This window comes from Lutra lutra, chromosome 12, assembly GCF_902655055.1.
Source record: "Lutra lutra chromosome 12, mLutLut1.2, whole genome shotgun sequence".
Taxonomy (NCBI): Eukaryota; Metazoa; Chordata; class Mammalia; order Carnivora; family Mustelidae; genus Lutra; species Lutra lutra.
In genome coordinates this window covers 55,309,817-55,453,995 of record NC_062289.1, presented here as the reverse complement: position 1 = coordinate 55,453,995, position 144,179 = coordinate 55,309,817, and the positions used below count along the sequence as shown (strand labels likewise).

The 144,179-nt window shown below is 39.4% G+C and overlaps 1 protein-coding gene across 1 annotated transcript; it reads left to right on the top strand.

Moving 5' to 3' along the window:
* The first annotated feature begins 55,525 nt into the window (after positions 1–55,525).
* Positions 55,526–103,937, top strand: AKAIN1 (A-kinase anchor inhibitor 1). The gene is made up of 2 exons (XM_047697874.1): positions 55,526–55,943; positions 101,919–103,937. Exons 1-2 carry the CDS (start codon positions 55,928–55,930, stop codon positions 102,110–102,112), a joined length of 210 nt encoding a protein of 69 aa, XP_047553830.1. The 5' UTR covers positions 55,526–55,927; the 3' UTR covers positions 102,113–103,937.
* Positions 103,938–144,179: the final 40,242 nt, after the last annotated feature.

Below are 144,179 nucleotides of genomic sequence, written 5' to 3'. Positions count from 1 at the left end.
AGTTCCTATGTATGTTTGTATACAAGCCATTGTGTGGACACATGGTTTCACTTCTCTTGTATAATCACCGGTGTGAGTTGACTGTGTTGCTTGGTGGGTATATGTTTACCTTTTAAGAAACCACAAAATTGTTTTCTAAAGTGATTGCACCATTTAAAATTTTCATCCATGTTGTATAAGAGTGCTAATGCTTCATATCCTTGTCAACACTTGGCATTTTTCATTTTAGCCATTCCAATAGGTATGGTGGTTCCCCTTTGTGGTTTTAATTTGCATTTTCCTAATGACTAATGATTTTGAGCATCTTTTCAGGTGCTTTGGAGCTATCTGTGTATCTTATTGGTAAAGAGTCTATTCAAATCTTGCTCATTTTTTTTTTTATTGAGTTGTCTTATTATTGAGTTTTAAGGATTCTTTATATATGCTAGACACAAGTTCTTTGTTCTCTTCTCTCATTCTAGGACTCCAGTCTTACATATATGCTAACCTGCTTGGTGTTTCACAGATCCACTTACTTTTTCAGTCTTTTTTCCCTTTGATTTCATTTTGTGTAGTTTCTATTGACTGTGTTCTCAAGTTCACTAATCTTTTTTCTGTAGTGTCTAATTTGCTGGTAACCTCATCCAGGGCAATTTTTATCTCAAATATTATCATTTTCACCTCTAGAAGTTTGATTTGGATCAAATTTGGATTATATCTCCTTTTTGTTTTCTTATATGCTTTTACTTTCCTCCACCCTCTGGAACACACATTTTTTTTAAAGATTTTATTTATTTATTTGATAGAGAGAGAGATCACAAGTAGGCAGAGAGTCAGGCAGAGAGAGATGGAGAAGCAGGCTCCCCGCTGAGCAGAGAGCCCGATGTGGGGCTCGATCCCAGGACCCTGGGACCATGACCTGAGCTGAAGGCAGCGGCTTAACCCACTGAGCCACCCAGGCGCCCCTGGAACACACATTTTTAACAGTTGTTTTAAACACCCTTATCTACTAATTCCATCAATTGTATCATTTCTTGTTCTGTTTTTTTAAAAAAGTCTTCTTTTTGTTATGAATCATATTTTCTTGCTTCTTTGTTTGACTGATAATTATTTTATTTTATTGTTTATTCTAATTCCAGCATAGCTAACATATAGTGCTGTATTAGTTTCAGGTGTACCATATAGTGATTCAACAATTCTGTACCTTGCTTGGTGCTCATCATGATAAGTGTACTCTTAATCCCCATCACTTATATCACCCACCTCCCCTCTCGTACCACCAGTTTGTTTTCTGTAGTTAAGAGTCTGTTTCTTGGTTTGCCTCTCTCTCTCTTTTCCCTTTTGCTCATTTGTTTTATTTCTTGATTTCCACATAGGAGTGAAATCATATGGGATTTGTCTTTCTCTGGCTGATTTATTTTGCTTAACATTAAACTCTCTAGCTCATCCCTGTTGTTGCAAATGGCAAGATTTCATTCTTTTTCATAGCTGAATAATATTCCATTGTGTATATATATACCTCATCTTCTTTATCCATTCATGGGTCAGTGGGCACTTGAGTTGCTTCTATATCTTGGCTATTGTAAATAATGCTGCAATAATCATAGGGGTGCTTATATCCTTTCAAATTAGTGTTTTTGTGTTATTTGGGTAAATACCCAGTACAGCAATTGCTGGGTCATAGGGTAGTTCTATTTTTAATTTTTTGAGGAACTTCCATACTGTTTTACAATGTGGCCACACCAGTTTGCATTCCCACCAACTGTGCATGAGGCTTTCTTTTTCTCCACATCCTTGTTTCTTGTGCTCTATCTTTTTTAAATCACATTGAAAACATTGTGAATTTTACCTTATTGGGTGCTAGACTTTTGTATTTCTCAAACTGTTTTGGGCTTCAATCTGGGATGCAGTTAATTTACTCGAACAGTTTGATGTTTTCAAGGCTTGATTTGCAACTTTGTTAGGTGGTTCAACAAAGGGCTAATGTGGCCCCTCTGTGAGATTGTCTGTGGATTTCCCTAGATGTCTCAAGTGGTAGTTCTATCTACCCCGGCTGGTGGGAATACACTATCCCTTCCCCACTGTGAGATTCAGGGGTCATTCTGCCTGCTTCTTTCTGGTGGTCTCTTTCCTAACCCCCATCCTTTCCTCACTCATACACATGGATCAGGACTCAGCTAAAGACTCTACAGGTGTCCAGAGCTTCCTCTTCTCTGTTACTCTGTCCTAGGAATACCAGCTGCTTTGGCCTCTGCCACTTCTGAACTTGGGAACAATCCAGGCTTTGGTTGTGGTCTCTCTCCCTGCTTTGTCCCTGGAAATTCTTTCCAGGCAACAAGCTAGGGCAGTCATGGGATTCATGGTGTGGTTTATAACCCAGTACTACATACACTATTTTATTGTTCAAATTATTCCAGCATTTACTATTTTGAGGGTTTTTTGACAGTCTCATCTTTTAGTCATTTTGAACACTTCCTTACTTTCTGGCATTACAAGATGCTCTGGGGTCATCTCACTTATTGTCTGCTCCTCTGGGGAATCAGCCACTTCTCTCTGCTTCTTTTTACTCGAGAATGGTGTAAGAAGTCAACATCTGAGCATTAGGTGGCCATTAACTTTTTAAAAGCAAATTTAATGAGCTACTGGAGCCTAAATAAAACTCACAATAATTTCCTGTTGACCTACATACTTTGACATGCAATGGTGGTATATGGTAGGGTATTTTTAATGGCATTATGAAAATATGAAAATTTTAAAATGACAAGATTTTGCAAATGAGGGTAGATACATTTAATTATAATTTAATTCAACAATAGGGAAGCTTCCCAACCATTTAGTTACCAGTCTTAATCAGTTGTGTACTAGGATATGAACAGAGTTGATTTTTAAACTTAAAATAATAGACTTTTAAAGTAAATGGTAATTGAATGTTAACTGATGGTATGAAATTTAAAATAATATGATTTCCATGTTTTGTTACATTAAGCGAGAGAAATTACAGAATAATCTACTAAGTAAAGAATGATTAATTTGAAGCAAAAAAAAAATGAACTCCTATACTTATAAATGTTGAGCTTTAAAATTGTTTCACATTTTTCACTTTTCATAGCTTGTTACTGGTCTGTATGCCTTGATGCTATTAATAGTCACAACTTCCTTCCTACTAATTCAGGGTTAGCAATGATTGGTTCCAAAATCAGGATCAACACTAGCTGATCACTGTGAGTGTCACAATCCCACAAGAAGATGTAAACAGCGAGAAGATCAGGAAAAGCAAGCAGAGTGCTTCAGCAATTACTTGGTTGTCCAAGCCTATTACAGTGGCTCTCCAAAAGACAGCTGTGTTTAAGTATGTTCACGCACATCCAGGTTTTTTTTGACTCAACTTTACTAAATCTCAAATCTCAAATATTGTAGCCTCACAAAGTTTCTTGATTTCTAGGAAGTATACTTCGTGACTTCAGCCCATCTCCTTTTTCAAAATGCTTAGTAGCCATTATAATTAGTATCTTCTTTGGACCCTAACTACAGCCTAATGTGTACTTTATAATTAATCTTCTTTTATTACATTAAGTTCCTTGGTTATTTATTATTTGTTTTCTATTAAGTGAGGTTACTTAAGACCTGTAATTTATACATTTACCCTTTTTATTTAACTAAAAGCTGTTAGCATTCTTAGGTCTGATGGATCATTGGATATTTCTTGAATAGAACTGATACTCAAATAGAGGGCTATTTATGACTAAAAAGATGTGGCTCACACATTGTGGTAAATATACGCATTGAATTCGATATTTGAGTTAGGTGTCAGTAGGGCTATGTTCCTACCTAAGGTTCTAGGAAAGAATCTTCCTATGCCTTTCTCCTAATTTCTTGTGGTTGCTAGCAATCTTTGGCATTCTTGGCTTGTAGCCACATCACTAAATCTCTACCTCTATTGTCATATGGCTTTCTTCCCTGTGTGTTTCCGTGTCTCTCTGTGTCCTCTCCTCATATAAGGATACCAGTCATATTGGGTTTAAGACCCATTCTAATCAGTATGACTTCATTGCAACCAGTTACCTCTGCAAAGATCCTATTGCTATGGAAGATCGCATTCCAAATTTCTGGGTGAACATGAATTTTGGGGGAACATTATTCAACCAAGCAAAGACCCCTCTCCATTACTCCTTTTTTTTTTTCTTTTCTCATTGTTTCTTAGAACTTTAGTCAATTACAAGATAAGTAGTGAGCTGGTTATGTTCCTACTTGTTATTGATGACCTTTTACAAATCATTCCTTGTTATATTTTTCTCAGCATTCATGAATTATAAGATAATCAATAACTCACGAAGATACATCATTTATTTTAAGCCTGCTCATTCGTCAAGCTTCATATATTTTCTTGGGCTTTTTGCTTGTCTTCTTTAATAATCCTGCTCTTTTTGAGTTTGTATGAACTTCAAAGGTCAGTCGATGCATTTTTCATAACTTGTAATGAATTTTTTTGGTTTCATTTTTAATAGGCCTTTCAAAAATGGAAACTATCTCTATCAACCTATTCTTTTCCCATTTCAAGACAACTGGAAAGTCTACATGCCTGTATTTTTTTGGATGCAGATATTTGTGTCTTCAAACAATGAAGTCCAGTGAAAGACATGGGAGACATAGACAGTATTATATCATAAAAATGGCAATGCCACTCCTGCATCAAAGTGAACAGTGAACTTGGCTGGAAATGCTTTTTACTACTATCCCCATTGTTGTAGACTCAACATAGACTTTCAACTCTCTTCAGGTAAATCAAGTGAGGTAAAGCAAATATTTGGGGAAATTAAATGAAAGATGTAACAGGGCTCGTATGGACAATGCACTGGAGCGGGTAAGAACAGATTTAGTTAGGAGGCCATTGGCTTTGTGCCATACTGCAGAATGACAGTAAGCACCAGAGGACCAGCTGTACCTGGGCACAGGGAGCGAGTCTCTCCCAACCCCATCCTCCAGGAAAAGGATTTCCAAAGACTAATGATCTCTGACCAATCACATCATCTCCTTCTCCTTCCTTGGGGAGGAACAAGTCAGGGGATATTGAAAAATGAAAAAGCAGAATCTCCAATATTCCCAACTGGGGAAGATTGAAGAAACACTTCCTACATCCCATTTATCTGTAAGACCTGTCATTTCTATCTTGAAAACATACCTTAAATCTATCCCCTTCTTTCCACCTCTGCCACTTCCACCTTAGGCCAAAACCTTTTCTTTCACAATGGGATTATTGCAGTTCAGGCCTCCACTGCTTGAAATTCAGAGGAGAGGATGAATGAGGTCCCATGGAATCTCCAAGTCTATCAGAAGCCTTCATGACAGGGTGTTTTCCTATGAATTAGTCAGTGATGCTGTCTTGTTTCCACCTCCCTGCCCACCCTATTGTGTATGCTTCAACATGTGGGTCCCAGGAAGGAAGAGAGTAACTTGAACCTTGGACCCCAACCAAGAAGACATTTGCATCTGATCAGCATGACTAAACATTGCTCCCTCTTCCTCCATCATATGCAAAACTTGGCATTAAGTCAGAGCCCAGATGTCAGGTCCCAGACTGACAAACACCTGCCCCCCCAATCCTACTCCATCATTGCAATGTTTTTCTCCACCCATAATGTATGTATCAATTTGATAACATATTTATGGTTATCTATTTCTGCACCCTGTGGCTTAAAACAAAAAGAAATGTATGATTGCAGTTTCTGTGGTTCAGTAATGCAGGCGTTCGGCTCCCTGCTCCTGGCTCAGGGTGTTCCATGAGGTTGCAGTCAAGATGTTGGCTGGGCCTATAGTTATCTGAGGGCTTGACTGGGCCTGCGATTGGCTGCCAAGATGGCTCCCCCATGGCAAGTGTATGTTGACCATCCAAGGTCTCATTGCTCACCACATGGACCCCTCTCTATATGGCATCTGAATTTGCCTGAAGCTAAGGATCCAACAGATATCAGTGTGAAAGCCAGAGTACCTTTGAAACCTAATCTTAGAATCCACGCAACATCACTCAGACACATTCTATTCATTAGAAGCCAATCATTAATTCTGGCTCACACATCAGTGGAGAACTAAACTTCACCTTTGAAGAGAGGAGAGTCCAAGAATTTGGGGGCATATTTTTAAATCCATCCCCCCACACATGTATCATTTCTTTCTGAATTCTGCTCCTGACTCACCAATGCAACCTCTTTGCCCATTCCAAACCTCACCTCCTCACTCACCCATCTCTCTCTCTCTCTCACACACACACCACACACATACATTTCCTGATCTATTTCTGTATCAGCTATAATTGATTTGGGCTGTAGTAACAAGAAAGTACAAAATAGCAGTAGCTTAAGCAACAGTAGACGTTTGTTGTTATGCTGTAAAATGCATTTGGAAGCATGCAGTCTGAGGCTGGTAAGGTTGTGCCTTCTTCCTCATGGTCTGAGATACCCTTTAGGGTTCCAGTTATCACAGCTGAAATCCAGGCAGTGGGACAGAGGAAAGGAGAAAGGAGAAGTGTGTTAGCAGCCACTTGAGAATTTTCCTGGAAGCTACAATTCGGCCTCCATCTCAATGGTCAGCATTCAGCTACTTGTAAACATAGGATACAACACGTGGGGGCATATGGTTTACAAAGTAATGTGGTAAATATAGTCTTTATTTGCAGGTGGCCATATGCTCAGCTAAATTATCAGGAGTTTTCTTGCTAAGGGAGAAAGAATGATTATGGGCCATGGAGAATATTCCTTTGGCTATGTAAACGTCTATGAGCGCCTTTTTATCCCCCAACGTGGGGCTGCTTTGGTGTTCTTGTTGTGGGGCAGTTATATCCCTCAGAACTAATAATTCAAGACAAATCAAGAATATACACACATAGAACAAATTCACTCCTTCCCCAAGGGAGACGACTTCAAACTCTGAGTTCCTGCCTCCTGCCCCAAGTCCAGGGTCTCTGCAGCCTATGCGATCTCTTCCTTTAGATTATATGTTGCTTCTTATGGTATGAAAGCATATAAATTAAAAGATATGGAAACAAGATATCACAAAAAAAATTCCCATTTGGGAAAGGGGGAGGAGGAGAACCTCAGTCACTGGTAATATTAATTATCAAATACCTCTAAGCAGGAAGTGAGCACTTTCTCTGGTCATAAAGGAGTGAATTCTTGGCTTAGCTCATTTGGGAAACCCTGATCAAACTGTCTTGTTCATTGCCCTTTTAGGTCCCTATCTCTGCTTTCTGGGACTTCACCCTCCATGGCTGCATCTGAAGTCAGTCTGGGGCTGGGGCCCTTTTTGGTGCTTGCAGTTTTAGAAGCCTTCTTGCTGGTGTGGGTTTTCAGACCCAGTGATTTTCTTTTTCTTTTTCCTTTTCCTTTCCTTTCCTTTTTTCTTTTCTTTTCTTCCCTTTCCTTTCCCTCCCTCCCTCCCTCCCTCCCTCCCTTCCTTCCTTTCTTCCTTTCTCTCTTTCTTTCTGGCTTTTATTTATTTGTCATAGAGGGAGACCGTACACAAGCAGGGGGAGCAGCAGGCAGAGGGAGAAGCAGGCTCCCCACTGAGCAGGGAGCCTGATGGGGAACTCGATCCCAGGACCCTGGGATCATGACCTGAGCCGAAGGTAAATGCTTAACCAACTGATCCACCAAGGTGTCCCAGGGTTGAAATTTCTTCTCCAAAACAGTTTTCTTAAAATTCGATAATATTCTGATCTATTTGCTTTTAGTTACTTCCAAGTGTATTAGTAGCCATAATATCTTAGATAAATTTTAAACCTGAAGACAGGAGTTTATGTACTGGTATCTAGGCTCTGCCTATTCTCCTTTTCCCCTCCCCCCAGCACCCCAACTCTCCAAAAGATGTTGCCAATCCTGAGACATTTTGAGATAATAGACAGAACCTGATCTTTGCCCATGGTCTAGGCCCTACTGATTGGCAACTGCTTAATGGAAAATACATGATAAAGGCTTGGGCTTGGGGCATTTTAATTGGATTAATGACAAAATAGTCCCCTATGCAAAATATACACATATATGGAATTATAAATTTAAGTGAAATAAAGAATGTGTAACAACTGACAAATAATGATAAAATACGCAATGCTCTTTATTGCAAATTGCTTATGGCCAATTGATTCTTACCGAATGTTTTCTTTGATTTTTGTATTAACTCTCTTCTGTAGCCAGCTGTGGCTTGTGATTGATGACCAAGTGTATTTCCAACCTGAACGCTGGTTGATACGTCCATTGTTAATGAGTAAAAGAATGGGAAACAATGGAGCAGTAAGTTGGAACTTCAATTGGTTGTCAGTGAGGTGACATCTTGTCAGTTGTGGAACTGGGTAAGTTTCCACATTTTGGAAGAATATTTATTTATTTATTTATTTACTGGTATTCATGGTATAATGGCTGTAGATACAACACACTTTAAGATTTAATCTGCATTATTATGTTCTCTGTCACTTTCTTAAGCCAGGCAATCAACAAAATAATAACCACCGATTTGTAGTGTTTGTCAGTTTCTATGGTATAAACACTCTTAACAACAGCTGATTTCAAGTTCCTAATGGCAACTGAAACATGATCTCTTTCCAGCAGACACAATAAATGCAAATAGCCTTAAGAATATAGACAGTAGTAAAATGTAGTAAATTAAGGAGTCATGAACTTTTAATATTTATTATCACTGTTTTAATATAATTTAATTATAATAATTTAATTTTAGATAATGGCTATATTTAACAACTGGTTTGCCAGGTTCCTGAAAATGTTTAACAATAGACTCTTGTGAGCTGGTAAGAGGGGCTTCTAGCACACCCGTGACTCTGTCCCCACCCTAACCTTAGGCTTGGCCATAAGATTTGCTTTGGCCTATGATAGATACTTTATATAACTCAATTTTAAGTCATTTGACCAAGTCATAATGTGTGCACATAGATAAAAAGGAGAAACATGACACAGTGGTATAATTAGATGGATTTGTGGGTACTTGACACCATTCCTAAGCATAGTAATCTGGCCTCTGCCTATTCTCATCTAGTGTTCCTAATCACTCACACACAGCTTTATTGAACTCCCTACAATTCCTTAAATGTACACATTCTCATACCTCTGGGTTTTGGAACTACTAGTTCTTTGCCTAGACCAACGTTCTTCTCCTCCTTCCCTCCTTCTTACTCATCCTTCCCCTATCAGCTTTGGCATCTGTCTTAGGAAGTCATCTCTGGCTCCCTGTCTTAGCTCAGGCTATTATACTGAATGTCATAGACTGGTGGGTGGCTTAGAGAAGAAACATTTCTTTCTCACAGCTCTCGAGGCTGTGAAGTCCAAGATCAAGGTTCCAGCAGATCTTGGGTCTGGTGAGGGCCTGCTTCCTGGCTTACATCCGGTTTTCTGTGTGTTGCATCCTCACAGAGTAGTGAGAGGAAGCAAAATCTTGTGCCTCTTACAAGGGCTCTAATTGCATGTATGAGGGCTCTACCCTTATGGCCTAATTACCTCCTAATACCAGGACACTGAGAATTAGTTCAACTTATAAATTTTGGAGGGACACAGACATTTAATCCATAATACCCTCCAAGGCTGGGGTCAGGGGCTGCGCTTTGTACTATTATGGGTGCACTCTTCCTACCTTCCCACTGCAGTCCTGCATCACAACGGTCTGTTCCTTTGTCTTCCCCATTGTAAGCTCCTTGAGAGTCAATACTGTTTTGTTCATAGTTGTGTCTTCAGTACCTAGCACATTATATGGTATATAATTGTCTGATGCATGTTACAGGGATGCTTGCTGCCTCTTTTCAGAACTTACTGATGGAATGGAAAACATAAAACAAGTGTATCAATTTTGTATATGATATAATCATATAACCAAAATTCAAACAGGTTATAAAATCAGGGTGTAACTAACGAGGTGGAATTCTAGGGAGAAATTATAGAAAATACATTTAAATTCATATTCTGCAGCGGTTCTCACTCAAAGTGTGGCACAGTTCAATGTCAAGGAAATGTCATAAAAAACAAAATCTCTTGTTAATCTCAAAAAGCTGTCCATAAAGGTAGGGGAGAAAGAAGATCGTTTTATTATTGAATAAACATTCAATCGGAATGGGATGTGGATCACAGGAAAGCCCCTAAAAAGATAGCAAAGACAGATAAGAAAAGTCTCACCCAATTTTCAGGCACACAGATAAAACCATCACATCCATGTTCTCAAGATAAACGGTAACGAATTCTCAAGTAAGAGGACTAATTGCCTTATACAAAGGAAGCACAAATATCTCCTCTGTTATGACAGAAGGTAGGTTTGTAATTTGGAGCCAGGTCCCTTCTGAAGTTAGGCTCTGGCTCTCCCAGCAAACTAGGAGATGGGGTGCTGTCTTTGCTGATGATTACATTTCAAAGGGATGGCTCCAGGTCCCATTTCAAAGAGAAATTCCTGGATTGTTATGTGAGCAAAGGGCCTCCTTAGTCTTTAAAAAGGTACCCTCATATTTCTGTGAGGCAGAGAAAGAATGGACAATGACAGATTTTCTCAAGTAAATGCTTTCTTTTTCCTTTGCACCAGGGAGAATTAAGTATTTTTCTTCTAATTTGTTTTATCCTTACACCAACAGCCTCAGCAGCACCTAAGAACTCTAATTGGAAATACAAATTCTCCAATGCCAACCCAGGCCTACTCAATCAGAAACTCTAGAGATCAGACCCAGCAATCTGTGGTTTTTAATCATCCCCTCAGGTGATGCTGACACTCCCTCACATATGAGAATCACTGTAGAGGACTGCTGACAGCAGGCCATTTGAAAAGGGTCTTGGGATTTTTATTTTACTTGAAATAATAGTTATCTGCATTACCTGCTCTGCTAGCGAATTACCTCCAATTAATTGGCAAGAAATTAAGATGTCTGAAATAAAGCTATTAAATGAACTTAACTTTAGCTAAGATAGTCACATCTTAACAACTTGTATAAGAGAGGGAAATAAAAGCAAAAGCAATACAAAAAATGATAATGTTTATTTGGCTCTAGAGTACATTCTCTAATTTAAAATACAAAGAGTTGGTGATTTTCTGGCAACCCACAAAATGCCCCAAATAGTAAAGCTATAGAAGCCAAACTCAAGAGAAATTAAACAATTGTGCAATTTCCCCCCCACATGGACCCCTTCTTAAGTACACCTGGCTCCCTATGGGGGGCAGAGGCGGGGCAAATCTCTCTTTTATCCGTATTCCTCAATTTTGGAGGTAAACGTGGAATCACTTGAGGATAAAAAAGAAACAGTTAGTGGGGAGGGTCTCTGAAGTGGCAGGTGACAGAGGAAATCTGGATTGTTGGAGGTGTATCAGCTCATAAAAGCAGTCTGAGCAGTGAGCTCTGCCCACCTTCCTCCGCATGGGCCAGAACCTGACATGGACTCAGGAGCCTTTCACTCTCATGAACACAGGTGAGGAAAGTTTGAGGTTGGAGGCTACCAGTACACTGGAAACTGTCCACTGTAGCTGTCAGTGAATTTGGGCCTGTTACAGTACTTGTCACATTACTTGTGCATTCTTAGAATTTGCACCCACTTTATTTGAAAGACCTGCAGATAGACTATAAACTATAAGAGGATAAAGACTGTTAGCTTTGTGCTCTGGAGAATTATCAAAGTCAGGAACAGTATTTTGCATGTTGCTGGTGCTGAATTAATTTTTGTGGAATTAATGAATACAGTTCTAGGAAAAAAATCATAATTCTTAAAGGCAAGATAATTTTAGGTCTGTCTTCAGATGCCTTTTGGAGGGTCTTAACACTATTGAGCATGTGACAAAGTTGAAACCTAATTAGTTGGTTTATGATAAAGCAATATGCAGACCTGTGATCTTGTTATAGTCTTAAATCCTACCCCTCTAAATTTAAGATTATTGGTGTCAAACGTGCATCCTGACATATAAATCTGTAGTGTGAAGAGCAGAAGGACGAAAACTTCTATACGTATTAAGATTTTCTTTAGCTTGTAGCTTTTTGTAGGGTGCTGATACAGAGAGAACTTTAGAAAATTGTAATGGATTTTCAAGCCAATAATTACATGATTTATACCAAAACATCTTTTATTTTTATTTTTTTAAATTATTTTTTTATTTATTTTTTATTTTATAAACATATATTTTTATCCCCAGGGGTACAGGTCTGTGAATCACCAGGTTTACACACTTCACAGCACTCACCACAGCACATACCCTCCCCAATATCCATAACCCCACACCCCCTCTCCCAACCCCCTCCCCCCATCAAACCTCAGTTTGTTTTGTGAGATTAAGAGTCACTTATGGTTTGTCTCCCTCCCAATCCCATCTTGTTTCATTTACTCTTCTCCTACCCCCTCAACCCCCCATGTTGCATCTCCTCTCCCTCATATCAGGGAGATCATATGATAGTTGTCTTTCTCCGATTGACTTATTTCGCTAAGCATGATACCCTCTAGTTCCCTCCACGTCGTCGCAAATGGCAAGATTTCATTTCTTTTGATGGCTGCATAGTATTCCATTGTGTATATATACCACATCTTCTTTATCCATTCGTCTGTTGATGGACATCTAGGTTCTTTCCATAGTTTGGCTATTGTAGACATTGCTGCTATAAACATTCGGGTGCACGTGCCCCTTCGGATCACTACGTTTGTATCCTTAGGGTAAATACCCAGCAGTGCAATTGCTGGGTCATAGGGTAGTTCTATTTTCAACATTTTGAGGAACCTCCATGCTGTTTTCCAGAGTGGTTGCACCAGCTTGCATTCCCACCAACAGTGTAGGAGGGTTCCCCTTTCTCCGCATCCTCGCCAGCATCTGTCATTTCCTGACTTGTTAATTTTAGCCATTCTGACTGGTGTGAGGTGATATCTCATGGTGGTTTTGATTTGTATTTCCCTGATGCCGAGTGATATGGAGCACTTTTTCATGTGTCTGTTGGCCATCTGGATGTCTTCTTTGCAGAATGTCTGTTCATGTCCTCTGCCCATTTCTTGATTGGATTATTTGTTCTTTGGGTGTTGAGTTTGCTAAGTTCTTTATAGACCCTCAACTCTATGGTCAACTCATCTTCGACAAAGCAGGAAAGAATGTCCAATGGAAAAAAGACAGCCTCTTCAATAAATGGTGTTGGGAAAATTGGACAGCCACATGCAGAAAAATGAAATTGGATCATTTCCTTACACCACACACAAAAATAGACTCAAAATGGATGAAGGATCTCAATGTGAGAAAGGAATCCATCAAAATCCTTGAGGAGAACACAGGCAGCAACCTCTTCGACCTCAGCCGCAGCAACATCTTTCTAGGAACATCACCAAAGGCAAGGGAAGCAAGGGCAAAAATGAACTATTGGGATTTTATCAAGACCAAAACATCTTTTAAATTCTTCAGTTGAATGTCACTGCTGTGTTGAAGTTGTGTATTTGTGGTAAGTCATCATATTAAGAACCTTCTAAAGCTAATCCCCTATTATTAACTCTTAAGTGGAAGTGGAAATTGGACAATAAGTTCACTCTCCTCAGCGAGGTCTCAGAGAGGGGCCAATGGATGAAATGAAAACAGATTGCTTTGCCTGTTTGCTTCTCCTGTTGAATCTAGTCAGGATTGTAAAGTACAAGCACCTTAAAATACTTTGGTCTCTATTGGAGAGAAAGTGCTGTAGCTCTGAACGGTCAAAGAAGACTACTTTGCAAGTCTCGTGAATTGCTACCTAGGGCAGCACTCACATATTTTTATGTAAAATATATGAGATGTAAGAACTGTGATTTATGGCTATAACGTGAAGTTTAATTCTCTCCCTGAAGACTAAGAAATGTTGGGCAGAAAATTAACACTTGTGATGCACATGGTTTAGGGGGATTAGAACAAGTCTGCCCCCCTTGCTTATTAATCATGTATCCATATGCCAATTTCCTGCACTGCTAGCTCCTGTGTAAAAACCTCCCTTTCAGTGTTGTATATGTAGTTACTTGTATGTCTCAATTCCTCCTAGGAACTGAATAAATACCTCTGAAAGGGAGCTTTAGAGACCCAGATGAATGAAGTTCTAGCACAGGGCTAGAGGTGAATTGTTTGGAGCCGTTTGAAATGTGTTCCTTTAAGGAGCCCATTTTGAGAACAGTCTTTTTTTCCCCCCTTTTTCTTCATGTGTTTTTATTGGAGATTGTTTACCATGGCTTCTACTTGGTAACCACTTTTTGTTCTTTTACTTTTTACTTATATTTTTATTATTTGATTCCAGTATAAGTAACATACAATGTTATATTAGTTTTAGATGTAGAGTGATTCAATTCTATACATTACTCAGTACTCATACAAATAAGTGTACTCAATCTCCAAGAACAGTCTTTTATACCTCAAATTTGACCCACTCCTGAAAGACAGCCCTAGTAAATTGGTTTCTGTGGCCACTGAAACAAACAGCATTTATTATGCCAAGGCTTCCTGAGGAAGTCCATCTAAAGTGAGGCTGGTGGCATTTGATTTCTTAGGAGCTCTGGATATGCTTGTGAAGGACTCTCCCCCATGTGTCCTTGGGACCGTGGAGCTGCCTGTCTGTTGATCCCAAAAGAGATGTACAGCAGTTTTGCTAGAAGGACCTGGACATGGCAATTAAAGCCAGGTAAATGGAAAACGGAAAATTGCATTAAAAAGCAATACGAGGGGGGCGCCTGAGTGGCTCAGTGGGTTAAGCCTCTGCTTTCGGCTCAGGTCATGATCTCAGGGTCCTGGGATTGAGCCCTGCATTGGGCTCTCTGCTCAGCGGGGAGCCTGCTTCCTCCTCTCTCTCTGCCTGCCTCTCTGCCTACTTGCGATCTCTGTCCGTCAAATAAATAAATAAATAAAATCTTAAAAAAAAAAAGCAATAATACGAGGAGCTCTACATGAAATGCGTGGAGGTGGGGAAAATTCTGGATGGATTTTTTAAGGACTGTACCCCAGGTGATGCAGGAAGCTGAAACAGAAGGAACTTGCAAAAGCTGAGATCTAGGTCTGAAAGAAAAAGATCAACTTACCATAGACATGAACTCTATGAACACATCTTTCTCTGAACCTTTCATGAGATTTGCAAAGCAGACTGAAGACTATCCTCAAAATGAAGAAGTATACTGAGGGCTACATATTATGAATTGAAACGGAAGGCCAAAGATACCAATCATTAGAGACCCAGACAGAAAAGCTTCTCAATCTAGCAGATAAGGAAACTGATCAGGTCAGAAGGAGGGCCTCAGTGGCCTATTGGCTTTCTACATAGGATTGGTAAGGGGACAGATGCAGAACTATTCCCTGAAGACCATTCAGCAGAAGACTAAAGAAAATGGTGAACTGATCATAACTGATCATGAACTGATCTGTTATGATCTGATTTCGGAGGTGGAAAAATCTGATATGGAAGGCACGGAACTGCAGCCTTCTCTCCCCACTCCTATCTCTCCGTGTAACTAAACAAGCCTCATGTACTTTCTTCTCTCATTTTTCTTTTAGTGGAGGTCTCAATAATCCTCAGAAAGAAAAAAAAGGCGACAGAAAAGTAAGTATGAGATATTTTGACTTCTGAGTTCCATTTTTCAGATGTATTTGACTTATTAAATGTCAGTGCTGATCTTTCATTAGGGAGTTTTTGTATCCTATCAAATATGTGCTCTTGTGAGGCTTGTTCAAAATATTATTTTTGGTGCCATATCTTATAGATTTTTTTTTTTTTCCTATGGGAAAACCACTGCTTTGAATACGTCTAAGATTTTTTTTTTTTGGTTAGTACATGTGTGCAGCAGAAGTGTGGTATATAAGAAATCATGTGGATGTGGAGGGGCCCAGTTTCCTTATAAACTCCTGTAATGCTAAGAGGTTATAACCTGTCTTTTAATCACATCTTGCAAAAATGTAATTAGAGTTATATGCATCTTTAAAAACACCACTTTCACAGAATCTGTAACAAACCTAAAACTGCTCAAGCTGAGTTCTATCTCCTTTGTAACCTGCATGTTTTTAATGCATAAATTATGAGGTAAAAAAAGATAAAAAGGCCATAAAACAAGAATCCAATATGCATTCTTTACACACAAAAGCATGTTTTACCAGACATCAGACTATGCACTTAGAATTTTTTCTCAGAACAAAATCGTGTTCATGAGATCATATATTTTGTCTCATTCATCTGTTTCTCGAACACCTAGTACTGGGCATGTGGTAATGCAAGATCTATATTTAAGGTCTTAAAAGTAAATACATTTTCCATGTAGTGTCCGGTGCCTGTTTTCTCTGCCCAAAAGGCACAATCTATGAGACCTGTGTTTTCAGAACAGAAAATGAAGGATGGAACCAGTAGAGAAAACTGGATCGTGGGGAAGAAATGTGAATTTGGCCGGCCAGCACGCTAACCCTGGAAGGTGTCTCCTGGCCCGAGCTCTCCAAATCAGCTTCCACAGGGTGTGACAAACTCAGGCACTTCCTAGGTTGGGCCTGATTTTCAAAGGCGGTGGGCAGCAGTCTTCAGAGGTGGCAGGGGCGCGATTCTGGGTGGTCTGTCCGATTTCTCACAGGTCTCCTGCCAGTGGCTGGGCTGCTGGGCGGGGTACAAAGGCAGCGGGGTTGGCAAGAACAAGGCGGCGCCCAAGCTTCCAAGCAAGGCCAAGCAAGGGTCAGGACCCAGCAGCTGGGAACTGGAGAGCTCTTTGTGAATCAAAGCCGAGTGCAGGGGCTCCCAGCCTTCCGTCCCCCTCTGAGGGGCCCCTGCCGGCTTTTTACCCATCCCGGCCAAGCCCCGCTTCAGCGCGTCCACAAAGTCCATGAAATGAGCCAGGATAGGGTTCTCCCTCTCGATGTAAGGGATTACCCGCTCCTCGGCCGTCCCAGGGAGGCGGCTCATTAAAAACGCCACCTCCAGGGTGTCGTGGTAGCATCTGGCTCGAAGAACCGTATGTTAGAGGCTGCTTGAATCAAAAACCCGGAAAGTCGGGCGGAGTCCCCATTAAACGTTTGGGCGGGGAGGTGGGGGGAAGCACCCGGGCTAGCAGGTTGGCCGTCCCGCACAGCAGCCGCCGTCCCAGGCCCGAGAGCTCGTCGTTCTCCCCGCGCAGGGTACGGCTCTGTATCAGGAGGTCCTGCATCAGGACCGCACGCCACGCCGCGAGCCTCGCTCCCCGCCAGACTCCGTCCCCGCTGCTGCGTCGACGGAAGTGCGTGTCGACCTAGGGGGCGGGGCTCCGTGGGGCGGCTCCGCGGACTCGACTGGGCCTAGCCCCGTGAGCCGAGGGGCGGGCGCAACCGGACTAGCGGCCGGGGAAGTGTGCACCGAGACCCCTGAAGCGGCCCGGCGGGCGGAAGCCAGAGAAGGAAATCCGGGGCAGACGGGCGCAGGGCTCGGCGGAGGAATCTGAGCTCGCGGCGGCGCGCACGGCCCTCGGCAGCTCCCTCCGCGGGATGGGCGCGCAGGTCCTTAAAGGGAAAGCGGCCGACCTAGCCGCGGAGCGCTGCCGGTGTTGGGAAGGGGAGTGCGGCTTCCTCCGTCCCGCTCGCACCCCCATTACTGTAGTCTTAAGGTTTATTGAGTGTGTTGCACGGTCCCGGTCCTTCGCGTGAAAGCCGGACAGCTACAAGGAGGCAATTCTAATGAAGCCCTCCGCGCTTCATTAGTCTTAAGAGACTAACCGCCAGGGACGGGACCAGGAGCAGCAGCTCTCTCTTCTATGGAGTTGCCTCTCGTGCTAGGCATCTTACAGAATCGCCCTTTTTCTTTTCTTTTCTTTTTTTTTTTTAAGATTTTATTTATTTGAGAGGGAGCACGGGAGGGGATAGGGTCAGAGGGAGAAACAGACTCCCTGCTGAGCAGGGAGCCTGATTTGGGACCCAATCAATCCTAACACTCCAGGATCATGACCTGAGCCCATGGTAGTCACCTGATCAACTGAGCCACGTAGGTGCCCCAGAATTTCTGAAATCTTCCCGACTCTCTGAAGTCCAGGCTGTTTTTCATGGAGGTCAAAGGCAGTTCAGAAAGTACACAAACTTACTCCGGCCACAATGGAGGTGAAACACTGAGACAGTGCTTCCTGAATGCCAGGTCTTTGGACACGAACTTAAACTTCAGGTGGTGGGCAGGGTTCATGGATAGGAAAGGACCATGTATGTCCACGTTAATGCTGTCTATATTTATGTTAATGAGGGGAATGTATACCATCTGCTTCAATTCAGCCACGATTTACAGGGCTAGTTATGAGCACTGCTTCTCTCCTGAAATAAGGCTCTGCTCTGACCCCCTTCCTACCCAACCCGGTATATCTCTCTGTCTCTCTCTCTCTCACACACACACACACACACACACACACACACACAATCTGTGTTGATGTAGTAGGTAAATAAGGCTTCAAATAACATTTCCTAATGAAACCTAATGAAAGCGTTAAATTGTGTTACAATACTTCCAAAAACAAAAATTCAATACTTCCAAAAGCAAAATGCTAAACTGGATGAATTTTGATGTCAATTACCTACAGTATATGTACCTTGAGAAAAAAAAAACAACAAAAAAGTTGTTATCTGGTCGCCTGGGTGGTCCAGTCAGTTAGGCATCTGCATTCCGCTGGGGTCCTAGTCCCAGGGTCCTGGGATCCAATCCTGCATCCAGCTCCTTGATCAGTGGGGAACCTGCTTCTCTCTCTGCCTCTGCTCCTCCCCCTGCTCGTGCTCTCTCTCTCTCTCTGACAAATTTTAAAAATCTTAAAAAAAAAATTGTTACCTATGAATGGTAAAAATTTTTACTCTATATGTCTTTATTAAGGAAAATTTTTACTTTATAGGTCTCTATTTTTTAAGTGATTTTATAGTTAAAAAACAAAACATTAAAATGAAAAGAAATGCTTTCAAATTGTAACATGCTAGTTATATAAAGGGAATTTTGGAAACCGTAAACGATGGATATAGAACTTAGACTACATTTCCCATCTCAGGCTTAATCTGAAGAACATGTAGTATTATTGTAATCTTTTATACCTAGAAATTGATTTTTTCATTGAGGAAGAGATAACGTGTCATTATATTCACTTCATTTAAAAAAGGAAAATCATTTACTGAATCAGTATAATTTATGAAATTTCTCTGGAGTTGCAGACAGTATCAAAATGTCATTCAAAGTTTCAGAGCTAAAATGAATTCTTACTTTGACCACAATATAAGATTTACTAATCTGAATACAAGACTGGGCAATCGTGCTGAAAATACGTATTTTCTTTTGCAAATACCATACGTTACAACATATGTTAAAAAAAACCCTACATTGCTGACATATAATAGATGCTTTATAAATATGTAACATATATATTTAAGTTATGAAGCCTAATAAGCAAACATTCTTGAATCTATGACTCAAAATTAAGACTTAGATTGTGAAGTTTACTGTGTGATATTCCTCTAGCCTTTCTTTCCTGAGTTTACCAGGAAGATTGTTAATCACCTGAAGATTGTTAATCCTGAAGATTGTTAATCACCCTCTGACTTTTAGAAACATGGAGTTTTATATATATCTATCTATACCTATAGATCTATTTGCTTAGTATTGCTTATTTCTCAGTTTTTTAAAAATCCAGCCTGCTTTGGATTTCTGCAACTTGCTTGACTTATTGAAAATTATGTTTCCAAAATTGCTTCAAATTGTGTCATTCATGGAGCATTAGTTTATTTCTTTTTATTGCTACATAATATAGCATAGTTCATGTGTGCATTTTCCTGATACTGGATATTTGAATTGTCTCTGGCTGTTTGCTATTATAAATGATACATTAGTATTCTTGTATGTATCTTCTGGCCCACATGTTAAGAATTGCGTTAGGGTTACCTTTAGGTTTAGGAATGGAATTGCTACATTAGAGGGCATTTGGATATTAAACATTACATGATACTGTTACATTGGTTTCTAAAATTCTTGTACCAGTTAAACTTTCACCAACACTTGGTATTTTCTGATCAATTCGCCACTCTAGTAGGAGTAAAATTATGTTTAATTGGATCTTTTAATTTGTATTGTCTTTATTTTTTAAATATGTTTAAGCAGCTTTTCATATGTGTTTTGACCATTTACATTTCTTATTGTGTGCTATGCTTGTTTATGCATTTTAGCCATTTGGGGGAGAGTTCCCTTCCTGCCTGCCTTCCTTTCTTTTTTAGTATAATTGACAACAATAGCCTATTAGTTTCAGGTGTACATCACAATGACTTGATATTTTTATACATTATGAATTGATCCCCATGATAAGTCTAGTTATCATCTATCACCACTCAAAGTTATTAAAATATTATTGTCTATATTCTCTACGCTGTACACTACATCCCGAAGAGTATTTTATAACTGGAAGTTTGTACCTCTTAATCCCCTTTATCTATTTTGCTCAACCCTTAAGCCCTCCCTACTGTGGTAACCAACAGTGTATATCCTGTATTTATGAGTCTGTTTCTGTTTTGTTTTCTTTTTTTGATTTCATATGTGAGTGAAATCATATGGTATTTGTCTTTCTCTTTATTAATTATTCACTGAGCATAATGCCCTCTAAGTCCATCCAGGTCATCACCAGCAGCAAGATTTCATTCTTATTTATGACTAATACTTTATTGTATGTATATATATGTATGGATTCATCTGTGAATGGACACTTAAGTTGCTTCCTATCTTGGCTATTGTAAATAGTACTGCAGTGGACAAATTATTGTTTTCATTTACTTTAGCTAAATATCCAGAGTGGAATAGCTAGATTGTCTGGTAGTTCTATTTTTAATTTTGTAAGGAATCTCTATACTGTTTTTTCATAGCGGCTGCATGATTTACATTCCTACCAACAGTGATCCCTAGTTCTTTTTTCTCCACATCCTCACCAACATTTGTTATATTTTGTTTCTGATAATAGCCGATCTGAAAGATAACAGGTGATATCTTATTGTTGTTTTGATTTATTCTTCCCTGATGATTAATGATTAGTTGAGCATCTTTTCAAGTGCCTGTTGGCCACCTGGATGTCTTCCTATAAAAAGTGTTTATTCAAGTTCTCTGCCCATTTAAAAATCAGGTTATTTGTTTCTTTTTGGTATTAGGTTGTATGAGTTCTTCATGTATTGGATATTAACCCTTATTAGATGAATGATTTGGAAATATCTTCTCCTATTCTGTAGGTTGCCTTTTTGTTTTGTTGATTGTTTCCTTTGCTGTGCTTGGGCTTTTTATTTTGCTGTAGTCCCAATTCTTTATTTTTGCTTTTGTTTCCCTTGCCTGAGGGACACATCCATAAACATGTTGCTAGGGCCAATATCCAAGAGTTGCTGCTTATGTTTTCATTTAGGAGTTTTATGGTTTCAGGTCTCACATTTAGGCCTTTAATCCATTTTGAGTTTATTTTTGTGTATGGTGTAAGAAAGTGGTCCCTTTTTATTTTCTGGCATTTTGCTGTCCAGTTTTCCCAGAACCATTTGTTGAAGAGACTGTTTTCTCCCCATGGTATATTCTTGGTTCCTTTGTCATAGATTAATTCACCATATGTATGTGGGTTTATTTCTGGACTCTCTATTCTGTCCCACTGATCTATGTGTCTGTTTTTGTGCCAGTATCATACTGTTTTGATTTCTACAGCTTTGTAGTATATCTTGAAATCTGGGATTGTGATGCCTCCAGGTTTGTTCTTCATTCTCAAGATTGCTTTGGCTATTCAAAGTCTTTTGTAGTTCCATACAAATTTCAGGATTCTTTTTCTTGTTCTGTGAAAAATGCTATTGGTGTTTTGATAGGGATTGCTTTGAATCTGTAGATTGCTTTGAGTAGTATGGACATTTTAACAATATCAGTTCTTCCAGTCCATGAGTATGGTAGATCTTTCATTTGTTTCTGTCGTCTTCAGTTTCTTTCATCAGTGCCTTATAGTTATCAGAGTATAGGTTTTTCACCTCGGTTTAATTTATTCTTAAATATTTAATTATTTTTGGTGCAATTGTAAATGGGATTCTTTCAATTTCTCTTTATGCTACTTTGCTATTCATGTATAGAAATGCAATAGATTTCTGTGTATTAATTTTACATACTGCAACTTTACTAAATTCATGCAATAGCCTACTAGTTTTTGGTGGAATCTTTAGGATTTTCTATGTATAATACCATGTTATCTGGACATAGTGGTAGTTTCACTTCTTCCTTACCAGTTTGGAGGATTTTATTTCTTTTTCTTGCCTGATTGCTACAGGTAGGACTTCTAGTATTATGTGGGATAAAAGTGATGAGAGTGGACATCCTTGTCTTATTCTTGACCTTAGAGGAAAAGCGTTCAGTTTTTCACCATTGAGTATATTGTTAGCTGTGAGTTTTTATATGTAGCCTTTATTATGTTGAGGTATGTTTCCTCTAAACCCACTTTGCTGAGTTTTTTTTTTTATTATTATGAATGGGTGTTGTATTTGTGAAATTATTTTTCTGCATTTTTTGAGTTGATCATATGGCTTTTATCCTTCGTCTTATTAATGTTTTGTATCACATTGATAGATTGCAAATATTGATGCACCTTTGCATCAATAAATCCTACTTGATCATGGTGAATGATCAAGGAGAGTATTGTTGAATTCACTTGATGTATTTAATGTAGTATTGATTTTGGTTTGCTAATATTTTGTTGAGGATTCTTACATCTGTGTTCATCAGGGATGTAATTGTATTTTTTATTTCTAGAAGTTTACTTAGTTATTTCTAAAGATTTTTAAAGAATCTATTTGTGTGAGAGAGAGAGTGAGAGAGAGTGAGAGAACATGAGGAGGAGGATCAGAAGGAGAGGCAGACTCCCTGCTGAGCAGGAAGCCCAGTGAGGGTCTTGAGCCCAGAACTCCACGACCAATCTGAGCCGAAGGCAGTCACTTAACCAGGTGAGCCACCCAGTTGCCCTATTTAGTTATTTTTAAAATAGGTCTGACTATTTTGACAGTCTGATGTCTTTGGATGTACAGCTATAACAGTTAATAATTCTTCTCTTGGCCCATGTCACAGTTGTTAAATGGTAGAGCCTAGAGTTAAATTCAGGTCTAATTCCAGAAGCTATTTCTTTTAACTATATCAGTGTTTTCTACCCTTCAGTATATGAGTAGATCCTTCATAATTTTTTATATGTAAGTACTGTATTAAGAATTGGCTAGGGAGCCTGGGTGGCTCAGTGGGTTGGGCCACTGCCTTCAGCTCAGGTCATGATCTCAGGGTCCTGGGATCGAGTCCCGCATCGGGCTCTCTGCTCAGCGGGGAGCCTGCTTCTCTCTCTCTCTCTCTCTCTCTCTCTCTGCCTGCCTCTCTGTCTACTTGTGATCTCTCTCTGTCAAATAAACAAATAAAATCTTTAAAAAAAAAAAAAAAGAATTGGCTAAATACATGAAATATATGTATTAATACATTTAAAGCCCTTGAAACAGTACCTAGCAAATAATATATGTTCAATAAATGCTAGCTGTTATTTTTAATATTTTTCTTTAAATGAACTCAGCTTTTCATATTTATTTGTTTTAGTCTTATGCCAAATAGTCCTATGCCAAGTCATACCATTTGTGACATTATAGTTTTGATATCTAATATATTTACTTTAATGCATTTTAAGGCACATATCTATTAAAATGTTTGTCCATATATGCTTCAAATATCTTTTGTACCATCAATGTTATTATGTACCACACTGAAGAAAACACAATTTAACAGTTTCAGTAAACTCTTTTTGAATTTGAATATATATTTCTTTAATCCTCTTTGTTAAAATAAAGAATAGTTAATAGCTAAATGTTTATTTGAGGTTCATTTACTTTCTGTCTGTGTGATTTTGGGCAGTTTAACCTCTCATACCTCACTTTTTCTTCTTTAAATTGATGGTAATTTTGTCTATAATTAAGTTTAAAGGAAGTATTGTATATATAACTTGTTAACATAATGCTTGATACATAGTAAGGACTCAAGACTGTTAAATAGCCTTTTTACCTTATTTTAAAGTCTTCTGAGGAGAAATTATAAAACTTCAGGAATTGAGCATTTAAACAATCCTCCTGGAAGCTAATAATCTATGTAAATTGTATTATTTTAAGGATCTCTCTCTTTTTGTGCATAATTTTTCAAAATTATGGTAAAATTCACATATGATAAGATTAACCACTTGAAAGTGAACAATTTAGTGCCATTTAGTACAGTCATGTTGGTTGGCATTTTCATCACTCCAAAAGGAAACCCTGTACCCATTAAGCACTTACTCCACAGTTTTCCCTTCTCCTGCCCCTGGAAACTACCAGTTTGTGTTCTGTCTGTATTGATTTTTCAATTCTTTATATATCCTATAAATGGAATCATAAAATATGTCGACTTTTTATTTGGCTTTTTTCATTTAGTATCTGTTTTCCAATTTTACAAATTGTAGCATATATCAGTACTTAATTCTTTATTATGGTTGGATAATATTCCATTGTAAGTATATACCACAATTTGTTTATCCCTTTTTATGTTGATTGACATTTGTACTATTTCTACCTTTTGGTTATTGTGAATGGTACTGCTTTGAGCCTGTGTGTATGTGTACTTGTTTGAGTACCTGTTTTCAGTTCTTTTTGATATTAACCTAGGAGTGAAATTACTGAGTCCAGGGTAAATCTATGTTTGACTTTTTGAGGAACTGCCAAACTATTTTCCACAGTAGTTGAACCATTTTGCACTCCCAACAGCAACATACAAGGGTTCTTTCTTCACACCTTCACCAACACTGGTTATTTTCCATTAAGAGTAAAGTATAGGGGCACCTGGGTGTCTCAGTGGGTTAAGCCTCTGCCTTTGGCTTGGGTGATGATCTCAGGGTCCTGGGATCAAGCCCCACATTGGGCTCTCTGCTCAGCGGGGAGCCTGCTTCCTCCTCTCTCTCTGCCTGCCTCTCTGCCTACTTGTGATCTCTGTCTGTCAAATAAGTTAAAAAACTAAAAAAAAAATAAAGTATAGTTATTCTAATGAGTACATGTTCAAGTGGTACATGATTGTGATTTTGATTTGCATTTCCCTAAAGACTAATGATGTTGAGCATCTTCTCATGTATGTGAATATTGGCAATTTATATATTGTCTTGGAGAGATGATTCATACTCTATTCAAATTCTATTCAGATTCTTTGCCCATTTTTCAACTGACTCTTCTCTTTGTTGTTGAGTTGTAAGAATTCTTTATATATTGAAGATACTAGGCTTTTTGTCAGACATGTGATTTGCAAATGTTTTTTCCCATGCTGTAGGTTGTTTTTTCACTTTCTTGCTAATGTCCTTCGATGCACAAAAGTTTTTGATTTCAATGACCCCTATGATGTAGAGGTCAAACTTCATTTTTGTACATCTATATATCGAGTTGTCTCAGCGTCATTCATTGAAGAGACTATTCTTTCTGTGTTGAATGGTGTCAGCATGCTTGTAGAATATCAGTTGGCCGTGAATGTATAGGTTTATTTCTGGACTCCCAATATTATTAGTTGATCTGTACGTCTACCTGTATGCCAATATCACACTGTTTTGATTACTGTAGCTTTGTAGTGACTTTTGAAATCAAGAAGTGTGAGTTCTTCAACTTTATTCTTCTTTTTAAATACTGTCTTGGCTATTTGTGACCTCTTAAAACTCCATATGAATTTGGTTTTTGGCTTTTCTATTTCCTCATTAGTGGCCATGGGAGTTTTGATATAGAGTATATTGAATATGTAGATATCTTTGGGTCATCTAAGTATTCCAATCCAGAACAAGGGGTAGCTTTCCATTTATTTAGATTTCTTCAATTTCTTTTAGCAATGTTTTGTAGTTTTTAGTGTCCTGCATGCTTGATTAAACTTATTTCTAGGTATTTTATAGTTTTGGATGTTATTGTAAATGGAATTTTTTCCTTAATTTTCTTTTTGGGTTATTCATTGCTGGTGTATGGAAATATGACTGATTCTTGTATCCTTCAACTTTGTGAAATCAATTGCTAATTGATCAATTGTAGTAGTTTATGGCCTCTTTGGAGTTTCTATATATAGGAAGATGTCATCTGTCAATACAGATAGTTTTACTTTTCAATTTGTGTGCTTTTGTTTCTTTATCTTACCTGTTTCTCTGCCTAGAACTTCCAGTACGAGGCTGAAGAAGTGGTGAAAGCAGGCATCCTTATCTTGCCCTGATTTCTGGGTGAAGACTTTAGTCTTTCACTATTAAATAAGATGATCATTGTGGGTTTTCCATATGTGTCAGCTTAAGGAAGCTTTCTTGTTTTCCTAGTGTATTAAGTGTTTTAAAATAATCATTAAAAAGTGTTGGATTTTGTCATATGCCTTTTCTGCATCAATTGAGATGGTCATGTGCGTTTTCTTCCCCTTCATTCGCATTGCTTTTCACATAGGGGATCACTCATGCATTCCGGAGATACATCCCACTTGGTCATGATATATAATTCTTTTAATATGCTGCTCAATTTAGTTCGATAGTATTTTTTTTTTATTCATCCTTTCTTTTTTCTTTTTTTACAGCTTTATAAACATATATTTTTATCCCCAGGGGTACAGGTCTGCGAATCCCCAGGTTTACACACTTCACAGCACTCACCACAGCACATACCCTCCCCAATATCCATAACCCCACACCCCCTCTCCCAACCCCCTCCCCCCATCAAACCTCAGTTTGTTTTGTGAGATTAAGAGTCACTTATGGTTTGTCTCCCTCCCAATCCCATCTTGTTTCATTTACTCTTCTCCTACCCCCTCAACCCCCCATGTTGTATCTCCTCTCCCTCATATCAGGGAGATCATATGATAGTTGTCTTTCTCCGATTGACTTATTTCGCTAAGCATGATACCCTCTAGTTCCCTCCACGTCGTCGCAAATGGCAAGATTTCATTTCTTTTGATGGCTGCATAGTATTCCATTGTGTATATATACCACATCTTCTTTATCCATTCATCTGTAGATGGACATCTAGGTTCTTTCCATAGTTTGGCTATTGTAGACATTGCTGCTATAAACATTTGGGTGCACGTGCCCCTTCGGATCACTACGTTTGTATCTTTAGGGTAAATACCCAGCAGTGCAATTGCAGGGTCATAGGGTAGTTCTATTTTCAACATTTTGAGGAACCTCCATGCTGTTTTCCAGAGTGGTTGCACCAGCTTGCATTCCCACCAACAGTGTAGGAGGGTTCCCCTTTCTCCGCATCCTCGCCAGCATCTGTCATTTTTCTTGAGGAGTCTTTGGTAATAGAGTAAAATTGGCCTCATAAAATAAATTAAGGAGTGTTTCCTTCTGGGGACCTTCTGCTTTTTATTGGAAGAGTTTGAGGAGTATTGGTTTTCATTCTTTTTTTAATGTTTGGTAGAATTCACAAGTGAAGTTATTTGGTCCCAAACTTTTCTGTGTCAGGAAGTTTTTCTTTCTTTTCTTTCTTTCTTTTTTTTTAATTTAGATCACTGGATTTAATCTCTTTACTTGTTAAAGGTCTGTTCAGATTTTCTATTCCTCTTGAGTCAGTTTTGGTAATTGTATGTTTCTAGGACTTTGTCCTTTTCATCTAGGTTAGTTAGTTTATTGGTGGACCATTATTTATAGTATTCTTTTATTTTGATTTTTAAAAAAATTTCTGTACAGTTGGTTGTAATGTCCCTATTTTCATTTCTGATTTAGCTATTTGCATCTTCTCCTTTTTCTTTCTTTCTCAGTCTAGCTAAAGTTTGTCAATTTTATTGATTTTTTCCCCCTAAGAACAAACATTTCATTTTGTTGAATCTTTTATTCTATTCACGATTTCATTTGTCTCTCCTCTAATCTTGATTATTTTCTTCCCTCTATTACCTTTGAGTTTAATTTGTTCTTTTTTTTTCTAGTTTCTTGAAGTGTGTTAGGGACTGAATTGTGTCCCCCCACCCTGCCCTGCCAAATTCGTATGCTGAAGCCCTAACCCCTCAATGTAGTTGTATTTGAAGCTAAGGCATTTAGGGAGGTGATTAAGGTTAAATGAGATCATAAATATTGTTCTGTTTCTCTGGAGCACACAGACTAATACACACTTCTTTTATTCATTTCCAAATCTTCAATCAAGAATATATTTGTGGGTGTATTCTTACAGAAAAGTATCTTCCAAGTGTTTCCCACCAAAAACATTCCTCATAACAAATGAGAACAAGGACAATAATTTCTTTTTTATGTGCGTGGTTCTTCCACCTTCTCAAGATATTTCAAAAGGCTTAAGAGAAAATACATTGAATGACACTACATGACTACTTTGGACGGGGATAATGTTTGAATAGAGGATGTTAAATTTATTAAAAGGATGTGTGGGAAAATTGCCATTTTCAGAACTAGCAACTTCAAAATCTGTAGGGAAGGCTGGTGGGCTGAAGATTCAGGTATGAGCTGATGGTGTAGTTCTGCGTCTAAAGCCTGAAAGCTCTGGCAGAATTCCTCTGTTGTAGTCTGGAGTCAGAGTTCTCTGGCGAACTTTGGCTTTTGCCCTTAAAATTTTCAACCAATTGAATGAGACCTATCCACATCATGGAGGGTAGTCTGCTCACCTTAAAGTCAACTGATTTTAAATGTTAATTACATCAGAAAATATCTTCAGAGCAACAGTAAACTAGTGTCTGACTAAATAATAGTCACCATAGTTTTGCCAAGTTGACACATAGAATCATCTGGGTAGAAATTTAATCATTTTAGTGACACTTGGGTAGCTCAGTTAAGTGTCTGACTCTTGATCTCATCTCAGATCTTGATCTCAGGGGTCATGAGTTCAAGGCCCATACTGGGCTCCATGCTGGGCATGGAGTCTACTTAAAAAAAAAAAAAAAACTTGGTCTTTTTAGAATAATATTTGAAGATACTAAAAGAGATGGTCCAAACAAAAGTGGGAATTTATGAGCACTCCTCTGAATGTTGGTTTTTATTTGACTTGAACTTCTATTAGAAGACAAGTTAAGGGGTGCCTGGGTGACTCAGTTGATTAATTGTCTGACTTTGGCTCAGGTCATGGTCTCAGAGTCCTGGGATCAAGCCCCACATCTGACTCTGCACTCTGTGCTCAGTGGGGAGTCTGTCTGTCCGTCTCCCTCTCCTTCTGCTTGTGCCCTCTCTGTCTTTCTCTCAAATAAATATATAATTAAAAAAAAAGACAAGGTAAATCAGAAATACTTCAAAATAGCCACTTCCTTTAGGCAAGTAAATGCATAATCCATATCTGGTGAGGAGTTAATCAGAATATATTTGAGGGGTGCCTGGGTGGCTCAGTGGGTTAAGCCGCTGCCTTCGGCTCAGGTCATGATCCCAGGTCCTGGGTTCGAGCCCCACATCGGGTTTTCTGCTCAGCGGGGAGCCTGCTTCCTCCTCTCTCTCTGCCTGCCTCTCTGCCTACTTGTGATTTCTCTCTGTCAAATAAATAAATAAAATCTTTTAAAAAAAAAGATTAAAAAAAAGAATATATTTGAAACTCCTGAAAGCCACTATGACAAAGGTCACAGCAACTATCAAATAAATTGTTGTTTCTGTTGTCCAGGATTCACCCTTCATCACTTGCTCACTCTCTTTGGGGGCTCATTGACAGTGACTCAGACTGGCATCAGAAAATAAGATATCCACTGATGTCACATTAAAAAGACTTGTGAGACTTAGAAACTACAGGGGCTGGATGAATGGATAACCTATAGGATTGAAACGGCATTTTTAAATGGGTGTATTTTTCTCATAGACATCCTTGGGAGACAGTTATTCTGCTTCCTGGAATGGGCTTTGTTTTGACATGGGCCTTGTACTAAGGTAATAGTCCCTTTTGATCATTTGTCAGTATGTCTGGAGCCCCAGCTGCATTCAACTTTATGGATTTGTTAGGGGCATGAAATGAATAACCTATGTGAAAGCATTTTGAAAGGGATCAAACATTAGAAAGCCAATGACACAAGATAGACAAGGTCTGAACCAAAGAGATTATAAAGAGTGTCAGAATTTATCAGGGGCTACTTATTGGTTTCAAAGCTTTTACAATATTTAAATGAATTTTGTCATGTTGGCAGGAAGGATGGTTTTATTGAATTTTGGAGCTTACAGTGTGGGAAGCAAAGCTTTAAGGAAGTCATTGAATTCAATCTTTTAAGAGCAAAGGCAATAATATGGCTTATGTGACCATCGGTTTAACAAGGGTAATTCTATCTTTAAAAAGACAGAATTCTAAGAGCAACTATTTTGGTTTATTGTGTAAAGTAACAAAACAATCTTGAGAAGGTGTTCTCTTCTGATTCCCTTTTCCCTCTGCATTCCTATACATTCAGATATTCCCTATCCTACACCTTCATCTTTTCTACCCCATGCCCTCTCTGTTACATCAGTCAGGACCAGGGCTTCAGTCACTTGTAGCCCCAAATTTTCTTAATCTTTGCTTCTTGCTCTCTTCTGATCTCTGGACCACTATTTCCAGCTGCTTGGAAGTGTCGAAAGAATCTCAAATGAAATATGACCTAAATTAAACTCTATCACTGCATCATCTTCTGCTCCTGAATCTCTATGTTGGCATCACCATTGCATTAGTTAAGTTAACCTTAGCTTCTGGGTAAATCCCCAGATCTTAGTGGCTTACCACAATATGTTTATTTCTTACTAATGCAAAGTCCAATCAATGGATAAAAGGATATGAGCTCTCAGGGATCCAGGCTCATAGTAGCTCTTTTTTTCATCATCCTTACATGGACATAGAGCTGATAGGAGAAGAGAATGGAAGAAAAACCAGGAGAGATTTTTATTGATGAAGACTGAAACTGGTACTCGTCATCTCCACTTACTCATTTGACCAAAATTCAGTAACACCTAGCTGTAAGGGAGGCTGGGATGTGTGATCTGTTGTGTGCTCAAAAGTAAGAAGAAATAATTTTAATTGGAATTTAACATTATCTTCCAAAACTCATCTTCCAATTCAAATGAAACACCTCATCTTTGAGTTTCCCTTCTTTTGTAGCCATCAAATTCAGTAAGTGAATTCTATCCCACATATCTGTCCTCTCCTTATTCTTACTGCCACTATCCTATTGTGACCCTTGATCATTTCTTCCTCAGACTTTGGAGTAGTTCTCAAAACAACGTTCTTGATTGTAATCACTTTAATTCATCTTTCATGTCATCAATGTTGTCTTTCTGTAATACCAAACTAATGATGTCACTTTAATACTTAAACATGCTTCAAGAAGCTCAGGAGAAAATAAAAACTCTGATAGGAATCATTCTGGTTCCATGTCTCATCCTCTGCATTGTCAACATTTACTCATTCATTGCCTTTTCCTGTGGTCCCTACTCCCTAGAAGATGAACTAGTTTCTGGTACTACATATGTCCAGTATAACAGCACATTCTCACCAGATTTTAAGCTTCACAAGAGCTTGTTCTCTGCTGTATTTCTGGGGCCAGCAAAGTCATAACACTTAATAAAACCTCAATAACCATTGAATGAATTGATTTTGGTTTTTTTTTTGTGTACATATCTGTTTGCTGTATTGGATTATATAAAAATTAAAGATGAAGATTATGCCTGTTAATTTCTGAATCTTTTATGACTGACACATGGTACCTACTGAATTGAATAAAACAGGTTGTAGGAAACATGAGATAAAGTTAATGAGGATGGTTGGCTTAAGATGATAGTAAGATAGTTGTGAAGAAAGAAAGCATTAGATATATACATGCAATAATGCCATTATTTATTTATTTATTTTAACTTTCACTAATAGGTGATCATTTAATAAAGCAATATATCCCTACTATAAGACATCATATACCCATAAAAATTCTTAATCCTATATATTATTAAGCTAGAATGAGAGCTGTGATATATTCTTTTTTTTCTCATTTTATTTTTATTTTTTTTAAGGATTTTATTTATTTATTTGACAGAGAGAGATCACAAGTAGGCAATGAGGCAGGCAGAGAGAGAGGAGGAAGCAGGCTCCCCGCTGAGCAGAGAGCCTGACGTGGGGCTCGATCCCAGGACCCTGAGATCATGACCCAAGCCGAAAGCAGAGGCTTAACCCACTGAGCCACCCAGGTGCCCCTCTCATTTTATTTTATTTTACCATTATTTATTTATGAAAAAATATATATGATTGCCAATTGTGTGTCAGACTGGTCCTAGGTGCTAGGGACACAACAATGAATAAAAGCAGATACAATTACTGCTATTCTCGAGGTCATGATCAACGACTGAAGAAAACTGGGGCAAGCATGCGAAAGAAAGTTAGCATTGAGAGAGCACACAACAAGGGACCCAACTTATGCTGTGGAGTCAGAGAAGCTGCCCTTGAAGAAAAGGAATTTAAGGTGAGATCTGAAGTACATGAAGGTATTAACCAGGTGGAAGGTAGGGAATGGGGGACTTTCACAAAGGTATTAGGCCAACTCTCTGTTAATGTAAGTATGGGTATGTTTGAATATTAAAAAAAAAAAAACCCAGCCTATCTAGAACCCAGAGAGTGAGGGGGAGAGCAGTACAAGGTGGGGCTGGAGAAAAAGGCAGGGACTAGAGTGGGCCATGTTGCAAATTTTGGTTTTCATCCTAGGAGCAACAGAAAACCATTGAAGTTTTAATTAATGGGGAACACAATTTCTTATTTGTTTTGAAAAGTTGACTCTGGTTATAGTTGGGAACAAGGCAGAGTGGGGAGACCAGTTAAAAGACAACTGCATTAGTTGTCTTAGCAAGGGATAAAGGTAGCTTGGATTAGGAAAGTAGCAAGAAAGAGGAAAGAAATGGACAGCTTTGGGAGTTCTATCAAGAGTCACACAGAGAAGATGTAGTGAGTGATGTATCACATGCAGGGAAGGAACACTTTTGCATTTCCATTTACTAAGTCAGGGAATATTGGAAGAGGATAACAGCTTCATCTGGGACATGGAGAGCCTGCCATTACCAATAACTGTAACTCTCCTTAATCCCAGTTTGTACCACCCTCTTTCACCATTCACTCTTAATAATTCCCCTATTCCACTGATTTTTTTTCTGCAAGAACCTGTAATCCATTGATCTTTCACTGTTTCATTGCTTTTCACGCCTTTTGTGATCTCATTGATCATTTTATTCAATTTATATTCCTTCCATAACATCATTATATTCACTCTTTCACTTACATGCATGCTTAATTCCCTTGACTTTCTCTTGCTGCATTCTGTCTTCTTGGAAAAACCACAACCCTACTTATGTTCCATTCTCCATCTGCTCCTCACCTACCCCGATGCTAGAAAAAAATGAAAAAAAATGATGCTGAATGGGCTCAATGTACGTGATTACTAACATCAAATGTGGCCACCATGCTGCCTGGAAACCATACTGGCTTTCACTAAGTACTCTGTCTCCGTCTCTCCTTGATGCCTGTTTCATACTGACCACACCTCCATTCCTTCTTCTTGGGTCCATTGCATTAAGAAAAGCAATCAGAAGAGAACTTCCACAAACTCCCACCTGCAGGTGTCTGTATCCATTTATGTTGTTTTTTCTTCTCTTATAGATAAGCTATACTTACCCCTGGCATAGGCTAATTTCCTCACTTGTCCCATTTCCTCTTAGGATGGGACCACTCAAGGACAAAGGCAATACTCTGCAAACTCTCTTCCCTCTTCCTGGCATCATCATTCTCTCCTCCACCAAAATCATCTCTTGACCTCACTTTTCCCTCTAGCTAAATGTCCTTTTCCTTTTCTTCTCTTAACAGTGAAATTCCTCAAGAGCATTGTTTGTATTCATTTTCTCCTATCCCACTATCTCCTCCAACTCTCTCTCTTTTTTTTTTTTTAAATTTATTTGACAGACAGAGACCACAAGTAGGCAGAGAGGCAGGCAGAGAGAGAGGGGAGGAAGCAGGCTCCTCACTGAGCAGAGAGCCCGATGAGGGGCTCGATCCCAGGACCCTGGGATCATGACCTGAGCCGAAGGCAGAGGCTTTAACCCACTGAGCCGCCCAGGCGCCCCTCCAACTCTCTCTTGAACTACTCAATTGGACTTTTGTACTTGCTACTTTACTTATCCTGAATGTATCAAGGTCACTGTGACATCCACATCGTTTTTCAATCCTCATCTTATTTGATATATTGGAAGCATTTGGTATAGGTGATCACTCTGTCCATGTTGAAACTCTTTTCTTAGTTTTCAAGCATCATACTCTCTTGGTTTTACACCCATCTCTCTGGGATGCTCCTCTCAGTCTCTTTTCTGGTTCCTCCTCACCTCTTTGATTTCTAAATATTGAGAACCTATATCTCATTTATTGGACCTCTTTTCTTTTTCTTCTTTAGTGATTTTACCCAGGCTCATGGATTTAAATAGCATATACAGAATTGAAGACTCCCCAGTTTTTAATCTCCAGCCTATACTTCTCCTTGAACTCTAGACTTGCATATCCATCTGGCTACTTGACAGCTCCTCTTAGATGTCTAATATGTGTCTCAAATTTAACATGTCCCAAAATGAGTTTCTGTTCATTTCTGTACCTGCTCCTCTTGAAATCGTCTCCCAACTAAGCAAATGGAAAGTTCATTTTTCCATTTTTCCCAGCCAAAACCTGGGAATTATCCTTGACTTCCCTCTTTCTTCTCAAACCCTGTACCCAATTCATTAGCAAATTCTGTTGGCTCCATCTTTAAAATATATACAGAATCTAACCACTTTTCACCACTTTACTTCCTAATGCTCTTGTCCAAACCTGCTGGATTATTGCAATAGCTTCCTAACTAGGCTCTCCACTTCTGTGTTTGTTTTCCATCTGCTCTGCTCTCACCCTTGCCTGCAGCCAGAGTGCTAATTTTTTAAAAAGATTTTATTTATTCACTTGTCAGAGAAAGAGAGAGAGAGAGAGTGCACAAGCAGGCAGAGTGGCAAACAGAGGAGGCAGAGAGAGAAGCAGGCGCCCCACTGAGCCAGGAGTCCGATGCAAGACTCAATCCCAGGATCATGACCTGAGTTGAAGGCAGCTGCTTAATGGACCGAGCCACCCAGGTGTTCCCAGAGTGGCACTTTTAAAATGTAAGTCAGATCATATTATTTTCTCTGCTGAAACCCCTCCAATAGCTTCTCATTTTATTTAGTGTAAGAGTCAAATTCCTTACCATTGCCTACAATGTTCTACATGATATAAACTTGTTAACATTCTGATTTTATCTCCCTGCTTTCTCCTTTATTCACTCAGCCTCATATAAGTGGCCTCATGTAAGACATTATGCCTATTGCCACTTACAGGATGTTGCACATTTTGTTCTCTTTACATGTGTATCCACTTTCATTACTTTCCCAACCATTTCAGAAAAATCTTTTTCAAATATCACCTGCTCAGTGAAGCTTTATCTGATGACACTATTTACAATTTCCAGCTTCTTCCCAACACTCCCTATACCTTTCCCCAACTTAATTTTTCTCCATAGCCTTCATCATAGTAAAAAATAGGTATTTTTATATATTTGTGCTTTTATTGATCTCCCCTCAACTAGAATGTAAACTGTAGGAGGACAGGAGTTTTGTCTATTTTACTCATCAGGATATCGTCACTTCTTAGAATAGTGCTTGACCTATGAAAGAAACTAAGTATTTGTTAGATGAATGGATTGATGAATTCAAGTGCCCATAGTGGTAGGTAATTCGTGAGTCTAGAGCTCAGAGAAGAGGTCTTCACTGGAGAAATAAGTTTGGCACTCATGGGCATATATGTGTGGTGCCCACATATCCAAGTTGGCTCTGAACAGTCTAGGCAATACTGCTAATAATACCCTTCCTTTACTTTAAAAAATGGTCTGGTTTGAATGATAAATTATATAGTTCTCCTAAAACACATGACAGTTGAAACCAGAGGACTAGATGGGATTGCCTAGAGAAAGCCTATAAAATGAAAACAGCAAAGGACCTAGGAAGAACCCTTAGGTTCTCTAACTTGGAAAGACTCATAGAGGAAGGAGAGTCTAAAAATATGATTGGGAAGGAGAAGTCTGAGAAGAAGGAAAAAAACCAGAAGAACGCACAAAAGCTAACAGAAAAGAGGAAAAAGAAAAAAGTTTAAAAGGGAAATGGGTTGTCAATAGAATCAAATCTATTGAGAAATCAAATACTACAAGGACTGTAAAAATATCTGTTAGTTTTTGGAAGTCAATGACAATCTCAGTAATAGACCTTTTGATGGAGTTATTAGGGCAGAAATCAGACTGATGAAATGGTGGGAGGAAAAATGAGGAAACAGACAACAAGTTATAGAAAACTCATGTATTTTTGTTGTGAATATGAGAAAGAATGTGCAAATTCTGGATTACCCAGTTAGCGGATGGGCCTCAGGCAAAGGTCCTAGCAAAGCAGGAACACTAAAATAAGACAAATCTGGAGAGAATTTAGTATGTGACATTTTGAAAACAAGGAATTAAAGGAGTTTTAGTAAAAAACTCATAATTGGAAGGGGTGGGGGGTGGGAGGTTGGGGGCACCAGGTGGTGGGTATTGTAGAGGGCACAGATTGCATGGAGCACTGGGTGTGGTGCAAAAATAATGAATACTGTTATGCTGAAAAAAATAAAAAATTTAAAAAAAAACTCATAATTGTATTGGCTTTCTCTGAGTTCTTTTAATGTTTGCACTCTATATGGAAAAGAGTATGTCAATACTTAGGTACTCAGAACAATGTAATCTGAATATAGTTAGAGGTGTCTGTGGGTGCAACATCAAGAAATGCTATTTTATATTTTTGTTTGGAAGAGATTTGGGCTTGTTGAGACGTTGATAGAAAAGATCCAGATGAGAGGGACCAGCAGAATACACTGCTGGAGAAGGAAGAGAAAATCTATGGTGGCGTTTTGTCCGAGAAGGTGGGAGAGGATTGGATCTGCAGACACACGGAAGGATTGGCTTTAGGTTGGTTGAGGAATATCTCTCTCCTGTAACTGGAAGGATAAAGGAAAGGCTGGGCTTATAGCTTTGTTTGTAGAGGTGGATAGGGAAGGAGAGAACACTGCTGTCTGAGGTCTTCAATTTCTCCGAGAAGGAGGCAAGCCCATCTGGAATGAGTGAGGTGTCTGAGTCTTAAAGCAGTTTGAAGAGTAAGAAAGTCACAGACTAAGGAAACAATGTTAAGGACTTTTTGGAGGTTGGTGATCATGAATTATCAGTGAACATTTCATCAGTTACCTAGGTGATTACAGGAAATAATAGGCTTTTTCTTTCATCAAGCAAAGATCACTAAAGGAAAGACGATTAAGAGATAGCATTATCTTAAGTGACCAAATAGTGAAGTAGGGATAGTTTGGAGAAAAACTCTCAGGAAGACACTTAGTCTGTTTCATTTTGTTTCTCCTTCAGGAATGAATAAGATGGAGTAGTCTAAGGTTCTCACCAGACTGGGTGGGAGTCAAGACACCTGACTCACAGTTGTGGCTCTGCTGCTGGCTAGGTTCTCTCTCTGAGTGTCAGCTTTCTCATCAAAATGCTGCAAACAGATGATTTTACTTTCTTTCACTTCTAAAATCTCTGAGTCTACATTTGGCTTCCAACAGACAGGCAGGGATGTAAATCATGGATTTCTTTTGGAGTTGAAGGTGTTCTTACAGATCATTGGAGTCTGAATTTGCATTCCTTTGCTAATGGCTTTCAAGGGGATCTGATGAACTGAAACCTTCTTGATGGCCAGAGTTTTGAATAAATTAGGAGAAAAGACAGAGGAGGCAGGCAGACATAAATTAAAACATTGTCTTTATTACTGGTAAATCTGATACAGGAAAATGTGGCTTAGAGCTATATAGATGTGGGTTTTAAAATACTGAATTCTAGAAGGAGGCAAACTTACCTCTTGGAGTCATAGAAAGCACAGAAAACTGCAGATCTTTTCATATTGCCCCTGAGGATATTATCACATACAGAAACAGAGCACAATACAGGCTTTCTATAGGCAGTCAGCTCCCTAAAAGTAAGGGAAAAGGAAGGAGTGGAGCTATTGAATATCAGATTCTTTCCTGAATTTACCAATCATGTAAGTTACTACTCCTCAGGGGAGAAATTCAGATGGGCAAAGAGAGACAGAGAGAAGGGCCAGGAGTATGAAACTTCATTGGCTTCTTTTCAGTCTCCTCTGCTGATTTCTCCTCATCTTCCTAAATTCTAAATATTGGAGTGTTTCCAGGTTTACTCTTAGGAAAACTCTTATCTATCCTATTCTCCTTCCATATGGTCTCCTGTAGTCTCACAGCTCTATATACTGATGATTCCCAAATTCTTATCTCCAGACCGAAATACTTCTTTAAACTCCAGAACTTCATCATCTTTAGGTCTTTGCTCAAATGTGCTTTTCTCCATGCAGCTTTTCCTGACTACCTTACATAAAACACCTAGAATTCTCCACCCAGAGCTCTTAACCACTTTATACTACTTTATTTTTCAGTATTCATCACCCTCAGCTATCGTGTATGTTTAGTATTTTGTTTGCCTAGTCTCCGCAGGCAGTGACTATATAGTGTAAGTTTTATGAAAGCAGGGTCTAGAATGTGGCTGGTATATAGTTGTCAATAAATATTTGTTGGTTATATAAAGGAGTGCATGAATGGTATGTTGTTTCTCCTACCAGGAAGGAAACATCAAGAGTGGGGAATAAACATCCCTTCTTCCAACACAATAGGATCCTAGACACAGTCCAGTGATGGAGGTCCAATTTGACTGGGCACTAGGGTGAGGGGAGACTAAGCCTAGGTGGGAATATGTCTGAGAGCCAAGTGTTCAGAGACAAGATTATGTTTGAAGCTCAGGTCATCCAAAGGGGCTACCACTGGGGCGAAGTCCAGATACAGGGCAGCAAAGCGCCTTGAGTTCTTCATCCTGTTCAAAGAACATGGGTTAAGACATTCTGGGAAATTTCCCTTTCTCCTCCTTTTGTGCTTGAAGGCAAAAAGAGAAAAGTGGAGCTACTCATGTTCAGGTCCTCATCTAACTTTACAAATGGAATAAGTCATCCCTTCCCACAGTGATGCCCTCACCTTTGGATACAGTGGATTATGTCACCACTTTATTGTGCTTCTTGTATCATTATATCTTTAAGTGGTTTTTCTCCACTATAGGGTGAATTTCTTGAGTGCAGAGATTGCCTTATTCATATTAGTATCTCCAGGGCTTACTATAGACATACTCAGCTAATGTCATTGATTTGAATGAATTTTGGCAGGTTGTATAAAAGAGGGAGGAAATGAAGCTAGAGGGCAGGGCCAGTGCAACTCTGGGCTCTGTATGGAAATTCCCAAGAGCACGTTAGATTTTCATTTTCAGTGACAACCACCTGATTTAAAACTTAGTTCAATTGAAGTATGAAGTTGTTTAGGCAGATGATGGGCCTGGAGAAGACATAAAAAATAAAGTCTTATTTAGAAGAAAGGTAGTATCTCATCTCTCTTTTGAAAATATTATTTTTAAAAGATTTTATTTATTTGAGAGACAGAGTTAGCAAGAGAGGGCACAGCAGGGAGGAGAGAGAGAAGCAGGCTCCCTGCCCGCCAGCATGGGGCTTGATCCCAGGACCCTCAGATCATGACCTGTGGTGAAGGCAGGCACTTAATGGACTGAGCCACCCAGGCATGCCTGAAAGGATTATTATTGTTAATATTATTCTTTTTTCTTTCACCTCAATAGCAGTTTTGGCAAACAGAATCTTCTTGTTTTGGAGCCAAGATATTTTTTAGCTATAGTAAGTCACTGTTTGTGATGGGAAATTGTTTTTTCAAGAGTTCTGGAGAAAAGGAGAGAACAAGTTCAGGAGAGGTATAATTGTATAAGTTGAGAATAAAGGCTTTTAGAACCAGATGGTACAGGAATAATGGAGTGGAGAAGCTGTTTCCTTGAGGATTAAAGGCTTTCAAAATCAGGTGGTACCAGAGTAATGGAGTGGAGAAGCGGTTTCCTTTCCACCATTCAGGGTTGACACTGGTTGGCAGTGGGTTGCTTGAACTTGAATTGAAGGACTATTCTGTCCATCTTTCTGAATCCCACCTTTGTGATAGAAGGCAGCTCACAGAAAAGCTTCATCCTCAGTAATGGATTATGCCAACCCAACTTCTGCAGCTAAAGACAAGTTATGAATGGAATCATACAATATCTTCACTTTAAGCACAGACCCCATTCTACTTATGGCTTAGTCTGTCCCATTTCAGAGCAATGCAGTAAGCATCAAAAGGTGTTGAATGATTATAACAAAGTACCAGGTGGCTTGTGTCAGGAAAATGTGCATAGTAAGGCTTTCTTATACAAATCTGAAGAACGAAGACATCCCAGAGGTAAGTGTCAGAAAATTTGGGAACTGCCTGATCTTGGGCCATTGTCCATCTCTGCATTTCAGCGGACCAATCTGAGACTTTCAACTATTTGAGAGATAAAGAAGCAAGCATTAGAAAGTTGAACTGGTACAAATACTGACTCCCAGTGGTCCCAGAGATGGCTCCTGAGGTGTTACCTTGCTCAAAGGGCAAGGCTGCTGTGACTCTCTGCCAGCTCATTCCACAGTGAGCCCTGCGCCCTGCATCGAAGGCCCAGGCAGACTTCAGAGCCCTTCTGGAGAGAAAACTCTATTCTTAAAACCCAGGGCTGTGGGGGAGTGGGAAAAATGTGTACAGTTTTCTCTTTTTACCACTGTGTCCCTGATATAGATTTCTATTTTAAAAGCCAAGATGCTAAAGGTGCTTAACTGAACCAGCTTTATCTAAATTAGGTAAGAACTGAGATTCTGGGGATTATTGAAAGAGTTAAGATTTTATCCAAAACTTAGGCTTAGTCTGAACCCGTCCTGAGTGGAGAATAGGCTCTCTTCTACATTTGCTGCCATGGATGGTGCAGATAGGAAATACATGGTTGATAGAACAGGTGGAGTTCTTCTCCCAGTCTAATCCAGCCCTGTCCAAAACTAAGTTGGAGAAGTGGTTGGTGTAATGAGAAAATAATAACTAATCAATCCAAAACCTTGTGGAGTAAAACTATCCTTCATGGATAAGGGTAAAATAAAGGTATTTATAGATAAATATAATTTAAAAGTTTATTATAAAAAGACCTCACAGTAAGTGGAGGTTTTTTTTTTTTTAATTTTTTATTTTTTCAGCATAACAGTATTCATTATTTTTGCACCACACCCAGTGCTCCATGCAATCCGTGCCCTCTACAATACCCACCACCTGGTGCCCCCAACCTCCCACCCCCCACCCCTTAACAAAATTCTCAGATCGTTTTTCAGAGTCCATAGTCTCTCATTGTTCACCTCCCCTTCCAATTTCCCTCAAATAAGTGAAACCATATGATAATTGACTCTTTCTGCTTGACTTATTTCACTCAGCATAATCTCTTCCAGTCCCGTCCATGTTGCTACAAAACTTGGGTATTCATCCTTTCTTTTTTTTTTTTTTTTTTTTTACAGCTTTATAAACATATATTTTTATCCCCAGGGGTACAGGTCTGCGAATCACCAGGTTTACACACTTCACAACACTCACCATAGCACATACCCTCCCCAATATCCATAACCCCACCCCCTCTCCCAACCCCCTCCCCCCAGTAAGTGGAGTTTTAAAGTGAGCTAGCTATTTGTGTATATGTTGATAAGGAAATACAGATTCTAAAAAACAATAATATCTAATTTTAGGGCAGAATGACTAGAACTTAAATATTAGATGCTCATAAGGTATACATTGCAGGAAGTGGGATCAGAGTTAAAGAATTTAAGGACATATTACTGTTGGTGAGATAATGAAGATGCTAACTATGGCTAAGAATAATTTTTAAAGGTACAATAATGCAGTGATTCTGTTAAAATGTTTAAATCCTTAATTTTTGAAGACACCTACTGAAATAGTTTCAAATGAAATGATATGTCTGAGGTAGGCTTCAAAAATATCTGGAGGTGGGAGGATTGGGGATATGGGTACAGGTATAGTAAAACAAGATTTGCTGTAAATTAATATATATTGACACTGGGTGAGGGGGTAGGGTGTACATGGTGGGGATAGAGTTCATTAAGAACAAGCAGTTCTTTTCTGCTTCTGTATATGTTTGAATTTCCATAATAAAATTGTTTTAAATATACATCTATATATATGTATGTGTGTGTGTGTGTATCCACACACACACATACATTCATATATATGTGTGTATATATGTAATTTCTAACAGGATACTTACACAAATGCATGCACATGTATAAATATATCTAAAGATGTATATGGCAGACACAATGCTTGTATTCAACAAGCCCTATATCAATTACATAAACTCCTTTAAAAAATCAGGATAGTTTAGTTCATTCATTCGAACACTCATTCAATAAGCATTTAAAAATATTTATAGTTTCTACTATGTAGTAGACTTGAAAGGTAAATGAGATACAGGAAACCTTCTATGGAGGAACTTATAGTTAATGAGGGAGACCGGCAAATAATTATGATCAAGTGCACTACTAAAAGTGATAGAGATAAACAGAGTGATTCCTGGGACAGAGGGGAGGGCACTGCTTCTGTGTAGATTATAGAAAACTTCCAGAAGGTGGCGTGGGTCTTGTCAGAAGAATAAGCAGGAATTAGCCAAGTGAAGAGAAAACACGAGTAGGTCATTCCAGGTAGGAGGAAGAGTGTGGATAAGGATATCAGATTAGAAACATCAGGGAACAACCTTTGTAGGCAGGGAACTAGATATAGTTCAGTGTTACAGGAACATGAAGGGCAAGGCAAGGAGTGGTGAGATATAATGTGAGACAGTAGGCAGGGACCAAAGTTTGGATCTGTTATAGACAATGTGACATTATCAAACATTTTATAGTTTTCTTTGAGAGGAATGATATAGTTACATGGTTAGTGCTTCATTTTCTACAGATAAGTTTGATAACTATGAGGTAAATGAGGGGTGACTTTGGCCTACCACCTGTCTTTAGAAATGAAGCTTTATTGAAACACAGTCACATCTGTTCATTTACTCACTGCCTATGACTGCTTTCCCATTCTGAAGGCAGAGTTGAGTGGTTGTGAAAGAGATGAACATAAAGCAGATGAATATAAATAAGCAGATGAATATGGAAACATGAGACCAGGAGAGCAGTTAGAATGCTATTGCAATGGTCCAGGTGAGAGATAATGAGGGTTTGATGAGGGCAGGGGTGATGGGAATGGGGAGTAGTTGGCCAATTTGAGACATATTTAGAAAATTAAGTCAGTCAATTAAGGGTTACTTACAGACTTCAAGCATAGACTAAGATACTGCCACTAATGTGGAAAGAGAATATAGGAGAATGTTAAAATGGAAGGAAAGCTGATGAATTTGGTTTTGAATAAAGTGAGTCTAAAATCCCCTATCTCAGCCCACTTGTCACCTCATTTGTGAACCTCAGGGTCAGGAAGTTTTAAAGTGTGGGATTAGGATAGGATGGCTGTTGCAGTATGGTAATTAAAAAAAGAGATTATTCATTTTTTTTTGAGCTATGCCAAAATATCCCTGAGTCAGAAAAAGCCCCATCTCATCCTCATCTCATGTAGCCCATTCCCCTGCAGACCCTAGGTCATCAGAAGCCTCTACTCTGTCAATGAATTCCTACATCCCCTTGGACCAAATAGTTCTGACATTCACTAACTCTTCCAGAAATAAACTAGAAACCATTTGGCCCACTGGCATCTTGGCTTTGGGGTGGGTTCACTGGTCATTGTTGTCCCAGTACCACAGGGATGGTGAGACCCAGGCCATTGCCTTCTGTGTTTGTACAAAGAGAAAATGTTCTGTAGGAGACAAGAGAGCAGGCTCTGAAGTCAGTCATGCTTTGTTTTTACCTCCTTTTTTCTTGGGTTTAACTTCTGGCTGTATCATTAACTGGCTTTGCAAAGCTACCTCATCTCTCCAGGGCTCATTTTCCTTGTCTTTAGAAGAAGGACAACAATAGCACCTAACTCAGGAGTAAGTAAATTTAGGCAAATAGCAGCATAGAACTTGGCACCGTCATTCAACATGTGTTTATCGAATGACTGTTACACAGTGAAGACCACGCTAGGCACTTTGAGTACTGAGAAAATAAAACAGGAGCAGTTTCTGCTTTTATAGAGATAACGGTGTAGCACTAAACAGGTAATTAAACAGACATTAAACAGGTAATCAAACAAATAACTATGAAATAGCAATTCGAGGAAAGTGATATAAAGGAAATGAATCTAGGACCCTGACAGAGAATAAACAGTATGTGAGTGCGTGTGCAAGTGCACACACGCTTGTGTGGGGATGGGTGTTGGACCCACTAAGGCTGGTTAGACAGGAAAAGCCTCTCAGAGGAGTAACACTTAAACTTGAGTGACATAGAGGCAGTTGTGTGGAATGGAAGTAATAACATTTTTGGAATAGCCAGAAATGCTATGTAAGTGTATTAAAGTGTATTAAACAAGCACTCAAAAATGTTAGAAAATTTGGTAGAAATGTTCAGGGCACTAAAAAAGGATTTGTCTATAACCAATGCTAATTTTTTCGTGATGTTTAATAGCAGAATGCTGCATCTAGTCAAACCCTGTCAAAATGACTGATTACTGTCATTTTAGAAACCTTGGAGTAGAACTAAGGATTTTAAGAACTCAGGATTTCTGCTGTGTGCCTTTCTCTTGAGGTTGTGTCCAAATTCAAGGGGGGAGGGTCTCCAGTTTTCAGACACCAGCTGTTGTCGAGCAGTCAGTGACATGGGACTTGGTCCTTTTCTTGTGGGGCTTGCATCCTTGATCTGTTATCTTAGATGGCCATGTCTCACCAAGGCCTTTGGTCCCTCTGGAGCCTTTCTTTTTCCAACATCAAGACTGCTGCTGGCTACATGTTCAATCCTTCCAGGTGTAAAAAAGATAAACCAAGACATAGTAAATATTTTAAGAGCTTATTTGAGTGAAAACTGATTCATATCAGGCAGCAATCTAGCAGATAGGAAGGAGGTATACAAAATGAAACACTTTTCTAGGCAGAAGGGAGCAGAAACAAGGAAGTTCTAATGGGCAAAAAAGTGGGTTAATTTTTGCTTGGTTACTTTCCTTTAAAGAATAGCAAGGGTTTGTCAGGCGCATTACCTAACTAGTGTTGATGAGGCAATTATGAGTGACTGGCTTAACACCCCATTACTGGGAAAGCTTACCCTGCAATTAAGTCTCAGTTTGGTGACTTGGGGCTGAGCATGAGTGGCTCCATTTTGGGCCTGTTGTTTGTTTTTCGCAGATTCCTATGAGAGTTCCCTAGGGTTAAGAAGGACTGGAGAGGGGGCCTAAATTTCATCTACCCAGACAACTCACTCTGTTTCCAGTATATATCCTTCCAGCATCAGCCTGGAAGAATTTCAAGAGGCTAGAGGTCTTTCTGAGCTGTACATACCCTTGAGAGTGAAATGAAGGTCTTGGATTTCTCCAAATTCATCTAGGTTACTAGTCATTTCCCTTCTGAGATTCTACCTCTTCTTGGGCTAACCAGGGTTGGGACACAGACATGGGACAATAATCTCCTTTTTTGGAGACCCTGCTAAATCTGTACTTTCTTATCTATTCTTGTAAAACCAAAACCAAAACCAAAATTGCCCCCAGAATGAATTTTCAAATTAACTATGCTTTTTAATTTTTTTTCTTTTCTCACCCCAACTTTGTTTATTTTATAGACTTTATAATTTTAGCCCTGGGGCCTTGAGGCTAGGACTTAAAAAAAAAAAAAAACAAAAACAAAAATAAGCAAAAACAAAAACCTTCCCCCCACCACTGTTCCAGTAATGAATTGAAAGTCTTAGCTTTGAACATTTTAGTCTCCGCTCTGCATTTCAAGCACTTACTTTAAAATTCAAAGGCTAAGAATTTGCTTATTTATTTTCTGAACTCATTTCAATGTCTTTATAAAACAATAGGATTCAGGAACCCCTGGGTGTCTTAGTGGGTTAAGCATTTAACTCTTGGTTTTGGCTCACGGCTCACGTTGCAATCTCAGGGTCATGATCTCAGGATTATGATCTCAGAGTCATGAGATTGAGCCCAGAAAAGAGCTCTGTACTCAGCAGGGAGGCTGCTTGAGATTTTTTCCCTCTCTCTCTCCCTCTGCCCCTCCCCTTACTGACCCTCTTGCATGTCAGCGCTCTCTCCCTCTCTCTCAAATAAATAAATCTTAAAAAAAAAGCAATAGGATTCAGCCTAAATGTCTACTACTGTTACCTAAATTGGTGTAAAAAGGAATTACCGATGATGAAAACTGTCAATTTCAATTTCAAAATGTTATCATTCTACTTAAGCATTATTAGTTTATTCCAAGAACTTCTATTTTCCCTTTAGATTTATATGGTAACATCTCAGTATAGTTGACCCTTGTACAATGGTGGTTAGGGGTGCCAATCTCCCTCCTCCACACTTGAAAATAGGTGTGTAACTTTTGACTCCCCACTCCTCCAACATAACTACTAATGGCCTACTGTGGATCAGAAACCTCACAACATAAACAATCAGTTAACACATGCTTTGTGTGTTATATGCATTAGATACTGTATTCTTACAGTAAAATAAGCCAGAGAAGAGAAAATGTTAAGAAAATTATAAGGATAAGATTTATTTATAGTACCGTACTGTAAAAAATCCATGTGTAAGTGGACCTGTGCAGTTCAAATCTGTGTTGTTCAAAGGTCAATGGTATTTCTATGTCCAACTCCCTCCCCCACTGATAGAAGGCAAGCTGGGAGTTTCATTATCTTCTCTGCCCTTTGTGCACCTACCATCCAAGAAGACTTCAACAGCCCAGACACATCACTCTCAAGATTCTTTTGCATCCTCTCTGCTGATTTTTCAGCAGTCACTCACAGAACGGCTCTCAAGACCTTGTCATGCAGAACAGCTCCACCTTAGGCTCAGAAATCCTGCCTTGGTCATGCCAGCTTTCTTATGCCTTTGCTCTCATGATGCTAGTCTTTCAACCTTGTAAGTTCTAGCCCAGAATGACCTCTTATTTTCCTCACTTATTTCCCTACCCCAGAGAGTTCTTGTGCCGTAATTACTTTCCCTCCTCAAATTGGATTCCATTGGTTTAGTGGCATTCTCATGTGTTAAAGGAAAAATCCAACAATCATAAATTTTGAGAAGGTTGTATTGGCTTTATGCAGTGATTCATGAGCTGGGCAGAATCTAATCTAGCAGGATAAAAAGCTCTGAAGAGGGGGTGCCTGGATGACTCTGTCTGTTGAGCAGCAGACTCTTGGTTTTGGCTCAGCTCATCATCTCAGCATCGTGAGACTGAGCCCCAGATGTCTGGGGCTCCCCGCTCAGCAGGGAGTCTGCTTGAGATTCTCTCTCTCCCACTCCCTCTCCTTCTACTCCTCCTCCTCCTCGTGTGAGCTTTCTCTCTTTCAAAAATAAATAAATCTTTAAAAAAAAAAGGCTTTGAAGTGTTGTATAAGGTGAGAGATTTTTCTAGACCAAAGTGATTAGGAACAAGGATGTCGTTAGCTGCTTGGTTAAAGCAGTGTTACTTTTCTTTCATGGAGCAAAGGGAAGCCTTGGAGCCTGGTCAGGTAACTTGTGCTGATCAGGCAAATGCTGACTGGTTGATTTAGGCCTTCCTTTTCTGGGAGAGCCAAGCATAGACCTTAGGTAAGTTTTGCTCTGCTGACATGGGTACTTAGCATGCATGACTCCATTTTAGGCTTACTATAGATATCTTAACACATCTGTACCCTGAATTTATGTAACCATACCACCTGATACATATTTGCAGACCTCAGCTGTGTCTGTGTTCTTCTCTCCCATTTCCCTGTCTTTTTCCTCTACCAGACTCTAAGCTACTTGAGAGCATGCCTGTGTCTTACACTTCGGAATATTTAGTATCTGATACTGTCCCTAGTATTGATCCCCTGATCAATAAATGCTTATTGAATAAATGAAGAAAAGAATAATGCCTGTTTGTAAAATAAATTGCAACATTTATATCAATTTACTCATTCTTCCATCAATAATTCAATAAGTCAACACATAGTAATATAAATATAAACAAAAAATACAATTAATTCAAAATGATTGAATAGAAAATGTGAAATTATTTGAGATTAAAAACATTTTAAAAATCAGGCAAAATGAGTTAGCATATTTTACAGGTAATTCTAGTTCTTAAAATACTGTATTTTGTGGGCACCTGTGTGGCTTAGTTGGTTAAGCATCTGCCTTTGGCTCAGGTCATAATCTCAGGATCCTGGGATTGAGCTCCACATCAGGTTCTCTGCTCAGCGGGGAGCCTGCTTCCCCTTCTCTCTCTGCCTGCCTTTCTGCCTACTTACGATCTTCCTCTATGTCAAATAAAAAAATAAAATCTTAAAAAATATAAAAAATTACATTTTTAGGATATTCTTACCCATATTTCTATTTATTAGAAATATCAGATTGTCAAAAACTCTCTTTTAGATCAACCTTATGGCAGTACACTTTACATAAAGTAAAATGCACTCACTATAGGTATACAGTTCAGTAGGTTTTGACATATGCATATGTCCATGTAACCACCACTAATAGTAAAGATAGAACACATTTCCATTCTCCCCAAAACTTCCTTTGTGTTTCTTTTCAGTAAGTCCCAATTCACCTTCCCATGTCTCCAGACCCCAGATAACCACAGAATTGCTTTCTATTATTATAGCTCTTTAGACTTTTCCAGAATTTCATATAAATGGAATTATACAGTATGTACTCTGTTATGTCTGGTTTCTTTTGCTCAGTATGTTTTTGAGATTTATCATATTGTTGTCTGTTGTCTCTATATGCCACAGTTTATATAGCCACACAATGTTGATGGACTTAGAGGTTATTTTCACTTTCTAGCTATGGTAAATAAAGCTATTGTGAATGTTCATAAATAAGTCTTTGTATGGAGACAGTTTTCATTTCTCGTGGGTATCCATGTAGGAGTGGAATGGATAGAGGAGTCCCAGGGTAAGTATATGTTTAATATTGAAACTATGAAACAGTTTTCCAAAATGGTTGTAACATTTTACATTCCTACCAAAAATGTATGAGAGTGGTTTCATAGCTCATCAGCATTTGCCAGTCTTTTTCATTTTCTCCATTCTCCTAGGTATGTAATGATACCTCACTATGGTTTAAATTTATATTTCTCTGATGACTGATTGTGTTGGGAAGTTTTCATATGCTTATTGTCCATTAGTAATGCATTTCTCTTATGAAGCACCTATTTAAACATTTTGGCAAGTTTTAGTTGGGTTGTTGTCTTATTGAGTTGCAAGAGTTAGGAATATAGATGTCAGATATACATATTATAAATATTTTCTCCTAGTCTGTAGTTTGCATTTTTATCTTTTTAGCAGTGGTTTTCAGATAGAGGACAATTTTAATTATGAAGAGGTCCCATTCATCAATTATTTTCTTTTATGATTTCCTGCTTCTTGTGTCTTATCTATAGGAAATTTTTTCCTATTCTGATGTTCCAAAGGATATCTCTTCTGTTACAAGGTGATTTTTTAAAAACAGGCTAAAAAGTAACCAAAGAGTCAGCATTTCTATATTTTTAGCTACTATGGTCTAAAAAATAATTCTTCTCTGATACCAAAATCCCTGTGTAGTGTTGTATGACTCTTCTACTTCTAAACTGAAACTTTGAATAGAGATGCAGAGCTTTGAACAATTGTTTAAAAAATTTTAGTGTTTAACAAACTGAGGGTTGATGGGGGGAGGGGGTTGGGAGAGGGGGTGGGGTTATGGATATCGGGGAGGGTATGTGCTATGGTGAGTGTTGTGAAGTGTGTAAACCTGGTGATTCGCAGACCTGTACCCCTGGGGATAAAAATATATGTTTATAAAGCTGTAAAAAAAAAAAAAAGAAAAAAAAAGAAAGAAAGGATGAATCCCCAAGTTTTGTAGCAACATGGACGGGACTGGAAGAGATTATGCTGAGTGAAATAAGTCAAGCAGAGAGAGTCAATTATCATATGGTTTCACTTATTTGTGGAGCATAACAAATAGCATGGAGGACAAGGGGAGATGGAGAGGAGAAGGGAGTTGAGGGAAATTGGAAGGGGAGGTGAACCATGAGAGACTATGGACTCTGAAAAACGATCTGAGAATTTTGAAGGGGTGGGGGGTGGGAGGTTGGGGGCACCAGGTGGTGGGTATTGTAGAGGGCACGGATTGCATGGAGCACTGGGTGTGGTGCAAAAATAATGAATACTGTTATGCTGAAAAAAATAAAAAAATTAAAAAAAAATTTTAGTGTTTCTTTCTTTTTAAAATATTTATAAAATATAAAATATTATTGAAGTATAATTGACATATAATGTTAAATTAACTTTAGGTATACAATACAGTGATTTGAAAATTCTGTACATTACTCAGTGTTCACTACTATAAGTATAGTCGGGATCTGTTATCATATCCTATTACAATATTATTGATTATATTCCCTATGCCATACTTTTCATCTCCATGTCTTAATTATTTTGTAACTGAAACTTTATATCACTCAATTCCCTTCACCTATTTTGCTAATCCTCCCACCTCTCTTCCCTTTGACAGCTACCAGTTTGTTCTCTGTATTTATGAGTCTGTTTCTGTTTTATGTTTGTTTGTTCATTTGTTTTGTTTTTTAGATTCCACATATACATGACATCATTTGGCTTTCTCGGTCTTACTTATTTCACTTAGCATAATATCCTCTAGGGCCATGCATGTTGTCACAAATGGCAAGATTTCATTCTTATTGTTTGCCTGAGCAATAAAGTTATTATTTCCAAAGGTCATGATTAAATCTATTCCCAAACATACAGCCCAAGTCAGCCAGATATAAGAAGAGCACTCAACATCTCAATTTGGACTATAATGGGGATCTAATTTTTGTTACTATACTTTTTTAAAAAGGTTTTTTATTTTTTATTTTTCTTGTTTAAAAAGTCTCTTCCGAATCTCCCAATCTGCCATTTTTTTTTCTGTCTTTAGTATCTTTCTTCCTTTATATATGTGCTTAGCGGGAAACTCTGTCTCAATTTCCTGCTGCTTCTCTTTTCCTTTCTCATATCCCTTTCCTATCTCTTATTTTTCTCTCCACCTCTTCTTTCCAGAAGATTTTTTTTTCTCATTGATTTTTCCTTTCTGAAATTCACTTAGTGTGGAACTTATCCATTTTATGTATTTATGTTTAATATTATTTTACTGGGGGGTTAGAGAGAAGGGGGAGATGGAGAGGGAGAGAGAGAATCGCAAGCTCAGTGGGGAGCCTAACTCAGGGGTGGACCCTAGATCATGACCTCAGCCAAAGACAAGAGTCAGATGCTTAGCTGACTGAGCCACACAGGTGCCCCAACTTAGTGTGGCACTTATAAATAAATAGGTAAATTTTTGTATTCAGAATTTGTTGAATAAGATTTATAGTGTCTATTTACAATTTTAAAGTTGAATATTGAGTTGAACACTTCGTGCTTTTTAAAAACTCACCAAATTTGTTTTAATTTGAATTCATTGATTCTCCCTCTCCTGTCATCTAGTAAAAACTTCCTTTTCTGTGTGTGACTTGGGAGAACTTTTTGTACAAAAATGGACATGGATATATAGCTCTTTGGTAGTAAAAAAAAAAAGGTCTTTAAACAATGTTAGATTTATTTTTTCATGAAAATGTTCATTGTGCATAAACACACTATAAGATTATAACTGTTCTAATTTACTTTTTCCAATAGTTGCTAATGTTTCCTTTCAGAAAATATGGCTATGTTATAGGCTCTTTTAAAGCATCTCACAGGACTTAAACACTGCTTCATAAAATGCAAACCTACAGAGACACTGTCCTATATTCTTTGAGCCTGTAACATTGTTTAAAATTTCCCATTTCTTTTCTTACAACAGTGTAGTCATTAATTTTATTTTCCCTTCCCTTTTATTCTATCCTCTATCTCCATTTTTTCCAATTTATGCCATTTCCCTCTCTAGATATATTTTTACCTTGCTTTCTTTAAGTCTTTACAGACTGCATAACACAAAGATTAGTTTTTCAGTGTCTTCTTCCTCATTTGGTTTTTCTTTTTTCATGTCTATGTCACATTCTCTCATTCCTTTTTTTTTTTTTTTTTTTATTCCTGCTCAGTTCACCTCTATAGCCTTCCCTGGGCTCAATTCAACAGCTTCTTGCAGTTTTTGGAAGAAAGGAGTCCTTCCTTTTCCAGCACTTCATTTCTGTAATCATTTGAAACCTACAAGCCAAGACATTTGGAAAAAATTATGTTTCAATGCTTCATAATGAAAATTCTTCTTTTCAATCTATTTCAACTGTCCTCAGAGATACTAAAAAGTATTTGAAATTATACTTGGTTGAATAATGCATTAAAATGAATATGGAGCCTGAAGAATCAGAGTATGGCTGGAGCCAAGGTGAGTTGCAAATAATGCAAACAGTGGGAGTATCTCAAGATAGGTTTTCAAATTTTTTCTATTTTTTAAAGCTCTAAAGACCGAGTAGAATAAATTAATGTTAGAGGGAAGAGATGAGAACTGGGGGGAAGTTTGAGAGTTATAGCTCTAATCTGTCTATCATAGTTTCTTTGGAGTTTCTAATTTAATGTCTGTATATCACATAAATCACTACTTCATAGTGTGACCATGTTCATTTTATATAAAATATTCTCCCAAGATTCCAAGAAAAATAGTTGATTCCATTAAGTGACTCTTTTTCTTCTGTGCCTCCCAGTTCATCTAGCTCCTTGTTCAAATGTCTATAGGTAGGAGTGCACAGTTTGATAAGTTCAGGATGAGAGCAAGGAAGTTGGGGTATGTAGTCCAAATTGTTCACTGTCTTGCTTCCAGCAGTATTGCTATCATTGACTGGAAATGATAGAGCTGGGATGAGGTAGATGGTGGTGGTGGAAGGGGTGGCTGCCTCTCTGATGGATGGATATTCTAAAATGTAGTGGATTGTTTGACTAAAGAATGAGTTGCCTTGAGTGAAGGTGTTTAAACAGAGACAATGAGACTATACTTGGGAACATAAGCCTCTGTTGTTGACTAAAACTAGATCTATCAAAGAATCTGTGTCTAATGGTAGAAAAAAATGGAAACTTTTTTTCCTATGAGACAGACAGTCTGTTATTAAATTTATCATTTACACCAAGATATTAAAAAATCTAGTAGCCTTATTAAAGTATTTAATTTAATTCAACAGAATAATAACTCCAGTGGTAGCAAAAATTGGAGATGATATTCTTGAATATAAAATTTACTGATGAAATAATTGTAAGTAAAAAATGTGTTACAGTGCTTGGGTTTTACTGGGAATAATATTAATTGCCCTAACTAAAATATAAACAAGCAAACACTGGGTTGGAAGTATATTGTTCTGTGGCTAGGTAGCAATATTTTGTTGTGTAGAGAAAATGAAGAGTTCACCAGAGAAAGAAGGGCAGAGAAGAGCTGAGAACGGGCTGAGGAGATTTTTCTTTTGTCCTTGACCTGTTGTATTAGATTTTACTAGATCATTATTACCTGCTGCTGCCATAGCAAACTAATCAAGGATGTTCTTGGGACCATTTTCAGGCATTCTTTATTTCTACTACTGTCTTGGCTTCTGTGGAAGCCAAGCTTGGAAGTCTATGAGAATATACCTGCATTCCTTCCTTATTTAACATTTAGGAAGACATGCTGAGGTTGGAGGTGGCATAAATAGTTTTTCTCTTTTTAAATGCTGGTACATCAAATACCTTGCTAATCAAAATATATTTTATGGACCAGCAGTGCTCTGCAGCCTGGACATTACCTAGGAGCTTGTTAGAAATGCAGAATCTCAGAATCTGTCACCCACCCTGATCTACTGAATCATAATCTGCATTTTAAGGAGACCTCCATGGGATTTAGATGCCCACTAATATTTGAGAAGTTTTTAACCTATTTAGTTTGCATTCCTGTAGGGTATTATCTGTTCCCAATGTGTCAGCAATTTACTGGAATGGGCTTAATTGGGGCTGTACGCTCTCTTATTTAATCTGTTCATACATCATTGCATTTAATCCCCACAACAAACCTTCACAATATCTTAATCCTTATATTGCAGATGAGACAGTTAAATGAATTATCCAAGGTCACACAGCTAGTAAATGGGGGACTTGAGTCTGACTCCTCAAATCTCTTCTCTTTTCCTATACCACACTACTTTCTCTTTACTTTAATCATGAATAATTGTCTATGCATGAAGAGAATAAAGCCCATTTAAAAAAAAGTTATAAAAAGACCTTTTAAAGAGGACTTGCAGTCATTCAAAGATTATTTCAGAGTATGCCACACTTCTGGTGATAAAGCAAAGAAGACAGAATGAAGCACCCTTGGTCCCTGGTTTTGGTGTAATTCAGGACTGCATCTTGTCATGTCCATACCTTATCCTGCCCATCAGCTGACTTGCATCATGCTGCTGCTGAAGCAGGTTCCAACTGCTTAAGCCTGTGTTGAGCCAGGTGCTAAGAGCAGCACTGATTGTGTTGTGTTGAGGCTGTGCATATGCCTCCATGCAAACTGCAGTTCAAGAGCTGTAAAACTGTTTGCATTCTAAATCTATCAGATGGCTTTGAACAAAACCAGTGCCAATAAGGCTATTTGAATGCTTTAATTTGGCAAAAGAGTGTGGCAAAAGAACTTATGGCCACCAACCAAATTATTAAGAAATATTGTATTTCCAGGATAGCTGTATTTTCCAGGGAGAGGCTCAAGAAACCCCATAAAACATTGGAAATGACCCAGATCACCCTTTGTTCTTGGAAAACTCCTTTCAGCTGCAAAAACAAAGAATAAAACCCAAAGCAACCTGACATCTGCTTTGAGGCTGGAGAATCCTGTTTTCTTGTTAGCTCTGGGGTTATAACCCAGATAGACTTGTTCCAAGCTGGGTAACATCTAGTCTGGGCTATCCACACTACACAAACATTTCTTGGGGGAACTAGATAATGATTTAAAAATGAGCAGTGAATTAGAAGCATGAAGTGAGTGCGAGTCATGTCCCAGTCACTTTAGAACTGGGTGTGTATGGGAGGCCCAGTTTTCAGTAGGATGAAAGTAGGGTAAGTACTAACCTTTCTCTATCAGTCTCAGGGCTGTTCTCATACTTAAAGAGAACTCTTTTGGCTCAGCCTTTTATGGAGTGTGTGAGTGTCTCAGTGAAGACATACCTCACTGAGGTCTTTCTTGTGCATTGGCCAGCCCTACTTTCTCTAAAATGATGACCTTGAGAGCCTCCGACTTTAGGAGCCTTAAAGTTTAGGTCAGATCGGCCTCCTGGGGGATGGGGCCTGATAGGGGCGCCCTCTTCACGTGCTCCAGTCACCCTGTCCTTCCCTCTAGCTCTCTTTCTGACGTTAGCACAAGACTGAGACTCAGAGTGAGGGAGGAGTCATGGACCCCAAGGGCCCATTACTCGGAAGCCCCACCCCTCTATTAGAGTCACCCAACCCGGAGAACTCAGTCATCCTCAAGAGTAAAGTTCTTTGAATTATATATGTAAAAAAGGGCAAATCCACTCTAAATGTCAGTCCAATATCCACGGGGGCGAGAGACAGCAGGTAATTAGAAGCAATTAGCTGTCCCCCTGCCGGGAAGCCGGGCAATTACCTTTTTCTCTCTTCCTCTTCCGTCCTTCCTTCTCCCGTGGAAGCGATAGAAGTGTTTTGCTCCCCAAGCAGCAGTGTACGCTGGGCTGGCACAGGAATGAGGGATGAACTGAGCAGGATTCGGTCTCCTCCTCCCGCCGCCGCGGTAGCCGCCGGCAGAGCAGTGCATTGTGGAGGGTGAACGCGCCGCGGTCGCTGGAGCTGGCTTCCCGGGATCGCGCGGCGGGGAGCTGTCCGAGGTGCTGAACGTCCCGGCCCCTGCACGCCCATCTGCGCCGATCTGACCCCTCCAAGTCCTGGCCTTTCTCCCATTCCTCCGTCTGCCTGTCTATTCTCCTCACCTAGGGGCGTAGCGTCTGGAGGAAATCATGGTGTTCGCTCCAGGTATACCTGCACCTTGCTTTTTCACCAGGTGTCCAGGAGGGGATCGGGGAAGAGAAGGGAGAACATAGGGAGAAAAAGCCTTTTACCTTGCCTCCCATCTGCGGGTTTTGGAGTTACTGTCTGTAAACTAGGGGCGGGAGAGTGCCTCTGTGCAGAGTCTTCGCCTCTCTCCCCAGTCCCGTCCCATCTGTCCTCTAACCATCCCCAGCTGTAGTCCCGTCGCTGCTCTAGCCGCCTGGTTCCTCCACATCCCATCTGAGCTCAGGCACCTTGAGAATTGGGACCTTTGCCAGAGACACAGGCGCCTACGTGGGCGGGAGGGTGGAGAGATCCGGACAGGAGTCGTGGGCTTCGGGATACTTCGGTGGGAATCTTCTTCTCTGCCACTTAACCCTCTGCAAAAGTGGCAAAGTGACCCGGTTCCTCCCGATGTCCTGAGGAAAGAAGTGGGTGAAGCCCACTAAGGGCAAAGGAGCGTTCCTCCTCAAGGAATTCGACCTGAAACTCTGGCAGGAGGCTGCAGCTCAGAAGCTGCTACTGCGGCGCCGCTGGCTGTTGCAGTGTCTTTTAGGAGCTGGCAGTGAAGGACTTTGGTCCTTTTGCTGCTCTCTGTGGCTACAAGTTGGGAAAAGTCAGATTTGCAGGCAGTTGACCGGCTTACTGGTGTGTGCATGTGTGTGTATTTGAGTAATGTCTGTGTAAGTTGAGCATTGGGGGAAAACATGGCCATTGTTAACCTAGGAAGCTGTCTCTAGCGGGTACATACAACAAGGTCTTTCTCTCAAATTCCAGGCTCTGCTTTCATTAAATACTGCTGTGGGGGAAAAGGGAGTATGGAAAAGAGTAGAGGGGACTAAGACTCTAAGTTTGTTATGGTTCTTTCACTTGAAAGGTTAGTTTGCATTTGCTGTAGCCATTAGACCTCAGGTAGCTAGGGAGGAAAAGTATAATGCAATTTTAAAAGGGAAGAATTGAGTCTGGGTTAACTTGAGAAGGGGAAGTTCACTCTCCCCACCCCCAAACAGGATGTTAGCTGAGGAAGCAGGAGTGAGTTTCTGTCAGTCCTGACACTCACCACAGGCAGTGACTCAGATGATGACTTAAAGGAAAGTCCAGAGGCCCGTCTGCTGACCATTTCAAATAATTCAAGGGGGGAAGTTGTTCTGTACAGTGAAGGACATTCAATCAGCATAGGACCTATGAAGTTGAAAAAAATAGTTCTTGGTAGCATTTATAAACTACTTACCACTTTGTAAAGCACTTTTATGCCATTATTTCATTTGATTTTCAAATTACCCTCTGAGGGAAGCAATATTTCTCTTTTACCAGCCCCAGGGGGGCTGATTTCAGATAGTCTTTCCAGCCTCAGCTGGAATTTTCTGGGTCCTCCGACTCTCTCAGAACCTATCTTCTTGACAAAATGCCTTGTCTATCTCAGGGGTAGCTGCTTTTTTGGACGAGGGTCAGATGTAGCCCCAGGGAAACGTCCTTCCACTTCTGGGGTGAAGATGGGCTAGTGTTGTCCAGAGTTAGGGTTGTTGAGTGAAGTTAACCAGGCGTTTTCTAAAGGCATGATTGTGGGTGAAAGACTGTGTAATGAGCAGCGAGTAATTCCTGGAGAAGACTGAACTGGCTGAAGCAGACTACTGTTTTCACAGGGCTTTACTTTTCCATTTTTCTTCTAAGTTTTGTATTAGTTTTATTTTTTCCCCCTGCAGGGAATGTAGAAGTTATTCATAACTGTCAGAGATGGTATAAATTGACCTGGATAGGATATGTTACAGAAACCTGTGGGGAAACACTTTTTGGGTCATTTCTTCAATTTCGAGTTTTTCTTAAAAATTATAAGCATTTTGGGACAATAAGAATAGGGTGCTAAAATATTGTGTTAACTTACCTTTTCATCTACTGATCATATGTCTTCCAACTCATATAGTGATTTTATTCTGAAAGAATATCAGAACAATGAATTGTTTTTGAACTCTGCCAGATTTTCATCATTACAGCCTCATTTCTAGGACTGTTGTTTTTCTAAATCTCTATAATCAGGGATCCAGATGTTTTGTGCTAGTCAAGGCAAAACTCCTCCATTTTCTCCAAGTCACCCAGGAAGGGAGGGAACAGAGGCATGTGCTATGATTATTCCAAAATTAATAAAGTAAAATAAAGTAATAATCCACAATGAATATAATAAGTTAACATGGAACTGTTCATAAAATTGGGTCAGTGGGTACTGTGCCCTTCTAAACCCATTGTAGCTCTTTGGGTTTTAGCAAAGGGAAACAAGAATCCTGAGGTCTACTTCTGGCCTTGCCTATGTGAATTGACCTGCTTTGAATGATTCTGCTGCCTCTTCACTTACCTTAAAGGCAAAGGTGAAAAGTTACAGAGATTCAGGAAGCAATTTTCAGTCCAGAAGTACAATGTAATGAAGGAGAAATGATTGTAAATTTATATAACTCTACTTAGGATTCACTCTTATTACATGGTATAAAACAACCTTGCATTCTCTTGTTTCAATTAGTCTACAGATTATAAGGAACAGGGGTTAAGCTGGGCAGGGTCTTTGAGTGGTTTCTTGGTTTACATAGTGCAAACAACTCAATTCTATACTTTTCTTCCTTCTTAAACCATTCACAGACTTTGTAATTTAGGGGGATTTTCATTTAATGCATTTTAATATTTAAACTCCTTACTAGTAAGGGACAATGACTCCTAATTATTTAAGGATTCAGTTATCTAAAACCTATCATGCATTTCTTCTTCTCTCTAAAGGAATGATGCAAAATTAGTAACAGTTAAATGAGGTATAAAGTATAAATATATTAATTTCTCCTTAAGTGACATCTATCCTTAAATATAGATTAAACTAAGCTGGGGCACATGGCTGAGGCAAAAAACAAAATGAGGCCCCTTGTTTTTCCTGAATCTCTTATCCATTTCTCCTCCTTCCTTTCCCCACAACTGAAGGTGGAATCTTTGTAAAGCAATGTGTGAAGACTTAGAAGCATATCAGCAAGCCAAATGAAAGAGGGTAAACGCAACCAATATGGAAAAATATTTGGCCTGGCGCATAGCACTAAATTGACCCAGGTTTCTTAGTTTGTAGTTATGAAAAAGCTTCCATTTGGGAGGAAAAATGTTTTGGGATGTCTGGAGTTTACATATGGTGCTGGTTTTCGGGGGCGGAAATCAAGGCATCATTATGCATTCATGGACAAATTCGAAGTAGAAGAAAGAAGAAAAACCACTGGGCATTGATGTTGAAAAGTGAAAAAGAATACAAGAAAATTTCAGCATATTTCTTGGCCTATTCCAGGGTGAGAAAGCATATGTCCACAGATTCAAATGTTTTTTCAGTGCCCTGGTTTCATCTAAAGAATTTCAGACTCTGAACAATCAGATTGTTCATTCTTCCTTGAGGAAGAGCTAATAAAGGATAGATTGTGAGGGGTGCCTGGGAGGCTCTGTGGGTTAAGTCTCTGCCTTTGGCTCAGGTCATGATCTCAGGGTCCTGGGATCGAACCCCACATCGGGCTCTCTGGTGGGCTGGGAGCCTGCTTCCCCCTCTCTCTCTGCCTGTTGCTCTGCCTTCTTGTGATCTCTCTCTCTCTCTCTCTCTTTCTCTGTCAAATAAATAAATAAAATCTTTAAAAAAAAGAATAGATTGTGAGATATAAAGTGAGAACAGAAGTTTCCTTATCCTTGGGCCATCCCCACATACCCCATTCAAGAATTAATGTACCTCTTTTTGTGGATAGCTAATATATACTTGACTTGTTTGGATTTCCTTCAAGTAACATGTATTATCAAGAGAAAGATCTTTCTTCTCATTCATGAATTAGATTAGGTATGATAACAAGGATTTCAAGGTGAAATAAAAATGGTGTAATTGTAAACAATTGAATAGCCAGGTTCTTGACTTCTAAGATTAGTTTCAAAAAACTTTAGCAACAATAGTTCTACAGAGAGCTATTAAAATATCTAAGAAAATATTTATTGCAAGGTAGTTATAACTTTTATTTATTTGTATAAACCTCTTACTAATTCCTGAGAGAGCAATGAATAAATAAATGATATAATAGACTGTCCTAACTTTAAGGTTTATAAGCTGCCAACTTGGACAAAAAAATTATCTTCTGTTAGCATAAATATTTTTTGCTTTTATTAATTTATTATTTTTAAAAATTACCTACGGTTAAATAGACTTTAACAAGTTGACTTTCAGATACGTTGTGAATTATAGGTTAAGGTTTATTTTTTATATGAATATTCAAGTATTATTTTTATTATTTATTTATTTTTTAAAAGATTTTATTTATTTATTTGACTGAAAGAGATCACAAGTAGGCAGAGAGGCAGGCAGGGGTGTGGGGAGCAGGCTCCCCACCGAGCAGAGAGCCTGATGTGGGGCTCGATCCCAGGACCCTGAGATCATGACCCGGCAGAGGCTTTAACCCACTGAGCCACCCAGGTGCCCCACAATTATTATTTTTAAAAAAGATTTTATTTATTTATTTGAGAGAGAGAAATACAGAGAGGGAGAGGGAAGAAACAGACTCCTCACTGAGCGGAGAGCCAATGCTGGGCTCAATCCCAGGACTCTGAGATCATGCCCTGAGCCGAAGGCAGATGCTACACAGGTGCCCCTATGAATCTTCAATTATCCTAATACCATCTGTTGGCAAGATGATATCTCTCTGTTGAATTACCTTTGTAACTTATTAAAAGTTAACTGGCTATATTTCTGTGGGTCTATTTCTGGACTCTATTCTATTTCATTCTTCTATATGTCTATCCTTCCACTAATACCATGCCATCTTGCCTTATAGTAAGTCTTAAAATTAAAATTAAGTAGTACAATCCTTTTTGTTTTTCTCTTTCAAAATTGTTTTGGCTGTTGTAGTTCCTTTGACTTTCCACATAAATTTAGAATCAGCTTGCGTATATCTACATAAAATGAAATCTACTGATCAGTTTGTGGAGAATTAATATCTTAACTATGTTGAGTCTCCAGTCTATGAACATGATAGTTCTCTTCATTTATTTAGTTCTTTGATTTTTCTCATTAGTATTTTATACTTTTCAGCCTATAGATCCTGTGTATGCTTTGATAGATTTATATCTAAATTTTTTGGGGGGGAGATACTGTAAATGGCATTTAAAAACAATTCAATTTCTAAAAGTTCATTACTAGTATAGAAATAGTTTTTTTAAAATCTTAATCTTGTTTCCTATGATCTTGCTTATCTCTCTTATTAGTTGTAGGAGCTAACTTGTAGATTTCTTAGGATTATTTTTAAAAGATTTTATTTATTTATTTCATAGAGATAGAGGGAAAGAGAGTGAGCACAAGGAGGGGGAACTGCAGAGGGAGAGGGAGAAGCAGGTTCCCCGCTGAGCAGGGAGTCCTATGAGGAACTCAATCCTAGGACCTGGGATCATGACCTGAACCCAAGGCAGACACTTAACAGACTAAGCCACCCAGGCACCCCTCTTCTAAGTTTTTATTTAGACAGTCATGTTGCTTGTAAATAAGGACTGTTTAATTTCTTTTCCAGTTTTTAGCCATTTTGCATTGGCTAGGGTGGTAGCACACTATTAAATAGAAATAAGTAGAGTGGACATTTTAATTTTAGAGGAAAGCATGCAGTCTTTCACCATTAGGCATGATGTTAGCCATAGAATTTTTCATAGATGCTTTTTATTAGGTTGAGGAAGTTACTTTGTAGTCCAAGTTTGCAGTGAATTTTTGTCGTTAATAGACATTGAATATCATGAAATGTTTTTTCTGCTTCTAATAATATGTAATGTTGTTTTTCTTTTTTAGAGTATTAATATGGTGGCTTACGCTGATTGATTTTCTTTTTTTTTTAGATTTTATTTGTTTATTTGACAGAGAGAGATCACAAGTAGACAGAGAGGCAGGCAGAGAGAGAGAGAGAGAGAGAGAGAGAGGGAAGCAGGCTCCCTGCTGAGCAGAGAGCCCGATGCGGGACTCGATCCCAGGACCCTGAGATCATGACCTGAGCCGAAAGCAGCGGCTTAACCCACTGAGCCACCCAGGCGCCCCCGCTGATTGATTTTCAAATGTTGAACCAGCCTTACATTCCTGAGATAACACTCATTTGATTATGATGTACTGTTCTTTTCATATGCTGAAGGATTCAACTTGTTAATATTTTTTGAACAATATTTTGGTCAGTGTTCATGAGATATATTGGTCTATAGTTTGCTTTCCACATACTATCTTTATCTGGTTTTGATATCAGTATAATGCTATCTTCATAAATAAGCTAAGTATTTCCGCCTTTGATTTTCTGAAAGAGTTGTAGACTGGTATTATTTCTTCCTTAAATGAAATCATTGGTGAAACCATATGGGCTTAGAATTTTCTTTGTGGGAAGCTCTTTAAACGTGAATTCTATTTCTTTAATAGATACAGGACTGTTCTGTTAGTTTTGGGTTAGTTTTGGTAGTTTTTACAGAAATTGGTCCACATTATCTAATTTACTGGATTTGTGTGAACAAATTTGTTTGTAGTACTCTCTTATCTGTTCAATACATGTAGGATTTATAGTGATATCTTCCTTTCATTTCCAATACTGATGATTTCCCAGGTCCTAGGATTGAGTTCCTCATAGGAACTGATTCTGATTTTTGTTTATTTTTTGTCAGTTAGGCTGCAGGAATGTTAATTTTTTATCTTTTTGAAGAAACCTCTGTTTGGTTTCATTGATATTCCTTAATGTTTTTCCTATTTTCAATGTCATTGATTTCTGCTCTTTATTGTTTCCTTCTTTCTACTAGCTTTAACTTTATTTTGCCCTACTTTTTCTAGACTTAAAATTAAACTTAGATTATTTATTTTAGATCTTTCTTTCTTCTAGTATAGACATTTAATGCTGTAAATATTCATCTAAACAGTTCTTACAACTTTTAATGTATTTTTTATTTTCATTCAGTACAAAATGTTTTGTAATTTCCCTTGATAACCTCTTCTTTTCCCCATAGATTATTTAGAAATACATTGTTTAGTTTCCAATTACTTGGGGATTCCCTACATATATTCCTATTATTGATTGCTACTATAATTCCATAATGATCAGAGAAGAAGCTTTCTGTAATTTTAGTTTTGTTTAATTTGTTAAGGTATGTTTATGAGACAGAATATGGTATATCTTGGTAAATGCTTCATGTGCACCAAAATATGTATATTTTGCTCTGTTTGGATAGAATGTCATTTTGATACAGTTGATCGCTAATATTGTTCATTTCTTCTATATCCTAACTCATATTCAGCTTATTTGGTTTATTGATTATTAGGCACAAAGTGCTGAAGCTTCTAGCAAAAATTGTGGATTTTCCTATTTTTCCTTTTGGTTTGACACTTTCTGCTTTATGTATCTTGAAGCACTTTTATTAGAGAGACAACAATCTAATAGACTGTTAGGTCTTTCTGAATTGACTCTTTTATCATTTAGTAATGTCCTTCTTTATCTCTGGTATTTCTCTTAGTCTGTAGTCTCTTTTGACTTATAATAACATAGCTACTCCAGCTTTCTTCTGATTAGTGTTTGTATGGTACTGTCAATCCTCATTATTCACAGACTCCATTTTTGCAAATTTGCTTGCTCAGTAAAATCTATTTGTAAAATAGATCAATCAAAATCAGTCCTTGCAGCACTTCCTCTGCCATTCAAGGACATGTACAGAATGGCAGAAAAAATTGAGTTTCTTGACATGCATGTTCCTAGCTAAGGTTGAACAAGCAACACTTTGCCTTCTTACTTTAGCTTACTGTAAACAAATGTGCTTTTTGTGGTCTGTTTGGTTTTTCACACATTTGTACTTTTTGCTGGTGATGTCACTGTTTAGTGTGGTCCTCAAGTGTAGTGCTGAGGGGTTGTCTGAGATTTCTAAGTAGAAGAAGGTAGTGACATGCTTTATGGAGGGAAGTTAGATATGCTCCCTTCAGGTATGAGTTATAGTGCTGTTGGCTGTGAGGTAAATTTTAATAAATCAACAACATATATTAAATAAAGTGTCCTTAAACAGAAACACACATAAAACAAAGTTACGTATTAATCAGTTGACTAAAATGTTACAACCAGAGGCTCATAGGTACCTAACCCTGTATTTCTCTTAGGAAAAATGGTTCCATATTTGCTAATTCACTGTTTGCAGCTACTTTATAGAACACAACTTTTGTGAATAATGAGAATAACCTGTATATTATTTCCCATACTTTTATTTTTTATTTTATTTTATTTGTTTATCTGACCCAGAGAGAGAGAGCACAAACAGGGCAATGGTAGGCTGAGGAAGAGGGAGAGACAGTCTTCCTGCAGAACAAGGAGCCCAATGCAGGACTCAATCCCAGAACCTTTGGATCGTGACCTGAGCCAAAGGTAGATGTTGAACCAACTGAGCCACCCAGATGCCCCCATCCTTTTGTTTTTAAGTCACCTTGGTCATTGTAGTCAATGTAGTCAATAAGCAGACAGCATATTTTTGGGTCTTGCTTTTTAATCAAATATGTAGTTTTAAAGGTTTAAGTTAGTGGCTGACTGCCTGTATGTCTTTCTCCTATTATTACTGTGTTTTCTAATTCCCCATTATTGTTTATAATTAAATAATATTTTAACATTTGAAAATTTTTGTTGTTAGAGTTTTAGAAATTTTAATAAGCATAGATAATCTAAAAGAAAACAAAAATCACAACATTATCCACCACTGTTAATATTTTCTGTATAACTTCTCAGACCTTGTCTCTATGAGTATAGCTCCCAATTTTTTAAACAAAAATATTACCTTGACATGCATACTACTTTTTGACATGATTGTTTACACATGCACCGTTATCGTCTTTTCATGCCATGTAGCTAATACATATAATTAAAAAAAAAAGACATGGAACAAATGTTGCCATTATCCCCCTTTTTACAGATGATAAAAGTAAAGACTCAGAATGCCTGACCAATTTTATGTTGTGGAGCCAAGATTTGACATTGGATCCACTGACCTTCTAAAAATAGCATAGTTTTTAAATACATAGCAAGCAACGAATAATATGTACATTAGGATTAGAGACAAAGAAAAAGAGATAAAGCTGTTCTCCTGTGGAGAAAATCTGCATGTTGAGAACCCCTTCTTCCAAATTAGAGTTTACGACTCTTAACCACACAGAAATGGGCTCTGTGCTTTCACACTTCTTGGATTCTTCATCTACTCCAGGCTGCTGCTGTTGGTGATAGAGGGAAAGAGTGGACAGACAAGATTGCCAAAAGTTGACCAGGAGGGGGAAAATAAAAAGAGCCAACAAATTTACACAATGCTTGATAATTTTCAAACCATTTATATTAACTAGGTGCTGTATGCAAGATAGTCTTTGAGTTGAAATAAATGGCATTGGAATACGTATAGTCTCTCCTTCTCTGAGAATATTTCACTTATTCCAGAGCAATTCAAAGATGAGGCAAAGTTGGTCGCTGCAGAAGCATGGATTTAAGGACAGTTAGGTGTAGGCTCCAAAAGCTTACCTCTTCCATGTCTACACTTAGTGCAATTGGGTAAGCCATCCAATCTTGATGATTTGCTGAGTTGTAAAACGAAGATCATAGTATCTATTTTCCAAAATGTTAATGAAGATAAAGATGAAGTGTCTGGTCCACAGTAGGCTACATGGTAGCTATTACTGATGTTATTGTTTTAAAAGGAAATGAATAATAATGTGTTTTTATATACATATTCCGGGTTATGATTTCAAAATTGGACAATCAGTCTTGGAAAGCTCTACAGTTAATTTTCTTTTTGCAGAAGAAGACTGACTTACTGGTTCAATATGTTACCTGGGTAGAGGTTATTGAACGTTAAGGCCAAGTGCTATGACAAACTGAGTTGATGATAAAGCAGATGTCTGAGTGCATCCTGGGATGAATAAGTTATGAATCATGAAAAGTTGTTGTTTAAAAGCCAGCAGCTGCATGCTTGAAAGCAGATGGCCATCTTGCTGATCTGAATAATCCTGATATTGTCTAAATTTAAAAGCTGAATGATAATTTTCTGGTGAGGATATAAAGCATTATGTTTTAATATTTAACTATTTAATTAGGGTAGATTTGTATTTTGAATATGAAGTTTTATTTCATATTCTCTTTGTCTTTCGTGTGTGTGTGTGTGTGTGTGTGTGTCTTTTGTCATAGCCATATGCACATTCTTAGATACTATTCTTTGAATATTATCTTTGGTTCTACATGAATCTTCTTGGGAAGAAAGCTTTTCTTCTTCTTTTTATAAAGACACCTTCTTGGTGAAACAACCACAGTCACTAACCAGAGATAGGGACAGGTGTTAGAGCTTTCCTTCAGAAGTTGTTCTGACTTGCAATATTACTTTGAGTTAATTAACCTGCTTCCTGTGCCTCCTTTCAAATCTTTGTCTAAAAGCCACCCTCAACATCTCAGAGGGTTCTCAGTGTGAACATTTACTGGACAGAAGAGATAAACGTAAGAAAAAGGAGGGCAGCTAACATTTGTAGAAGACACATTGCACACTGCGTGTATCCCATGCATTTTTCTTAATGCAAGGAACAACTTTATAAAGTACATGCCAAATTGTTTTTCTTTAACTTGTCACTAAAACACTGTTTCATGTTTCAAACAGTGGCAGGTGATCTATTTGCTGAAACTAGTAGGCAAAAATGCAATGCCTTTTCCCATTCCTTTAACATTTTTTTTCTTTAAAATGAGAGAAATAGTGTTTATGGTACTCAAGAAATATGCTCCAATTAGGAATGTGATACCTCCATTCTGGACACCTTGCATAAACTGTATGAGGGGTCTGTTTGGTGTTTAGACAGGGAGCCTTCATAGAATCCACATCTTGTGTTGCCTGATAGAAGCTGTTAATTTCTTTCTCTATAGAATTTACTTCTAACATTCTTGTGTACTTATTTCTGCCTCTCCACTTTAATTTTACATTTTTGTGGGAAGGAAAAATGAAATTATATGTTTCTTGCAGCACCATAAATGAGATTTTGATCACCCCTGACCAAGGAATTTAGAATGAAATTCCCTATAGTCTTAATTGCAATCTGACTCATGTTTTAGAATAGATTATTCCACCACATCATCAGGCCATGCTGTACAAGTCAAGAAATAATAGTTGTTTCGCTCTAAAAATAACTTATGTTAAGAAGGACAAACATTATAGCTTCATTTATCTTGCCATTCTTTCTTGTGTCTGCAGGGCAATACCAGTTGGGTGGCCCCAGTCAGTATTTATTAGACTGGAACTCAGTAAAAAGAATAAGTATGACCCTTCTTCATTCAGAACCTTGGACCAGAGCAGATCCCCTTAGGAAAGGTCAGGTGCAGCTTGGCCTGGGGAAAGAAATGTAGTAACATTTGTAGGAGCAGAGCTGGGGATATCAAGAAAGGTCATCAGTAAGTGAATGGGGAGGGGGTATAAATACTTTATATATTTTAATTCATTGAATTTATTTAATTTATTTTATTTATTTATTTTATTATTAATTTATTAATTCATTTAATTCAAGAAACATTTGCAGACTCTCCTCTGTGAGCCAGGTGCCCTGCTCTGTGCTCAGTGCTAGGACTTCCTCATAAAAAACGTACGAACAAAGGTTAGGGTCCCTTAACTGAAGAGTAAAGAGTAGAGGGGATCAAGAGGAGGAATGGGTCAATTCTGTAGGGAAGGAAGTGACCGTCTTGCCTGGGTCTGATTCCTTCTGGGAAGCCTGCTTGGGAATGGTTGAAGACTTGCTTCAATAAAGAAACCCTTCTATCTGGACCATTTTTTACTGCCACTGGGCCGGCTGTAAGAACCCTGTTTGTGAGTGCTGGAGTGTGAGACTGGGAGGCATAACCAGGTAGAAAGACAGAGTCTCTTTTGTCTTGTCCTTTTAGGTACAGATATGCACTTTATAAGGAAATAGTCTCGGGTGCTTGGTGGTTCAGTCAGTGAAGCTGCTGCCTTCAGCTCAGGTCATGATCCCAGGGTTGGATCAAGTCCCACATCAGGCTCCCTGCTCAGTGGGGAGTTTGCTTGTCCCTTTCCTTCTGCCCTCCTCCCTGCTCTTGATCTCTCTCTCTTCTCACAGTCTCTTTCTCTCTCAAATACATAAGTAAAATCTTAAAAAAAAAAAAGAAAGAAAGAAACAGTCTCTATTATCCTGAAATGACAATAAGGATACCCCCAAGGAGACTTGAAAGAAGACTCTTTAAGAGGAGCAGAGGTATTAGATCTGGGCCTGACTCTGGCCTCCAAAATTTATCTTTGCTTAAGATCATCTCCATTTAATGACCACATGACCACTGCCACCACTAAGATGGGATGAGGGTGTTCTGTGCTCCCTTTAAAGCATTGCTCAACATGTCTTTTCCTTTTCTAAGCTATAGCTAAGGAGAAATTTTATTGAACACTAGGGGAAAACCCAAAGGAAATGAGCATGCAAACATACTAAAAGGATCAGGATTTTGATCTGGGCAATAGACATTTTACTTCTTGGTCCCTATTCCTGCCCATTCCATCACTGTCTGTGCTGTAGCTCAGGATTTCTCAATGCTAGCTACACATTAACGTTACCTGGGAAGTTTTTTTTTTTTTTTTAAGATTTTGTTTATTTGAGAGGCAGAGAGAGTGTAAGAGAGCACTAGTTGGGTAAGGGTCAGAGAGAGAAGCAGACTCTCAGCTGAGCAGGGAGCCTGATGTGGGACTCAATCCCAGGGCTCTGGGATCATGACCTGAGCCAAAGGCAGGTGCCCAACTAACTGAGCCACCCAGGCAGCTCTACCTTGGGAGCTTTTGAAATATATTGATGCTCTGGGTCCTACCCAGACTGGTAACATAAAATAAAATCTCAGGTTGTGTGCTCTAAGCAAGCATAAGTGTTTGTTAAAGGCTCTCCTGGTGGCTGATTGTGCATTTCGGCTGAGAACCACTGATCGAACTTCCAAGGGCAAGCACAACAGGTAGGCAGCTTGACTGGTTCCTTATACTCCTTACATACTTACATACATACTCCTTACATACTCCTTACTTACTTACGTACGTTCCTTATACTCCTATACATATTTCTTATGCATCTTCTCTTCTTAGAACAGGGCACATGCAAGTGCTTTGTATACATTGGGTGAATGAATGGATGGTTGAATGAGTGGATGGATGAATGAATGTATGAATGGACAAGTGGTCATCTTTTTTTTTTTTTTTTTTTTAACCTCAGAGTCATCCTATTAAACTAAAAACCAAGAGAAGATTCTAACGCTCCTGCCCGTCTGGGGCCTTCCCACCCAAGTGCTGCTCTGTTTTGAGGAAGATACCTCTTCTGGTCATTGACAGGACTGTAGGATTGTCACTGATTAAAAACTGGTGGTGTCTTCTTCCACTTGTTTGCAGTGAGATCTCAGTCACTCAATGGTCATAGCAGTCATACTACCAGAATTACACACATAAGTTAGCAGGAGGGTCTGTAGATCCACAGGCAGAGGAGTCCTACTGTAGTTAAGCAAGTGGGTCAAAGTTGAATAAGCTTAGTACTCCAGTACAGGGCAGAAGGCAGGGGCATATGGCCGCAGAGGGACATCAACCAGGGATTTGCACCAAGGGCCTTGGGGGTGATATCCCTCTTGCTTGGTGGTTTGCCTGCAGGCATTACTCTGAGACAGGGTCTGGGTCACACCTGAGGGAGGAATAAGGCAGAGCCCATGATATATGTGCCAAGGATTGCTCACCAGTGTAGACTCTGTATCCTCTCCAGTGACATTCTAAGTAGCTTTTCATGTTCCAACAATAATCTTGGTCAAATGGATAAATGGGGATAGTTTTCTTGGCTCTACATTTCAGAAGGGCACTTTACTGCAAATATCAAACACAGAAGAAAAGAATCAAAGTGGGGGGACTGGGTGGCTTAGTGGATTAAGCCTCTGCCTTCGGCTCAGGTCATGATCCCAGAGTCCTGGGATCGAGCCCCACATCGGGCTCTCTGCTCGGCAGGGAGCCTGCTTCTCCCTCTTTCTCTGCCTGCCTCCTGCCTACTTGTGATCTCTGTCTGTCAAATAAATAAATAAAATCTTTAAAAAAAAAAGAAAAAAAAGAAAAGAATCAAAGTAAATATATAATCAAATCAATTTTCCTTTGGGCTTAAGATATATTTTTGTTATATAATTTAACTTAGAAGCAATTTATATATAGGAAAATTAGCATATTTATTATTTATAGAGTATTACATACAAGGTATGAGTCTGGAAATACATTTTTAATGCTGTTTAATATGCCAAGTGTCCTATTTTGTTTTGGAAATCCTGGGATTGAATTGCCTAAATGTTTTGTTATACTGCCATAAAAGGCAATTATATATATTTAATTTTTGAAATCATTAGCCTTCAAATCTTTTAGGAAAACATAATTCAAAGTTAACATATAAAGTATACAGGCCACATGACATTGGAAAACATTACATGGCTTGGGATCAGAAACTTGACTTTAATATTAGGATTTTCTACATACCTGCTAAGTAATTCAGAGAAAGTTACTTAGTCTTCCTGAACCTCAGTTTACCTAACTATAGAATAGTAATAATAATACTCTTTCTTATCATATAGGGTTGTGATAATGATTTATAGAGAAATGACTATAAAATATGCTTAATAAAAATTTGAGTTATAATTTGTATTTAAATTTTTTTAACCTTAATGAGAGGCTCACCTTGCATGAATCTGTAAGAAAAAAGTCTCATAATATCCTTAAGCATTTTCCACCTTTTTACAAGCTCTCTGTTGACCCTGCATTATGTCATTATTTATTTTATTTTATTTTATTTAAGTTTTACTTATTTAAGTAATCCCTACACCTGAACTCATGACCCCAAGATCAAGAGTTGCACACTCTTCCAACTGAGCCAGCCATGTGCCCTTCTATGTTGTTATTTTAAATATATGTTCTCAAAATTGATTTGCTTGAGAGACCACCTGTGGTGTGCAGTTTCTACTATCTATTTCTGCACAACATTTACTGAATCATTTTTATTTCACTTCTTAAAATGCGTATAGTCTGACAATATGCTCTACTTTGGCTTAACCATGAGTCAGGAAGAATGAAAGTCAAGCAATTAGGACAACCATCTTTCCTCCCCCCCACCCCATATCATTATTTCCAGCATCAATGATTGGCTAATATAGGGAAGTAACAAGAGGAAGGAAGACTAAGGTAAGGTCCCTTGGTCATTCATGTTTCTTAGAATGCCGTTGCCTTCTTTCTGTGTCCTAAGTAAGATATGGTTCTAACAGTAAGTGTGACCTCCTCCCAACCCCTCTCTCATTTGTAGACATAACACTTGTACTTCCTTTGAGGCTCTGAGCTTTGCTGAATTCATGATCCACTGGAATTCTGTGTTCAAAGGGCATTGCTAGAGTAATATGTTTATGCAAATGGAGTAGCAAAGGAATGACATAGAGCATGCTTCTCTGCACAGGCATATGCTTCATTGTCCCATTGAACTTCACTCACAAAACACAGGCTCAATGATAAGATTATTAAAAATTTCAAGATGGCAATAAAAGAATGCTAGCACAAGCACCAGACTCTTCTGTATGTGGAGCTCCGTGTGACTGCCCCAGTCATATGCCTGTGAAGCTGGCCTGGGATATGGGCATCCAGTTGCTACAGGCTAGGGATGCACATATATGTCTCACAGTGTCCAGAACAGCCCCCCACTTCAAGCCACTGCTGGAAAGGTTGGTATTCTGTCTCCAAAAAGCATCTGAGGCCTGTGCACAAGGACAGTTGTCTCCTTTTTGGCAGAGTTTTCCCATGATGGAGCCTGCTCTGTGTTTTATAATGTCATGGTCATTGTACTGGAGACAACCACTGTCTGCTTTTTGAGGGGACTGTTTACTCATCAGTGGTCAGATCCCTTAGTACTTCATCTAGTCAGGCAGTTTTCCTTACTCCTCTCTGCTGTCGGTTTACTGAGGAGACCAGACAAGGTCTCCAAGGTGGACACTGACTGCTCCTGAATGTTGTACATGGACCTCAGTGTTTCTGCAGGTAGGGTCCCCTCGAAAGGGAATCCTCAGAGCACCACCTCTCCTACACAGATAGACATTGGGAGAGGTAGCCCTCAAGAGCTTGGACCTGCTTACGCTGTGGTTCCCAGGGTTCTCTTAGCCAGGCTGGACCATCTTCAACACCAGAGTCCACAGCACTTTTGCAACTTCTTACAAGTCTGAAAGTTCAAAAAATGTCTGTGGGAGAAAAGCTGGTTTAAGCCACCAGGACACTGAGGGCAAGGAGCAAAAACAGGGATAGAATAAACACATCAGTGAGGGGAGGCTCTGGGCAAGTGTTTAGAGCATCTTTCTTGGATTTTGTTCTTCATGTGCCAGGAAGAGTACTAGGAGTGTGTGAACAAAATAGACCAGACAGCCTAGAAGTAATCCTGTACCCCCCTTTTCTGGCTGCAATCCCATTTCTAGGTCTTTAACCATAAAAAGCAGGTGGCAGAGGAGGGCCCATGCCAAGGAAGGCCCAGGTGGGACAGGTGTTTGCTGCTTTCCAGCACTACTGTGGTCAAGGGTTTGGTGATCACCAACCCCACTATGCTTCTGTTCTCCTAGAGCTCAGGATTGTTCTTTGAACCTTATTTCTGAATTCCCAGTGTGCATAACAGAGTTTCATTCATATTAATTATTTATTAGGCAAATATTGTGTGCCAGACCTGGACTAGAGCTAAACAGACATGGTCCCCACCCTCAGGGGCCCTGGTATGTTTAGGCACAGAATCGAGAAAAACACCACCTGCCAGTAGCCTTGACAGGGTTTTCTCCTCCAAAGGAAAGTACATAATTTTGTTCCAAGTACAATACAACAAAAGTCGATCCACTGTTTTTTGGCTCATCGTCGCGTTGCCAGCTGCTTTGGTTGGGTTTTCATGTCATTGATGACTGTTCTTCTTTTTGGACATGGGGAAAATGTCAGTATCTTGAATCAATGATTTGGAAAACAGAATATACACAGAAATTGGAAAAGCTACAAAATATAATACAATACACACAAGGTACCAACTACAGTGCCCCATGTTTTGATATTTGATTTTTGTTTTACTTATTTCTTTAAAAAAAAAAGGCATTTAGCAATTGTGTTCATCAAGGAAATGCACATGTATTATCAGCAGTGCTTTGGTCAGTGAAAGCAAGTTCTCTCTTGGGAAAGGATTTGAGCATTTTCATGGCTAGTAGTAATTAGAATGGTTATTACATTTTTATTTTGCACATTATAATATCAGCTTGCAGTGTTTTAGTGATTAAATACTTTTTAACCAGTTGTGAAATGAAATGTTTTTCATCATCCTAACTCAGACAATATTTGAATACAACTTTTCACCAAATCATTTATCTTGCTTTAAAATACCTAAGTACGGTGTAAACTTTAAAACAAAAGGTACATAATTTAGATACCACCCTTCTTTTCTACTGTCATAACTCTTTTCTTCTTTGGAAGGACCCTGATCTTTAAAATCTTTATATTTCCCTCAGAGGGGTTTCACAGATATGGTACAAATGAACGGAGTTAGACTCCATAGAAATTGCTTCTTCTAGCAGTAAAATTTCTATTTCTTGTATTCTTGGGAGGTGCAAATAGAAAAGGCCAAAAACCTCTTTCCTCTTTCTTGTGTTTGTTTGTTTGTTTGTTTTTTAAGAGAGAGAGCAGGGAAGACGAGACAGAGAGAGTGGGAGAGAGAGAATCTTAAGTAGACTCCACACCCAGCCTGGAGCCCAATGCAGGGCTTGATCTTATGACACTGAACTTGTGACCTGAGCTGAAATCAAGAGTTGAATGCTTACCAGCTGAGCCACCCAGTCATCCCCAAAAACCTCTTTCTTTATATGTTTTTTTCCCCTAAGATATTGTTATCAATTGGTAACATGATTTCTTGGGAAATACAATTATATAAAACTTATATAAATATATAACTGTAAATAATTTGGTTGGGTGAGATGCACCACGAAACTTTACAAAGGATAAGTAGGGCTATGAATCCATGACTAACCATTCTTTTCATAATTGCTTATTAAGGGGAAGGATTGCATAGTGCCTAAGAGCCCAGCCTGTAGAGGCAGACTATCTGGGGTCAAATTCCATGTACAAGCTGTGTGACCTTGGGAAATTTACAGTCTCTCCTTGCTTCAGTTTTGTCATCTGTAAAAATGTGGATAAAACACATTTAAAGTGTGAATAAAACACATTTTTGTTTTACAGTAATAGGTATCAACCTTGTTCTAGTTAGTTATTATTGTATAACCACCACAAAACTTAGTGGCTTAACAACATGACACCATTCCTTTTGGCCATGAATTTTCAACCTGGGCCATGTGGGGTCAGTGGAGAGGCAGGCAAGGACAGCTTGTCTCTGCTTCACTGGACGTCAGCTAGGATGACTTGATTCTAGAGGCTGGAATCACATGAACGTGCCTTCACTTGCATCATTGGTGGTTGATGCTAGCTGTCAGCTAAGATCTTAGCTGGGTGCTGTTGATTGGAACACTTATATATGACCTCTCCGTGGGGCCTGGGTCTCTTTACAGCATGGTAGCTGGACTCCAAGACCCGCATCCTCACGGAGAAAAAGCCAAGTGGAAGCTGTATCCTTGGAAGTCATGCCATGTCCCTTCTATCATATTCCATTAACAGAGGCAGTCACAGATGCTTACACAAGTTCAAGGTGAAGAGAAATGGACTCCATCTCTTATGAGTGATAGCAAGTTTCTGAAGAATGTGAGGGACCAGGGATATTGCTGTGGTCAGTTTTGGAAAACACAAATTTCTACTTAATATAGTTTCCATGAGGACTAGATGAGTCAATTTATACTTAAAATGTTTAGCACATATCAAATAGTAAATGAGTGTGCTGGTGGAATTATGGAGTATGTAAAATGTGCTCAGGACTGTGTAAGTCTTTTGGCTAGCAGAAACTCAGAATTCTAGAGTTGCCAGTCTAATTCCTGTTTTAAACATAAGGACACTGAAGTCCAGAGGTTAAGTTGAGCCGTGATCCAATGAGAGAACCTGGGCCATGAGACCAAATGAATGCTTCTTACTTAAGGTCTGACTAAGAAGTATGGAAACTTAGAGAGCTGGCAATCATGGAAATAGACCTCTAAGTAGTTACTTAAGTCCAGTATTGAATCCTCTGTCGCCAGAGATCCTTAGGATCAGAGACCTGATTATAAAAGGAGCCAGTCTTCTCTCTACTTTTGGCATATTTGTGTTCAGTGACAAAGTTGGCTTTTTGGCTTTATTTTGTGATTGATAGGATCAGATGAATTTCAGCCAAAGTTTCTAGTACACATTTTTGCCATATAATGTATACTAGGCTGTATTTTTGTTAAATATCAGAATATTTTAAATGTCTCAAATGTGTGGATTAGTAATACAGAGGGTGTGCCGAGCTTGGGTACAAATACAATTGTACCCAATGTAAAATTTCAAATTGCTACAATTCTTAAAACTTTAGGCTAGTATAGGACTGACGGGTTACAGGCAAGTGAAAGGTAACTATAATTGCTGGACATTGGCTGTCATGATAGATGGGTAGATATCATTATAGATGACAAAATCTGTACAAACAATGAGATTGTATTCATTTCTCTCCTGGGGAATTATCTAGGTAGTTTGTTATAATGCTTTATCTTTTTTGCTCAGAAATATGTTAATTGGGGAAAGTGTTTTTTTCATGTTTAGTTTATCTGGCTTTTCTTTTTTTTTTTTTTAAGATTTTTTCATTTATTTATTTGACAGACAGAGATCACAAGTAGGCACAGAGGCAGGCAGAGAGAGAGAGGAAGGGATGTAGGCTTCCTGCTGAGTAGAGAGCTCGACGTGGGACTTGATCCCAGGACCCTGGGATCATGACCTGAGCTGAAGGCAGAGGCTTTAACCCACTGAGCCACCCAGGTGCCCCTATCTGGCTTTTCTAAATTTGTCTATTAGTCCTCTAGAGACCTCAGAAGAGACTGGAGTTGGTAGTGGGCATCTATGCAAATATTGTCTGTGACAGCGGTGCTGGTGTGAGGAAGGATGCTCCCCGTGCTACCTTGTAGGCCTTGGGTAACAGTAGATTCCGCCTCATATTCTGATTCAGACTGGCTTCCTGTAGCTGAATTTTAAAGAAATCACCAGGAACAGCACTTTGGCTGATGAATGGTGTCTGTCATGGTCTCAGGCGGAGTGGGTGGTTGCAAGGTCATGCTGCGTATTTGGTGTCTTGGCCGTGAATTTCATCCAGTCGTCTTCTGATAGTTAATTCTGTGTGTCAATTTGACCAGGCATTGGTACCCAGATTTTAGTCTAACACCAGTCTATTGTTGCTGGGAAGGGATTTTTTAGTGATTAACATTTAAATCAGTAGACTCTGAGTAAGCAAATGACCCTTCCTAATGAGAGGGGGCCTCACCCACTCAGTGCCAGATCTTAGGAGAAAGGACTGAGGTTCCCTGAGGAAGAAGGAATTCTTCCTCCAGACTGTCTTTGGACTTAAGACTACAACCTCATTTCTCCCTGTGTGTCTCTGGGCTGCTGGCCTGTCCTAGAAAGTATGGGTTTGTCAGCTCTCACAGTTGTGAAAACCAATACTTCAATACTTAAAAGGCTTTCTCTCTCTCTCTCTCTCTCCTTCCCCAGACCCCTCATCCCTCCCTCTATCCCTGATCTGTTTCTATATCTCTATCCATTTGGTTATGTTTTTCCAGAGAACCCTGACTGGATAAACTTCCTTTAGGTCCCTTATGTAGTCCCTCCCCACCTTTTTGAGAGTTGCCTCATTTTGAGATATGGACACCTGCTCATGATCCATGTTACCCAAGTGACACACTTCTAGAAATTCTGGACTTGGAGGCATGAACCGTAGGAGAAGGGTTCACACTAAGATAAATGTTCCAAAAGTTGATTTCAAAAAGTAGATTTCAAGATAAAGTAGCATTTTAAGCAATAAAAAATATGGAAATATGGAGATGGCATGGCTCTGAGGAGGAATGGCCATGAGGTTTGGAACTGGGAAGCTTGGATTTGGAATGCGATCTTGCAAACTTTGGAAACATACTTAACCTTTGTGAGTTTCTGCTCTCCTCATCCATAAAACAGGGAGAATGATACCTACCTTCCAGTGCTAATCAATGATGACTTTGACTGTTGGGTTATTAAGGAAGGCTGTATGAGGGCAGTGGTAAAATAACGAGGTGGGTTATGTTTTTCTTTATTCCATTTTTTTTCTACTCTGTGAAATAATTTTTTTTCAAGTTCACTTCCTGCATTTACTTTACCCAACTCTGCTTCCAGAATGTTCATTTGTATCAAGACATAGTGCTAAACAAGAGCATACACTGTTGCCCCTTTGGGCAATAAGGGTTAAGAATAAGATACAGGCTTCCTGTATTCCTAATTAATGAAATTAATAAAGCATAGGAAGAAAAAGCACAGCATAAGGAACATAGTCAATGATCTTGTAATAACGATGCAATGAAAGAGATGATAGCTACACTTGTGGTGAACATAACATAAGGCATAAACTTGTCAAATCACTCAATTGTACACCTGACACTAAGGTAACATGTGTCAACAGGACTTAAAAAAAAAAAGAGCCCACGTGACAAAATTCTGGTGCAATCACAATGCACACAATGCAGGGGAAGTCGTGTTGGGATTGGGGTGGGGGGACTGGGAAACAGTGGTCTACCCTGCGGTCAGCTGTGCCCATGACCCTATCCCTCTGTCTGCATGTTGGGAGAAGAGCCCCACTTCCTGAGGGTGTTTAGAGGAATAAATGAGATAATCCATAAGACGTGCTTCACTGTGCCGGGAACCTAGCAAGTGTTCAATCAAGGTTAGTGGGAAAGAGTAGCAGGCGGCAGCCCCAGTGGCAGCAGTAATTTTATTACAAAAATTGGCACAGAGCTCTTCAGATGGGTGAGCGTATGGAAGAATGCTAGGTGGGGGAATAAACACAGCATTCTGTTGTCAGCCAGATGGAGGAAGATGGTTGCACTGGGGATTAGTAAAAGATACAACATTTCAGGTAGAGCCAGGACACTGTCATAAAACTCAAAACACAGTTAGTTATATGGTTATTTGCACTGCTGTTGGTGATGGTTTATGAGAACCTGCAAATAGCACTTGTGTTGTAAATTTAGTTGTGAAAAACTCTTGATGGGATGATGTTTCCTGGTAGCTCTTCAAGGCTGATGGCATTGATGTGGCAAACACTGACCCTTGCTTATGCAGAAGCAACTCCTCTGCATTTTTGTAAAAGAGTCTTGATTTTGTTCTGGTATCTGCATTCACCCATCTGACTCAGGAAAATACTCACTAGTCTTGGCTATAATGACGATTTCCATGTCTGTTGCCCGTGATTGGTCTGGCCGTACGACCAAAGGCCTGTTGGTTGAGCTGTGCATAGAGAGTGATGCGAAAGGAGGAAGGCACCTAGTTAAAAAAAAAAAAAAATACTAACTCATAGCAATAGTCATTAGGAAGAAGGGGTCCACATTCTGCTTCTGCACGTTGCTTTATGAGGGTCTGATAGGCGGATCTATTGCGTCATCTCGTGGACATGACGGGGAAAAGAAGCTGTCACTTATTATTGTTTTTGTCTTCCATTTGTCTGGGGAGAAAATACTGTGATGTTTTAATTCTGGAGGAGACTGGGCTGAAGAAGGAGGATGAATGCCCATCATCTGTTTTCTATCATTCTGTCCATTGAATCCTTCTTTGTATCTCCGCCCCCACAGCACTGAGCATTTTGATCCCATATGTATCCCTGAGTTTCCCTGTTCTCTTGGACTGACTGTGGCTCACTTTCTTGGCTGTCCTCTTCTGATATATCTCAGGCTGTGGCTTTTTCTGACTCTTTCTTGTGTCTACTCAACCCCATATGCTTTCCTTCTTCCAGAAGTTTGTAAAGCTCTCCCTTCATAGGTGCCTTCAGTTTCATTCTCCCTTCTTGTCACAGTTTTGGGTTCATTCCTTTTTGTATTTTTATACATTGGAAGATACACAGGCTAGTGCTTATGCTTGGTTGATCAATTTGACTATATCTTTTGTCAATTAGTCATGATAATTAAGTCATATTCCTATGGGATTGTTATTGACTGGCAAGACCCATGTACATATTAAGAGATCAATCTCTTTTCAAATATGGAGCAAATATTTTCTCCAGTCTATTGCCTTTTAAAATTATTATGGCTTTCTTGACATATAGGATATTTTACTGTGGGGTCGCGAAATTTATCAGTCTTCTTGTGGTTTCTTTCTTTGTTTTTATTCTGAGAAGGACTTCTTCTTCCCAAGATCAGATATATAGTCACTATTTTTGATCTTCACTTCCTTCTTTTCTTCCTTTCTTCTTTCCTTTTGACCTCAAATGTGTTGGATTTGACTGATCACCTTCTTTAGTTCATTACGTACCACCATTATTGGCTCACACAGAGCCTCTGTCTTTTCTTTTGTCATTTTCTGTTCTTTCACCATTTCCTTCCATTGCATCTCTCCAGCCCTATGTATCTACTCTAATGTATATGGATATGTTCTTCACTTTTAAAAAAAATTCATCATTTTTTTCTCCATCTGAAGTTAGAGTTTTAAATTAAGAAAAAATTATCCAATTTTCTCAGTACCTTTCTCTGTTCATTTGAATTACCATCTTTGCCAAATTCCCGGCACCAGGATTTCTAACCTGTTCCATTTACCCATCTGTCAGCTTCGGTGCTAGGATCACATTGCTTTAATTGTTACATAATTTTTAAAATGTTTTAGTATGTAGGAATGCAAATCACATGCAATGTCCTTCCTGATCATTTAATTTCTTTCCCCCTTTTTAAATATGATACAGAAGCAGTGCCATTCATTAATAATGAATGCATCCATGCACGTTAGCACAGCAAATGGCTGGTTACTGTCACCTAAGCCAGTCATGTGCTATGTTTTGCAGATGGTGAAAAACACTATGGAAGATGTGACTTTAGGAGCAGAAACATATTTTTTAAAAACATTTTATTCATTTATCTGATAGAGAGAGGGCACAAGCAGGGGAAGCATCAGAGGGAGAGGAAGAAGCAGGCTCCCCGCTGAGCAGGGAGCCCAATGAAGGGGTTGACTCCAGGACCTTGGGATGATGACCTGAGCTAAAGGCAGATGCTTAACTCACTGAGCCACCCAGGTGACCCAAGAGCAGAAACATTTAAAAAAAAATTTTTTTTTTTTAATTTGACAGACAGAGATCACAAGTAGGCAGAGAGGCAGGCAGAGAGAGATGAAGGGAAGCAGGCTCCCTGCTGAACAGAGATCCCAATTTGGGGCTCTATCCCAGGACCCTGGGATCATGACCTGAGCCGAAGGCAGAGGCTTCAACCCACTGAGCCACCCAGGCGCCCCGAGCAGAAACATATTTAAAAGAAGTGCCTGTAACTGATTGAAAAGAAAACAGACACTCACATGTTACGGGGAACTCTGGGTTTGAGTCCCTCAGGATGCTTACTGTGATTAACATTCTTGCAACCTTAAATCATGCTCCGCCAATTTCTAAGAAAACAATTTCAAATGTCATTTTGAGCAACAGTGAAATAGGAAGCAGGAACAAAATCACGTTCTGACCTTCTTTTTAATTTTATCCATGTTGAACAGACTCTTCCGTCTGGACTTGATTTTTATCAACAACTTTTGTCTTTCCTGCAAGTTTATCATTGAGATTTGGTGTAAATATAGCTCATACTCCATGAACTATTAGACAGATTGTGGTGATGCCAAGAACCAGACATAGAAGAGTGCCTTGCTCCTTGCGATAGCGCTGGACAATGGTTCTGTGTGCCTGCTGTAGGGGGTGCAAAGTAAGGGAGAAATAGAATAGCAAACATGTTGTCCCTGCTTCCTAGGGCAAACGGATAGAAAATGTCAACTCACTAGTCCCTGAGGAGCCAAACTTATTAATTATGAAAAATCAAAACTCTAGCATTTTCTGATGGCTCAAGAGCCAAAACCAAATGCATTGCTATAAGACATGAGCATTTTATTTTTTAAAAGTATAATTTTATTTATTTATTTATTTACTTTTTTTTAAGGTTTTTTTTTGTTGTTGTTGTTGTTTGTTTTTTTTGACAGACAGAGTACAAGTAGGCAGAGCAGCAGGCAGAGGGTAAAGGAGAAGCAGGCCCCCTGCTGAGTGGAGAGTCCCACTCAGGGCTCGATCCAGGGACCCTGGGATCATGACCTGAGCTGAAGGCAGACACCACTCAGGCACCCTTAAAAATTGTAATTTTAGTTGACATGCAATGTTAGTTTCAGATTCACAACATGGTGATTTGACATTTCTGAATGTTATGCAATACTCACCACGATGTGAGCATTTTAATTTCCACCATAATCAGTAATATAATAATGAATTGAAGAGGGGCTTACACATAGACAACAACATAATGCTTAGCTAACTTGTTACTTAGCTTAGGAAACCTGCTCACCAATAGATGCTTATGATCTTTCGGGAAACTGTCTACATTTTAATTAATTTGCTAAAAGATCAGATAGTTTAAAAGCAATGCAAGTGATAGTTTATCAAGTAATCCCATACCACATTTTGGAATGTTGAATATTTCCTTTTTAGCAAAGGAAGCTTGAAGCCAGAGAAGTCAAGGGAATTGTGAAAGTTACTCGGTGAACTGGTGGTGAAGCTGGCTACTTCTCAGCCCCGTGTGGGTTCTGCTGCCTTGGAACTGCTGGCTCTTTTCTGTGAGGATCAATTCATGGGCATGGGCTGTTTGGAGCACTGAGTGGAGAAGGTTCCTGAAGGTCAGCCACACTCACTTATAACAAGTGACATGAAGGCTCAGCAGGGCCTGCCTTAGAATGAGGAGTAGAGAGACAGGAGGCCTGTATGTCCTCTTCCCGTGGCACACCTTTCTTTAACTTGGAGAGACCAGCTTATAGATTTGCTTAGCTTATACGTGAAGGAGTTCAGTGGACATGTGGGTGAAGCTCCTTCGATCTGATTGGGATAATAAAAAGGGAGAACGAGAACACAGGTCAGAGCACGTAGCGTCCTGTCTTTGAAAACCCTCCTTGCTGCTTAATCTGAAAACTGGATGCAGTCCTAGAATGTCATTTTTCTCATACCAATTTTAGGAATTTGAGTTTATACTATAATTCCAGAGAGGACACAGCCCAAGGAAGTCAAACGCTTTGCCATGGCTGCCATTCTTTCTTGGAACATACTCCCTTCCACCCCCGGAGGGGTAACAGGTGTTTGCCAGGCAGGTCTTGCTACTCTCCAGTTGTGAGCTGAGCTTGGGGTAGAGCCAATGGCTGATGACCCATTTTATCTCCTTATATTAGGCACTAGTTAAAAAGTCTTGGAGGGCATCTCCCCTCCATAAGAACAACACACAGGTTGAAATATTCAGTAGAATGTTTTGCTGAGCTCATCTTTCTTTTTTAGGGGGCTCTTGCCCTGATCCATATTTCTTCAGTTAGTTTTCATGCTCAATAACCTATTGGGGTGGTAGGTTAGAATAAATATATCAGAGACACCAGCTGTATATAGCATGAATTGTCGGAGTTGAAATGATGAATTGAAAATTACTCAATTAATGGACTAGAACGGTACTAATAGAGTATATGTTTCATCCTGTGTCACCTTGCTGTGAATTAACGTATCCATCCCTCTTTCATAGTAACATGATTTTATACAAAGTCATTTCTATGCACCTGTTAAATTGAAGTATGAGTTGTTGTTTTTTTTCCATCATCCTTTTTCATCTTGGTCTAGGTTTTCTCCACATGGTTAGAGAATATTTTCAAATACAGGAATCCTCCTCTCCTGTTATCCATGGGGGCTATGTTCTAAGACCCTGAGGAAATGCCTGAAACCACAGAAAGTACCAAACTCTGTACGTACTATGCTTTTTCCTACATAGACATAACTATGGTAAAGTTTAACTTATAAATTAGACACAGTAAGAGATCAACAACCATAACTAATAATCAAATAGAACAACTGTAACCATAAACTGTACTAAAAGTTATGGGAGTGTGGTTTCTCTCTCGAAACACCTTATTATACTATATCCCCTTTTCGTCTGATGATGATATGAAATGAGAAAATACCTATATGATGAAATGAGACGTGAGTGATGTAGGCGTTGTGACACAGCAGTAGGCTACTACTGATCTTCTGAAGATACATAAGAAAGAAGATCATCTGGGACACCTGGCTGGCTCAGTCAATAGAGCATGGGATTCTTGATATTGGGATTGTGAATTCAAGTCCCAGGCTGGATGTAGTGATTACTTAAAAACAAAATCTTTTTAAAAAAGAAGAAGAAGAAGAAGGAGGAGGAGGAGGAGGAAAAGAAGAAGAAGATGATTATCTTCTTCCAAGGCGATGGTTGACTGTGGGCAACTGTGGACAGTGGAACCATGGGTAAGGAAGGACTTCAGTTAGGTGCAACTACTGCCTATGATAGGTATTTGAATGTGTAATGACTTTTTCCTGTTCATCTGATAGTTTGAATTATAACCCCCCATTTTCTAAAAAGGTATAATTGTTATACTATTGGATTTTTAAAATAAACTGTCCAGTACATTATGTGACTCACATAAGTTTACCAGATGGCTCCAAAAGATACTAAGTCATATTGCTCAGCCTTCTGAACACACATATTGATAACATTATCTGCCAGCATTTCTCTTTTATCATTTGCAAATGTTCTTCATTGATTTACTTGTGAATGCTTCATGAGATTTGGAAGCGTGTCTCCTAATTTTCTTAATTCTTGGAACCCATTTTAATTCATACTGTTTAACTCCAATCAAGTATTGAAATTAATACCTTGAAGGCTGCCAAGAAGACAATATGACTTTAGTTTAATATACAAAGAATTCAGAGCATATATAGGAGAGGCAAATTTTCCATAAATAGGAACTCATCTGAGGGTGTTCCCAGCCAATGATGCCTTTGGCCTCACAACACGGTAGAATTTGAGAATTTTTCACTTGATTTACTTCTGTCTCTCAATGATCCAAAAATTATAGAAACAGCTCCATTTCCCCTCAGCAAAAGGTTTCTTATATTGTCAATAAACCTGAGTGCTTTGACAAATTAAAGTATAATGAAAGAGGAAAGCCCTGAAAATGATGCTAATTTCCAAAACCCCGATTTGAGACCTAACGAGCGGGTAGATGAAGTAACAGTCGGAATTTGGGGAAATTAAGGTTAAAACCTTGTTGAAGGTTAATGGCTGATTTGTTTCTCAAAGTATAGCATGGATTTGGCAGTTAGCTAATTTAGTAAATGGAAAAGGCTATCTTGCACTTTGGGGCCTGTGTCATCTGCTCAGTTGTCCCCTTTAATTGCATAAACTGCGAAATGGTCACTTATCCATTTAATTCCTCATGCTTTGTAGGGATAGGGCTGAAGGTGAGCTGAAAATAACAGGGCAGCCCACCTGTCACCTGTATACACATTACCTGCAGCCACAGTCCAATATGTAAATTTCTGAGCTACATCCCATCATGGCTGCTGTAACTGTCAAACCTGGGGTGGCGTTGATGTTGTCAGAATTTAAGAATCACAAACCAGCCAGATGCCCAGTGACCTGCCTGCAGGCTGGTCTTGCCCATACAGGCCATCCTCTTCATCACTTCATTCTCTCTTTACTGCCAGTGCCATCGTGGGGAAGTCCTTTCTTCTTTACATCCATCTTCAGGCCTTTCTAAAGAGAAAACTGTAAAAAAACAAGAATTTTAAACTCATGGCAGAATTTGTAAGAAGCCCATCAGCCTTATCTATGAATATATTAGTGATGTAATATGTATACATCACATTCAACTCTAGATAGCATTTGAATATTATACATTTTTTAGCCTCATAGTTATCCAATGAAATCTACCCAGGAAGGCATTTCTATTATAATTTAGAAGATGAGTTGAGCCAGGCTAAGGGGTTAAGAGGCTTGCACACAGAATCAGGTTATAGCCCATGTCTTCTGTGAATATCTTGAGTGCCAGGAAATGTAGATTATTTCAATATCCCTAATGCCAAACACATTGCCTGGACATAGGAAATGCTCAATCAATGTTTGACTAACTCCATGTAGCATTTCTGTCCTCCAGCAGACCCTCCAGGGCAAGGGCAGAGAGAGCTGGGGGTTGCAGATCAGGGGGTTTCATGTATGCATTTATTTATTTATCTGACAGAGCACAAGGCAGGGCAGGCAGAGGGAGAAAGAGAAGCAGGCTTCCCGCTGAGTAGGGAGACAGATGTGGAACTCCATCCCTGGACCCTAGGATCATGACCCCCAGCCAAAGGCAGATGCTTAACCACCTGAGCCATCCAGGCACCCCACGGGTTGCTTTAATTGTTCTGATTCCTTACACACGGGACAGGAGCCGAGACTCACCTGTGCCAGCCTGGGGTTTCTGATTCCTGGGGTTTCTTCCCAAGAGAAGTTGCTGGTAAATTGGGCAGGTGAGACAATGTAGCCATGAGACTACATAATTTGTTATTTTCACTCACTTTGACCTGAGTCCCTAGGACTCTAGCACTCTCTTTAGAATGCATGGACCCAAGTTAGCTTTTTACATATAAATTCTTTCCTTATTGGTTATAATATTTTTTTTTTTGTCCATGGTACAACCCCCTCCTAGATCTCCCCAAAACTCGAAGGGCTCCATCTCTTGTTATTTTTTCCTTCATTTGCTTGTGACTATCCTCATTATAAGTTGGTCACTATAAATTGGGGTCCCGTGCTGTAAGGGCAGTCAGGTCTGGATGCTCTAGTCTACTTTGGGATACTAAGTTTCCTTTTGGGATTTCCGTCTACCATCCCTCTTGTGGTCAAAATAATATCAACCAAGTGACAACTCTCTCTACTTTCTCTACTTTCTTTTTTTTTTTAAGATTTTATTTATTTATTTGACAGACAGAGATCACAAGTAGGCAGAGAGGCAGAAAAAAGAGAGAGAGGAGAAGCAGGCTCCCCGCTGAGCAGAGAGCCCAGATGCGGGGCTCGATCCCAGGACCCTGGGATCACGACCCAAGCCGAAGTCAGAGGCTTTGACCCACTGAGCCACCAGGTGCCCCCTCTCTACTTTCTTGCCCTGTTTTTCTGCCACCAGCTTACTTTTCAAGATATGGCCGAACTGCACAATTTCTCCAAAGTTTCCTTCTCTTGCCAGGCCTTTATCCTATATTTTAGAGCCCTGTTCTGATCAGTACATTCTACTCAATGACAAAAGCAAAATGACATGCCTGTGCCTTCTTTTTCTCTAATGCAGTAATAAACACACTGAAAGGGAAAACAAAAAAAAAAGCTTGGCTTCTCACTCATGTTTTCCTTCACCAAAATAACTTGCTGAGCTCAGGAGTGAGTTCAGATCACAAAAGAGATCACTGACAGAAATGAAAAAAAAAAGAGAGAGATTTGATCAGTAGGTGAACCACAGAGTTAAGAGGAAAAGGAAAAAAGGCCACAAAGAGGGAGAAGATTGTGGCTATGACTGACCTATGACTGACAAAAGTGTTGTGTCCAGCATATACACAAGACAATAAAGGAAAGGCAAACCACTCAGTGGGAAAATGGGTGAATTAGGTGAATAGGTGCTTCATAAATGGAGAAAACATGATAATCTCTGAAAAGATGCTTAACCTCATTAGGTATCTATGACATGCAAATTAAATCCAGAAGATAAATTTTTTTAGAAGATAATATTTCATGCTTACCAGGTTGGGAATTTAAAAAATGACACATACTGGTTATTGACCAGGATTTTGAACAGTAGGAATACTCTTCTCTCCTGGGAGTGTAATTTGTACAAGTCCTTTGGATAACAAGTTGGCAACATTTAGGGAATTTGGGCGTGCTCATTCTCTACAACCCAGAAGTCTACTCCTGCTTCAAGATCTTGGAAACTCTTGCGAATGTGCCTTCATAGATAAAAATCAAGAATGTTTGCAGCAGAATCATGCACAGTCATTTAAAACTGCAATCAAGCCAAGTGCTATTAGGAGGAGAATAAACATTTTGATCTGGTCATTAAATGGGATGCTATACAGCAGTGAACATGGTCAAACCAGAGCTACAGGTGACAATGTAGCAACGGGAAAAGCAAGAGAATGATTATGAGAAAATTCAGGAGCTTGTTTACCTTTGGTTGGAAGGAGAGGGTGTGATTGGAGTGGCCTCAGAGACACTGCTCATATAGTTCTTATGTGAAATGATTGTTAAACTAAAAAAATTATGGCAGAAGAATTTGTGGCTGAGGAACTTGATATTTCATGAAAAAAGTAAGATGAGAGGGATGATAGGGTATAAATCTACCTGTGCAAACCCATGCACATTAATTATTTTCACTAAATAAAGCAAAAATGAGAGTACTTACTTCTTCAAATTATACCAGTATAGACCCTTACATCTTAGCCTGGTTGTAATGTGTCTTGTATAAGGAATTTTTATTTACCATAGTTTGTTGATAGAAACTTTTAAAGACACTATCTGCAATTTCAATTAGATGCATGTAATTTGAGTTTTATTGGAGGAGGGTAACTTAGTTCCATCCTTTGAAACAACTTTTTCTCATGTCCTCCCTGCCTCCATCTCACCCTCCTCCCTTTCTTCTTTTTCCCATGTGGGATCTTAGACGAATGCTCTGTACCTATGCTGTGCTCTAACTTGGAGCTCCCGGAGACACAGGGAGAGACAGGAGATTAGCCTCCTATCACATAACTCTAACACACACTCCTGAACTATGAGTTTATTTTCCTCAGCTTCTGTTTCCTTCTGAAATATCACTAAAAAGAGAGAGAGAGATGAGACATCTGATCTTGTTCTTCACTTCCTTTTCTATTCCAGCCACCTGTTCTTTTTTTCTAATTAACCCCAACACAGTAAAGAACGCCAAGATTCTCGTGGTTACATTACATTAAAAAAAAAGTGTAATAAAAGAAAAGCCACATATAGTAAAATGTTGCTCCAGGAGATTCATGGTTGAAGAAGGAGTTTTGTATGTCTTTGTCCAATTTGTAGATGATACAATGGTGACATGCTTTCTCATTTCTCTGCTTTAAAGAAATGAATCAAATGTTTTCACCTGTTACCCATTTCACCTGTGTTATGCGATTTAAATTGGACAAAGTCAGGGCTGGGTCAGGAGAACTCAGAATGGGACTGGGGTGTCCTTGGGACAAATGGATGGGTATACAGCCTCCAAGAGTCCAAGGATCCGAGGTGTGCAGGGTTCCAGAGTTTATAAACATGGAGAGGGCCAGTAGAAGGTGAATCATGTGGGGACGTCACTGGACCCCCACAGAAGGGAGCTTGTTTCCACACTGCCTACTTCTAAAAAGTATTTGAAATCAAATGGAGGCAGCTGAGAACTGATCCTTAAAGGGTCTTGTACAGATGCAAAAGGAGGAGATGATGGAGAAGACGGAGAGAGGAAAAGAGATATGACTTTGTCAAATTTCTGAATGCTAATTGGCCTCGTTATATGTGGTCTGGGAATCGGGGCCAGCTTTCTGATAGTCGCACTCCAGGCTGCCTTCTGCACCATTGTTCTCACAGAGGAGTTGAGGTGGTGCCAAAAGATCAACTCTTCAGCTGTTTCCTCCCGTGCTTGGATTCTAATTGCAGGAAAGCAGTGACATGGAGCAAAGAAGGCCAAGAGCAGGAAATTAGTGGGAGCAGAGAGAAAAGGGAAAGAAAGCTAGAACAGAATGGGAAGCGGAAACTGGAAAACTAATGCAACCATCATTCATCATTCCTTGGACCAACACTGAGCATCTGATGTGAGCCAGTGCTGTGCTCCATCCTGGGGACCAAGGGCTGAGCAAAACAGATGGGCTCGTGCCCTAGGGAGCTGAAGCCCTGGCCGGGAAGGTGGACACTAAGCAAAGGTGTGTGATCAGCTGATGGGACACGTTGGGTTGCATTTCTGGCAGCTGCACATTCTTAAGAGACTTCTGTGGAGGTGCTACATATGTACTAATGCCAGGAAGCTAAGTGCAATTGGCCACGGAGGTCAAATCCCTGTGTAAAAGGTTTACGTTTTAGACAAAGGCTGCCTGGAAACCATGTAGAACCAAATTTTTTATTTATTTTTTTAAAGATTTTATTTATTTATTTGAGAGAGAGAAAGAGAGAAAGAGCGCGCACCAGCAGTGGGAACAGCAGAGGGAGAAGGAGAAGCAGGCTCCCTGCTCAGCAGCCTGATGCGGGACTCAATCCTAGGACCCTGAGATCATGACCTGAGCCGAAGGCAGATGCTCAACTGACTGAGCCACCCAGGTGCCTGAGAATTGATTTAAAAAAAAATTTTTTTTTTAGATTTTATTTATTTATTTGACAGAGAGAGAGAGAGAGAGCAAAAGCAGGGGGAGTGGCAGGCAGAGGGAGAGAAGCAGACTCCCTGCCGAGCAGAGAGCCCGAAGTAGGGCTCAATCCCAGGACCCCAGGATCATGACCCGAGCTGAAGGGAGATGCCCAATGAACTGAGACACTCAGGCGCCCCCTGAGAACTCATTCTTAATCCCTGTTAATCTTTTAAATCTTTAAAATATTTGGAGGTACTTAAAAAGTGTGAGAAATCTTAGATATCATTTCCTTCCTGAAGGTGAAAACTTGGTCTGTCTTGTGCAAACTTAGCCCATTTAGACATTGAATAAATGTTACCTGAGTGACTATTTCAGAGAGGGTAGAATTTGAGGCTAGCTGGTGGGAGGCTTCTAGGTCCACACGGTGCCCTGGGCCCTACCCACATTCCATCATTCGGGATTAGTTTGTAACATCCGTCTTCCTGTTATTGCTTCTAACAGCTCTAGCCTGATGTGGGACCAAGAAAGACCTTGGGAACCAAGCAGCTCTTTGGAGAGACAGGGGTGTCACATTTGCCCCACATTCTTTCCGCAGTTCAATACAGTCTCAATATAAGCCCTGCAATTTTTCAAATGTACACGGAGGCTGTTGTGATTAATAACATTCAAATTCATCTAAAAGCATTACAGAATTCATAGCCTCTTTTTGTCATTGTGTTACGAGGGGATATGTGAAATATTCTGACATTGCAAAGGAATCGTCTTCAAAAGGTTGGGAGCTGCTTCATCAAGGGAAGTAGGCAAGATTTTACTTGATGTCAGAGCGTACTGTTCGCCTGGTTAGCCCCCTGGGATGCTTGCTATATACTTACATCCTCTGGGGCTGAAGCATTACTTTTGAGAGATTATTTAGTGAAATTCTAGACTCGTACTTTCTGATGACTTGTCACAGCTGGGAATTTGATTCCTACTTAGGCAGGAAAAAAGTGATTGGGAGGATTATCCTGTTCACATTAGGGAGGCCAGCAGGAGAAGAGTTTTTGTGTTTGTTTTTTAAGGATTCTTTTAAAATCATTCCGAGAGCGGACATCTTTCCCTCCCTCCCTCCCTTTCCAGGATGGGTAGGAAGGGAGAGCTTGTGGCTAGTTTTGCCTTGGAACTCAGAATCTTCCTTAAATATTTAAGAGATCTGTTAATTTAGTCAAGCAATTTTCATCTGAATGAGGACTGCATTTTCAGCTGCTCCAGAACTCGCAGGAGGATGAATCTATAAATGGCCTCATGAGAGTTCTTGTGGTCAGAAAGTACCATGGATGAGCTCCTTATTTTATATGTTTGATAAAATAGCCAGAGTCTTGTCTCATGGGTCAAGGATTTCCCATACACACACACATGCACATGCACACACACGCGCACGCACACACACATGTGCGTGTGTGCACACACACGTCGGTATCCAGGAACCAGGACACAGAGCTCCCTGCCAAAGGCTGTTATGTGTCTACAGCAATGCTAGGAGTTGCCACCAAGGGGCAGCAGAGGCTGTAGAACTGAGCCATGGCCCCGCTGGGGAGGCGATGGATGGGGAGATGAGCCCTGGGGGTGGTAGTACTTGTTTTGAGGCAAAGACCTAGTTCTGAGGCTGGGAAGAGAGAACATGATCCCCTGGGTTCCAAGGTTGATTTTGCTTTCTATGCAGCTCTAGTATTGGCACTTTCTTCAATTCTGAGGCTCACACGGTGCTCATTTCCTCTAACACGGGCTCCTGTATTTCCAGAGTGGCGGCTACCTGGGAGGTGCTGCACCCATCAACCTGGCATACCTCTGGGACAGGTGTGCAGGAGCCAGGAATTTGGGCTGGGTTTGTTTGGTGGCTCTGGATCACTGGGTGACATGCCCGCTCTGAAGAAGTGAGCTGGTTAGGAAAGGTGAGGAGACAGGTGATCGCTGTCACTGGGGGGCTGGCCCCATCTCCTCCATCCCGCCCACTGTGGCTTGAGATGGCAAATGAACATTTGATATGTCCTATGTAAAGTGCTACCCATGCCCTAGATTCAGGACAAATTCTTTGTTTCCCCTTCCTCTGGATTGCGGTTCCTAAATCCTTCCTCCATTGAAATCCTAGAGCTGCTACTGACTGCAAGAAACTAGGGACTTGGGGAGAAGTTTGATCTTCCTTGTCTTCTGGGACAAAAGGATGGAAGCCTGTACAAGGTTTTGCAGAAATCTGTGTGGTGGTCGGAATAGCCTGTGGGGTGACTGGGCGGCTCATTGGGTTAAGCCTCTGCCTTCGGCCCAAGTCATGATCTCAGGGTCCTGGGATCAAGCCCCGCATCGGGCTCTCTGCTCAGCGGGGAACCTGCTTCTCTCTTCCTCTCTGCTGCTCTGCCTACTTGTGATCTCTGTCTGTCAAATAAATAAATAAGATTTTAAAAAGAGGAAGAACAGCCCTGCGAGTCTCTCTGAATTCATAACTCAGTCGTGGTTGAGTTATTTGTTATCCAAGTGTTCAGAAAATTAAATACTCGAGGCATCTCCCAGATGGCTTTTCACAAACATTTTCCTCACCTCAGCTTTCTCAAGTGGAAAGCCTGTTCCCATGGCTGTGTTTCCATGACAAAACCCACTTAGCTTAGTATAGTCCGATATATCAGTTTTCCTTTATGGTTATTGCTTTCTGTGTTCTGTTTACGAAATCTTCGCCTACCCCCACATTAGAAATATATTCTTTTTTTTTTTTAAGATTTTATTTATTTGACAGAGAGAGATCAGAAGTAGGCAGAGAGGCAGGCAGAGAGAGAGGAGGAAGCAGGCTCCCTGAGGAGCAGAGAGCCCGATGCGGGGCTCGATCCCAGGACCCTGGGATCATGACCTGAGCCGAAGGCAGAGGCTTTAACCCACTGAGCCACCCAGGCGCCCCGAAATATATTCTTTTATATTTTCTTCTGAATGCTTTATTGTCTTTTTTTTTTAAGATTTTATTTATTTTTGCGAAAGAGAGAGCGAGAGACAGAAAGAGAGAAAGCAGGAGCAGGGGGAGGGGAAGAGGGAGAAGCAGACTCCCCGCTGAGTAGGGAGCCTGATTCGGGACTCCATCCCAGGACCTTGGGATCATGACCTGAGATGAAGGCAGACACTTAACTGACTAAGCCACCCAGGTGGCCCTTGATCATCCTCTAAAGACTATTTTCTTTTTAGAGGAGTTTTAGGTTCATTCTCAGCAAAATTAAGGGGAAAGAACAATGCCCCTGCCCCAACCCTGGACAGCTATAGCCTCCCTCCCCCATTGTCAATATCCTGAACCACAGTGGACATTTGTTACACTTGCCGAACTTACAGCAATTCTCATTAGCACCCACAGTTCACGGTTTACGTCAGGGTCAACTCTTGATGCTGTACATTCTAGGGTTTTGGACAAATGTACAGTAACTTGTATCTAGGATTGTCATGTCCCGCAGAGTAACTTCACTGACCTAAAAAGCCTCAGTGCTCCTGATTGCTTTGCATTTCAAGTATAGATATGTTGTCCACCTGGAACTGATTTTTTATGGACAGTGTGGGATGGCCAAAGCTCCTCATTTTTCCATGTGAATAATTACCTGGCTCCACTCCATTGCCTGAGAATACTGTCTTTTCCCCGCTGGACTACAATGTCATAGTTTTCATAAATCAGGTGACCTCGAATGGGTAGGACTGTTTCTGGACTTCCTATTCTATGTCATTGGCTAGTTTTTCTATCCTTGTACCAAGATCACACTTTCTGAATCTCTACTGATAGCTACTATTGATAGCCAGTAAATTAGGTCCTCCCTATTGTTCTTTTTTCAAAATTACCTTTGTCTTGGCCAACACACTCAAATTGGATTTCTAGTTTAAAGACGACTTTTTGTTTTCAAGTTTTGTTGGTGCTATTCTTTATGGCTTTCCTAAAAATAACACATTGCAGCCTAGTAGTATAAGTTAAATTATGTTCTAAGATAATGAGGTAGCTGTACTAGGTAAAAGCTTTCTAGGCACTGGGTCAGAGAGTTATGTATCTGTCGTGCCCTCTGAGGCCTGGGAAGGAATTCCCTCTCTTTTCCTGTTGGCATTTCTGAGTTCGATCTGTTTTGCTAGACCTGCTCTGAGCCCTGGATGTTCCCAACATGGTTATGTAACTCTCCTCCAACTTCTCTGGGTACCCCGTGTGGCATGAATTTGTGGGTGCATTTCAGCTTCTCTCTCCAAAAAGGACCCAATGCCTCCCACCCTGCCAGGACCTGTACCATCTGGCTGGCCCACTTTCCTAGACATGGTCTCCTGTCTTCCCCATCATTCTCCACTGTTGGGCATCCAGCTACTGGGGCTGCTTTCAGCTTCCCACAGGACCCTGTCCCACCCACAATGGGGAACTTCCACGTCGGGTTGAACTTCCTGCCTGACACGTTCTTTTCTTCCTGCTCCCACCACCTTCCTTTCATCTGTTAACACCTTGTGAACTTCTCAGTCTCCTTCCCCCGGCATCCTCCCCTGGTCCCAGACTTGATCAGTTTCCCTTGTAATGTGCTCTCATGCTGCTTCATGCTTGGGTCCTGGCTCAAAATTATAAGCCTGTTTGATTATATGATCCACACTTGACTCTTCCGCTGTATTGTAAACTCCAGTAAAGCAGCGTATGGAACTGTTTGGCTCGACATTGAACCTAGCATTTGTCCTATAGCAAGTGCTCTGTAATTCATCTAAAAATGAATGCATCCATGAATGAAATGCTTTGGCCCAGTGGTCTCTGTCACTTTCCACAGGACCCTGCATATAGATGCTCAATAAATATCTTTCATCTCTTCTTCTTCTATAGGGCATTTCAATAAAGAACTCTGTATAAGTGTATGAGAGTAGCTTGCCTCATTATAAAATGACCAGCCATTACAGGCACACTCAGGAGTGTTTCTTAATGCTCTGTACTTGATTTGATGTGGGTGATGGTGGTAAGTCAAATATGACTTAGAGGTCTCCTATACCTGCCAATACCTGTCTTGCCTTCTGACTCTCAATCTGCCAAATGTTGCTTCTGATTTGCTTATGGTGCATAGGAAAGCAGCGTCGGTTTGAAGTTGTTAATGGCAAGCTGGAAACTCAGGGGGCTGTGACTTTCCGTTGCTGGGAAGTCCTATAACTTTAGCTTGCTCAGTGGCAAAGCAGGTTACCCAGGACAGCTTCCCTAGCAGTTGGCACAAATGAGGGAGAGCTAACATCTGGTCCTTCATGGAAAATTCCTGTACTTAGAGCCGGAAAATAGACCATCATTCCATTAATAAAGGGACCAGAATTAGTCCTTGTTCTCTGTGTTCCACATGCTAGTCATTGATGAATGATAACACGGTCTCTAGAGTCTCAAGCAATCAGAGGGGAAGATAAAAAATATGATCCATGGTCACCATTGGCAGCGCTGTGCCCTGAAGAGTGTGGGTGGGCGGTGCCGACCCACCCTTTCTGCTGCTTGGAGACAGACTTCTGTAATTTGCATATTTAGTGACCCCATGGGGAGGGACCATAGATAAAGATGCTGCTTATGATACAACCACTGCCACACTGTCTGTGTGTCAAAGGAAACTGATCTCTCCGATCAAAGGAAAATCACTAATCAGATTCTGCCTCAAAATGGAAACACTGACCTTTTCTAAAAAACACTTCACTGGAATAGAATGATAGGGTTAATGTAATAGAGGCCAGTGGCCCTTGGGTTGTTAGGGGGAGAAAAATGTAAATTGTTACCAGGAAGATCTTCCTATGATCCTGGTTTTAATGGGTTTAATTAAAGAATTAAGACCAATTATTAACCATATTGCACTGAGTTCCAGACAGCTTCTACTGGGGCAGGTGAGGACGCCATATGGAAGAGCAGGCTCTGAAGAAGGGGGGAGGGCCGTGGAGCTCAGTGTCATCTGTGTCCCCATGGAGCGGACTGGGTGTCCTAAGGAAGCATGATCCTGGGGAAGCCTGTGTGTGTGCGTGCCCACATGTGTAGGTGGATATGATTTGAGGTGGAAGGACACGGAAGATAAATTTAGTTACATCGCATTCTTGACTTGGATGTATCTGTATTGGGCATTTAGAGTTTAAAGCTAATTAAATTGATTCATCATCTTTTGTGAAATACCAGAATGATTTTGTAAATGCTAATTAGGCTAGAGGACATTTGCATCATTTAAAATTAGGCAATTGGCCACCTACAACATGTAGGTGATTCATTAATTTCAAGCGAACATAACGCGTGTAAGTAAATGGCAGGACTCTGAGGATTTCTGTGGTTGGTTCTGCCTCCTGTCGGGTTGTAATGCACTTTTTCACACTGTACTTTTATTAAGGGTCTCTCTCAGGTTGTTGTCAAATGTCCTATCCTTCCAAGTGAATGCCTAGGAGCACCAGTCAGTAATGATATTGGATGAGACCAATCCTGTGAGTGTCTGCCCTGCCCTGCCCTTGGCCCCTTGCCCAGGGAGGAGGGGGCTAGGTGGTTTCTAACTCCTATGCAGATGTGTTCTCACCTCTTGATCCAAACTCAGGCCACAGCTTATCAGGCCAAAATGAGCCACTGGCATTCAGTCAGTCTATGGCTGCCTAGGAGGTGACCTAGGATAAGAATGCTGTTTTTCAAGGATAGTGGTGGTATGGTGAGTCTTTCAGTTTCTCTCTCAGGAATTTCAGCTGAAGATATGTTGAGAATCAAGCCATCACAAGCAGAACCTTAGTCAAAATGTCCTCAGAAAGAAGGAAGTTTGTAAAATCATGAAGCATTTCAAGTCATGAATAAGCAGAAACAAGGGTAAGTAAACGCCACGAAGTCAGGGAGACTTGGGAAGAAAGGGAGCACTGCGGAGGGAGAGCTGAAACTCTCTAATGGCAGAGAACAATCTAGATAATCCAATTACATCCAATTAGAGCTGTATCGAGTGATTCCAGTTTCTGAATTGTAATGTGAGACTCAGCCAAATATTTCCAAAATGTCTGGCTGGGACGCACGCCTTCCCATGGTAATCACACTGCCGAGAAATGCCCGGAACGTAAAGGAACAGAAGGGCATCAGGATTTCCTTGCATGCTGAAGAGCCTACACACAGTATGTGTCTGTGATTTACCTAACTTCTTTATTTCTTTCAGTTTTATTGAAATATAACTGACACAGGTCACTGTACAGGTTTAGGGTGTAGGGCACAATGACTTCACTTACATATGCTGTGAAGTGATTACCATCCACCATTTCATACGGACACAAGGGAAAAAAAGAAAAAAATTTTCTTATTTATTCACTTATTTGTCTTGTAACCAGAAGTTTGTTCCTTTTGACCCCCTTTATCCAGCACTTCCACCCTCTCTCCCCCACCTCTGGGAACTACAATTCTGATCTATTTTTCTTATGAGTTGTTTTTTTGTTTTGTTTTGTTTTGTTTTGTTTAGATCACATAGAAGTGAGATCATACAGTATTTGCCTTTCTCTGTCTGAGTTATTTCTTTTAGCACAACGCCCTCTGGTCTGTCCACGTTGTCACAAATGGCAGCATGTTTTTCTTTCATACACTCTATATACATACCATGTTTTCTTCATCCAGTTCATCTGCTGATGGACACGTAAGTTGTTCCCAAGCCTTGGCTGTGGTAAGTGATGCTGCCATGAACATGGGGATCCAGGTATCTTTCAAGATAGTGATTTTGTTTCTTTTGGATACAAACCGAGAATTAGAGTTGCTGGATTATATGGTATTTCCATTTTTAATTTTTGGAGGAAAATTCATATTATTTTCCATAGTGACTACACCAGTTTACAATCTCCCTGCACCCCTCACCCCCTGGATTAGGGCTCCCTTTCGTACACATCCTCACCAGCATTTACCTCTTATCTTTTTGATGTTCACTATTCTAACAGGCATGAGGCGATATCTCATTGTGGTTTTGATTTGTATTTCCCTGATGATTAACAATGAACACCTTCTCATGTACCTCTTGGCCATTTGTATATCTTCTTTGGAAAATGTTTATGTAGGTCCTTTGCCCATTTTAATTGGTTATTTGATTTTTTGTTATAGCGTTGTATAAGTTTTTTAAAATGTATTTTGGATATTAACCCTTTCCATCCCTTTCTGTAGATTGTCCTTTTACCTGTTGATCATTCTTTTTGCTGTGTAGAAGCTTTTTAATTTGAGGTAGTACCACTTCGTTTATTTTTTATTGTGTTCTAGGTGCCACACCCCAAAACTTATCACTGAAATCCATTCCAAGGACCTTTTTTTCATACTTTCTTTTAGGAGTTTTATGGTTTCAGGTGTTTGAATAAGTTCTTAATCCATTTTGAGTTAATTTCTTGTGACTGGTGTGAGATAGGGATCAAGTTTCATTCTTTTCCATATGATTATTCAATTTCTCCCATACCATCTATTGAAGATACTTTTTCTCTTGAAAAGTATTGAGTATTCTTGGCTCCCTTGTCAAATATCAGTTGATTATATATGTATGTATATTCATGGGTTTCTTTCTGGGCTCTCAGTCTGTGCCACTGGTCTGGGTGTCCGTTTTTATGCCAGTACCATACTGTTTTGATTGTAGCTTTATAATACAGCTTGAGATCAGGAAGTGTGATGTCTCCAGCTTTATTCTTTCTCAGGATTACTTTTGATATTTGGGGTCTTTTTAGTTTTTTTTGTAATTTTCTTTTTTTTTTTCTTTTTTTTTTTTTTGTCTTTCTGTTATTGTCCAAGTGCTCTGCCTGGCTTTTACCCTCATTTTGCATTCCTCACTTTCTCTGTCTAGTTAACTGCCACTCTTTTTGTCCTATTCTCTTCACTACAGATACTCATGACCCAGGGCAAAGTGTTGATGAGGGTTGTGAGGGTTACCCACCTTTCAGGTCACCCAAGGGGTACTCTAGACACAACATGGCATGGGCTGCCTTTGACTTTGTAATCAATTTATCTTCATAATGGATGGATGAGAATGTGACAGTTTAGCTCAGATATTAGGTCACAGCTAAGTTTAGAGTGTTTCTCTCTCTCTCTCTCTTTCTCCTATTAAGGAATCAGCTTACTCTCATCCTTACATTCTTCCTTCCTCCATTCAAAGACAGAAAAATAGCTGTACAACAGGGACATCTTAGAGCTAAAACGTATGTAGTTTGGCTAAGGTACTCTTTCCAGGAGCAAACAGGAACCTTTATAGCTTTTCCGTTTGTCTACACGTTTATGTTCTAGAGTGGTAGTAGGCAGAACTCCCCAATTTTCATATTGCCCTGCTGTAAATATATACTCTTCCTCTTCAAATTAGCCTTGGCCATGGCACAGAAGTAATTTCAAAAAGTATGTAATTGCTTCTTCATGTTAATATTAGAACCTCCCTGAGTTTTACAAGGGCCTGTGGCCACCCAGTTTGCAATTATTTCCTAGGCTTCCTGGTGGCCAGCTGTGGTCTTGTGACTCAGTTTCCCCCAGTAAAATGTGAGCAAAGTGATGTTTGCAACTTAGATGATAATTTTTTTTTAAAGATTTTATTTATTTATTTGACAGAGAGATCACAAGCAGGCAGAGAGGCAGGCAGAGAGAGAGGAGGAAGCAGGCTCCACGCTGAGCAGAGAGCCCGATGTGGGGCTCGATCCCAGGACTCTGAGATCATGACCTGAGCCGAAGGCAGCGGCCTAACCCACTGAGCCACCCAGGCGCTGATAATTTTTTAAAGGAAATCACTTACCCTTCACTTTCCCTTTGACTACCTTCCAGCCCCAGATGGGATATTGGCTAACGAGCTCAACTCATGCAGATGAGGTGAGTATAGCAGGACATGGCAGAATGATAGGCAAGAAGGAAGCCGACCCCTCAGTAGCCTAGTGAAGTAGAGCCACTTGCACCCTGGAGACTCTCTGGGCTGATACAAGGGAGAGCAATAAATATCACTTTCTTGCCTGAGTTTTCTCCTATATTTTTTAGTTTCCTTGTTACAATAGCCTTGTTGATGCTCTAACTGATACACAGTGGTGCATACCAAGTCCTCAGGAACCACACTGAGTGCTGAATAAGTGTCATGTCACTTAATTTTCTAGCAACTCTCCTAAAATAGATACTAATTGCTCATTTGACAGATGTACACACAGGCTTACAGAGGCTAAATGATTCGCCCAAGATGGTAAGGCTATAAAGCGGTAGAAAGAACCTGGATATAACTCGGAAGGGCTTCAAAACACAGATTCTAAATCTTCGTGCCCTAGCATACCTTGGTATTACTGTTCAGTCTTTTTTTTTTTTCTTTTTCTTTTTAGACAGAGCATTTTTGAAGCATTCTTGCCAGCTAATTTAAAGTTTCTGTTCCCTTACACATTGTAGCTTTTGATTGCTTCTCTGCTTAGTTTGGTGCAGAATGCTCATTTTATTCTCCTTTTTTGGAGGGGAGCGAGGTGAGGATTGTCCCTTGGTTTTGAATAGATTCATCTTACTTTGTTCATTAAACTGTAAATCTCTCAGGAAGTAATGCTTGTGGTACAAATGTGGCTAAATAATGACAACTCTCTGTCTCAAGGGATAAGAGCTGCCTAGTCTTCCAGAGTGACTCAGTATTCTCTTACGTGATGTTTTTCTCCGGTAGATGAATTCCATTGTCAGTGAATCAGTCCCGGTGGACAACCTCCCATCTTAAATACATTCTCATGGTAGCAGCATATTTGAATAGAGGGAACGTCCAAAACGATGGTTTTGCATAACGAATGATGCCCATTCTATTTATCACTAAATAGAAGCAGGTGGAACTTAAAATTTTCATGATTGCTCTTTAGTCAAATGTTAGATTCATGATCATTCTGCCACGCGTGAGTTAGAAATAAGTATGCTGCATAATAAAAGAAAGCCCCAAATGCATCAATAAGATATATTGGCATCAGTATATCAAACAGAATATGTATTTTTCTCTTTTTTAAAAAAAATATTTATTTATTTGAGAAAGCAAGTGAGAGAGCAAGGAGGCAAGAGAGCAGGAATGGCGGCGGGGGCGCGGGGGGGGGGGTGGGGACGCGGAGGTGGGGGAGGACGCGGAGGTTGGGGGGGAGGGGAACAGAGAGAAAGGGAGAAGTAGACTCCCCACTGAACAGGAAGCACAACCCAGGGCTTGATCTGGGGCTTAATCTGGAGCCCAGTCCGGGCTGGATCCCAGGATTATGGGATCATGACCTAAGCCAAAGGCAGACGCTTAACCGACAGAGGCAACCAGGCACCGCAAGGTGTGTGTGTGTGTGTGTGTGTGTGTGTGTGTGTGTATTTTTTTTTCCTAACATGAGAGCAGTCTGGAGGTGGGCAGCCAAGGATTGACATGTGGCTCTTGGTCATTGACTTCTCAGGCTCCTTCTAACTTTTTCTTTGTAAATCCCTGAAAATGGTTTCTATTCTAAAGATTCCCTCATGGTTAGCAAAACCCCTTGTAGTGACACTCATCGTGTCAGAGTCGCAGGCAGTGGGTTGGGGGGAGGGCAGAGGGCCATTGTCTGCCTATGTCCTTGTAAAGACCTTTTTCAGATTGTTTACTAAATGAACTTTCACTTCATTGGTCAGAACTTAGCTATACCTGCTTACATAGTTGCCTGGATGAAATCAAGGTTTTGTCTTGTTTTTAGCTAGGAAAGAAGGCGAACAATCAATGGTAGGTAGACTGCCTGCCTTCTAATTAGAAAATTCCTGCCATTCTACACCAGGGGTTGGCAAACTGTGGCCTATGGGCCAAACCTGGCTCGCAACCTGATTTTTTATAAGTAACGAATTATTGAAACAAAGCGATGTGAATTCATTTTTGTATTGTCTATAGTGGATTTGATGCTACAACAAGAAGAGCTGAGTAGTTGTCATGATCCACAGAGATCATATGGTCCCCAAGTATAAAACAATTCCTATCTGGTCCTATTGAAAAAGTTTGCCAACCCTGTTCTAGATCATGGAAGACAGATTCTGATGAACAAATGGTTTCATTCCTTGGGATGTTATAGGAGCAGGGTTGATCCTAATATAGATTCAGTAACAATCTACTCGCCAGCCCCCGTGAAATTAAATCTCTTAGGCAGCATACATTACATACAAGTAACATGATTACTAGTGGCAGATTCAACAACAAGGAGTTTATTTATCTCACACACAAAGAAGTCCAGAAGTACATGGTCTGGGGCTGGTGTGGATGCTGAATGATGCCTTCAGAACTGGATTCTTGTTTTCTCCCCAACCATGGCAGAATGTTGACTTCCATCTCCATGCTTAAAAACATTAGGTCTGCATCCTGCCTCAGAAGAAGGGGTAGGTGTCAAAGGCCAAAAGGGGCACGAGTCTGTCTCTTTCCAGAACCTTCCCAGAGGTCCTTACTGGCCAGGACTGTATTCTCATGACACCTGCTGGCTGCAGAGGATCCTGAGGTGGCGAGAATGTATAATGGACACCCGACTGAGGCAAACAAGTGGAGAGGGAGCCAGGAGCAGTATGAGAGGAGCAGGGCTCCTCACAATTAACGGGGCCACTCTAGCACCTTCTGAGGGTCTCACCTTGCCTCCCTGCTCCTTCCTGTAACCGTTCCTGAAATTGATTTTGTTCTCCACCCTCCTTTCCTATTTCTGGCTAGGTGAGAAACCTGGAAGCGAGCCAGAAGAGGTGAAGCTGCAGAAAGCCAGCAAACAGATTGTGCAGAATGCCATCTTGCAGGCCGTGCAGCAAGTCTCCCAGGAGAGCCGGCAGAGTGGGGACAGAGCCCGTGACAGCCGGGGCAGCCTCCAGCTGGGCGTCGGGGAATTAACCAAGAAGCATGAAAAGAAGTAACACCATCGATTTGGCTCTTGTCACCTGCTTGGTTTCCGGCCTTCCTCTTAGTATAGGATGCGTTGCCAAAATGTTGCCAGTAAAGCAAACCAAAGTGTCATCGGCACCTAGAAGTAGGACGAATTCGCGCTAGCCCTTGGCTGAGATGCACTGTTTTGAAAAAGTGCGTTAGATGATTCTGTTTATATTAATGCAGTGCCTCTGAAACGGAGTGGGGGCCCAAACAGGACACTGTAATTGCAGAAGTAGTTTTGCGGCACGATTTATTTTTAAGGTCCCCCCCTGCCCCGGCCGAGATTCTGTCTTGCTTATTTACTTTTGCTTTTTACGCACCTTTCTGTGAGTTTAAACAGCACCCCTTTTTGCTGTGATACTGAGTATGGTACTGTGTTCTTTGTATTTTAAAAAGACATGCTGGAAAGGTGAAGGAATGGGGTTTATCAACTTCAAATATGGAATTGAAGGCTTCACTGGGTTCAGGTCCAAGATCAAATGGAGCAAAGGCAAATTCTAAGACTCAGTCCCTCAGGATCTTACAAGGCATATATTGATATTACTTTTTAGAAAGGAGGAGTTTAACTTTTAAAGGACTCAGGTTTTTGTTTGTTTGTTTGTTTGTTTGGTCTCCGTTCTCTCCATGGTTTGATAGCTGGTCTTTACTCTCTGTGCAGAAATCCTTTGGAAATAGGGATTTCTTTTTCCATCTAAAATTAAAATAAGACAAGTGATAGATCTAGATGCATGAGTTGCCAATGACTGTTTTTTCGAAGCCCCATGAAGAGCAACCAGAACCATAGATTCCATTTATAAACATTACATTATCATTAGGCTATGTCATCACATTAGTACCTTTCTAATAGGAGCTTTTCTTTTCCCACCCACAAGTTAAAATTATATTTTCGAAGTCATGAAAATCATACATATCAGGAATAAATAACACTGAAAATGGGAAAAACCAATTTTTAATTCTCTGAAGCATGAAGATAGAGTGGGAACAATAAAGTAACCATGTTTTGAACAATGTGGTTATAGAGATATATGTGCATATGAAAAAAGCCATCATTATAGCAATGGTATGACCTTAGCTCCACTCCTATGTCAATAATGCGTATCTTTCTAGAGTCATCACAATTCCACAGTCTGGGTTTCACAACAGTCATTGAGTTGGTGCTACTGAAGACAGAGAAAGAATTTGGCCTTTAGTAAAAACCCTGCAGCTTCAGAATATTAATGTCTACATTTGATAGTTTTTTTTTAAAGCCAGTATCAGCATATATGGTATGACTGATATTAAGATATACTTCTAGAATTCCAGTATGTTATCCTTTCCACAATGGATACTATTGATTATAGTAGATAAATGGAAGCACTCGCCTATCAGTTTTCTTAGATTATCTCACATGATGCACAGCTGGAAAAAATTCACAGGAAGAAAGGCTATGAGAGGGAGCAGAGGGAGTTAAAATTTAAGTGTGATTTATTTATAAATATTTTTTAGCAGAACTCATGATAATCGAAGAATGAGTTTAAGTTGATCTGAAGTCATATAATTGATATGGTATGATTGCACAGTCTGTAGATAATGGGAATGAAAGTAGTAAGGTAAATCATTCAGAAGGATTTACTATAAAAAGTAAACCCAATGCTTGTAGTTTGCAAGTGATCTAGCACCATGCGTACTAAGCTGTCTGGTTATAAACAGTCCTGGACCTTGCTGTCATATCATGTGGCGAAAATACATAAATGCACTATCTTTCTTCTCTGGTGTGTCTGTGCTAATTCATTGAGGATCTTTCAGAACATCTGATTAACTTCAGTATCTAAACATTATTTGTAAATAAAATATATCCAGCTTTGAAATATGTTGTCATTTCTATACCCCACTGTGTGGCTCATTTCATACATGTATCTTACATTCTTTTGGCACCATGAGGCACCCCAAGTTTCCCAAACCCCTAGATATCATGATCCTGAGAGTGTTTCTTCCCTGGGCCTGTACTGTGAGCCAGTGGGATGGCAGTTCCTGAGGCTGGAAAGGGAAAGGACGTGTGCTACAAAGTGGTCTTTTGATCTCAGGAAGTAAAAGTGAGTGGATCTAGAATGTGGAGTGTCTTTCATGATCTTTGTGAGATGGAACATCTACAGCAGGGAACACAGAGATTGAGAAATTCTTGAAAGAAGAAAAGAAAGTTGAGCGACACCTGCACCCAGTAGGTTGGGGCCATATTGGCAGAATCCTAAGGAAGTTCAGCCGTAAAAATAAATCCATCTGTTAAACTCTTGCTAACCTCTCTCAGTATAAAGTTATTGGCCTTGAACGGGGCCTATCGAGCTTCATGTGGCATAGGATTAAGATGGGTTACCAATTGGCTATTATCATAAATCAGCACACAGCTTTTGGTTTTTGGAATTCATAGGAATATTTATGTATTTATTTAATGTCTTTTAGCTTCCTGATTTACTACATGGCAAAGCAGACATGGGCCTCCCAGCTCTGTGTGTTCAGCTGTTCATCTCTTACTTTGCCTGGCCCTAGAGTAGACCAAAGAGAGAAATCCTTTTATGTTACTTTGCTTTTCTGTAATAATCTATGCAGTATGGATAGTATTGTAAATCGATACAAAACAACTTCCTGCCTTCTGGGCTTCATCTCCCCCCTAGCCTGCCCCCAACTCTCTTTTTTAGGTGCTTCATCTTCCCTTATGGTGGGATTTCAGGTTACCAAAAAAAAAAAAAAAAAAAAAAAAAAAAAAAAAAAAAAAGAATGAACCATTTAAAAATAACTATGTTATTTATTCCAATCCGGAATGAATAACTATTTTCAAGGTTTTAAGGTCTTACAAAAAAAAAATTAGAAAAGGGAGTTTTCAACTTATCCACTGTAATGTCTATTCCAATAAGATACAATAGAGAATAAAAAGTTCTGAGAAATCTGGTAACTAGTTTAGTCACTACAGTACCCAAACAGGTGAAAAAGACTAAACCCTTGAGTAAAGTCTTTAGTTCATGTGAGGAGATTTTGGAAACCACAATAATAACATCTTTTCTCTTGAGCATGAGAAAGTTTTCTGAAATATATTATTGCACATTAACTCATTTTTCTCATTGTTACAACCTCAAAATATGTTGCATCTGGGAAGATCTTATTCTTTTGCAGATAAAGTCACACTGAGTCTCAGAAGGATAAGTATATCCTAAGTGATGAATAGCAAGTAATATTTGGCACAGAAATACATGAATCACTGATCTTGACCTTTGAGAGCATATGAATTCGCTAAGGGAGCCTAGGAAATATAAATTCTGGGCATCTCTATGTTAAGATGGAAGAATAAAACTGCCTCCTAGTAAGAAATGTCACAAAAATAGTAAAGGGCCAGAAAGATCATGATCAATAGAAATAGCTCAATGCAATTAACGTCAGAAAGTGGTAGCTAAGGAAGGAAAAGGAAACCGCAGAGGGAACAAAATAGAAGGTTACAACAGAACATGGCAAGTTCACTTATCTTTCCTCCAAAGTCCATGGAATCCTGACCCAGGTGTGGAGAAAGATGAATGTGGTGGGTGATGTTATTGTTTGTCTGTCGACTACCGTGTAGTGGAAATGGCTCATAGGAAGAAAAAGGCAAAGTTGGAGAAGGTGCTCTTCCCACATGGCAGTGACCGCATTATTGTACAGAAATGAAGAAAGGAAAAGATAAACGCATATTGAAAAATTCCCTCAAGGTGTTCTAGAAAATGGATACAAAGTGTTCAATACCAATACTTCTGGAATAAGAGAAATATCCTAGAAATTCCTAGGCTGAGAGCAAGCCATTTAAAGAGGTAAAAACTTTAGGCTGGTGTGGACTACTTCATAGCAACAATCAATACCCTATCAGAAGAGAGAAAAGTCTACAAAGTTACAAAGTAGCTCTGAAAAGGAAAGTATGAAGTAAGCTTGTTATTCCCAGCCAACACTCACTGGAGAATAAAGGCAAATTTAAAAAAAAAAAAAAAAAAGGAAGGAGGAAAAGTCAAGGGTTACTAGTGCTCCAGGGCCCTTCTTGAAAAACTGCCTATCCATGAACTTCAGCCACCTAAAAGTTAAAGCAGTCTAGGGGCACCTGGGTGGTACAGTCAGGTAAGCGTCTGATTTCTTGATTTCGGTCATGATCTCAGGGTCATGGGTTCAAGCCCTCTTTCAGGTTTCCCACTCAGCCCGGAGTCTGCTTAAGATTCTCTCCCTCTCCCTCTTCCCCTCCCGGGCTCTCTAAAATAAATAAATTAATCTTAAAAAAAAAAAAAGAGTCTAACAATGGAGGAGCTACAGAAAAAGGACTGGTGAGGAGTATTGCCTTCACTTAAATATCAAGTAAACATGGCATAATTGTGAAGATTAGGCCAAAGAAAAGAATGTAAATTGTTATATCTTGACAGTATAAAGATATAACTAACAAAAATCATGAGGTGGGACAAAGGAAATGATACCATGCTCATGACTTCATCTGTCAGAGAAAAGATAATTGATATGATCTTAAGTTGAATGATCTAGTTAAAAAATTCAATGATGCAAAATTCTTAATTGATTTTATAATTCCTTTTCTTAACCTGAGAGGAAGATATTAGAAAAATAATACATTATGCTAAAGAAAGATTTATTTAAAGTTAACAGTACCTTTGGTTTCATTTAGGTTTTTTTCTTTCATTAAATAAAAAAAGTGTTAAGAGATCTGTATTTTATGTATATATAGTTTATCTCATATCTGCCATTCTATCATCTATCTATCTATCATCTCTCTAAATTCCCTAATGCTATCTATACCTGACCACTTTTGGTTATTCCACTAAAGCCGAACAGGAAGACTCTGGCAGCTTGTGAAGAACCAGAGTGATCTTCCCATTGAGAAAAATAATTCCTTTAATCATTAGACTTAGGCCACAGATGGCACAGTCTAAGTAATAAGTGAAGAAAAAAAATAGATTTATTCCTATAGTGCTTTTCAGTTTTTAGAGCAAGATACTGTTTATTGTACAGCAGGTTCCTACCTGATTTCTACTTAACCAATTAAGCCATGTATTTCTTACATGGTTCACAGTCGTGTGTAAGGATCGACGTTCTTGCGAGGTCCTCTCATTAAGATACTCTGGCTCTGGGGCGCCTGGGTGGTTCAGTGGGTTAAAGCCTCTGCCTTCGGCTCGGGTCATGATCCCAGGGTCCTGGAATCGAGCCCCGCATCGGGCTCTTTGCTCGGCGGAGAGCCTGCTTCCTCCTATCTCTCTCTGCCTGCTTCTCTGCCTGCTTCTCTGCCTACTTGTGATCTCTGTCAAATAAATAAATAAAATCTTTAAAAAAAAAAAAGATACTCTGGCTCTGTTGGTGGCCATCTCCACGCTCTCAGCATTAGCCCTTTTTCTGTGCACAGATGGCCTCTTGCTGCAAATAGCTACCACTTTCTGCCTGTGGGATTTTTCTGGCTACAGCTGTGTGTTCAGCCCACGCAAGGGGCAGCTGGAGGCACCAGGGGGCCATGGCCCCAGGAGAAGCCCTATAAGGATGATAGATGGGAGCTGGCGCCTCCGTGTCCCAGCCCCGTGGCCCCTCAGGTGGGCCCACTCCGAGGCACAGCGCAGTCTTCTAGCGGTTGCCAGCCTGATGAGTCCCAGGTGTGCATGGCCCGTGCCTTCTCTCTCTCACTTCGCCATCTTCCTTCCCACGGCTGCTTCCCAAGGTGAGCTCCGAGATGAAGTACGTTCACCCACATCTTTGTTTCAGGGTCCACTTCTCAGGAAACTAAGCTGAACACAGTGGCATTATGGTTATTTCTTATCAAGAAAACTGAGGTTTCTCATGACTTCTGCTTTGTTGCAGGGAAATTGGACCAGCCTTTCTGCAGAGACAATCTGCTCCAGCCAGATACCGGGCAGTGGCTGGCCCCTTTCAAAACAGATCTCCAAAGTAATAGACCGTGAGTTGGTTAAGCTATCAGATGTGTTGTGTATTTTAATTTTATTATGGATATCTTGGTTGTCTTGAGATTGATTTATCTCAGTTCTGTTTTCTAAGTTGGCTAATTTATAACCACTGGCTTCAGATAAATATCAAACAGGCAGCAGAAGCTGTTCTGCTAAGGGAAAGTGATTTAGAGACCATTGCCAGGCCATAAAACTGATGAATCTAAAGAACTGAAACTTAACAAACAGAAAACAAATTTTAAGTCCAATAATTTTGGCAGTGCCTCATCAGATGAAATTGGGTCTTTTTTTTTTTTTTTTTTTGCAATTGGGAGAAAATCATCCCTTTAAGTTTATTTATTGTTTTGCTTATGCTTTGCAATTAAAGGTTGCCCTTTAAATCTGGAGAAATAAATTCATGTAGATGTTTAATTTGTTCCTAGTTTTCAAAAAGCTCAGATTAGGGAAAAAGGCAATATTGTTGGGGTTAAGAGAGGACTAACCCATTAGCCAAGTGAGCTGGGTTCCGGCTCCAGGTGCAATCTTTAAAAGCACCTGGTGTCAGTCCTTCACAACATCGATCACAGTATGCAATTATATACTTATTTTTTTAGGTAATCTGTTTAAATTCTGTTTCTGCAGCTAAGTCAGAGGCTTTATGAAAGTGGGTCACGTATCTGTCTTGTTTAAATATCTTAATCCTGTCTCAGCAAAGAGTAAGCACCCATTAATTACCTGTTGAACAAATGAATACATTAGCTCTAGGACATTTACAATTTAAGTTTTCTGAGCCTTGGTTTCCTCATGTGTAAAATAGGAGTTGGCCATGGTGATCACTAAGCTTCTTCTCAGTTCTAACAATAAATGATTCTATGTGAGGTTTTGGGGGTACATTTTATTGAAGATTCATATAAGTGTACAGCTTGATGAATTTTTAATATGGATATATAGCCAAGGAAGTGCCACCAGATTGAAATAGAAAGTTACCGGCACCCCTACAAGTTTCCTTATGCCCCTTCCAGTGGCTACCACCCCAAAGCTAACAACTTGTCTGGCCTATATAATCCTGGATTTGTTTTGTTCACTTTTGAACTACATATAAATGGTATCATGCAGTATACATTATTCCTTGGTTTACTTTCCTCAGTTTTTTGTCTGGGAGATTCACTTAGGTTGGTGTCAAGAGTGGTAATTTGTTCTTTTTATTTGCTATTACTGTGTATAAATAAGCCACTACTCATCAATTCTAATAGGGTTTCCCCTCTATTTTGGCTGTTACTTTTTTTTTTTTTTTTTTTTTTTGAGAGAAAGAAAGAGGAAGAGTGTGTGCGCCTGGTGGGGGAGGAGGGGCAAGGGAGAGGGACACTTGAGGCTCCCTGCCCAGCATGGAGCTCATCTCAGAACTCAATCTCACATTCCTGAGATAATGACAAGCAGAAAGCAAGAGTTGGACGCTTAACCGACTGAGCCATCCCATAAATCATTGTAAATATTCTTTTACAAATTTTTGCAGAGGAGGGGCGGTCTATAGTTTGTTCTTCAGGTAAATACCTAGGAGTAGGATTGCTAGGTCATGGTATGCATTTGTTTACTAGATACTAGAGACTTCCTATGCAGTAGTACTAAGTTATCCTCCTACTAGGGATGTACAAGAGTTCTAAGAGATGATGGCAAATGTTACTCTGCCTTTCAAAGCCTTTGGTTCCCCAATCTCTCACATGCAATTCCAGAATTCAGCAAGAGTCCTTTGAAGGGTGGGAAACTGGCTACATTTTGGGTACTTCAAGTTTCCATTCAGTCCATCTGGCTGCCCAAATCCTTGCTGATTTCATTTTCCTCTAGTCCTCAACTAGAAACCTCCAACCACTTCCTCCCAACAAGAGAAGAGTTGGTGGTGATATCTTGCTGTGGAAAGATTCCCCCTAATCTAGAATTCAGTTCATCTAGTTCCCAGGGCATCCATGCCACTCTGCCTTAATTAAGGTATGCTTTTTGTCATTCATCCACTCTCCTAGATGCTGCTAGGGGCAGCATTGGGCTATACACTTCCCAGAAGCAAAGATCCTCTGATCTGTGAATTATTGATCAAGACCTATTGGGACCAGTAATATCGTACCAGTTACAGATCACATTTGTAATACTGGGATCAGACAGAAGAAAGAACATCCAGTTTTCACCCTCATTTGTTTTAGAACCACAACCCTAGAAGCAACGTGGAGTAATGGACTTCACTGATGTCCTTGCTGATACACAGTGGTTTACAGTGAGGGAATTTGGATAGGCTTGTAGTCACTTAAAATTATGCTTGAGGTGGGTAAGAAAGAAATTCAGTGCTATTAGATAACAACTCTTTTCATCACTGGTCTTTTTTTGTTCAACTTTCTGTAAACTTGCTTGTACCCTCCACAGTAATCTCTTCCCTATGTCCACCAAGCTTCTGCCTCATCGCCAACCCTAATTTTGAATCCAACTATGAAAGGAGAAGAGGTGAGAGAGAAGGAAAAAGGGAAAGAAGGGCATAAAAATCAGGAAAGGAGTGTGCTTTACGCTCAGGCTAGAAATGTGCGTGTTTGTGTGTGTGTGTGTTAGGGTAGGCTTGTGTCCTGACTCCAAACCTGTACTTTTTAGGATGAAAATAAGCAAAATCTTCTGGTCTTGGTTCTAAATGAGAAGTAGGCCTATTGCATAAGAGCAGTTCATATAAGTAGTAAATGGAAATAATTTGCATAGAAAGTAGGTACTTGGACTTTCACTCTGTTTCAGAGACTGGGGCTTTGTGGCATCAGGACAATGAAAGCGGTCCTCCTCAGACATGTGACCTCTTGATTTCCTGGAAGCTTGCCAGGCAAACTTCAAAAAAGAATTCATTCATTCACATTGAATGATGAACTCAGAGTCTCACTACTGTTTTAGAAAAACAACACAAAACAAAAACCCCATACAACAAATTTATTCCTCATCATTTTGTAAAATATTTACCTTTTGGGGTAGCATATTATTCTGATATGTCTTAGATAACTTATGTTTATTTTTATTAAATTAAAAGTTTATTGAAAACTAGAATTCAGGTTGAAGTAATTATTCAACTATCATAAATCATTGTGGTGCTGTTATTTGTTCAAAACTAATTAGGTTTGTGACCTTAAACAAATGAGTTTATCTTCCTAGTGCTTGTTTTTATTATTTCAGAGAAAGAAGATCATTATCCTAATTCCACTTATTATTAGTCATGTTGGTATATGATCAGTTTCTGAATGCCAGTGTCTTTAAATTCAGTCCTGAGGATCCCAAGACCTGAAAGAATGGGAAGTTCTTTGGGGCGTCTGGGTGGCTCAGTGGGTTAAAGCCTCTGCCTTCGGCTCAGGTCATGATCCCAGGGTCCTGAGGTGGAGCCCCGAATTGGGTTCTCTGCTCAGCAGGGAGCCTGCTTTCTCCTCTCTCTCTGCCTGCCTCTCTGCCTACTTGTGATCTCTGTCAAATAAATAAATAAAATCTTTTTTTAAAAAAAAAGGAAAGTTCTTTAATACTAGATAGACATTAGGGCCATGACCACTATGTGGTTTCTTAACTTGGTGGAAAAAGCAGGATAAATCTTCTTACCTAGACTAGTAAAGGGCCTAAATACCTTGCTGTATGCCTGCCGTGTGTGTGTGTGTGTGTGTGTGTGTGTGTGTGTGTGTGCGCGCGTGTGTGTGCGTTCTTAAGTTCTTCTTTATTCTTTCATGGCTTCCAAAGATAGGCATAATCCTTGGTAAGGTCTTTTCATACCATGTGTGTGGGAGGGTGAGAACCATCAAAACTTTGGTCCTATGCAGAAAAGAATTCCAAGAAAATAATTTTTTTTCTGCAATCCATTTCTGTTTATACGACCCATCAAAGCTACCCCCAAGTCTTTTACAAGCTATAGCCCATGGTTGATGATTTAGGTATATGAGGATTCCCTTGTGTCCTTGTCACAAAAGAGTTTTTAAGAGGTGGAGTGAAAGGAAGTTCCTCGGCTCCCTCTAGAGGGAAGAGTGTGCTATTAACATAACTTTTGAGGATTAGTTCAATAAAATGTGTGAATGACTAGGCTTCTTTAGAAAAGTTCAAAGTATCACACAAATTCATTTAGTTGAAAACCTGTGATACCCGGTACTATGTGAAAACCCTAATTGCAAGATGCTTTTAAGGTGTAGGAAAGAGAAAGGAGGTAAAATACTTTTGTGCAAATGGATGTAATATATAATAAAAACAGATTAATTAAGATAGAGACAAAATGGCCAAGGGGATCAAGAACAGTTCCATGAAGGAAAGGCTATTTCATGGAAATCTTTCTGGGCTAGAGAAATGGAAAAAAAGAGAAGGAAAAGTCATTGTTTTAAATAAAATTTCTAAATTATCTTTAATTTTTTGAATTTTAAAAATCAAAAATCAATTTTTTTCTATGTCAAAAATGCTTTGTAAATTGTAGCCTTCTTCTGCCTGTTTAGGTCATCTCATGCCACTTTTACCTAACACTTTATGCTCTAGTTGTTCTAATCCCTTGCAGTTTCTGATTTCACACCTTAGTGTCTGTGACCGTAAGTAGTCCCCTCTGCCTAGAATGCCTTCCCCAACTTCTTTTTTTTTTTTTAAGATTTTATTTATTTATTTGACAGAGAGAGAAATCACAAGTAGGCAGAGGCAGGCGGAGAGAGGGGTAAGCAGGCTCCCTGCTGAGCAGAGAGCCCAATTCGGGGGCTCAATCCAGGACCCTGAGATCATGACTTGAGCTGAAGGCAGAGGCTTAACCCACTGAGCCACCCAGGTGCCCCACCCCCAACTTCTTTTATCTTAGAATCTTTTATTCACTTTTCAGAATCAGCTCAAGTATATTATCTTCCCCCAAATATTTTTTCATACCTGTATACTTCCAGCCAATAAGATTGGTCTAAACACAGTCTTTTTTGTGTCCAGTGGTCCCAAGAGTGCCGCTCTCAGTGTCTACCACATATTCTTGGAATTGTCTCCTGAGATTTCTATCTCTGCTGGCAGATTACAAGTACTTCTTGGGCTGGGGCCATATCGTAATCATTCTTACACTCACATGATACAGTACAGTGCCTTGAACATGTTTGTACTCAGAAAATATGGAATTGAGTTGTCCTTTGACTTTCTAACATGTATTCTAAACTGTGCTGCATTGTAGGGTTGGGGCACAAACGAAGGGGATCCTGCTCAGTCTGGACTGTCTTTATTCCGTATGTGTGATGAAACCGAGGGAGGTTTATTCCCTCCCATTGTAATGATCTTGGGCGGCTCCTAAGAGGTGTATGAGGATTAAGGTTGACTTATTTTGTGTCAGAAGTGACTTATTCCGAAGGGGTATTCATTAGCAGCCGTTCCTCACATCAGTGAATCAGAGAACTCTCAGGAAAAATGCCAATATTTATGTCTATGATGAAGGAACAGAATTACTGTTATGTATTATTACAGTTCAGAGTTACTTGAACAAAGTGCCCGTTTTACAGTTCAGGAAATTGAGAGGCAGAGAAAGTAAGTAATTGGATCGAAGCCGCCCTCTAATGAATAGTGAGATCAGAATCTACAGAAAAGCATCCCACGGTTTGCAGGTTGTGACGGAAGGCTGCTGTTGGAGCCACAGGGCCCAGTGGGAAGTTGGCAAGGGAACTGCCAGAGGCTAGGTTTTTGTTCCCTCTACTGTACATATGGCCTTTCCCAGCCTGGGGGCCCTCACTTGTAAGTACAGAGGGTACCAACTGGTTATGGTGAGGATTAGATTAAGACCAAGGTGATAAAGAAGGGTCTGGTGGAGAAGTCCATGTATTTCTGAAAGACTAGGTAAATAGAGAAGTGGGAATTGTGACTTCAGTCAGGAGAGGGTGGAGAGGGTGCCTTCTCTTGGAGTTTAGTAAACTGAGGGTTTGGGGAGCCTGAGATGTCCCTGGAAACATGGGTCAGTCAAGGGCACTAGGGATAGAATGCGGAATCAAAAGAAGAATTTTTTTTTTAATAGAGAGATTGGTATTTGCAGAATTTATATACATATACAGATCATAGGTATTAACTAGCCTTAGAAGGTCTTCATCAATACTACAAGGTATTTTTAAAATAAGACTTAAAGGACCTATTAGTAGTTTAAGTGTGATTGGAGAATGTTTTTGGTTACGGAATGATACTGTTTGCTAAAGCTTATTCCTTTTGTGTCGTATCTGGAACATATCTCAGGGTTCCTTTCAAATATGGGAGAGAGTTAAAAGGTTTTTCTCATCTAATTAAGGATGTAGGATTACCTAACTGAATTATAAAGGGGCTGATCTCTCTCCATCCCTCATCCCCTGTCCTCCTGCTTCTTTTTATAAGTGAATTAACATGCAATTTAAATTGAATGAGCAATAGCCTATCAGGAGATAAACTTTAATAGCTCCCGGAACAAAAACTAATAGGAAAATAAGCTTAACTGAATCTAAACTTGCCTTAAAATTTAGCTTGAGGTTGGATTTTGAATCACTTAATTTGTAAGTTCCAGAGTTCAAAAATATGTATTTCAGTTTTCATTGTTTTTGTGTATGTGTGTAAAAATTTGATACAACATTGCTAAACCATGGGGTTTTTAACTGTAGCAACAGTGACTATATTGACTGACAGTTTATAATTAACCATAAACTGTTAGAACTGGAAGGGACTTAGTGCACAGCCTTTCTCCGAGTTCTGCAGAAGCCTAGTCTTACTAGATGCTGTGGAAAAAGACAGCTCTTTGTGCAATGAAGTTGGGAAACCCTGGATACAGTCGCTCTCACTTGGAAATTGACAATGTAGTGAACTTATTAAGGACTGAGACTTCTGTAACAATGAATCTTATTGATCTCTGTTTAACTGAAGGTTTCTGCAGTGTGTTTCACCATGGAACCTTTCTTGATAAACAGTTATTGGTGACTTATAAAGAAAACACCTGAGGATATTTAGTCCCAGATCAAGAGACTTTGCTCATGGCCACATAAACTCATGGATCTGGATTCCCAATCTATTACAGCTAGCTAATGTCCTTACCAAAAAGAACAGAAAACGTAGTTGTTACAGTTTATTTTTAAAGAACATACGGTTACTAATTGGTGATTTTTTTTTTAAATGTTCACAAACGATCTCTTTAATAACATGTTGTGAAAGGTTGCTGGTTATTAAATTTATCAATCTGGAATTAATACTTCCTGAAACTTGAAGTATTTGCCAATTTTCAATCCTCTGATGTCTTTTTCATTTGCTTTGGTTTCCCAAAGATAATTGATAATGGTTGTAAACACCTATTCCAATCTTATGATCTGATTTATCTGGTTTGGATATTTAGAATCTTTGGAAGTAACAAATTACTCTGATACAATCACCTTATACATCTTGATTTCTTCTCTACTTTAACCAAGATTTTGCCTTTTCTAATTCTTCTCCTTCTTAAAGAAATGGAAGATAAGTTTTATTTCTGTTTATTACTGGTTGTATACAACAACATTAATGGTATATTATTTAATCTAATATATAATAATTGTATGATAACTTTTGGATCTTTAGATAGAAAACAGTTCAATATTTTTTGCTTATGATATGCCCATAATTTGAATTTAACCCCATAGTATTTGTAGACTTTACCCTGAAAAACAAACTCACACATTTGGATTAATTCCTAATTCATTGACTACATTAGTGTCCCCACTCTGCAACAAAAAGGAAAATGCTGATATCACTCAGATTAAAAACAGAACATATCCCTTATATAAATAGTAGTGGGTTCATACCTAGGGTACTTGTGAAATTCTTAAGGTAAAGGTTTTCTAGAGAGCTGAGAGCCCATAGCCTGGCAATATAAAATAAGAATTAGGAGGGGCCACTCTCAAATGACATGTCTATTAGTGAGAAGATGTGAAGCCTACAGAGAAATATGAGGCACGTCAAGCCGCTTAGAGTAGGTACGTGTTTAACAGGCCCTGAATGTTCCCCTGAGCAGTGTCACTGTTACCACACTAATTACTGATGGTGGTCAACCCTGGAGAAAAGCTTTCAGAAAAGTTAAGAGCTTGGTATCCTGGTGGTTTGGATTCTCTGGGAAAGGCTGGGTCAGGGAGGGGCTGCAGCCTGGTGAGCTGGAGAAAGGAGCTGGTGAAAGAGGGGGGAAGGTAAAGGATGAGCCTATAGACCCAGAGTTCAACCAGGAATTGTTCAAGAACTGCTTCGTGTGAAGTGTGATGCAGACCCAACCACCGATTCCAGGTAGTGCAGCCACACAGTGATAACCAACCTTTCCTAAGCTTCTGCTATGCCGTGAATTTTCAAAGTATAATTTCATGCCCTCCTCAGCGCAGCCATCTGAAAGATCACCATTATCCTCACTGCAGACTTGAAAGCTAAGGCTCAGGGACATTCAAGGATTTGCTGAAGATCCTGGGAAGAGGCACGACCTGCATCTAGATCTCAGGCTGTTGTCTCCAGAATCCAGGAACGCGGCCGGGTTCTGCCTATGCCATTCTCTGATGAAAGTGGCCAGGCAAGACACTGATGCTGACCACCCAGGATATCTAAATAGAACGAGTACAGCTGTAGGGACATATGACCAAACACTGACTCTGACAAACTTCAGCTACCATGAACTTTTGAGGAAGGGCACAAAGCACCAGTGCTATAATGAGTTAAGCAGAGTATTTACTTTTGGGAGGTCTCCGACTGATGCATGAGACAAGCAGTCTAATGCATTTGTCCGGCACAGAGAGGAAGCGAAAGCATTTGATTTTACATGCCTTCTGATGAGGTGTGCTCTTCTCAGACCCCACAATGCTCCCCATTGTCAATTCACCCTTTGTCAATATGCTCCTGACCCCTAAGACGGATGAGTTGGCACCTTGGCCCCAGAATCTGGTACAGAGGCTGGAGGGGCAGTGTTGAAATAGATCCAGTAGTGACATAAGGTAACTATCATCAGGAAATAATGTGACATAGTTTGTCAATGTTCTACTTACCAATATTTTCTTCCTACCCAATTTTATGTATAATTTCCCCCCTAATTTTAGCAGAAATCAATAATCTGCTTATCTAATTTATGATATTTTAGTATCTCCCACTTTTCTTATTTATATTTGTGCCCTTGGTAAAAAATATGAATTGTATTTTTATTGCAAAAGCAATATACATTGACAAAAAAAGAAAAAAGTCCACCTTAATTCTCTTGCTCAAAGGCAAACACTGTTACCGTTAACTTCTGGGGTGTTATGTACAAGTATATGCATTTCAAAAATTTTTTTACAAAGTCCAGGCATTCTCTGTGTGTTACATAGCTTCCCCCACCCCCCACTGCTCAACTTAGATATTCTAGATGTTTCCCCCATATTATTAAGCATTTTAACTTTTTTTTAAAAAAGATTTTTATTTATTAAGAGAGAGTGAGAGTGAGCAAGCAAGCGTGAGCAGGAGGAAGGGCAGAGGGAGAAGCAGACTCCCTACTGAGTGGGGAGCCTGATGTGGGGGCTCAGTCCTCAGATTCTGGGATCACAACCTGGGCCAAAATTAAGTCTGATGCTTAGCTGACTGAGCCACACAGGCAGTCCTAAACATTTTAACTTTTGAGTTACATTTTGTTGAAAGGATGTGTCATAATTTATTTAGTCCATTTTTTATCAATGGATATTGTTTGGCCTTTATAGTAATGATTCTCTTCTAATTTTAACATGAATTTGCACATAAATATCAAATATGCTTTGTATGGTTGTTAAGAAAGAGTTAAGTTTCTCCATGATTCTTACCATTGTCCATGCTAGTGACTTCTTGTTACTATTTCTGAGATGACAGGAGCCCCAAATGGCCCATTTTAACTAATCCTTGACTGAAGGATGTGAAGCAAAAAAATCTTCAGGCAGCTCTCAGTTTGAGAACAGCCTCACTTCTCTTTCTGGACACTAGGTGTCACTTTAGTTGTTGAAAAGGATTTTTAGGTTTTTAGAAATGAAGTTCTTCAGAGTAGACCGGTAGGCTTAATCTCTGCTTAATCTTTACAGTGATGATTACTCACATTCTTTCTCCGTTTTTTGAGTCTTCTCCTCTCTGACTACCCTGTCGCAGCACTATTAGGCTGGCATAATCAGATAAATCCATTTCTGCCTTACTTAGTCTCCTTTTCTTTTTTATTCCCTGAAATATTAGTTTTCCTCTGTCTCTCTCTCACCTGGTTAGTCTGAATTAAAAGGCAAAACAGGGGCGCCTGGGTGGCTCAGTGGGTTAAAGCCTCTGCTTTCGGCTCAGGTTGTGATCCCAGGGTCCTGTGATCGAGCCCACGTCGGGCTCTCTGCTTAGCAGGGATCCTGCTTCCTCCTCTCTCTGCCTGCCTCTCTGACTACTTGTGATCTCTGTCTGTCAAAGAAATAAAATCTTAAAAAAAAGAAAAGGCAAAACAAACAAAAAAACCTAAAATAAGCAAAAACCATCAACCTAAAAACCTGGATCAAAAAAAGCTACAGGATCTTAAATTTGAGCAATCTCAATTCAGTTGTAAAATCCAGCTTAGGTCAAGTTTTCTCCTAGTCTTCTACGAAATACTGAATATGAACTTTCCAAACCCATGTCTGTGACTTATCCATGTGTGGAGTGTCTGTGGGGCAGGCTTCAGTCCAGCTCAGTTGTTCCGCCACCTTGTTAAGTAGTCTGCTCCTGGGGGTGTGTTTGTATATACCGAGCAGGAGACTTGCTTCTGGGACTCAGTAAGAAGGCACATGCTAGTAAGCTTTTGATTCCTACAAGCAGTTAAGCTCTTGGGTTATCAGATGAGCGGAAGGACTGTGATGTGTTTCCTTTATAGAAGGGGAGATCACTGGGAGTTGGTTTTTTGCACGCGTTAGCTTACACTTGACATTGAGGAGCTTACCTGTTCCCCCATCAGCCTGCTTACCTTTCTTGTTGGGACAACTAGTTTGATTTCAGTTATTCAGGGAAATGAGTGTCTCTGTGCTTACAGTTTTTTTTATTTATTTATTTATTTATTTATTTATTTATTTATTTTCAAATTCAGCTTATTTCCCAAGGATAAAGTCCTATGAATGAAATTACCAGGTCAAAAGGCATGCATATTTTAAAAAATCTTAATACATATTGCATAATTGATCTTAAAACAGATCAACTGGGGGCGCCTGGGTGGCTCAGTGGTTAAAGCCTCTGCCTTCGGCTCAGGTCATGATCCCAGGGTCCTGGGATCGAGTCTCACGTCCGGCTCTCTGCTCGGCAGGGAGCCTGCCTCCTCCTCCTCTCTCTCTCTGCCTGCCTCTCTGCCTACTTGTGATCTGTCTGTCAAATAAATAAAAATCTTTAAAAAAAACAAACAAACAGAAAAACAGATCAACTGATTCATAATGCAGAAGGGCCATAGATTTGTTCTTCCATGATAGAGTCTTAATTTAGTTGTGGTTCAATTACTTAAAACATGGCCATTTCAGAGGTGTTTGAAAGTTTTTTGTACACAGTACAGATTTATGGAACCATCTCTTTCCTTTCAGAGAAAATTAGATTTCTCTCTCTCTCTCTTTCTCTTTTTTGGCAACTTACTACATTACATTAAATATGATTATTCTCAATGAATTATAAAGGTTTTTGTAAACCCCTTTGCTAGTTTTTTTTTTTAAGTTTTGAAATTTGTGCCACATGGAGCTGCTGACTTTTTTTTTTAATATCACAATTATCAAACATCCTTGTAGACTTTCTTCCTTCTTGTCTTTTTTGCCCTTGTTTCCTAGGAGTTAAAAAGTGACATAAAACATAGTAAGAGGACAAATCTTTAAATTCATTTAGTCTGTTTTCATTCCTCATTTACTTTGTAGAAATTGAGACACAGACATTATTCTTTGCTTTCTGATAATTTCTCTGGATAAAGTTGTTGTGGGGTTGGCTTCGACAACATCTAAAAAATGCTCTCTTTTTAAAGGACAAAGTGACTGGGGTGAGCCAGACAAGGCCTTGGACTCAATGAATCGTATGCCGGGGCTCTTTGCCTTGCAGGCAAAGTTAGGGAACTATTACCTGGTAGGGGAAAATCTGTTTTTTTCCTTTGAGACTTTTAAGCCAGTTATAAAAGATAAACTCACAGGATGCTGTTTACTAGAATTAAGAAAAAGATACAGTAGACTAGTTGGAATACTTTAACAGTCAGTACAGTCCTAACCAGAATTTTTTTTTAAAGATTTTTATTTATTTATTTGACAGACAGAGATCACAAGTAGGCAGAGAGGAAGGAAAGCAGGCTCCCCACTGAGCAGAGAGCCTGATGCGGGACTCGATCCCAGGACGCTGAGATCATGACCTGAGCCGAAGTCAGAGGCTTTAACCCACTGAGCCACCCAGGCACCCCCTAACCAGAATTTTTGACTTGCCTAGATAACTACCTTAGAAAATATGCTATCAATATCTGATTACTAAAGCAATACATATTTGTAATAAGAATGTGAGAATTGAAACAAGTACATTAAAGATGCATTAGTCCAGAATCTCTTGTTATCATGTGACAGAAACCCAATCAAACTAATATGAACACGGCAGAAATGTATTATTCACATAAATAGGAGGCCAAGAGGTTGAAGTTTCAGAAAAATCTTGGTCTAATTGTTGAATCTAATGAAGATATTCTCTTGCTGATATTCTCTCTAGAGAGGATTTTCTTTTATTTATTTATTTTTAAGATTTTACTTATTTGTTTGACAGAGAGAGCAAGAGAGCATAAGCCGGGGGAGCAGCAGAGGGAGAGGGAAAAGCAGACTCCCTGCTGAGCAAGGAGCTAGAGCCCAATGCAGGGCTGGATCCCAGGACTCTGAGATTATAACCTGAGCCAAAGGCAGGTGCTTAACTGACTGAGTCACCCAGGCACCCCATAGAGAATATTTCCTGAGAGAATTTCTCTCTTTTTCTCTCACTCCTCAGTTTGTTTCTGTTTTCCTATGTCTTGGCTGCATGTCTGAGGGCGGTCTTAATGAGGTGGCAAAATGTCACCAACTAAGATAAGGTCCCATGGGCAGCTCAGGGTTAACAGTGGCTTTACCAGCTGATAGTGATCCCAGACAGAAGACAGGCACTCTTTCCTGATGGCTGAAGGCAAGAGCCTGTGGCCCTCCTGTACTAATGCTGTGGCCAGGGGTTTGCTAGCTGGGCCTAGGTCATAAGCCTCCCTTTGCACTGAGTGATGAGGTCAAGTTACCTAGAGCACGTTAGCAGGGTTAGCCATAAGTTAAAGGGGTTGTGTTACATGAGAAAAATGGAGAGAGTAATAGCTACTCTGAGTATCTGCAGAAGAAAATGATGAGGAAAGGCACTTGCAGAAGAATAATGGGCACTTGAACACAAGAACACTTGGTTTCACGTGATGTGTCTGGACTGTGGACAGGAAGCCGGTGGTAGTAGGCTGTCTTTGACTGCAGGTCCCAAACATCGACAAAGGGATGTGGTATCCCCAATAAACATACGTTCTGCTCTCCAGCCATGCCCCCACCCCACTCCCCAGCCACATCTTCCTTGTCTTTGGCAGACCAAGGGGATAACTCTAGGGCAGAAAAATTCAAGTTCTGCCTTGTTAAAGAACCTAAAGCCTAAAAGTACATGCTCCTACTGAATCTAGATAAAAAGATGGGAAGCATCCAGCTGATCCTTCAACTTATGATTCACATTCTGACATTTTAAAGCATAGTACCTATTATTTGGGCATTTAGGACACAAGCAAATGAAGAAAAAGATTCAGCAAATTATAGATATTTGTGTGTAGAACTTTTTGCCATGATTAAACAAAAATGCCATATGTTTCTTTGGGGACCTCTTTGTCTTGTTCATCCAGTTCATCTAGCATTTGACAGAATGGCCAGCATATTTTTTTAAAAAGATTTTATTTATTTATTTGACAGACAGAGATCACAAGTAGGCAGAGAAGCAGGCAGAGAGAGAGGGGGAAGCAGGTTCCCTGCTGAGCAGAGAGCCCAAGGCGGGGCTTGATTCCAGGACCCTTGGGATCATGACCCGAGCTGAAAGCAAGGCTTTAACCCACTGAGCCACCCAGGCGCCCCTGGCCAGCATATTATAGGTGCGGTTTAAACAACTGGATGGATTTAAGTGATTCTTGCTGGATACCTACCTCCAGAGAAACCCAAATCCTCATTGTCAACTGTTCCTCAAAGATTTATGACCCAGAGATGTTCATGCTGTTTTCAGCAAGAGCACAGCTTCCTACAGCATGAAGTCCTTGGGCATTCCTCTGTAACTCCTACCCAGAGTACACCAGGGGAAGCAAGGTGTTACTGTTTCTGCAGAAACAGAAGGTGAATGTCACTTGTTCCCCCTTCCTAGCCATTGGGATTCCACCTCTTTTAGTGGGTAATGTGGCTGATATTTTTGCTCTGGACTTAGTCACGGATCAGTTGCTGATGCGCTTTTCTGTCTTGGTGGTGTTTACGGACAGAGGGGGTCTAAAAGGGGATAGAGGTATGTGGTGGGGGCACAGGGAAGGTGAAGGAGGAGAACACTGAAGAAAGGAAGAGAGAAGGAAAGAAATAAGAGGGATCTTGCACATTATAGAGGTCGAAAATAGCTTATGTGTATATGTCAGTGGCTGTGGGGTCAAATGCCATTTTCAACCATTTCTATAATTTTTATCTGACTCTCAATGACCCAATTTAGGTGGGGATGGGAGAAGACTTGAAATAATAGTGACACCAAAAAATATATATATATATTTTTTATTGAAACTCTTACTGCTTTGATAGGTAAAGTGGTTTGCAAAACATTGTCCTTCTCCAGCCCAGACTTAAAAGCATAAGGGTGTTCAGGTTTGCGAAATTTGTGCTCAATTAGTCACAGAAGACAGAATGAGTCATCAGTTAGAAACAAGACTTTTGGGTCCTACATGGTTGTTTGCGTTTAAAGCACTGGGTGTTACAGGCAACTGATGAATTACTGAACTCTACATCTGAAACAGAAGATGTCCTATATGTTGGATAATGTAATTTTAATTAAAAAAATTAAAAAATTTAAAAAAAGTCCTTAGGAAGGCTTTGAAATTGTTTACGGTTCAAAGCAAGAAACCAATTCTCCATAGCTGGATTTCTGGGTGCAATAAAAAAGATAACTTTTATTTGGGTATTCCTGTGTTAAGACTCTGCAAGCCAGGAAACCTCATTACAGGCTAATCTGTGTGCTACCGGCTCATGTGTAGCTTCTGTGGTTACTGATGTTTTGAATAATAAATAGGCACATGGGAGTTATATACAAAACACAAAACTTAAGCTTACAGTCTACCCACAGTGGCTGTTTACCTCCAAATGCTTCAACTGATTTTGGTTTAATAACAAAACCAGATGGAAACTATGTTATATGGTCTTATAAACCCCTGGCAAGCTCAGGCAGGTCTTCTCATGTCCAGCAAAGTCAGGTCAGGGATTTCCGAGTGTCTCCAGAGTGTGTCAAAGTCGTTACGGTCAACTACAAAGAGATCCTGGGCAACCCCCTGTTCGAACCGGGCATCATGCTTCTGCTGGCCACTGCGGCCACCATGTATTTTGGTGGTTCTTTCATAGTATCTAGCTTACTTCTGAATCTAGCATGGTAAGGGTTAAAATGTAGGATCCTTGTCTTGGGTTTCCTCATTTCTATCATTTTGGCTATAAGCACATCTGCAAATTTCATGTGCAAACTCTACTGTTGAAGCTCAACCAGTTGATGAGTGAGCTCTATGCCCAACATGGAGCTTGAACTCATGACCCCAAGATCAAGAGTTGTGTGCTCTATTGACTGAGACAGGCAGATGCCCCTTAGACTGTTTCCCCCTTAAGCTCTTAGTTTTATAAAATTATGTTATTTAAAAACCTTCGAGGGAGAGAGAGGGTGACTGAGAGAGTGAATGATTTGTTTTTAAGGAATTGGCTCACAGGATTATGTGGACTGGCAAGAGTGAACTCTGTAGGGCAGGCTGGCTGGCAGACAGGAAACTCAAGGAAGATTTTTATATCACAGTCTTGAGGTAGAATTCTCTCTCGGGGTAAGTTCAGTCTTTGTGCCTAACACCTTCATCTGATTAGATGGTGCCCACCAAAGTCAACTGAGAGCAACTCTTACTCATACCTACAGAATGCCTTCCTAGCAATATCCAGATGTGTTTGAACAAACAACTGTCCACTGCAACCTAGCCAAACTGAAACACAAAATTAACCATCAACCCCCTTCTAATATCTATTCCTAAGCAGGCCACCTACTAGATGCCCCTCTTAAGCACATGTTTATTTACTTCATTCAGATTTCATTCTTATTGTTCCGTCAAAATCCAGACTCTCATGAAATGAGCAATCTCAAATACACATGTCCAATAACTTCCTTTAAATACTGCATTCCATGGAAGGGAATACTTGAAGAAGTACCATTATTATTATTGAAATATAATTGACACAATGTTATACTAATGTACACAATGTATACATTATATATACAATGTATACAATACATTGATTTGACGATTACATACATTACTCACCGCTCACCTACCGTAGGTGTAGTCATCATCTGTCACCATACAATATTGTCACAATATTATTCACTATAGTCCCTAGGCTGTACTTTTTATCTTCATGGCTTATTTATTTTATAACTGGAAGTTTGTATCTCTTCATACCTTTTACCTATTTTCCCCATCCCCCCTCCCAGTTCTCCTCTGGCAACCAGTTGTTTGTTCTCAGTTTTGGAGCCTCATTTGTTCATTTGTTTTGTTTTTTAGATTTCACATGTAAGTAAACTCCTACTGTATTTGTCTTTCTCTATTGGACTTACTTCACTAAGCAGAATACCCTCTAGCTCCTTCTATGCTGTTGCAGATGGCAAGATTTCATTCTTTTTTTTTTTTTAAAGATTTTATTTATTTATTTGTTAGAAAGAGAGAGAGAGGGAGCGAGCAGGAGCACAGGCAGACAGAGTGGTAGGCAGAGGCAGAGGGAGAAGCAGGCTCCCCGCTGAGCAAGGAGCCCGATGTGGGACTCGATCCCAGGACGCTGGGATCATGACCTGAGCCGAAGGCAGCCGCTTAACCAACTGAGGCACCCAGGCGTCCCAAGATTTCATTCTTTTTTATGGCTAAGTAATATTCTGTTGCATATAGATATATATATGTATATATATATGCATATACATATATATATCTATATATATCACATCTTCTTTATTCAGTCTATTAATGGACACTTGGGTTGCTTCATGTCTTGGCTACAGTAAATAATGCTTCAATATAGGTAGGGGTGCGTATACATTTCCAAATTAGTGCTTTTTATTTTCTTTGGGTAAATACCCAGTAGTGGAATTACTGGATCATATGTTATTTTTATTTTTAGTGTTTTGAGGAACCTCCACACTACTTTCCATAGTAGCTTCACCAATTTGCATTCCCACCAACAGTGCACAGGGTTTCTTTTTCTTTTGTGGCCCTTTTTCCTCCTCTTAACTCTGTGGTTCTGTTAATGAACAGAAATTGTTTAATGTGGACAAAGCTGTCGTATCTTTTCATTTCTGGCCAGTTTTTTTTTTTTTTTCTATTCTTGAACTCTCCTGAGCTCATGATGTTATCTTGGTGAAGGGGAAGATGAGTGAGAAGCCAGAATTTTTTTGTTTCTTGTTTTTTAAAATAAGTATTTATTATGGCTTGGAAAAAAGGAGGCATAGCATTTCATTTTGTTTCATCATTGAGTGAAGACTATTCCACATGTACTTGAAAATAATATGTATTCTGCTGTTTTTGGACTGAATGTTCTGTATATGTCTGTTAGTCTATCTGGTCTAATGTATCATTCAAAGCCATTGCTTCCTTATTGATTTTCTGCCTGGAGGATCTGTACATTGAGGTGGATTAAAGTCCCCTACTTTATTTTATTTTATTTATGTGACCGAGAGAGAGAAATCACAAGTAGGCAGAGAGGCAGGGAGGAAGCAGGCTCCCAGTCGAGCAGAGAGCCAGATGTGGGGCTCGATCCCAGGACCCTGAGACCATGACCCGAGCGGAAGGCAGAGGCTTCAACCCACTGAGCCACCCAGGGACCCCTAAAGTCCCCTACTTTTAAAGTGACTTGTTCATAGTACCTGGAGGTGACAGAGGCAGGTTTTGTACCAGGTTGTACCATGATCTGAACCCTTCCAAGTCCACTTTCTTTTAATCTCATGGAACATAACTCAGGGACCACTTCTTCCAAAATGTCATCCATGACCACTCCCTGAGTTAAAAGTCCCATTTTTATGCTCCCGTTATGTCCTACATGTGGTCTCTATTATTTCACTAAACATATATGCAAATTAGCCATTAGTGTCATCCTCTCTAGCCAGAGGTTTTTTTCGCCGGGGAGAGATTCATGCCTTATCCTTGTCTGGTTCAGTGCTGGAATATATATGTTCCAAATACTCCTGGATGATAGACTGCATATCTATGCTTCACATTCTCCAGAATGTGACACAGAGTCCTACCCATGCTTACAATGTTCGTTTAGCTATTTGAGTGGCTACAATATTTCTTGTTAAACACCCAAAGGCCTTACCATGATAGATACTTTTCCAGTACCTTTTAATAATTGAAGACTGTTCCAGCTGAGTCTCCATTCCTTAGTCTCCCTGCTTAATATGACAGAGTGGATTTTATCGCTGGCTAATGACAGTGTATAGAAAGACCACCAGGGCACTGTTTCAGGACAGACCACCACCAGGAAGGATGGTTCTTTGGAGAAATGGCACTGTTTCTCTACCCTCTTTCTTATTTCCCCTCCAAAGCATTCCCTTATGTGGGTCTCTTAGGGATATATTCTGGACTTGGGGCCCATCAAGGGTTTTCCACCACCTGAGGAAATAGTCTATTTTTCTTTTCCATTCCCATCATGCAGGAGTTAGAGCATTAAGTATTTTGGGCACCCCTGTGGATTTCTACTAAATTCTGTGATCTCTAAAAGTCGATGAGCTCCCTTGTCTCGGACCCTAATGCTTTGGAAGGCTGTGGGAACCCGTAGAACACAGCACCTCCCAGCAGGCAAGTTCAGGTGCGTTGAATGAGTGATTCATTAACTCTCATCCTTACTTCTGTAGATACAATTCTTTATGTCTTAGCATCTTCACCCCTGGGACCTGAACAGAAGTGGCGGAATGGACATCTCCATAAACTTCTGGTCTAAACTGTGGCCAGTAATTCTTTCTTGGATTGGGATTGAAAATTTCCATATTCTCTCTTCCCTGGCAGGGCATTTTTCCTCCATTCCAAACATTTATAAATGTGCTGAATGGCCTATTTATTTTGGGACAGAGGCCAAAGTGAATTGCTTCTCTATCAGTTATGCTAAGCAGTGTGTAATGGGGTAAATTGATAAAATAGCCATGGCTGGTGAGATGATTCCATTTTCAGAACATGACCTACTCCTTGGACCCAAGGACTGTCTTTGGAAGCTGGGCATGCAAACAAGTCATCAGGAGCTAGCAGCTTGGCCTCCTTTTGGCTGCACACATGCTTTGGTACGGTAATATTGCCAGATTTACCAAGGTGCTGGCTCACGGAGGGCTTGCCCTTGAACTAGCAGAGTCCCCATAGACAACCGCTGCTGTCGTCCCCTGGATAGCATGGCGTGGACCCACTCAGAACAATTAAAGCTGCTTGTGTTGCCCTAGCTGCAAGCATATTTTCACAGAGTGCGAGTGAAACAGAATGCTTTCCTCACAAATCCACCCACTGTTCACCGGGAGAAAAACACAGGGGAAGACTGGGAAATGCAGGCCAACTTCCTGTAAGTAGAACACACAGAATTACCACTGTGATGTTCAGGGAAATGGAGCAGAAGATGGGTCAGGGCGCTGCCTCCAGCCAGAAAGCCAGCTACGTGGCAGCAGAAAGCACTCCAAGTTGCCTGAAGGGCTGGGGACTGGAGAGAACTGTTTGTAAAGAAAGATTTTTTTAAAAAATACACTTTATTTTTAGAGCACTTCTCGGTTAATAACAAAATTGAGTGGAAGATACAGAGATTTTTCCTATACTCCTTCCTCCCACATATGTGTAGTCTCTGCCATGATTTTCAGTAACCCCTGTTGGGTGGTATATTCGTTACGGTTGATGAACCTGCATTGACACCTCATTACTACTCCACTTTTTTTTTTTTTTTTTTTTTAATGGAGCATTTAGACAATTCTTTAGTGGTTTGGATTTTTTTTTTTTTTTTTTTTTTTGTCTTCGAGAGAGGGAAAATTAGGACGAGTTTTTCCCTCCTATTTTATTCTTGATGGATTTTTTTGCTGTCTTATTCACAACTAGCTTTTACTAAAGTACCCATCGAGCCTGGTCTTGTTTCCCTGAACTCTCACACAACTTTAAGGCCCTATGGATTCAGTGAACATATCCAGAAGGCTTGCTGCTATTTCTTTTTTTTTAAGATTTTATTTATTTATTTGACAGAGAGAGATCACAAGTAGGCAGAGAGGCAGGCAGAGAGAGAGGGGGAAGCAGTCTCCCTGCTGAGCAGAGAGCCCGATGTGGGGCTCGATCCTAGGACCTTGGGATCATGACCTGAGCCGAAGGCAGAGGCTTAACCCACTCAGCCACCCAGGCGCCCCGGCTTGCTGCTATTTTATGTGCATTAGTCTTTGCTTTTCAAATAGGTTGTGAGTTCTCAGCGATGAGCTCATGTGCTCTCAATAGAATACCTGTTTCTGTACAGAAGTTTGTTTATGTGGAAGGAAAAACACCAGAGGCATCTGAACACCAGGATAGTTCTGAAAGAATTCTGTTGTTATGATCATCCATTTTGTAATTACCCTGCTAGAATAATGGAAGGGCAGTCTGCTCTAGGGCACAGCAATAGTGTACTATGCCAGGCTGTGCAAATGGGTGGGGGGGTCCCAGGTCCCAGTGGCCCAAGCTATGTGATCCAGATGGTGTGCTGGTGTTTATAATAGATGTATGAAAAATGACCCTGTCAGATGTTGTTCAATCTTATAAATACATGGAACAAAGGTCATTTACTCTAAAGTAAGAGATATTCCAGGTATATAGCCAAATGGAATTTATAAAGGAGGATGAAGCTACAGTAAGCAGAAGACATTGATGGATCTTTCCAAAGGTCACTTCTCATGGTGACTTTTGCCACGCCTACTCAGAGGTCAAAAAAGATTTCCAGAAATACAAAATTTTCCAAACATATTTTACAGTTTTCTTTATCTTTTAAAATGAAATGAACATATAATGCTAATTTTAGTTTTTTTGTGCAAAAATTATGTTAAATGTATTCATATTTATGATATTAAATATTTGGAATACTACACGATTTTGTTCATTTGCAAATAGAGCCATGTATTTTAATTGATATGAATTGATGATATGTTAAGATATCTAAGGTACAGAAATATCATTAGCCTGGAAGCAGGCGGTTCTCATGTCCGTAAACCCTCCACTATATTTCTATGTTTATCAATAGACTTAAAATTCCTCTCAAAAATCATGGTGACTTGAGTTAACCATCTCTTTGTTTTATACTAGCAAGTTAAATTAGGTAAACTCAAACCAGAAACTTAGGACTTGTTCTTGACACATTCTTTTCTATTCCATGTCCAGTTGCCGAGTCCTGTCAATTTGAATTCCTAAATACCCCTCATGCTTTCTCACCTCTCTTCTTTTCAATGGACCCAGGCTCAAATCATTTCCTGGATATTTTCCTTCAGAGCACTAACAGCAGCCTCTAATTTCCACATGAGTTAGCTCTGGATTTCCTTACTACTTTGTTCAGAATCTGTAGCAGAGTGCCAGACAAGCACTGGATGTTGAATGAGAATTTGAAAGAATAAATGGATGACAGCTCAATGTAGTTTGAATTATCAGAAATTCTGAATTGGTAAATTCTAGCACACGTGGTTTGGTTAAACATGACAATTTATACTAGGCAGTGGCTGTCTTGGCCTGAAGCAATTCTCTAGGGATTATTTTATGTGCGGAAATTACCTACTTGAAAGGTTCCCCTTATACTCCTTGTTTTTCATTTTTGCAGTTCGTGTCTCCTGAAATGAATTAAGGTGTTGACTTGAAATCACTATTGTGTCAAGGTTATGGGTATATTTTCAACAAATATTTTCTCCAAAAAGGGGAGAGTGCCAATGGGCTATCTACTTTGAAAGCAAGCAGTAAGGTAATGACATAACAGCTGTGTTATCTTTAATCCAGGAGGAAAGGTAGTAATAAATTCAACATGGATGTGCTTACAGGGTCATGAAAATATACCCTGTTGCTCAGATCAAGCCAAAGACAGAATCAAAGAGGTCTGTAGAGGTCATGGAGATTTGAGATCTCATTTGCCTCCTGCCCTTTTCAGTCCTATCAAGGTAGCTTGGAGAGAATTTTACAATGCAAAGAGCAGGCATCCTTCTCTCCTAGTGACAAGTAAATACGTTTCTCCAGAGTGCATGTTCATGATCCAAAGGAAGCGCTAGCGATGTTAGAAATAATGTGCTGCTGTCACTTGTACTTTCAATGATCATTCTTTCTTTAAATAGCTTCCCTAGAAATTTCATCTTTTTTTTTTTCTTTCTGCATGTGTGGGTGTTATGTTCTTTCTTCCTTGAGTTCCTTCACTGAAATGAAATTTGAGATTGTGAAATGACACTTTGTTCCCATGGCTCTTTGTGGATGGGGTAAAGTTTTCTCTTGTGTACTAGTACTCCTTGTGTCATTGCATATATATTCCTTATTCTCAGTGTGTAGTCTCAACATTTTGTAGTGGGAGAAAATGCATTTAAGGATTTATTTCCCTTCTAATTATAAAAATCCTGTAGCTCAGAGGCTACAATTCATAGTGGGAATTTCTGTACAGCATTAACCTTGGATCGAGTCTCTCTGGGTCACCATGGGTGGGTAGCACCTGTTAATCTTAATGAGAACCCAGTGGGCGCAGCAAGGGCCAGCTGTCTTCACATTTAATGCTCTAGGCTGAAGACAAGCAAGAGGGTCCCTGAAATCCTACTACTGATGGGGAGATTGCCCAGATCCAGAGGCCTTAGGGTCTAGAATTAGTTGAAAAGAGGGAAAGAATAAATCTGGTATTTGAATCAAAGAAGTGATCTCTGTTCAGAAAAGTTTCATACGGTTGAAAGTCTTGGATCTTTTAAGAGAGGTTTGAGAATCTATGTTGAGTAAAAACTATCTTCTCGGTTTTGTCTACATAAGGAGGGCTTAGAAAACCATCCGTTTTGAAATAATAAACCACCCATTTTTATTGCTAAAGTAATATGTTTCTGAAAGGGTCATTCATGAATATCAACAAATATGCAAATACACATTGTTTATAAAACCCTGATTGACTCCAACAGCAAAGTCAGACTGAAGCTTCTGAGGTCCCTCAGCAATAAAAAATATTTTTATACCCAACCCCAACACATGCAGATTGAGAGGAAATCTATTTTAAATGGTAAAATAAATATAGGGAAGTCAAAGAAGTTCTGAACTTTTTTTCCCCCAAAATGACTTTTTAAGAGTTCCTTTTTTTTTTTTAATTTGAAAGATCAAATTAAGTAATTGGGGGTGGGGTGTGTTGCACTACTTTGTCCCAAGGTTATAGATAGTGTACATTTTGGATAATTCTTTGCTAAGCAGAATGCTGGTAAGAGAAAGATACTTGTTTTCATTAATAAGTGCATGGATGGAATTTCTTGGTGGCAAAATATGTCCTTGAGGACCATATCAAAATAAAGTATGATGCTGTCACCTGGTGACCACATTCTGAATTACATTAATATCCTTTAAGGCTCCTGCCTTTCTGCTTCCTGCACCTTCTTCCTAATGTTAGGTGACATCATAACATTTTAGAGTTAGAGCAACACTAGAAAAAATCACCTGTATCTTCTCCAGCTTACAGATGGGAAACCAAGAGCTTAAGAAGTTAAAGTGACACAGCTAGAAGGTGGCTAGAAGGGTATGTTCGTAGTTGATTTAGTGCATTTAGTGGTAGAAGTGAGCACTTGAAGCCAGTCAAGTTGGATTTAAATAGCTGTTCTGTAATTTTCTGGCTGTGAGGTCTTGGGAAAATTATCAATCTCTGCTGAACCTCCGTTTCCTTGCATGTAAAATGAGAATTCTGTTGGAATATACCTCATGGGGTGATTGGCAAATTGAATGCATAATATATGTAACTTACTTGCTACATAATATATGTAATTGGCAAACATGATTGAGACATGCCGAGCAGAGGACAGGATGTCGTCAGAATAAATGTGATAATGGACTCAAGAGTGCCTGGAAAATGTACAGAACTGTACAAATGTAGGATGGTATGATTCATGGTCAGTTGAAATCAAATAATGTAGAATAAAAAATGACACTATTTCCCCATTTCCTTCTTTCCCTTTGGGAAGACACCAAATTGCTCCTGATTCATTTCATTTCTACTGTCTGTCTCTCTTCTAGGTTCTAACGCTGTGCTTTGTTGATTTTCTTGCAGACTTTCAACCTTTTAAGGTAACTAGTGTGCTTGTCCCTGTTGTCTAAACTGAAATCTCTGAGTGTTTTGAATCCTGGAGGGACAAGACAGAGTTAACGTGCTGATGCTGACGCTAGAAGCTCACTCAGCCAGGTTAGCATAACAAGTCCAACCAGGCAAAGCCTGGAAACCAGGGTTAAGCTTTCTGTGCATTTCCTGAGCTTGAGCATACAGAGCCTGGAGCAGGAGAGGTCAAATATGGAAAATCTAATCTAACCATCTGAGCTTAACATGTAATGAGTTTTTTCTTTATTTGTTTGGGTTTTCTTTTCTTTTTCTTTTCATTTTTGTTTCTCTCTCTCTCTCTTTTTAAAATTTTGTCTTACTGGTTGAAAGGCTGGCCAGGCAAGTAATCAAGTAATCTAATGCATTTGATCTCTTTTCTACTTGTCAGGGCACCATGGAGTATATCAGGATTATTCAATTTTTTCTTAAGTACAAAAAAAACCCTTGCGTTCCTTTCTGTAGTTACTTCTTATGCCTGAAAATGAAAACTGTTTCACTCTGTAATGCATGCCTGTAAAATCTGTAGAGAAATGCAGTGTGCATGGCTGATTCTAATCCAACTACAGTTACTGAGCCCTGGCTACATATTAGACATGGGCTAATTGCATTGTATCCATCACGGGAGGGTGGATTCAGCAGATGTCGTGGCTGGTAACAGCTATGTGGAGTCTGTTTGAGATGGAAAAAGTATCCTAGTTTGTGTTCCCACAGAAGCAGACCCTGAGACAAAGACTTGATTGTGAATCATTTATTGGGGAGGTGATCTCAGGAAACAGCCGAGGAAGAATAGATAATTTTGATAGGAGAAGGAGCTGACAAAGTGTGTATAAACAAATAGGTTTCTACTATTGGCAAATAGAGCTTAATTTTGTGGGGGACTCTGGGAAACAGAACAGGTGCCTTAGAATTATCTCCCCACCCATCAATCACAGTTCCATAGTGGCTCCAAAGACTCAGGGCTATTGATGCCCCCGGTTTTGCCCTCAGGCAGAGATTGCAGGCTTTGGCAATTTGAGGTCAGACCAGCATGCATGGAAATGGGGAGTGCCTAGGTGATGGGGTCAGGGTTGCAACCATGTGGGCTACCAGGACCCAAACCACCAAAACCATATCCTTTGGAGATTCCCCAACCCTCTCAGTCTAGAAATCCAAGTTTGGGAGGAGCAAGGTATATAAAAATTCTGGCAAAGATTTAAACAGAAGCCAAATTTCTTTTCTTCTCTTCTCTTCCCTTCCCTTTTCTTTTCTCTTCCCTTCCATTTTCTTTTCTCTTCTCTTCTCTTTTCTTTCTTTCTTTCTTTTCTTTTCTTTTCTTTTTTTTTTTTTTTTTTTGGCATCTTTACCTGAGTCTTAAGCAGGTCATCTAGCTGATGTCCTTGTGCAGATCAGTGTTAGAGTTGACAGAGATTATGTTAGGCTGGAAGCTTTGAGCTCTGAAGCCTCAGCCACTAGTCCCTGAGGAAGATGAGCAAAGGGAATGTGTAAGCAATGTTTATGTTTAGTATGTGAAGCTTTTGCCTCATACCCAGTGCCATCTCCTGATGATACAGGAAGGACCACAGAGAGGAAGACATCCAGATGAGAGACTAAAACCAAATCATGAGCCTTCAAAACCCTCTCCCTAATACGAAGCCATAGATTTTACACCTCTGAGAGTGAGAGAGAATGGCCAAGACAAACAGCTGAGGTAGGGGCCTCATACCCAATGACTAGAGCTTTGAGTAGTTTTCTGCCCAGAAGCTATTCCTTTACAGCCCCAAATTTTAAAACTACAAGTCACGATTTCTAGTGTCTTAAAAAAGAAGTGAAATCCCTGGACTGGACAGAGAAATTAGCTACAGACAAAGTGGCCGTACTCCCAAAGTCTGGTCCAGACTTCTAGGGATCCAGTTAGACTAGAGGGTTAGCTCTGTGTGACCAGAGCCAACTGTGGGCTGTGTCCAGCATGTGGAGAAAGGACTTACAGTTCTACCATCTTTTGCAGACTAGAAGCCAAATTCCTCCACTAAGTCTAACACCTTTCCCTGCATATCACACTCCAGCACATTGTTAAGCATCACACTTTTTGTTCCCACAGGCAGCTTTCTATTTAAGTTTGCAGAAGTGTCCAGGCATTATGGTGTTTGTGGTAGAGTTTTTTTATTTTCTTGTTTTTTGTCTTTGTTTGTTTTGTTTTGTTTTGTAGACTAATTGAGCAGGATCTTAGACCCCTCAATCTTTTTTTTTTTTTTAAGATTTTATTTATTTATTTGACAGAGAGAGATTACAAGTAAGGCAAAGAGGCAGGCAGAGTGAGAGGGGGGAGCAGGCTCTCCGCTGAGCAAAGACCCCGAAGCGGGGCTTGATACCAGGACTCTGAGATCATGATCTGAGCCGAAGGCAGAGGCTTTAACCCACTGAGCCACTCAGGCGCCCCTAGACCTCTCAATCTTGAAGCCAACAATGATAGATACACCTGGGAATTCCGAAACCAGAGTCTAAAACCATTACCTGGGTCAGGTCAGTCCTCCAAAGTACGTAAGTATTAGACTTGCTTCTGCCTTCCTGAGGTGTGCAAAAGACTGCTCTGCCAGCCTTGATAAGCTGTAGAGCTGAGGAGCATAAACTGACTCTGGAGAGGTTTATTCTTAAGAGACTTCTCATTACTGGCCCAGCCTTAAGCTTTTCAGTGGGTTATGTGGGTGAGGACCTCTATTCATTGTTTCCATTTCCTCTCTTCCCTTATGACCCTTATATCCACTTTTGGCAGCTCTCCTCACAAATTAATATTTCTTTTCCCTTTTATTTTTCAGAAACATTCCACACCAAATCTCCTGCCCTTCTAACCTTTTCTTTTTCTTCTTTTACCACCTTCACTCATGTCCCTACTCCCCACTTCTGGCAATCACTAATCTGTTCTCTGTATCTCTGAGATTATTGGTGATGATGATTATTATTATCTTTTGGATTCCACATACATGTGACATTTACTGTATTTGTCTTTCTCTGTGTGACTTATTTCCTTAGATTAATGCCCTAAATGTCCACCCATGTTGCCACAAATGGTAGTTCTTTTAATGGCTCAATAGTATTCCTCTCCCCTTCTCCTATCTACAGATTTATACACACACACACACAGATCTTTTTTATCCATGCATCCTCTGATGGACATGTAGGTTGCTTCCATGTCTTGATTAAAGCACATAATGCTGCAATGAACATAGGGATACATAGATCTTTTTTAATGTTTTTGTTTCCTTCAGATAAATACCTGAAGTAGAATTGTTGGGTCACATGGTAGTTGTATTTTTAATTGTTTTGAGAAACCTCCATACTGTTTTCCATAGTGGCAGCACCAGTTTGTATTTTTACCAACAGAGTACAAGTGTTTCCATTTTTCCACAACCTTGCCACGCTTGTTATTTCTTGTCTTTTTGATAAAAGCCATCCTAACAGGTGTGAGGTGATGGCTCATTATGGTTTTGATTAACATTTCCCTGAATGTATTTTATATGCATCTGTTGGCCATCTGTACATCTTTGAAAAAATGTTTTTTCAGATCCTCTGCTCGTTTCTTTATTTAAAGATTTTATTTATTATTTAGTTGAGAGAGAGAGCACAAGTGGGCAGAAGGGCAGAGGGAGAGGGAGAGGCAGACTCCTACTGAGCAGGGAGCCTGACATGGGGCTCAATTCCAGGACCCTGGGATCATCACTTGAGCCAATGGTAGACATTTAACCTACTGAGCCACTCAGGTGCCCATTTTTAAATTGGATTGCTTGGGGTTTTCTTTGCTATTATATGAGTTCTCTATATATTTATATATTAATCCCTTATCATATATATGGTTTGCAAGTATTTTTACCTATGTGGTAGGTTGCTGTATCATTTTGTTGATGATATCCTTTGCTTTTCAGAAACTTTTTAGTTTTATCTAGTACCAGTATTTTTTTTCCTTTGATGTCTTTGTTTTTGGTGTCAAATCCGAAAAAATCTTTACCAAAATTGATGTCAATAGCACATCATCTTTTCTTCTAGAAGTTTTAAGGTTTAAGATCTTACATTCAAGTCTTAATCCATTTTGAGTTAATTTTTGCATATGGTATAAGATAGTGGTCCAGTTTCATTCTTTCACATGTGGCTGTCCAGTTTTCCTAGCACTATTTATTGAAAAAATTGTCTTTTCCATTGTATATTCTTGACTCCTTTGTCATAAATTAGTTGACCATATATATATATATGCATTGGTCTATTTCTGGTCTCTCCATTCTGTTTCATTGATCTTTGTGTCTGTTTTTATGCCCACACACATATTGTTTTATGCCCACACCATCTATAGCTTTGTAGTATAGTTTGATGCATCTCATCTTTTAATGGCATGCCATTATATCTGTCATTCAACTGATCTCTTCCTTTATTACTTCAAGTATCATAAGACCTGCAGATTATATTGTTCAAGTAATTTACAAATATTCTTATCCCCCCCAATCTGGCTGAATTGTATTTTCCCTAATTTTCATATTTTGAAGTCCTAACCTGAAGTACCTCAGTATATGACCTTATTTGGAAATTTTTTTTAAAGGCAATCAAGTTGAAATGAAATTATTAAGGTAAGTCCTAATTCAATAGGACTGTCTTCTTATAAAAGGGAGGAGATTTGGGAAGTGATGTCAGAAAGATGGTGGAATTTGAAGCCCAGGTCCCCATTCTACCATGGATACATGAACTCAATAGCAAAATATGGACAAAATTTCTTTGTTTGAACTCCAGAAACCAGTTAAGACATCTCAGTATCCCAAGTGGGCACAAAGCCAAGAATAGCCACATTTGAGTGGGCAAGAAAGTTACTAACTTTTAGCTTGCCCAAGCTCCTCTCCTAGTGTAGCATGGCAGTATTGGGAGAAAACTCTCAACTACTGACTTCTACCTTGAGAAGGGAAGAAAAGAGTTGAATGCATGTCCAACATTCTGGCTTTTTAAATGCTGTACAGAAGTCAAGTGTTTTTTTCCTGCCTGACTCTGAGAATTGATGGGAACTCTGGCATATATTGGGTTCCAGGTTGGGGGCTTGCCAAGAATAAAGACAAGCACTGTGGGTTGTTACAGTACTAGAGAGACTGCAGTACTGAAGTCAGACAGTAGAGAGCAAGAGATTATGGGTTTCTGAGAAGAAATAGGGACAAACCTAGAATAGACACATCCTCCCAAAGATTTGAGAAATCTCTGGAATCTGTACTTGAGCTAATTGATGAAGATCTTCACCTGTATGAAGCCAGTTTGTAAAGATTAGGAGAGGAAGATGATTTTTTAAAGGTCCACATCTCGACAGTAGATCATAAGGCATATAAATACACAGGGAAACATGGCCCAATCAAAGGATCAAAACAGATTTCTAGAACTGATCCTAAGGAAACAGGTATCTATGAATTATCTAACAATTCAAAATAATCATCCTAAAGATGTTCACTTAAAGAGAATAGAGACAACAAAACAAAATCAGAAAAAAAAATGCATGGGGCACCTGGATGGCTCAGTTAATTAAGCATCTGACTCTTGATTTTGGCTCAGATCATGATCTTGGCATTGTGAGATTGAGCCCCACGTTGGGCTCCAACTGAGCATGCAGACTGCTTAAAATTCTTTCTCTCCCTCTTCCCCCACCTGCCCACATTCTTGCAGCCTCTCTCTCTCAATCTCTCTAGAAAGAAATAAAAAGAATGTGTGAACAAAGTGAGAGTATTAACAAAAAAACAGCAATTAAGAAAAAGACCAAGGAAATTCTAGAGTTAAAGCTCAACTCAATTCTGAATTCAGATGTTCACTAAAAGAGTTCAATAGTAGACTTGGTGAAGGAGAATAAAGAACCACTGAAGTTAAAGATAAGGCATTTGAAAGCAAAGAGGAACAAAAAAGAAAACTGAGGAGAGCCTAAAGGACTTATGGAAGACCATCAAAAAGACCAATATGCGCATTATGGGATCCCAAAAGGAAAAGGGAGGGATAGAAAGCTTATTTGAAGATAAAATGGCCCTAAACTCCTCAAATTTCAGGGGAGAAAAGAGCTCAAGAAGCTCAATAAACTTCAGCTAGACTAAATCCAAAGAGACCCATACTGAGATACATCCTACAAACTGTCAAAAGTCACATCAAAGAGAAAATCTTGAAAGTTGAAACATAAAAGTCACTTTTTACAAATTTCTCATCAGAATCTTTGCAGGCCAGAGTGGAATGGCATAATATATTCAAAATGCTGAAAGAAAAATACTGCCAGGGGCGCCTGGGTGGCTCAGTGGGTTAAGCCTCTGCCTTCGGCTCAGGTCAGGTCTCAGGGTCCTGGGATCGAGCCCCACATCGGGCTCTCTGCTCAGCAGGGAGCCTGCTTCCCTTCCTCTCTCTCTCTGCCTGCCTCTCTGCCTACTTGTAATCTCTCTCTGTCAAATAAATAAATAAAATCTTAAAAAAAAAAAAGAAAAATACTGCCAACCAGAAATACTATAACTGGAAAAATTGTCCTTCAAAAAAATGAAGCAGAAATTAAAACTTTCCCAGATAAACAAAAGCTGAGAGAGCTTAACATCATTAGACCTGCCCTGTAAGAAATACTCAAGGGAGTCCTTCACATCCAAATGAAAGGATGGTAGAGAGCAACACAAAACCATCTGGTAAAAGTAAACACATAGACAAATATAGAATCCTGTAGTTTTGTGGCAGTGCATAAATCACGTTCAATTCTGATACAGAATTTAAAAGCTAAGCACATAAAATAGAAATCTATATTAATGGATGCACAATATAAAAAAGCTATAATTGTGACATCAGTAACATAAAGTGAGGTTTGCAGAGTTATAAAAGAGGAGATTTTTATGTGATTGAAGTTACCAGTTTAAAATAGATTGTTACAACTTTAAGATGTTTTATGCAATCCACATGCTAACACAAAGAAAATGTATATAGGAAATGCACAAAAGGAAATGAGAAAGGACAAAAAATGTCACTACAAAAAATGAGCAATATAAAGAAAGCAAATATAAGAAAGGAAATAGCTACAGGGTACACAGAAAACAATGAACAAAATAGGAATAGTAATTCCTTCTCTACCAGTTATTACTTTAAATGTAAACAGATTAAAGTCCCCAAACAAAAAAACCAGTATTGCTTAATGGGTAAAAAACAAAATCCAAACATGTGCTCTCTACTAGAGACCCACTTTCAGTTGAAGAATACACACAGTCTGAAAATGAAAAAATAGAAACAGCTATTCCATGCAAATGCTAATGAAAAGAAAGTGGGGATGGACATATTTATATTAGACAAAATAGACAAATTAAAAAATTATCATAAGAGACGAAGGACATTTATAATTATAAAAGGGTCATTTCACCAGGAAAATTATAAAAATTAAAGAAAATTTATAGATTTAAATATAAAAGTTATGAAAATAACAAATGCATATGCACTTCACACCAGAACTCATTAACATATGAAGCAAGCATTGACAGAATTGAAGGGAGAAATAGACAGCAACACAATAATAGTAGGAGACTATAATATCCCACTTTCAAAAATGGTACGAACAAGAAGACAGCAGATTGATAAGGTAACAGAGGAGGTGAACAAAACTCTAGACCAATTGGACCTAACAGACATAGACAGAACTTAAGAGGAGCAGAATGTACTCTTTTCTCAAGTGCACATGGAACATTCTCCATAATAAACCATAAATCAGATCACAAAACAAGTCTTGACACATTTAAAAAGATTGAAATGATACAAAATATCTTTTCTGACAGTGGAATGAAGCTAGAAGTTAATAACAAAGAAACGTTGGAAAATCCACCAATATGTGCTAATAATTGCAACACACTATTAACCAATGGGTCAAAGAAGAAATCACAAGAGAAATATCTTGAGACAAATGAAAATGATGAAAATTCTACATACCAAAGCTTATAGGGTGCAGGAAAAACAATACTAAGTTTATTGTGATAAAAAGTTACATTAAAAAAGAACTCAAATCAACTAACTTTACACCTCAAAGAACTAGAAAACAAAGAACAAACTAAGCCCAAAATTAACAAAAAGAAGGAAATAATAAAAATTAGACCAGAAATAAACAAAGTAGAGAATAGAGATCTAAAACAATTATGAGTTGGATTTTTGAGAAGATTAATTAAATTCACAAAACCTTAGGTTAGCTAAGAAGAAAAGAGAAATGGTTCAATAATTAAAACAGACTCCTAACTATAGAGAAAAAACTGAGGGTTGCTGGAGGGGAGGTGGGTAGAGAGATGGATTAAATGGGTGATGGTATTAAGGAGGGCACTTAACTGTGATGAGCACTGGGTGTTGTATGCAAGTGATGAGTTACTAAATTCTGTACCTAAAATTAATATTACACTGTACATTAATGAATTTAAGAATTCGAAAAAAAATCAGAAATGAAAGAGGAAACATTACAACTGATGCAACAGCAACACAAAGGATTATAAGAGGATTCTATTAACAACTATATGCCAACAAATTGGATAATCTAAAAAAAGATAAATTCCTAGAAACATGTAACCTACCAAAAATGAATCATGAAGAAATAGGAATAATAAAACAGTAGACCTGTAACTAGTAAGGAAGTTGAATCAAAACAACAACAACAACAACAAACTCCTACAAAGAACAGCAACAAACTCAGGACTAGACGACTTCACTGCAGAAGGGTAGCAAAAATTCAAAGAAGAATCAACACCAGTCTTCCTCAAACTCTTCCAAAAAATCGAGGAGGAGGAAACACTTCCAAATTTAATTTATCAGTCCCAATATCTTCAAATGAATATTGATGCAAAAAAATCCTCAAGAATTACTGGCAAACCAGTTCAACATCACATGGAAAAGATTATATAACATGGAAACCTCATGATCACCTCAATTCATGGAGAAAAAGTATCTGACAAAATTCAGTACCCTTCTATGATAAACATATTCAACAAGTAGGAATAGAGGGAAACTACTTTAATATAATGAAGGCTATATGTGAAAAGTTTGTAGCTAATATACTTAGTAGTAAAAGACTGAAAGTTTTGCCTCAAAATCAGAAACAAATCAAGGTCTCCCCTCATCTATTAAACATACTACTGGAATCCAAAGCTAGACCAGTCAGGCAAGAAAAAGAAATAAAAGCCATTAAGTTGGAAAGGAGGAAATAAAATGGTCTCTGTTTACAGATAGAATGATCTTACAAGTAAAGAATTTAGAAGAATCCATAAAACATGTTAGAATAAATTCAGCAAAATTTCAGGGTACAAAATCAACACACAAAAATGAGTTGCATTTCTACACACTAACAATGAACAGTCCCAAAAGGAAATTATGAAAAGCTGCTTACACTAGCAACAAAAAGAATTAAATAGGAATAAACTTAACCAAGGAGGAGAAAGACTTGTATACTGAAAACTATAAAACATTGTTGAAAGGAATTAAATAAGACACAAATAAATGGAAAGACATCTCATATTTATCGATTGAGTGACATATTGGTAAAATGTCCATTCAACCCAAAACAAATCTACAGATTAAAAACAAAATTGCAATGGTGTTTTTTTCAGGAATAGAGAAAAAAATTCTAAAACACATGTGGAATCTCAAGGAACCCCAAATAGCCAAAACAAACTTGAAGAACAACAAATATGGAAGCCTCATACTAACTGATTTCAAAAATTATTACAAAGTTATAGTGATCAAAACTATGTGGTACTGGCTTAAAGACAGACCTATAGAACAGTGGAACAGAATACATAGACCAGAAATAACGCCTTGTGTACTTTGTCAATGATATTCACAAGGTTGCTAAGACCACACAATGGGGAAGGGACAATATCATCAACAAATGACACATGGAAAACTAGATACCACATGCAAAAGAATTAATTTGAACCCTTACTTTACACCATATACGAAAATGAACTCAAAATGGATTAAAGACATAAATGTAAGCTAAAGCTATGAAACTCCTAGAAGAAAAAATAGGGGACGATCGTTATGACATTGGATTTGGCAATGATTTCTTGGCACAACCCTGAAAGCACAGGAAACAAGCAAAACTGAGCAAAGGGGCCTAGTTGAACTTTAAAACTGCAAAGGAGACAGTTAAGGGAATGAAAAGTCAACCTACAGAATGCGAAAAAAATATTTGCAAACCATGTATTTGGTAAGGAGTTGATATTCAGAATATGTAAAGATCTCCCTCAACTCAACAACAATAAATTCAAATAACTCAATTAAAAAATGGGTAGAGGACTTGAATAGACATTTCTCCAAAGAAGATGTAAAATGTAGGTGGATTCTAGAAGTTGAAACATTCAATGGACAGATTCCTCTTACAAGACCTCCAGAAGAAATGCAGAGCTATGGAAACCTCCAGAACTGTAAGATAATAAATCACATACTTAGCTCCCAAGTATGTGGTAATTTGTTATAACAGCAAAGGAAGCTAATACATCTCCCTAATGGTCTTCCAGCTTTTCTTTAATTTTTGCTTTCCTCAAATTAATCCTCCCCATGATTTGTTTTCCTAAAACACTAATAAGACCATATAACTCTAATTATCTTATAGTGAATTGAACCATTGATCATTTACCTTCTTGTAAACACTGCCAGAATCAGGTTAGCTTGGGAACTGGGAATTCAGGGAAGAAGTGAATTTACCATACATCAGGTAAGGATGTATATTTGCAGAACTAGGTGAAAAATAAGAACTTCTTCCTCAACAGGAAGATATGTTTTTGGATTTTGTCACATATTAGTATTTAGAGAGCTATTTTAGAAAGAAATTGAATGAGAGTCAACATCCATTTTAACACATTTATAAGGAGACTTTATGGTAGAAGAAAAGATTTTTTTTAGAAAGAAATACTCTTAAAATAAGCTAAATCCTGTTTAACAACCTAATCTCCTAGGAAGCAGTTATGTGAGAACAGCCATTAGAAAAACACTTAAAACAAAAGATACTGTTTGTTTTCCCAGAGGCCCTAAAATCCTTCAAAAGTGGCTGAGGATAAACAGCATATATACAACCACAGTGGGCTGTTCTTAGCAGCCTATGATTTTAGTAAGTGGTGCTCCTAACATCAAAACCATAGGCTTTTAACTTGTGTGACTTCTGGAACATGCCTAAAAAATACTTACCTTTTTTAGAATTTTTGCATCCTGACTCTACTGAAAATATCCGACCTGTGAATATGTCTCTTCCCGGTGCAATATAATCTCTAGCACATAACCCCAGCCTTTCTTCTCTGTTTCCCTCCCAATCCAGTTTCTTTTTCTTACTAAAAAGGGAAGTAAATCTATATAACAAAACTCTTTTCCTTTCCCCAGTGGAACCACTGAAATTTTCCCATAAATGCCAGTGTAATCTTGACTGCATCCAATTTGGGGGCATTTTATTCATTTTATTTTTTAAAATTAAAGTATAATTAAGATAGTGTTATATTAGTGTCAGGGGTACAGTATAATAGTTCAACAATTCTACACATTACTCAGTGCTCACAAGGATAAGTGTACTCTTGATCCTCTCCATCTATTTCACCCTTCTGTCTTGCCCACCCACCTCCCCTCTGGCAACCACCAATTTGTTCTCTGTATTTAAGAGTCTATTTTTTTGGTCT